The 136,616-nt window shown below is 37.3% G+C and overlaps 7 protein-coding genes and 2 pseudogenes across 21 annotated transcripts; 5 read left to right on the top strand and 4 right to left on the bottom strand.

Moving 5' to 3' along the window:
* Positions 1-11,331: 11,331 nt before the first annotated feature.
* Positions 11,332-13,611, top strand: LOC306857221 (keratin, type I cytoskeletal 19-like; the record flags this gene model as incomplete). Its single annotated transcript, XM_079397045.1, has 6 exons — positions 11,332-11,724; positions 11,837-11,919; positions 12,439-12,595; positions 12,701-12,865; positions 12,971-13,096; positions 13,387-13,611. The coding sequence occupies 6 exons, from the start codon at positions 11,332-11,334 to the stop codon at positions 13,609-13,611; spliced, it is 1,149 nt and encodes a 382-aa protein (XP_079253171.1).
* A 1,864-nt stretch (positions 13,612-15,475) lies between these two features.
* LOC306856637 (keratin, type I cytoskeletal 13-like) lies at positions 15,476-18,223 on the bottom strand (annotated as a pseudogene). Its single transcript has 5 exons — positions 18,177-18,223; positions 16,466-16,608; positions 16,190-16,354; positions 15,938-16,056; positions 15,476-15,728 (listed from the first exon to the last, which is right to left on the bottom strand). The product of its transcript is annotated as a keratin, type I cytoskeletal 13-like (transcript).
* Positions 18,224-23,505: 5,282 nt separating this feature from the next.
* Positions 23,506-29,403, top strand: LOC306857236 (bcl-2-like protein 15). The gene is made up of 4 exons (XM_079397064.1): positions 23,506-23,730; positions 24,342-24,457; positions 24,769-24,987; positions 26,892-29,403. Exons 1-4 carry the CDS (start codon positions 23,631-23,633, stop codon positions 26,919-26,921), a joined length of 465 nt encoding a protein of 154 aa, XP_079253190.1. The 5' UTR covers positions 23,506-23,630; the 3' UTR covers positions 26,922-29,403.
* LOC306857222 (adenosine receptor A1-like) lies at positions 27,062-32,497 on the bottom strand. Its single transcript, XM_079397046.1, has 2 exons — positions 31,727-32,497; positions 27,062-30,335 (listed from the first exon to the last, which is right to left on the bottom strand). Exons 1-2 carry the CDS (start codon positions 32,053-32,055, stop codon positions 29,675-29,677), a joined length of 990 nt encoding a protein of 329 aa, XP_079253172.1. The 5' UTR covers positions 32,056-32,497; the 3' UTR covers positions 27,062-29,674.
* Positions 32,498-67,638: 35,141 nt separating this feature from the next.
* Positions 67,639-80,180, top strand: LOC306857219 (small glutamine-rich tetratricopeptide repeat-containing protein alpha-like). The gene is made up of 12 exons (XM_079397043.1): positions 67,639-67,716; positions 68,320-68,465; positions 68,570-68,673; positions 70,114-70,195; positions 70,289-70,388; positions 70,535-70,639; positions 72,800-72,941; positions 73,025-73,087; positions 73,165-73,202; positions 75,398-75,637; positions 75,747-75,869; positions 77,287-80,180. The coding sequence occupies exons 2-11, from the start codon at positions 68,366-68,368 to the stop codon at positions 75,856-75,858; spliced, it is 1,086 nt and encodes a 361-aa protein (XP_079253169.1). The 5' UTR covers positions 67,639-67,716; positions 68,320-68,365; the 3' UTR covers positions 75,859-75,869; positions 77,287-80,180.
* LOC306857227 (zinc transporter ZIP3-like) lies at positions 78,676-82,709 on the top strand (annotated as a pseudogene). Its single transcript has 2 exons — positions 78,676-78,882; positions 82,005-82,709. The product of its transcript is annotated as a zinc transporter ZIP3-like (transcript).
* Positions 82,710-87,379: 4,670 nt separating this feature from the next.
* On the top strand, positions 87,380-97,304 carry LOC306857202 (excitatory amino acid transporter 5-like). Its single transcript, XM_079397009.1, has 11 exons — positions 87,380-87,646; positions 88,742-88,821; positions 88,917-89,132; positions 90,256-90,298; positions 91,490-91,697; positions 91,787-91,886; positions 93,001-93,234; positions 94,284-94,478; positions 95,128-95,262; positions 95,419-95,515; positions 96,627-97,304. The coding sequence occupies exons 1-11, from the start codon at positions 87,392-87,394 to the stop codon at positions 96,789-96,791; spliced, it is 1,728 nt and encodes a 575-aa protein (XP_079253135.1). The 5' UTR covers positions 87,380-87,391; the 3' UTR covers positions 96,792-97,304.
* A 1,022-nt stretch (positions 97,305-98,326) lies between these two features.
* LOC306857215 (ELAV-like protein 1) lies at positions 98,327-105,171 on the bottom strand. Of its 13 annotated transcripts, none has more exons than XM_079397025.1 (9): positions 104,794-104,918; positions 104,150-104,215; positions 103,495-103,557; positions 103,166-103,355; positions 102,220-102,234; positions 101,865-101,968; positions 100,900-101,053; positions 100,592-100,817; positions 98,390-100,017 (listed from the first exon to the last, which is right to left on the bottom strand). In XM_079397025.1, exons 2-9 carry the CDS (start codon positions 104,183-104,185, stop codon positions 99,690-99,692), a joined length of 1,116 nt encoding a protein of 371 aa, XP_079253151.1. In that variant the 5' UTR covers positions 104,186-104,215; positions 104,794-104,918; the 3' UTR covers positions 98,390-99,689. The 13 variants fall into 13 exon arrangements, with proteins under 13 accessions (XP_079253159.1, XP_079253151.1, XP_079253158.1 ...); XM_079397032.1 differs by having other exon boundaries at positions 103,175-103,355; XM_079397033.1 differs by lacking the exon at positions 102,220-102,234 and having other exon boundaries at positions 98,327-100,017; positions 104,794-105,171.
* Positions 105,172-106,804: 1,633 nt separating this feature from the next.
* Positions 106,805-130,174, bottom strand: LOC306857206 (calcium/calmodulin-dependent protein kinase type IV-like). Its single transcript, XM_079397014.1, has 11 exons — positions 129,411-130,174; positions 126,400-126,478; positions 126,245-126,307; positions 126,032-126,114; positions 121,046-121,118; positions 112,435-112,525; positions 112,233-112,307; positions 111,965-112,040; positions 109,318-109,444; positions 109,044-109,196; positions 106,805-108,490 (listed from the first exon to the last, which is right to left on the bottom strand). Exons 1-11 carry the CDS (start codon positions 129,515-129,517, stop codon positions 108,011-108,013), a joined length of 1,407 nt encoding a protein of 468 aa, XP_079253140.1. The 5' UTR covers positions 129,518-130,174; the 3' UTR covers positions 106,805-108,010.
* Positions 130,175-136,616: the final 6,442 nt, after the last annotated feature.

Genomic DNA, 136,616 nt, shown 5'->3' with positions numbered 1-136,616 from the left:
ATGTCACAATTAAATTGCACAGAGGATCTACCTTTTAAATTGAGGGCCCCAATAAATACATTTTATTTTTCCCTAAATTCTGTGTTTTCCTTTTGACTTTTATGAATTCTGTTTTATGATTCAGCACAAAAAAATAATAATTGCATTTTCATTTTACCACATAAGATGCTGCGCTGCACAACGGAACCGTATAAATTAATAATAATAAAAAAATTACTTGGTTGTATGATATTCCTTAAAATTGTATTAGTAATATTATTATTGTTACTATGAGAATTGCATTTTAGTATACAGCAGTAATATAATGTGATGTGAACATGTGCCGAAGTCGAACAGCAGTAAATTGAGGATTTGAAAGGCAGAATAAATAAAATATTTTAAATAAATAAATGAATAAATAAATATTATGCTACGTCACATATTAGATGAATAAAATATATTATTAAATGGTTTTTAGCCAACTTTAAATGCAAATTACATTAATGTTCTAACTTACTTTGTTTTTATGTGATGAATGTAGCTGCAAGCAATTAAAAAATGAAGAAAAGAGACACATATGGCTTTATTTAACTGTTTAGTTTCAGAGTTTAGACAAAGAATGTAATATGCCACGTCATGACGCAAATTTAGCTTAATCCGCTTTTAAATGATTCTTTTAAATGAACTGTTCAAAAGAACCGATTCGTCGAAATGAGTTGGACTTCTCTCACGGACGGACTGATCAAAGAGAAAGAACAGAAATAAACACATCTGGACGGGAAAAGGCTTCAGCTGCATATGCAATATATAATTAAGTCTATAGAGGGCGCGCCACGGCCCTTGATTAGGATCTAATCATTGGATTTTACAATATATCACATTATTTACCCACACTTTTGATAGTTTTAATGAACAAATTGAAAAGGGGACATCTTCAACATAGCAGTTTTCCCTGTTACAGCAGCTCGAAAGGTCAAGGTCAACAACTCTAAAAGTATAGTCTATCGTTTAAACATGAAATCTTCATGTTCAATTTGCATTTGTCTATTATAAATGTGAAGATGCCTCTTTATACTAATATGCTATCTATAGGTTATCTTTAGGAACATACAACTGAAATAGATCCGAGAACTACTACTTAGAGTAGTCAATTCGCCTATTTAGTGAGTCTCTGTTTTCTGACACGACACATAATAATCAGCGACGATTCGGTGTGCTGACACTGGGTCTGCCCAGTTAAATGACATTAAAACAATTATTTATTATCCATATCAGTATAAAAATATATGCTTTATATACTTTAGAAAACAGTTCTTGAGAAAAGTCAGATTGGCCTCATTTTGGGGAAGTTGAAATGTGAAAATGTTTTAGGGTAAGTCACAGACGGTCATTACTGAAAAGGGGGGTGTTCAAGGAGTGCTGTATCAAAGCATATTAAACAGTCCCTCCAGGATTTCGTGGGACTTTTTCCTGATTTTTGCGGCCTAAAATGACTGATTTTGCAGCAGCTTTTCTCAAAATTTGCTGTGATATTTGTGCCATTTCTTATTGTTTTGCAGTTAAAATATACCATGGACAACATTCTTCTAACATTGTTATAACTTTTCTGACTTCGAGAACCATCGTAGGGCTCCAGACTAACATTTGAGGACAGTGCCATTAAGTTCTACAGAACGTGGAACCAGCACCTAACAGTAGTGATGTATGTCTTGAGACCGGTCTCGAGACCACTTTTACGTGGTCTCGGTCTTGTCACGGCCTTGACGGTCTTTGGTCTTGGTCTTGTCTTGGTCTCGGACCTCTCGGTCTTGTCAAGTCTCGCTGTCTTAGACCGTCATAGTGGTCGGGGATTTAGCAGTACTACGCGCCAGTGATGCGCGGGTTGATCCAAAATGAGCGGGTGCCCGCGGTTACGAGTCATCCAAAAATATTTTTAATGATATTCGGGTCGCGGTCGGTCGGGTCGTTTGAAATAAAGATGCCAATTAAACCTTTGTAATTTATATAGTTCTAGTATTTATATTCAACTAACTGTTGAATAAATGCTGACGCGGGACAAAATTCCCGATTTCCCAACACGTTGAACTGAGCAATGCCATTGTATAATTTTAATAGGTTACTTTTAAGCGCATATAGCTCAGTAATGTCAGTTTTATGTATTTTCTGAGAGGGGGTGGGATTTTTGTTGGGAAAGGGGGGAGAGCCGCACACTTCGATTAGACTGGATAAACACATGCAGCATCTTAATTAAGAAAATTAAACGAAATAAATGAATAAATCAAGCCTATATTACATAACATTAGCCTATATCAGCATTCAGAAAAAGAACAGTTTGCGCTACTAAGGGCTTTCACACTTTTCCAAAAGCCGTTTTCTCATGTTTCTTCTTTCAATACTAAATCAAAAAACGAATGGACGAATGATATACGGATTGGGTTGTTTATTTACCCGCGCATCACTGCTACACGCTCAAAAAAAAAAAAAAACTACAAGCTCTAGAATCTTTGGTATCCACGACAACACAACGTTTGATAATGCAACATTAATATTTTGCGCCCTTCAAATCAAATGCAACCAATCACATGCATGTATTTATTTATTTATTTATTTTTTTTGCGACAGCCATTGACATTGACATATGACATTGACTGTCAAACATTAGGCCTAAACCAAGTTTATAATTGTGTATCTTTAATTTGATGTTACAATTTCATCTACACATTAAGTATAATTTCAATTGGTTACATATTTCTCATTCTTTAGACAGTTGTTGGAGGAGCAAGATGGTGTTGGGGGTGTTTGATGTTTTGTCAGATGAACCAGTCAGTACCAGTAATGTCAGTCCTCAACAGTATACAAAAGTTAAGGGAGTCTCAATCATCTAATAGTGCAGTAACAGCCGTCATACAATTGCTACACATAGTTGATCTCACCCAGTCTGAAAAAACATTTACAGTGAGCTCAGTCACACACATGACATGGTCTGTCTCTGTATTGCTCTGCCTGTAGTTGAAGTAATACCGTCTAATATGTATTGAATGTAAACCCTAGTATGCTGCTGTTCATACAAGTTATTGCGTAGCTTCAACACTAGTCTGTTTTTTTTTCTCTGGTCTCGACTTGGTCTTGGTCTTGACATGGTCTGTCTTGGTCTTGGTCTTGTCTTGGTCTCGATACCTTCTGGTCTTGGTAGTGTCTTGGTCTCGGTTTAGGCGGTCTTGACTACAAGTCTACCTAACAGTAAAGCACTCACATGTACATCTTAGAGATGTCTATTTGCATATATGTGCTTGAAGTCTAGTGTGAAGTTTCCACAGTCAGTGATGATTTGGGGTGCTGTGACGTCTACTGGTGTTGGTCCATTGTGTTTTATCAAGTACAAAGTCAGTGCTGCCGTCTACCAGGAGATTTTAGAGCACTTTATGCTTCCATCTGCTGACAAGCTTTATGGAGATGCCGAATTGCTTTTCCAGCAGGACTTTAGCACCTGCCCACAGTGTCAAACCCACTTACAAGTGATTTACTGACCATGATATTACTGTGCTTGATTGGCCAGCCAACATGCCTGACCTGAACCCCGTATGGAACCTATGGGATATTTTCAAGAGAAAGATGAGAAACCGTCAATCCAATAATCCAGACGAGCTAAAGGCTCAATAGTGCCTCAGAAGAACCACAGGCCGATCGCTTCCATGCCATTCCTCACTGATGCTGGAGTTTGTGCTAAAGGAGCCCCGACCAAGTATTGAGTGCAGAAATGAACATACTTTAAAGAACTTGGAACTTTTCTGTTTTGCAAATCCTTTTTTTTTTAATTGATCTTAGGAAATATTGTAATATTTTGAGATACTGGATTTTTGACTTTCATGAGCTGTAAGCTCTAATCATCAAAATTAAAACAAAAAACCTTTGAAATGTTTGAATTTACATGTAATGAATCTAAAATATATAAAAGTTTCACTTTTTGAAAAAAGTTACAAGGAAAAATGAACTTTTTCACCACATTCTAATTTTTTTAGATGCACCTACACTGTAAAAAATCCAACTTTCGAAAAGTTCTACTAACCAATGTAAAAAAGTAGCCTGAACAAAGAATTTTTAGTAGAAGTCTGTTTAATTTTTTTAGTAGAAGTCAGTTTAATTTTTTGTGTGAGCTGAACAAAAATACTCTAAGCATGTCGCTAACAAAAGTTGTTTTGTTTACCTTACTTAGATACTCAAGTATTTGTTGTAAGTATTCACAACATATCCAAATGTTCTCCCAACTTTTCAAATTGAGTCATCTGAACAAACAATTTTACACTAAACAACATTGCACAAGTTCCCAGCATGCATTGCAGCTTGAAAACATTTTATGTTAATTATTACTAAAATATTATAATTGTTTTACATTTTACTAGCTTAATTTATGCTCCTGCTGCTGTTGTCACTGTCAGTTAGCTGTCATGTGGATTAGAGTTCATATTTTACTGATTTAAAATTTGTTGATCCTCACCATGGTTGAGAATCGTGTGCTGAGGTACTGTATATGTGCATCTCATTGCAACTTGTTAATTTCATTTGTCTATTAACATTAATGTTTGCCTTTTGTATTAAGAGACAGATGCTAGTACCCTTGCCTTATTATGCCGAAGGCTTTGAAAACATACATACATTTAAAAGAAAGAGGATTGTTAAAAAATATTAGCATTGCTAAATGCTAAAACATCTACTGTTAGTTGCTCTAACAGATCTCAGTAAACTGACTTTTATTCATTAGATGAACTAAAGTTTTTAAGTTGTCGGTTGCTTGAATTAACTTAAAAAGTTGAATGTGATAGGTTGCCTTATTTTTGTGAGTTAGGTCAACTTTTTTTTTTACAGTGTACAGTAGTGTCTCTTGTTAAGAAACAAGTGCAACGTCGCAAATGCCACTACTGCTGAAAGGTTACAAATTTGAAAGCGATACAATGCCATTATCTGGAGTTGACGAGTGAAACGATTTCATTATCATTGAATTCTTAATCATATAATCTTTATATCACTGTTAGTCCACATGAAAAGACTGAGTCTCGCTGTATTACTGTATGGTTCATCAGGCAATTGTTTGAACTGTTGGATTACCTTTGTATGGCATGCATGTTTGAAAAGTATCATTAATTACAAGTGAGGAGCAGGAAAACCCAGCAATGAATTCTCCTTTATCATATACTAAACATTGTTTACTATCAAAAAGGTTTTGTTTTACGTCCAGCTTCGCTGTTTCTTATAAAAACTCACAGAATGAATTTGCACGCAAAAGTCTGGGTCTCGGTGTATCGCTCAGGCTGTGCTGCAGTGTCTATTCTCAGGCGCGATCCCACTACTGATCAGCACGGGGGCTTTGACCTGCTCCGTCTCCGACCTGGGCCGGTTCACCCCTCCTTAGACGACCTGGTGGTCCCGAGCTCCCCCAGGAGCACCATATCGATACCGAACTTAGCGCGGACACCCGATCAACATAGTCCCCTGCAGCCCAGAAGCCCTGAGCTCAAGCGATCCGCCAGCCTCAGCCTCCCAGTAGCTTGGATTACAGGCTCCGCCACTGAACCCGGCGAGAGACGAGAGTATCAGCTGCAGCGCTGCTGTTCAAGAGTGTCTCGCTGCAGCCTGCGGTGGACATTCAACCCCGCCCACATCCAAGCGTGACGTCACAAGCCACGCCTGTGTCCAAATACGTCACATACCTATTATTTTGCAACAGGAAAAATCATCGATAAGAAGATAAGCCTAATTGTTTGCAAACCGCTAAAAATAAGTTTGCTGTGTCGGTATGTTTGTGTACATATGTAAACAACAGTTCAGCATGCTTATGTGTTTTGAACTGTACACAGGCACCTTATTACTTAAGATATCACTAACATAAATATGTGTGCGTGTTTGCTTGTTTGTGTGTGTGTGTGTGTGTGTGTTATCCAGCAAGACAGTGAAATGATGTGGTTCCTCAACCAAGATACTGTGCAAGGGTTCTGTGATCAGTGTCATTAAAATATCATGTGTGTGGGGAGAGGTAAATACATATGTGAGAGGGATAGAGTGTGTATGAGTAGGTAAGAGTGTTATGTAGCTATTATAAAAAAGGGTTTTTAAAAAAATTGCACATTCAGTTAGAGTTAATTTTATGTCATAAAAAATCAGTGCACTATATATTTATTAGTGCACTGATTCTTACAATATATAATGAATGTTGAGTTGATGTGCAATTTTTTTATAACACTCATCTCACTCACTCACAGATATGTACTCACCACACACACACACACACACGCACGCACACACACAAACACACACACACACACACACACACACACACAAACACTCACTCGCATACAGATGATAATTTTTAATGATATACACTGATCACAGTACCCTTGCACAGTAACTTGGTTGAGCAACCACATCATTTCACTATGAATTGCAGGATAACTCTGTGTTTGTGACAAATTATCTTTGTATTATTCTATATTAATGGAAAGATCACATAATGATTGTCAATCTTTGTTTGTCATGTTTTACAGCATTCTACGCATTTTTGGTCCAAGCCTGATGCAGAGCAGTTCTGGTGGGATGAGGGGTTCCTGCTGCAGTTTCAACAGTAAAGAAAGGTCTGGAGGAATGGGGGGAGCATTTCTCTAGATACTGTAGTGATTGATTTTTGTGGTTTAAAATCATAAATATTCTTGTATGCAAAATGATGAGGTAAATACTATTTAGTATGACAAATATTTAGTGGACCAACACACACGTATTCTGTATTTTTAACAGGAGTGCCAAGAGGACATAAAGTGGAAGTTTGTAACAGACATTGGCCCAGTGTTGTGCTGGATACAGAGTTACCGTGAGTTATTCTGTGGGGAGGTGAAAGGGCCTGCCTTACTCCAGATGGACAGTACAAATCAACAAAATGCCATCAAAGACTACCTGGGGTCGAATCGGATGAAGCAAGAGATGTCTTTTCATTCATCTCTCAGGACCTGAATATTGACTCCATTGTTAAAAAGGCCCAGCAGAGGTTGTACTTCCTTCACCAATCTGACCTCAGAAGACTACGGAGGGTAGTCCGGACTGCTGAGCGAATAATTGGTACAACCGTCCCCACTCTCCAAGAGCTGTACTTATCCAGAGTGAGCAAAAGGGCTGGTAAAATCACTCTGGACCCCTCACATCCAGCACACTCCCTCTTTGAACTGTTACCATCTGGTCGACGCTACAGAGCTCTGAGCACCAGAACGACCAGACACAGGAACAGTTTCTTCCCTCAGGCCATATCTACCTCATAAACAGTTAAATGTTCTCCCCACTGTGCAATAAAACATGTGCAATACCAAATTATCCATACTTATACATATGTTTTTGATATAATATATCATACATCTATCCACAGTCCCTTGAATAATTTGTATATAGCACATCTGTACAATACAATATTCTGATTGTTTGAGTATCTGGAGGAGCTGGACACATTCATATCAAATTGTCTTGCTGAACAAGGCTTGAAAGTCCATGCCATGTTTCTGTGAATAATCTAACAAGGCAAGGAATCTCTGTATGTAGCTTATGCATGTATGTGTACTACATTTCAAGAACTGTTTATCTGATCATTCAGCTGTTCATTTATGATAGTTGAAACATATCTCTTATAGAACATATATTTTGTAAAAAAATGTATTTAGTTATTTTTGTAAAATAATAAATATAAAAATACCTAATGAAGCAAGGGGTGTCTGTTTAGTCATCGTTAAATATGTGGAGGACCTGGACACATTTCATATGAAGTTTTGTTGATGAACAAGGCCTGAATATCAATGCCATGTTACTTGTATAATCTATCAAAGCAAGCAATCTCTATTTAGCATATGTATGTATGTGCAGCCTACTGCATATGGAGAACTGTCAATATCATTCATATATTAACAATTGATGATAAGTGGGACAACACATCTTTAGAAAATTAAATGGCAAATATAAATTATAACAATGTGTTGTGACTTTTACAATAACAAAATCTAATTATCCCTTTTAAATTTGATAAATCTAAAAGGTGTCTTAGGTAGTTTAAAATCGATAGTAATAAATGAGAATTTGTCTTATTACAATAAGGTTGAATAAGGTAAGGTGTAGAGGTTTTTGATTACAATTAGCCTAATTTAATCAACCAACACAAGTGTTTTACAGGCTGTTGTGATGACGAAATCAGCTCTGTACATTAGACATATTAAATATATTAGATTTAAGTTGGGCCATTTTAGCCTAGACATCCTTTAAAGAAATAAGAAAACGTGTATTAGTAAAACGAAAGGCAACATTATTTTATTTAGATCCCCGAAAAGGCGGTAAATTGCTTGGACAAAACGTTACTTCCGGGGAATCACAAGAGGTGAATGTATATGATAGGGCGTGGTTTCTGACGTAACGGGTTGACGTGGGCGTGACTGTATTGGTATGGGCGTGGCTTGTGACGGCACATTTAGATGTGGGCGGGGTTGGATGTCCACCGCAGGATGAAGCGAGCCCTACTTGGCTCAACCTGCTGCTCACTGCGACCTCTAGTGCAGATAAACACTACACTACACTCATATTAGCTACTGATTTATTGACGGCCATTCACAAGTAGCCTGGTTGTGTATTCTGACACAAGTGTATTCTGAAAAGTCTTTTTTTTTTTTAAATCACAATTTTAAATTTATGAACATGGGTATATAACAGAGACATGACAGTTTAAAATAAACACAGAAGACGCTATTTGTGTGACTGTGTGTCTCGGAAGAATAATTGATATTCATAAGCCTCATTTGTGATCTATATTTGCATCAAACATTTAATAGTTTTTATTTAGACATAATACAGTAGACAACGTATTTAAATTATATGCTACCATGGGACAGAATGGAAATATGGAGCAGAAGATTGAACACTTCTGCACATTACTCTATGTGTTGTTTTTGATAAGATGTGTGAAGTTTTGTGCTCTTATCACGTTGTTTAGGCCTTGGAGTTGTTTCCAAAAGACAGTCCAATAAACAGGCTTACGAGTACAGGCATCCTGACCTGTTAGTGGCCACCATAGACTGTATGGTTGCCACATATTTAATTCACATTGGCTATCAAAGTTGTTATAAAGCTCTCTTTGCAGAGTTGTTTTAAATTGCGAATTATATCAAGGCTCACATTTACATTAAAACAAAACAGTAAATATGGCACTAAATTGCAGTAAACACACATAAGATATTCCCTCAAAAGTGCACACAAAAGACTGAGTCTCACTGTATCGCTCAGGGTGCACTGCAGTGTCTATTCTATATATTTAAAAAAAACACTTGCCCCTTTTAGACTTGCACTCTATTCATTTAAATACTAACTGCTTGTTTTCTTAAAAAAAAAAAAAAACCTAAGACTAGGTTAAATGACTAAATGTAAATGTGTTCACAGGCGCGATCCCACTACTGATCGGCACGGAGGCTTTGACCTCCGACCTGGGCCGGTTCACCCCTTCTTAGACGACCTGGTGGTCCCTAGATCCCCCAGGAGCACCATATCGATACCGAACTTAGCGCGGACACCTGATGAATAAATATATAGCCTAGTGTATAGTGCGTCATTTGAGGCACAACTAATATTGTGATGACAAATGACTAGGATCCCAGCATGTAGGCTACCATGATGGTTAAGCTATTTTGAAACTAGCTTGTTGAAGTACAGGCATTATTAGCATAGAAATAGCAGTCAGGACTCTGAAAAACTGAGACGATTTATTTACAGGTTCGAAACTGATTTTCAATGAGTTTTGATTATTATATGTTTGTAGGCCTATAGGCCAGAGCATTATTAGAAATGTGAGTGTTTTTAAAAGAAGAGTAAACACAATTATTTCCCTCCCTAATGAAACTGTGACAGATTGAACAGAAATGTATTTGCCTTCGTCTTATGCCTTTTTATGGTATGTGATCTAGAGACATGCATCACCATGAACAGGTGAGTCTAGCGCCTAATCACGTTTTAGGCTACTCTCACACAGTCTTTTTAAAAGAATATAATTATTGCACATAAAATTACACAATTATGGTTCTATTAAGTCATATTATTACTTAAAGACACTCAGCTGCTTTTCATGCCTTTCTCTATAACAGCTAAATTATTGAGCTGTCATTAAGTAGCCAATTAGTGCTAATGTCAGGCTGGCCACACATTGGCACTCATGCTATTTATCTATCTGTCTGTCTGTCTGTCTGTCTGTCTTTCTGTCTATTGCTTTTGTCTTAAAAGTGACCTGCTTGCTTGATGATTTTGATTAATAAGCTGATAGAAGTCTTGAAGTTTCTCATAAGACATTATATTTTAGAAGTTAAAATTTTAGGGGGAAATCTGTGAAAAAAAGATACCTCAAGAAGTCTGAAAGACTTTTTGAATGGCGCAGGTTTTAATATCCAAGGTTAAATCAGAAACTTAAGCCTCATTTTCTGACTTATGTGTTGACTGTTTTATGTTTTGGGCCCAAGAGACCCCAATGATGTTTGTGGAAAAAAATAATAGCAGTAATTTCAAAATGACCATATTTTATCTTAAAATTATTTTAATAGGTCTTTCTGATCTTGTGCCCAAGTCTGTCTTTGTTGTGAAGGCATTAGTCTATTAAGTGACCTTTGAGTCATGTGTACAATTGAAACACCACCCACATTTAGCTATTTGTGCTGTCTTTAAAAAGACTAAATTGTTAAAACTTACTCATAATTGTCTGCTTTGTCCAGTTAAGCACCAACTTTTATTCACAAATATATATACACACACACATAAATTCTTTTGCAGCTTCCTCATTAGGGTGGAATACACTGGTTCTTGAGTTCTAATACTACTGGTGGTGACACACACACACACACTCCCTTTGTCAAATTGTTGAGCCCGCCCTAAAGCTCCAGCTATATAAGATGACAGAGCTGGCCTCAAAGGCACCATACGCTTCACGACAATTTGAGCATTTTATTTAGTATCTTCCCCTTTTGCGTTCATCTATCTCTGCATTCATCCACCATGTCCTTTTCCACCTTCCCCAAGACTTGCTCTGAGACCTGCTCCGAGACTTCCTCCTTCACCTTCCCCAAGACCTGCTCCGATACCTGTGTGAAGACTTGCTCTGAGACCTGCTCCGAGACTTCCTCCTTCACCTTCCCCAAGACCTGCTCCGATACCTATGTGAAGACTTGCTCTGAGACCTGCTCCGAGACTTCCTCCTTCGCCTTCCCCAAGACCTGCTCCGATACCTATATGAAGACTTGCTCTGAGACCTTCCCCAAGCCCTGCTCTGTCTCCAACCCCAAGTCCTCCTTCAGCTCTTTCTCCATGACTTCAAAGTCCATAATCGGTCCTCGTCGTTGTGGTACAGTTGCACCTAAAGCCTACAGTGTCTATGGCTGTGGTTTTGGAGAAAAGACCCGCATCTCTACCTCCTCTTATCATTCGAATGCTTGCTCCCCTTGTCATAGCGGACAAGGTGGAAGATTTGGCACAAGAATCATGACTGGAGGGTGTTATGACTACCTCCAGAAGAGCGAGAAGGCCACCATGCAAGACTTGAATGACCGTCTGGCATCATACCTAGATAAGGTGCACTTTCTGGAGGCTGCCAATGCTACTCTGGAGAAGCAGATCCAGGAGTACTATGAAAAGAAGGGGCTGATCTGCCAGAGGGACTACAGCTGCTACTTCAAGACCATCGATTGCCTCCAGGAAAAGGTACAAAATTAGTAAAAATTACTTTACTATGAACAAATATAATACAAAAATACTTGTTTTATTATATATGATCTACATTTATAGTTTTCTTTGTCAATGATCTTCATTATAGATTAAAGATGCTACTGCCAACAATGGCAAAATCCTTCTGCAAATTGACAACACTAAACTGGCTGCTGAGGACTTCAAGATAAAGTGAGGTTTTTTTGGAGCATTTGACATTTACAAACATTTTCATAAGTTAGGGTTAACAAACCAAATTCTGTTTATCAATAGTAAAGTCTAATTTGTGTCCCTTTAAAAAAATCCCACATTAAGGAATGCAATTTTTTTTACAAACAAATTATGAATATGATCAATATTATGGAACAATTTAGTCAATCAGCCTTTGGCTGGCAAATATATAAACAAAAATGTATGGAAGCAAAAGCATGTATGTACATATACAGATGTTTAGCTATACATACACCGATTGTTTAGCTGATGAAACGTCTTTTTGTTTTGAAAGTTGTGAAATTATGTGATCTAGGACCTTTATACTGTGTGTAGCCTACATTGGAAAAACTCTGAAGTCCAACCCTTTCAGATTTGTTATCATAAAAGTCAATATGACATCTAACTTGATTAGGGTCTGTATAGCTGTTTGCTTGTACATAGATCATAGTCATGTTTAAACATGATGATTGTTTCCTCTCTGATCTTTCCACAAATCAGATACGAGAATGAGGCAGTGATACAGAAGTGTGTAAAAGCTGACGTCAATAACCTGCGCTGCATTCTTGAGAAGACATGCCTGGCAAAATCAGACCTGGAGAGGCAGATCTGCGCTCAGCAGGAGGAGCTGGTGTATTTGAGGAAAACTCACCAGGAGGTTTGTAGCACAATCATTTTTTTTTAAATTTTGAATATTTTAATTGAAGATTAAGAACAGCAGTAGTTTCCTAAACCATAATGCTAGAGTCATGTGTGTTTATAGGATGTGGCAGCACTACTGTGTCAGCTGACAGACACAAAAGTGTGTGTGGAAGTGGATGCTGCTCCTCAGCAAGACCTGAACAAGGTTTTGGAAGAAATCCGTTGTCATTACGAGACCATCATAGAAAAACACTACAGAGAACAGGAGTGCTGGTTCAAAGAAAAGGTGAGATTTCTGTCTGTCTGGTATTAGTGCATGTAAAATAATATAGCTCATTGACTCATGAGTTGAATAGCTCACATGATGTGCCTGTTTGTGACTCTCTTTAAGATGGCAAATCTGTGTAAAGATGCTGCCACCAACACAGAGTGCCTAGAAACCTCCACATCCCAAATCTCAGATTTGCGACGCACTTTGCAGAGTCTGGAGATAGAGCTACAGTCTCAAATCAGCATGGTGAGATGCAGTAAACACAGGATGTGATAGACAAGTACAAAAATAGAAAAGGATTGCGAGAGGCAGTGGAAAGAGAGTTTTGGTAATACATTGTCTGAAAGTTAACAAAGGGTTAACTAAAGTTAACTGTTAAGTGATAGCTTGATGTGTTAATCCGTGACTTCCAAAATTAAGATGAGGCAAAGTGTCTATTCTTCTTATGCACAAGTTTTCAGCATTGATCTTTAGATATGAGCAATTTTTAGCTAGCTGTTGTCTGAGGTTGTCTTTCTGCCTCTTTACCCACACAGAAAAGAGTGCTGGGGTGCTCACTGTTGGAAACAGAGGCTAAGTACAGCACTATGCTAGCAGGTTTCCAGAAACAGATCAACACATTTGAGGCAGAGCTTTGCAAGGTGCGCAGTGGCATTGAGCAGCAGGGCAGAGACTATGCTGCACTCCTGGACATCAAGAGCCGTCTGGAGCAGGAGATCGTCACCTACAGGTGCCTCCTGGAAAAGCAGGACATTAAGTAAGTATGACAGTGTCACAGATAGTAGGTCTATAATATTGTATAATCTTTTACGTTACATAATTTATGTTATTTGAATATTTTCTTTTTTCATTTCTAGGTCCTAAAAAGGTTATCTCTCCCTATATTTACTCTCTCCCTCTCTCTATGAATATATGGAGGATATATATGTGAATGTTTTTCTACCCTGCAGGTGGGCAGTGTAAACAATGAATGCAATGAAGTGTCCTAGTTAAAGTTCAGTTTTAAATCCAATTTTTTTTTTTTTTTACCATTCACTGTAAGACAATTATTGAGTGGCTGATTTGGAGATGTATTGTGTGCATTCCATATTAAAGTTCAGTTCCAATATTTTGGTGTCTGTTTTGTTTTGGTGTCAAACTGTGAATTGTTCTGAACACACTTTTCTTATACTGAAATAAACTTTTAATAAGTGTATACTGCTCATTAAGCTGTGCTTTTACACCTTAAACCTGGTTCTCAAACCTTTTCAAGCTGCAAACCACCATCTTATCTTTGACAATTTGTTAAGGGCACTCTTCCTCCTCTCACTTTATCTATTGTAAACATTCTTACAGCATAGGCATAACTATACTGCTGATTACTAAAATGTGACATTCTTGTAAGGCAGTTTCATCAGTCAGAAATAACAGATAGTTTTTTATAATTAATACATACAGCTCTGGCAGTATGAGCACACATCTAGTGTAGATAGTCATCCATATTTGAATCGAGTGGACAATAAGCTGTAAAAAAAAAAACTGCTTTAAAACCCAGCAACACAACTGTAGCTGTATAACTTTATATCAGCAACAATGCTTCATCATCAACAACAAAAAAGCAAAACAGCAAGAAAAATGCCCCCTAATACACAGAATGGTCTGTGCAGACTCAGTCTTTTACGTTTGTCCAGCATCATATAACTTATTAATGGGGTCAAAAATCAGCTGTAGCCTATATGAATTCCATCTATTTAAGAAAGCCCTAAAATGTTTTAGGTGCAATGTTATTGTCAAAATATTTGCGTTGTCATGCTTTAAGGCGATTCACCCAAAAATAAAAATTCTGTCTTCATTTCCGTTATGTCACTTCAAACCTGTAAGACTTTCTTTCTTCATTTAAACATAAAATGAGAATATGTGAGAAATGTTTTTGTTTATTCAGTAAATAATGATGGAATTTCCCTTTAAAATATTAAATATGTAAACTTAACTTTAGTGTTATCTGTTACTGTAACCTATAAACATTTTCAAATCATGTGCAAATATCATTTACACTTTATTTTAAAAACGTCCACCACCACCACTAACAAAATATCTATAATTCATCTAAATCATAATCTCAAGTGGTGTTCTATCGTTGATTTATGGATTCTACAGTTAAAGTTATGCAAAATCTTGCATATTGACTCTCATAGAGTTTAATGTACTCATAAACACAGTCAAAATCAACTCTTTGCAGATGCCCAAAATTCCTATTTTAATAAGACATGTTTCTCTATCAGTCTTTAATGGTGAGTTGTTAGTCAGTACAGAGTGTTTAATACAATTGTACTACAAGGACCCTCCATTAGATTCTTTGTTTACATTTAAAATTGTTCATTTAACTTATGTACATTTGCCCGTTGTGTCAGCTGGTGTCATACACACAAATACCCCACCTGAAAGGCAGAGAAAAAGAGATTAATGAATAACATGCATCCTGAAGCTGACCCAAACAACCCCCACAACCTCAATATACTGGAAAAAGAGATATTGAATTACCCTGTTCTTGAGTCCTGTAAGAGGGGAAAAAGAGTAGTGCATTAGTCATTTCAGAAAAACATAATGCCACAGCTTTTTCACCCAACGCTCAATGAAAAGATACCCTTACTTAATGTCCTGCTTTTCCAGGAGGCACCTGTAGGTGACGATCTCCTGCTCCAGACGGCTCTTGATGTCCAGGAGTGCAGCATAGTCTCTGCCCTGCTGCTCAATGCCACTGCGCACCTTGCAAAGCTCTGCCTCATATGTGTTGATCTGTTTCTGGAAACCTGCTAGCATAGTGCTGTACCTAGCCTCTGTTTCCAACAGTGAGCACTCCAGCGCTCTTTTCTGTGTGGGTAAAGAGGCAGAAAGAAAACTCATTATATTAATTCATAAGTAATTAATAAGTAACCATTTACAAAGTTGGCAAATGTATGATGACCTAGTGTTTTAAAATCTGTTTAGATTATAAAAATCATGTAGTGTATTCCAGCCTATGAGCTCAAATCCCACAAAATGTTTATATTTGTCATGCTAGTCCATCTAATGCACCTGTGCATTCTAACAAACAGATGATTTCCTCACCATGCTGACTGTAGCTCAATCTCCAGGCACTGCAAGGTACGCCGCAAATCTGAGATCTGTGACCTAGAGGTTTCTAGGCACTCTGTATTGCTGGCCACATCTTTGCAAATTTGCGCCGTCTTAAAGAGAGTCATAAACACACACCACTGTTATACTGTACTGTGATGTAGTCTCAGAAGTCTGGTGAAATATATGACGTCAAATTACCATCCACCTCTGGAGGACTCAAAGAAACAACGGATGAAGTCTCACCTTCTCTTTGAACCAGCACTCCTGTTCTCTGCGGTGTTTGTCTATGATGGTCTCGTAATGACAACGGATTTCTTCCAAAACCTTGTTCAGGTCTTGCTGAGGAGCAGCATCCACTTCCACATGCACTTTTGTGTCTGTCAGCTGACACAGTAGTGCTGCCACATCCTATAAACACACATGACTCTAGCATCAATTCTTGACTAACCATCAATTTGCATTTTTATTTAAAACTTTAAAAAAAAACTTTAAAAAAAAACATTATTCCACACCAAGCTCTTCATAGTAGGCTTCATTTATGGCCCAAAGACCAGTTACACATAATTTAATCTGAGACAGTCAGGGTCATCTGGTCCAGCAAGTGCCGCAGGTTAGCGATGTCGGCCTCCACAGTCTGTCGCACTGCTAACTCATGCTCATATCTAAATGTTGGATGTAAAGCAAGGCGAAAAACTCACCGTTCATATATGAAACACAATCTCCTAAAGGGATAGTTCACCCAAAAATGAAACTTCTGTAATTAATTACTCACTTTCATGTTGTTCCAAACCCGCAAGACTTTCGTTCATCTTCGTAACACAAATTAAGGTATTTTTCTGATATCTGAGAGTCTAAGGTCTAATTTTATAGCAACAGTTTGGACAGGACCCTTTTCTATTCTAACATGACAGTGCCTCTGTGTATAAGGCACGGTTCAAAAAGACATGATTGATTCAGTCAGTGTGGAAGAACCTGATTGTTCTTGACGAATCATGTCTTTTTGAACCGTGCCTTACTGTATTTTCCTCACAGTGCTAAAGTGGTTTATACTTACCTGATCTGTCCTGCTAAAAGTCCTGGTCTCAGACAAATAGTTTGTTCGAGAGCACTACCAAGTTGTAGTTTTATGTAACAGCAGCAGCTCTGGGCATGTGACCAAAAGGGATATTTTTACTGGTTCTTACTGGTATATATATATATATATATATATAGTGTATTTAGTCTTAGTGTTTCATCAGTGAAAGTGTTTTTGTGTTCTTTTTATTGAGCTACATCGATATCTGGATATCTTGTCCATTTTAAGGATTTACTGAAACTTCTTAAAGGCAGGACTGGATGATATAATCCAGAAACATTTTGTTATGCTGGTTTAAAGTCTCTGCACATCCTGATAGCAATCACTAAGGTTTAAATGTATGTATTTATATCATCTTTGAAATGCGTAGGACCATAAAATGTTTGATCAATCATATCCCTCGGCTGTCCTATCGGCCTGTCAACGTATGTAATTTATTTCCAAACCTGTTTGCGCAGACATGATACGTCATCAGCGCGTTCCATTACGCTATTGCAGACTGAGCGAGAATAGAAGGCGTTATTAGTGTAATATTATGTACTTTGTACTGTAATGTTTTCTCACAGGTAAATGAGACATGACGTAATCTGACAGCGTTGCATTCAGTGTTGCTGGCTATTGACCCGAGTTCGAGCCCTCCTTTTGCCGAACAGTTTTTTCTCCCTTTTCAAATCTCATATCAAAAAAATATACCTAACATATTTATGATTTAAAGTGTGAAACAGCGCCTCCGTCTGGTCAAGGAATGCAGACGCTGCATACAAACAGAAATATCACATATCATCCAGAGAGAGGCGATATAGTAACAATCATTGGACATACAGAAGTGCCCGTAATGTTATCAAACAAGTGCAACGCCGCAAATGCAAGATTGTTTAAAAAATAATAAAAATAAAAAGGTTAACAACTTGAAAGTGAGACAATGCCATTATTTGGAATTGGCAAGAGTGAAAAGATTTTATTATGATTGATTTTTTAATCATTATTCATCTCTAAACCTTTCTTTCACTGTCATCATGCCGATATACAAACGCAAAAGTCTGGGTCTCGGTGTATCGCTCAGGCTGTGCTGCAGTGTCTATTCTCAGGCGCGATCCCACTACTGATCAGCACGGGGGATTTGACCTGCTCCGTCTCCGACCTGGGCCGGTTCACCCCTCCTTAGACGACCTGGTGGTCCCGAGCTCCCCCAGGAGCACCATATCGATACCGAACTTAGCGCGGACACCCGATCGACATAGTCCCCTGCAGCCCAGAAGCCCTGAGCTCCAGCGATCCGCCAGCCTCAGCCTCCCAGTAGCTTGGATTACAGGCTCCGCCACTGAACCCGGCGAGAGACAAGAGTATCAGCTGCTGCTCAACCTGCTGCTCACTGACACCTCTAGTGCTGATCAACACTACACTACACTCATATTAGCTGCTGAGCAGTCAACTAGTTAGATATCTTTGTTGTATTTTCACAAGTGTTACATTTTAAAAGCTTTAATCTCCAAACAGATCATCCAAAATGTGCTTTTTCAACTGTTTGAAAATATTACTAAATATTTTTCTCTCCATAGTTATTCTCAACCTGTTCTCTTTTATTTATCTGGCTATTATTTAATTCAGTGTATCTTGTTAATAAAGGAATCATTTGGTGCACTTATGGATTTTCTACAGGCTTGATTATTAAATGTTTTATTATATGTATTGTTGTAAAGTATCTAAATTACATGTGTAAAACAGGATAGCCAAACATAATAATTTAATATAATAATAGACTTATCTCATAATTAAACTATGAAAGCCACAGTTGTGTTATAAGGTTTGTGAGTGAATTTTCTAGAGGGCCACTTTTGCAATGAAGTCCCACAAAATAATTTGTGAGAGTAGACCACCAAGGGCTGTATTTTGTACATTTGAAACATGCATTTTAGAGCCTCGTCCATATCTTAGCTCTGTCTTATCTTCTTCTTCATGCATGCGCGTCATCTCATGCATCTCTCAAACTATTGATGTGTTCAACAGGAACTGAAACGGGAGGAATTGCGTTCCACTGCAGAAAGAGTGGAGTATGCTCAGATAAAGGTCGGGATTCGTTCAGTTTATCAAATAATCGCACCTTACTGAAGAGAGCCTGTGGATATTGAGGACTCCTTCAAGCAGTTAGATGGTGAACAATAAGAAATACTTCTGGCATCCTTGAATAAAACAGTATTTGTTGTTAATATGGTGTTTAAAATGAAATATGGTCAAATACTACTTCTTCTTCTTTTTTTGTAACTTTCCCTCCAGAAACATTTTCAGCTTGTGAGAGCTATAGCTGAAGACTGAAAGCTCAATGACAATGCCAGATCGACCTGAAGAGGATGACAGGCAGCGGACGAAAACATCATCATCTGATCACCCTTTTGACAGTATTGTGCACTGGAGTGAGGGACTGCAGTGATGGAATATTAAGAATTATTAACAAGTCACATGGTGTAATGTATAACGTTTTCCTCACACCTTGAATAAATGTCTTTACAGTCTAAGGCAATAACATTTTATCACTGAATAAATGTCTACAATCTTAATCATTTTCAAAACAGTTTTTGAATATAATTTTTTTTCATGGTAAAAATGTTCATTTTTAATAATCATAACAGTCAAGCAGTTGAGATTTGTATAGTATGTCGCTTAATATGCTCATTACAGAAATCCTAATGGTTTCCCTTACAAAACCATTACAAACCATCAGCCATTAACCATTAAATACGTAGTGTGTTTTGGGCATATTCCATTAGTATTTATTGGTTTGTATAGGTTTCCATTAGAAATTTGTACTGGTCCTGATTTCCATTGCAGTTTTATATTGGTTATGGTGGTTACATTAAAAATAATAATAATAGAAACTACAAATTACCACTACAAATACCATTACAAACCATCAACTTTTAACCCGTAAAACCATTACCAAATGGTTTCCATTACGTAGTGTGTTTTGGGACAAATTTTAGTGGTTTATATTGGTTTCCATTACAGATTTGTACTGGTTTTGATCTGTACACTTTTAATGGTATCCACTGCAGTCAGGTGCACAGGCAGCCATTAACACCTGCTGGTCATGTTAATTATAACATCAAAATTATGCATTGGTTTTGTCCTTATTGTTGAAAGAAACACCCTCAAGAACATATATTTTGATAAACTGTTGCCGAAACAACACTAGAAACTGTAACCTAAAATCATAACCAGTTAATATTATAAAGACTTGCATATACCGAAGTGTTTTTCCGAAGTAAATTCATCGACCATGCACATGAAATCAAAACCATAAAAATGAGTAATCTCTTTCTTCAGAGGGAAATAAACATCAAACACAAAAAGTTAACATTTTAACATCTTTATTTAAAAATAAAGAAATATGAATGTGCATTTTCTGGCTTTCACTCGGACTCGCTGATTAATCCTGCAAAAAGAAATAAGTAAGCTTCACAGAAATGTTGAAATGATACATATAGAGATTGTTAACGTTATAGCCCATCCTTAAAGTGGAAGTGAAGCAGTCAGTCAAGTTTTCATAATTTAGTAAAGTGATTTCCACAATAATTAAAAAATATATAACAAACATGATTAATGAGACCATTTTAAAGAAAAAAGGATGTTTTGTTATAGCTTTTAGAGCAAAGGTGCTGCCATCTTGCAGTACCACCGCGTGTGACGTCACGGGGTTGGTTCGCTCCTTTGGCCACTTAAGTAATATATAAGTATTTCTTTATTTTTTGAACACATGCTTTTTTTAAATGGAGGAAGACGAACTTGAAAGGCCTGTTAAGCCCATAATAAGTGCAACTGCTCATGCATTTGAGCCGATGCGGCGAGGGGGCCGAGCATTACTGCTGTTACGGGTGGAAGAAGTTGTGAATCTGCTCTGGTTCGGGGTGAAGAGCGGGTCGGAAACAAATCACGTTTACATAGATATTCATCAAAACAGCCATTAACATAATATACTGTGCATTTGCTTAAACAGGCAAGAAAGTGGACTTAATTTGGTACTCGCATACCAAACTTGTTTACATCACGTAAACGATATTTGGGATATAACCTAATGATCAAAACTTTGTGAAATAGGTCTAGATAATGTGATATAGATATTTATGTTGACTATTCATCCAAATTATGGTGAAAACCAAAATATTGATGTAATAAAATAACATTTATGTGTTCAAAAAAATAAAGAAATGCCTATTACTTTACTGGCCAAAGGAGCAAACCAACTCTGTGACGTCACACGCGGTGGTACTGAAAGATGGCGGCGCCCTTGCTCTAAAAGCTATAACAAAACATCCTTTTTATTAATCGTGTTTGTTATATATTTTTTAATTAAAGTGGATATCACTTTACTATATAATGCAAACTTGACTGGCTGCTTCACTTCCACTTTAAGGCAGAATTTACACTGCAGGTCTTGATACTCAGTTCTAATTTGTTGACTATATCTGTAGTGCTTAACTGTCCATTTAAATTGAGTGGTGTAACTCTCGGAATGGTTATGCAAATACTCACCACCAACAGTCTTTGCACGGTATTTGCGAACCCTGAAGAGGTGCTTGCTTATGTCATCTGAGGTGTGACCTCTCTGAGACAGACACTCTGTTTGGCCTACCGAACACACAAACAAACAGAAACTGTATCTCAAGTATTGATGACCAGTGTTTTTCACATAATTTGTAATACAAAGTTATTTGCATTAATACAAGGGTTTTCAAAGTCTGTGTACCTCCCTTCTGTTACAACATATGTGATGAAGGATGAAGTACTGTTTTGAATTACAAAGTTAAACACTGAGTTGACCTGGGGAGACTAAAGCTATGCATGTCTTTTACAAGGAAAATAAAACATGGTGAAATGTTGTATACATTTGCTTAGTTTCAAATGCAGTATGATTGTATGATTAACAGCATGCTAAAGTACACATACATAAGTAAAGTGGAGGCAGAATTTGAGATGGAAACTCTCACACAAACGTGCATTGCTGTTGAATTATGATATAAAATAATAATTTGTAGACCTAAACCTTAAAAGGATAGTTCACCCAAAAATGAAAATTCTGTCATTAATTACTCACCCTCATGTCGGTCCAAACCCATAAGACATGTCATTCATCTTTAGAACACAAATGAAGATATTTTTGATGAAATCCGAGAGCTTTCTGACCCGACAGCAACGCAACTGACATGTTCAAGGCCCAGAAACCTAGTAGACATCGGTAAAATAGTCCATGTGACATCAGTGGTTCAATCGTTATTTTATGAAGCTATGAGAATACTCTGAGAAAACAAAAATAACGACTTTATTCAATGATTTCTTCTCTTCTGGGTAAGTCCACCACCATTTATGAGAGTATCACGGCGCTGCACCTTGTTTACGAGAAGCGGAATGCACACCCATACATCATGGTACTCTTGATAATGGTGCCAGAATGACACAGAAGAGAAGAAATCTTTAGCTGCTTTTCCACCATCGCGCTGAATGGTTCTATTTTCATAATCGTTCCATTCCGTGCCCATCCGAGCCGGCCGGTACAGTTATGGATTCGTTTTCCACTGAGGGGCTGATAACGGATCTCTTTGGAATGCAATTCAAATGCGTCAGTCATTGCAGTGGTAACACAAGTGTTTACATATTGATATGAGTTGTAAATAACCACCGTGTTATGGAGGATGATCAGAAATTGTATTACTAATTTGTGTATTACTAATTACTAATTAATAATATTAATTAGTTTTTTATGTAAATATTATATTGACTGGTTTAGGGACAAGAGTTTTCCCACTGTAAAAATTGTAAATAAACACTGGTTTATTGCCTTTAGCGCTTTGGTTGTTATTGCTTACGCGGGTATCGGGTCGAGATTGGACCTCAGCAATTAATGTTATTTCCTATACCCCTTAAAATAGCTAGGGATTGTAACAGGTATAATAAAAAAACAGACAGAATAGTGTTTGTTGTGTTTTTTTTTTTTTTCTATGGGAATAATGTGAGACACAGGCTTCCGTATTCATATTAACTAAGATTAATAAATGCTGTAGAAGTAGGCTATTGTTTATTCTTAGTTCATGTTAACTAAAGTAGTTAACTAATGAAACCTTATTGTTTCTAGAATATTGTTCAAATTGTTACTGCAAATACAAATGCATAAAAACACTATGAAATGTATAATTAGTATTAAAATGATTAAATACAATAAAAAATAATATTAATAAAATACAAAATATTATTATATTTGTTCTCTTTTTTATGTAATATTTTTTTACCAATGAAAATGTGACAACATTAAGTGTAACAGACACACACACACACAAATATAAAACTGCCTCCTCATTTTAAAACACCACCGCACGCCACTGATATATATATATATATATATATATATATATAGTTTAAATAAAAGTTGCTATAACAAGAAAGGAAGCAATTACTATATGCGACGATTTGAGGAGTGTGTGCGTCTTATATTTTCAGTCCCGTTTGGTTGTCCTTTGTCTCAAGCGCACGCGCACGCGCACAATATGAATATAAATCCGGCGCCACCCAGTCAAACCACATTTCTAAGGAAATGAATGTATTGTAACACCGGTAAACACAATGGCGGCAGCTGAAATTCAGAAACAAACATGCGAAGTCATACACTGCCTCTTACAAGATGAACTTACTGGTATGGTGGAGCATGATGGTGCTGATAATGGTAAGTGCATTTGAGTATTTGAGTCATTCTATGAAAATGTCCCTTAAGGACTATGACTTGCTAACACCTTGCATGTAATTAGCTGACTCATTGGTTTAGCTAACCTTGTTTTCGAAACACATATTTGAGATAAATCATAACTCAAATAAAATCCACATGAGGTGGTTCGTATATCAACCTATTAATGATAGAATGGTTTCTACTCCAGTACGACGTTCAAATATAACGTTACATAAACGTATTAACTTGTAGATTTTTTTCCCTACATATGGTAAATATCACTAAGTTAAAGTATAGTGAATATGTAATATATTGCATGTATTGATTAAAATGCTCCTCACAAGTTACTTGTTTTTTGTGGATTTTCTGAGGTAAATGTAGGTTATGTGACATCTTTTACAAGCTGATTTTATTGATGTAACCTTACACAATTGAAACAATGATTTAGTGATTACACTTCATTAAAATTCACAATTTAAAAACCTGCTATTACGACAACATCCTTAAATGTTCCTCTCTTGTAATTATTTTGTCTTGTATTTTGTAAAAAACATGTAAGCGCACAATAACCAAGTCTTTCAAAAATTAGTTTTAAACTACTTGTTGTGCAGAGAACTCATTTGACGCTGAAAAAATAGCCTCAAAGCTCAGGCAACTGGGTGACGATTATGATGAGAGAGTGATCCAGCCATTGATGAAGAATGTACAGAAAGCTGCAGCCGATCAGGTGAGTCCAAACTGTTCATCTTCAGACACCAGTCGACTAATCTGAAGACCGTTTGTGTCATTTTGTGAACATTGGATATTTTATCAGTGTTACTTTGTTCCTGGTCCACTCATAATTACTGTAAAGGCCACTGTAAAGCAGTGCTGTTTATAGTTTCCATTTCTTCCCTGAAACTAAAAGTGAAACTTCTTGAGCAGTCTCAATGAATGAAGTATTTCCTGTTTGGGTGTGATAGCGAAGCCTTGTGTTAGTTGCACAGTAACCACGTGTTTGACCATAACTGTAGCCTCTGACGCGTGTTTGTCTTCTAGGTGATGACTGCCTTCAGTGATAGTGTAGACAGCTTGTGTAAGATGTGGGTTGTGGAAAGAGCAGAAGTGGCCTCAGAGAAGCAGCTTCTCAAGGCCGCCATCACACTGGGACTCCGTATAAAGAAAAACTGCCCTGACATGACTAACGTTGTCGAGGTCGCTATGATGGGATTCGTCAACAACCGTCTGACAAACTGGATTGCAGAGCAAGGGGGCTGGGTGAGGATTCTTTTATCAGATTTACATTAACTGCTTCCTTAAGTCTCTTCCTTGACCAAGAGACTTGAGTATGTCTTCAGCAGGATTGGTAACTTTCAAAACAAGCAGCTTCTTGTTGGTCAGCATGGCAAATTCACATGACCAACTTGAACATGAGTGAAATCTGCATGGGGAACTTTTTTGCCCTCGTGTGGAACTTCCAATCGCACAAATTCCTATTAAAATGAATGTAGGGCCCCATGAAATGCGTTTTATTTTTTCCCCAAGTTCTGTTTTATTTATTTTTCCAAATTCCGTGGATTGGATTCAGTTTTTTTTTTTTTTTTTTTTTTTTTTTTTTTTAATTTACATTTATTCATTTAGCTGACGCTTTTATCCAAAGCGACTTACAATTGCTATATATGTCAGAGGTCGCACGCCTCTGGAGCAACTAGGGGTTAAGTGTCTTGCTCAGGGACACATTGGTGTCTCACAGTGGATTCGAACCCGGGTCTCTCACACCAAAGGCATGTGTCTTATCCACTGCGCCATCACCACCACCAAAATTTAATTTATTTATTTTTTTAGATTTTTTTCTGGACTCTGATTTAATGGTTAAATATAAATTTATTAAACAAAAAGCATATCTAATCAACACAATTTAGCAGCAATTTTTTAAAAGTTTAACAAAAATTAAATTTTATTTATTTGTATTAATTTTCCTTCAAATTCAGTTTTATGTTTACCAAAGTCTGTTTTACATTATTATTATTATTATTATTATTATTATTTTTTTCTGGATTCCATTTAAATGTGGATTCCAAAAGTAAATGTGACCTCTTTGTGACCTCTTATCATAACTCATATCATAAACAAACACAATCTCTACTTCATGAAAACTGGTAAAACTCCAAATCTTCTCTGAAAAGCTAAAACAGTGGCATTCCTAATATCAGTTCCACTAAAATTATATTCACATCCTTTTATTAAAACGACAAAAACAAAAAAAACTCACCGAAAGAAAATGGTGAAATTTTTTATATAGAGGTTGTTGGTTTTTTTTCACTATATTTTGGTCTTGTCATTTCTTCAACAATATTGCAAGCTGATGTTATCCCATTTTTGTCATGGAAAAGTTCAATGAATATTTTTCATTGCAGTTTTAATTAACGAAATTACCTCTATAAACCAAAGCATCTGAAGCAGGGGTGTCCACCTTCCAGCAGAGTTTATATCTAGCCCCAGTTAAACACCTAAATCAGCTAATCAAAGTCTTCAGTATCACTAGAAACTTCGAGGCAAGTGTGTTGGGGCTGGATGGAGTTTAACTCTGCAGGAAAGTGGCCATCTAGGACCAGGACTGGACAGTAACATTACCCCTAAATTATTTAAGCAGCACTTGGTTATGAGAACTAGACACATGTCAACATTCACACATAGTTTGAAATAGTTAGAACCATTCACTTAAAAAAATTGAATCTAGTCAATAAACTGACGCCATCAAGTTCACCTCAAACGCCCAATAGTCAGGTTAGACGCCATATTGAATTTAACACAACTTTGATGGATAGATAAGACTTAAAAGCTTTACAATGGCGCACACACCATATAAAGGGCCTATATCCCGTAATTTTCAGTCCCTCACAGTCTTATTTTTTACATTCCTGTCAAAAAATAAAAATATGGCATTACTGTCTGAGGTCTATGCAGTTCACCTCAACAGCTTTTTTATGTCATAACAGATTCTTACATTTGTATTCCCTCACTTTTAACAAATAAAGCTATGTTTTTGGCCCCAAATCCCACCAAACACCCTATTATACTTGACCTCAACAAATAAGTATTGGTCTGCTGGATTTTAATTTCATTTTGGGATGCTTAAACATGCAAACTGTCTGAAGTTTTTTCTTGTTTTTCTTTTCCAGGTTTCTGTCTCAAAGAACAGCATGTGTTGAGATTGGAGAGCATTGTCTCTTTCTCTGAGAGCCCCTCAATCATTCCTCTGAAGTTCTGATTTGTAATGAAGGATGAACTATAAATGTCAATCAGTTGCCAAGGTGCTCTTTTCAGACAATCACAACCAACAAAGTTTTTTAATGTTTACATTTTTATTCTAATACAGATATTTGTTTGAGTATTTCAGCTGATGCAGGAACTCTCAACCAACAGTTCTTTTTTAAATAATAGACTTGTGTGTCTTATGTAGTCAAGTTTCTTTATATCATTGATGTGGAGTAAAACTGTTATTTTAAATCCTTTAAAATGAATCACTTTGAACAAATGTGTTGGTGTAATAGGGACATGCATGTTGTAGTAAACATTAGTGAAATGTTAGACTTTTCTCTCATTGGAGATCAAATGAACATGAAGTGGACATGTCAAGACATTTTTGTGGTTTATGGTTTTATTGCAATCTAGTACAATAAGGAAATAACATCATTGCTCACTAATAATTACTGGGCCACTTTAAAGTTAATTCAACATAAGCGTGTTTATTTTCTACTTAAAAATAATTTGATATGCCTTACTTTTAGTCATGAGCCCTTTAGCGCTTAGTCAAACCATCACAGGGGGGCACCACAGTACCGAGTTCCCATCTTCTGTTCACACTACAGAGAGTGATTCACAACTGCAATTTGTGGAAAAAGCGTAGCATTTGTATCATTTAGGCCAAATAAAACCATTGCTTCTGTAGGCTTTGTTGTCGGTAAACAGAATCACATGGAGGAAGTGGCCACCATGAGCTGTTATAATATCCGATAACGCTATTAACCCTTTGATCATTCCTCACAGCATGCTTTTACTGACAGGTTAAGCTGCAGTTTATTAAAAGGTAATTGATTAAGACACATCGATGTAGGTAATTGCAGCTTGTGAGTCACTTGAACTAGATATAAAAATAAAAAATCCAGAATGTTTATGTCCTTCAACTTAAAACTAGTTAAATTCTCCAGTTGGCATCCAGTAAAGGAGAAATGGAGGTCGGATGTATACCATTGATGAAGCGGAAACAAGTCACCACGTCAGCTTTGATCTTACATCAGAATCTACCCAGGAGGTTTGAGAATAGTTGCTTCACAGGAAACACAACACAAGAATTGTGTGGATTGCCTGGCTTGAAAAGGTCAAACCATTTATCAGAGCTAGTTCAAAGGACACTTCACTCACTGCCACCTATTTTCAGGACATAGAGTCAAAAATCAGGAACCATGCAGAGGACACCCAAATTTCAGCGATTTTTCTGTTCTTCTAATACAACTTGGAGAAATTAGCAATTTCAGTGAAAGCTCTGAATGTCCTTGCCTTATTAGAGGCCTGGGCTGTGTTTCTAAAAGCATCGTAAGCCAAAGTTGATCGTAGCTCCATTGGTTTCAATGGGTCTACGATGTACTTAAGCTTACGATGCTTTTGGGAAACACAGCCCTGAACATTTAAGCGATCCAACTGCACTCTCACAGGTTATTTTAACAACGCATCTCAATTAAAAAACACACACACTAAACCTCAGGCAGTATCATTCAATCTTGATTTATTCTTGGTTCCTTCCTGTCTATCTTTTCCTATCTTTTCTCAGGCCCCTAGTTTTGAGCAATCTAAATGTTAATCCCCTACAGTTTTGTTTAATTTCAGCATCATGCAGTAAAATCGAAGGCTGCATTTCTTATAAGCCCACGCAAACAGGATATTCTCACCAAAGCAAATATGAAAATGCATCGTCAATTTCCAGAGGTTATTCTGCTAAACATACAGTAGAGATGGGTATTAATAAGGCAAACCATTTCATTTAGACTGAACCATCTACAAAAACAGTTTATTAAAAATGTTTTCTAACATGGCAAAAACAATATTGGACTAATAGAATCACGCAAAGTTCTGCTTAAAGGGACAAAAATTAAAGTTCTGTCATCTTTTATTCAAGCCTGTATGATTTTTTTCGGCTAAACACATTTTCATGAACGTTTTAGCCGTTTTGAATGAAGTCCAATAGAGCCCAAAATAACTCTGAACTCCATTGGCTTTCATTCTATGGACATTTTTAAAAATATCTTCTCATACGACACGACACAAGGGTGTGTAAACGATGACAGAATTTTCTGTTTTTAGAAACTATTCCTTTAAGACAATGCAGGCCTAGCTGCCTCCTATTTGCGCTTGTCTTAAAAAGCGGCGAATGACAAATAACTCCAAATCCCATACATGAATTCGCTGGCATATAAAAATGACCTCAGATTACATTCTCAATGTCCTTTCTCAAAGTCCTTAGATGCGTTTATGCTCCAGACTAAAGACGAGTGTAGTTTTGTGTACTCATAAGCGCTGACATTTACGAGTCTGCAGTTTTGCCTTCATTATACGAAGCCCTTTGTGATGGCCGCATTCGAATGAACCACAGCACAAAAGGAAATCATAATCGAATAAACATTTTCCCACAGATGTGAATGCAAGTTGTACTGTGTGGCTATTCCTCTAAAACATGCCATTTTCATTTATTTAATGGTCCCTCACTAACGATGCAATTCATTCTATGCACCATTGACTGGGTTTTCAAAGAAACATTGCAAATAATGTTCAATCGTCTCCATTTCTGTGGCAAACGTATTCTCACAAATGACAGCATACATCCCAGACTGCATTTCCCCAATAAACTCATCTATACTGTCATACTTTAAAAAGTGCTTCTTGTGGAGAAGACCTGGTTAGCATAGCATCAGATGTCATTCTCCCTCAGTCTTCTCTCTTTGCTATCTATGCGAAAGCTGGGCTGATCGCCCAGACGTGGATCCTCCGTGCAACACACATACTGTTTCCAGATCTTGACGAAAGCATTCCGGAATTTCTTAATGCGGAATGCATAAACGATGGGATTGACAGCGGAGTTGCCATGACTGAGCAAGATAGCCACGTAAAGAAGGCACATTGAATTGTCACAACTAGGGCAGAAGAGAGTGATGCAATTCAGGATATGCAGCGGCAACCAGCTGACTGCAAACAAGAAGAGCACAAGCGCGAGAGATTTCGCCAGCTTGAGTTCTTTTCCGTAATATCGAGTGGGGTCGGTCTGGTTGGCGGTGACCTTCTTGTTGAGCTGCTTGTGGATCATGTAGAAGATCTCAGCGTAGATGAGCAACATGAGCACGAGCGGTGGCAGCACCCATCCGAAGAAGTTGAAGTAGACCATGTACTCCATACTGATGACATTCTCGAACTTACAGGTTACGAGAAGGTCAGCACCCAAGGCACCGTTGGTCTGGCGTAGCTTCTCCAGATTGTTCCAGCCCAACATGGGTGTCAGGCCGACTACGATGGCCACCATCCAGCATGCTATCACTGCAGTGCCAGCACGCTTTCGAGTCACCACTCTTTTATAGCTGTGAAAAAAAATTAAATTTTTAAACAACTCAGAGACAATGGGGTAACACTTTACTTGAAGGGGTGTGCATAAGACTCACATGACACCTTCACAATCATGACATGACACGTCATGAATATGAAGGAGGTTTTATGCATGTTTATGACAACTGTCATTAAGTGTCATTTGCTCAGTTATGTCATTTTTAATGCAAAGACGACATCATTTGACCTAACCCTACCCTTACCCCTAACCCTAGCCCATAACAAAGACATCTCAAACAATTCTTTTAATGTCATCTTTGCATTAAAAATGACATAACTGAGCGAATGAAAGTTGAGCTGAGCCACTATAAACTCTGCTGAGAAGGATTACATTTTGATTTAGTAACAATCCCTTCTCTGTGAAGAGTACAAGGTCTTTTCAGACAACACAAATGAAGCTAGTGAAGCATGCCATCCACTCAGCTGGCAAATTGGCACTAGTTGCTTGTTTGACCAAACTATGCACTTGTCCAGTGTAATTACCTCAGACTTGTATGTTATAATCCTATTTAATCATTAAAATTAAGGAAAAGCATGTAATTCTAGCTGTTCTTCTACGCAATCAGAAGTAGCTAATGCTGCAAAACGGTCTTTCTGCCTAATTGTTTTGACTCATAAATGTTCAAACTCTCTAACTCCAACTTCACATTCAAAGGGAGGCCATGGACAGGACAGGAAATTAAAAACGGTGAGAGAGACATGGTTTGAAGGTGACTTTGAAAGTGGATTCCATAACACAGCAATAAATTGAGAAACACTGCAGCCCACGGCACACCCACCCAGGTCAAACATCACTGCATGGTCTGAAAGCAAAGATGTTACCTTAGTATTTCTCATCGTCACATGGTTTCTCAGTCTCTAAATAAAAATTTTCATGTGACAAGTATGAATCCATGCTAATTAAAGAATATTATTTTCAAGATTACGATAGCAAAGACAAAAATTTCGGTCTGTTTCTCACACAAAGTTATTGTATGATTAAGAAGATTAAAATATGGTGCATAAATACATTTTATGACACTTTTGTTGCGATTTGGAGTTCTTTTTAGACTTGACATTACAACATTTCAATTGTATCAATATTCTTTGATAGTTCACCTTTGTGTTCCACGGAATGAAACAAGAAGTCATACGTGTTTGAAATCACAAAAGGGTGAGTAAATTACCATTTTAATTTAATTTTGGGTCAAATAGCCTATCCCTTAAAGACTGACTTGTGGTAAGCATCATTTCACAGTCACCTCAACTTCAATACATCCTCCACATTGATGACACGAAACCATCATGCATTCAGAAAAAGAAAACAGAACTGGAAATATGAAATGAAAATCCCAGTGAAATGAACAAGCAACACACATCTTATTACCTCATTGGTATCTTGACCCTCAGATAGCGGTCAATAGCAATAGCCAGGAGGGCGAGAATTGAACTTTGCGTTAGCACCAGTACAGTACAAGCAACGAGCAGACAGCTGTAAAAATGAGTCTTCAGTCCGATGCTTATGGTTATGGCCAGAGGAATCACAAGTGCCCCGACAGCAATGTCCGCCAGAGCCAGACTGACGATGAAATAAATAGTCGTGTCTCGTAGAGATCGGTTGATTCTCACAGCCAAGACCACCATCACATTCCCAATGACAGAGGAAAGGGCGATGAGCACCTCCATCCCAATGTAGAGACCCAGGACACCAGGCATCTTTGCATGAGTGCACGCGCTTATGTTGAACAGGATAAAATATTCCCCGTTTTTTTTTTAACGAAAAGACTGCCGGTACGTCAAACGAGTCCAAACTGTCGCTTTATTCTGGTTTACATGTCGGTGCCAAAGTTACATGGCATACAGTTGCGTTTCTTCTCCGAAATGCGTCGCGGCACCACGATCCTATTCCTCGTCATGTCCGGGCGTGCAGTCCAGAGTCCACAGTGAATTAATATGAGTCACTTCAGACCGTCCACGACCACATTTCCCGCACATTACATGCAGTTACAGTTCATAAGAGGCGATCTGCGCGTGACTCAAACCCTGTGCGCCACAGTCAGTCAAGACGGCTCTCATATGGTTCAGAATTAAACCCGAACACGTGTCAGTCGATGTCGATAAATCCTGTGAGGTCTGACGGTCACCTTAACTTTGAAACAGCGCAATAACTCGCACATCGGCTCCACAGACAGGCTCCTCGTGCACGCCAGCGCAAGTTTCACCAATCAGATGCTACGAGAGCGCGGCAGGAGCGCGCAACAGCACCTGATGAACTTAATGAGTCGCAGTTGATTAAGTTGGTATTCACATCAATTTGAATCTATATAGGGTGCGTGCGTCTCAGATAACTTGCTATCTATCTATCTATCTATCTATCTATCTATCTATCTATCTATCTATCTATCTATCTATCTATCTATCTATCTATCTATCAATCATTAGGTGTGTAAGGATACACAAAAATATAACTTTTTAAAAAAATAAACCATGGTTTATTGAACAAGTTGTTCTTTCTTTAAATACATTAAAGTTATAGTTTAAATGTTCTTAGTGATAAAAATCTACCTCAGCTTCTGCTTAGAACTATAGGGAGCCCTTTTACATTATAAGGTTACAATTGGGCCTAACAACTATTTATTTATTTTTAAATAGATTAACAACACTCAACTTAAAATAAAAATGTATGAAAACATGTAAATTGCACATAATGCAGTTTTTAAATTTTGGGGTTTTAGAACTTAAATACTGGCAATATATATGCTGGTGAATGGGTGATTTAAGACATCAGCATTCTATAAACACATTCTTTACTATAGTATTCATTCTTTTCTTAACATTTAAGCATATATATATTTATTTTTTTGAGGTTAAAAATTCATGACTTCAAAATCTGTCCCACACGTGTCAGTTTGAAAAAGCACAACACTTCTGCTTACATGATTAATACTGCCTACGATGGCTTGCGCAATGGAAACAGAAGAGTTGGTTCTCTTTCAGCTTTATTTTGAAGAAAAATGGTGACAAATATGAGTAAGCTGTCTCAGCAGTTTTTAAGTATGAATAAAAGTTATGTAATATTAATGGTAAATCATTTAGCTAGATACTAATGTTTGCATGCAAACACAAACAGAGAAAGTTATCAGTGGTTATCATTTTTGGTTTCGGTGATGTGTCTGAAGGAATTATTGTACCACTTCCTTAAATTCTAACCTACAAAAGATACACTTTTTATAGCTCAGATGTGATTTAGAAGGTCTCTCAAACATGCACAAAAAGTTGGTTCATAAACCTACTTAAAATGAAGGAAATATATATATATAGGCCTATAGATTATATATATATATAGAAGCACATTTATTATCAAATCATCATCAGAGGACTTCAGAGGATGCCAATCCTCAGACAACATACAGAATTACCAAACTTTGCCATATGTTAAATATATTAAGTTTCTACAATATATAAATATATTGTAGAAACTTAATTTCTTGCAAAGCTGCTTTGCAACGATTTGTATCGCAAAAAGCGCTATACAAATAAAAAAAGCTCTATACAAATAAACTTGAATTGAATTGAATTGAATCATCGTCAGAGCCTGTGCAATTTTTATGGACTCATAGCAGGTAAAATATGGAGATGTAAATATCATAAATAAAAGACAAACAGCACAGCCGTGAAAGCTTAAAATAGTTTTTATTAGTATTTTATTAGTTTTTCAGTGTGTAGTAATAATCTATATTTATATTCATATTTTTTTTAGTTATTATAAATTATTGAGTTATGTCTGATAGATAGATAGATAGATAGATAGATAGATAGATAGATAGATAGATAGATAGATAGATAGATAGATAGATAGATAGATAGATAGATAGATACTTCACACACCTCTAGATTTCATAAATGTTGAGTGGAATTGATTATATGAGCCAATTGCTTTTCGTGGATGGCAGGAGCTTCTGCCTGGTGCCCACTTGGTGGTCTTACAATAAACCCCTTCTGAAAAGCCTCTATCACAGACAAACTCCCCAGTGTGTGCTGCCATTCTTATTGTGACCACCGAAAATGAGATGTTTCAAGCCAGATTCCCCTTTGAGCAGTCATGCTAAGCTGGGTTGCCTTCAGCGGGATACAGATGAGGCACAGCAGGGCTGCTTATAAACAGAAGACACACATCATGAATTTACAACAGGATGTTTTCCTGCCATTCCTTACTGTGCCTGTAACTCCATACGGCAATGTATTTATATTTGTTCAGCCACAATATATTGTAAATAAATGCTAAACTTATGTTGAAAACATTGAAGGTAAATCAAATATTTGTATATATTTTTTTAATTAAAAATATATTTAGTTTCAACCTTCACATACCAAAATATATTTCAAAATGTATTTCAGGGGCAAGAAAATACATTTCCAATCAGTAGTCTACATTTAGACTTAATACAAATGTGGATGGAATATCTTTAGTATATTTATATGTTTTTTTTACTTTGAAAAGTATGGTCCTTGCTGATTTTATTATTATTTTTATATGTGTTATATGTTCGCAATATATGAAGGGCAAAACATATTTTTAAATATAATAATATATTTTAAAAAATATACAAAAATGGCCAACAATTATTGTCTGAAAATATATTTACATACATGTATTTTAAAACATATTTTCACAAATATATTTGTTGTAAATAAATAATTATATATATATATATATATATATATATATATATATATATATATATATATATATATTTTTTTTTTTTTTTTTTTTTTTTTTTTTTTAAGGTGATGCACCCAGACAACACTGAGCTACTAATTTTTGTCTCGTTTTTGATCATTTTGCATTGGTGCAATCTAACACAATGGACAGTGAGGATCAACAACATTACAGATCTCATCAGAAAGGATTTCATGTGCTTATTGGTTCCTTCCTCAATCAAACTGAAATTGTATTAAGTAGCTGAGAAGAGGAATAGAGGTTCATTTTAAGACTCTCCTGGGCAGGAAGACAACAGACATTTTCTAGACAAAATGCAAGGAGGGTTCATCTGTAAAAAACAATTCTCACAACAAGGGGCTCACAATTATTCCTCTGTCTCAATATGGCATGAATGTCAGAGGGGCTTTGATCATATGAGGGACAATGAAAACCGTGGAGAGGGCAGATATTGGTCTTGTGTTTGACTGACGTCATTCAGTGTTTTTCTAGAGTGCTACACTTCATGTGTGCTATTTCGATAGACGGTGTGCAATTTGAGCTTTTGTTCCAGGAATTTTCAGTTTGCTCTTTCCAAATGGACTGCCGTAATGTCCTGTAATAAGCAGAGCCACATACATTACATGGAATGGACTATTGAATTAATTGGAGCCTTAAAGGCACAGCAGCTAAAGAAAATGACCATTGAAAATTAAAAGTCAGAGAGAAGGTATAAAATCTCAATTGGGAAAAATAAATAAATAGATACAAATGTAGTGTAAAGTTCACATGGTGAAATTTTGCTGGCTTTTGCAGAACAACATAATTATCCAAGTGTTTTTTTATTCAGCACCCACCAGAGCAGTAATTTAATGCCATTAAATTATGTCTCCACTGCTTTTTACAAAGAAAGCTGTTATCAGTCCACTGCATATAAGAGGCTTTAAATCAATAAGAGTTTTGTGACTCACCCTTTGAAGTCTAAAGAGGTTTAAGATACAGGACTTGGACAAAAGAACACAAACAACTTTTTCTTTATTAGGGTGTTTTCACCACCATTTGCTACAGCTTTCTACCTTCTTAAAACTTTGAATAGTCTCCAGTGGAATGTTATCTATATATCAAAACATCTTTAAGCTGTTGAAGGAGGAAATCTGCTTCTCTTCTCTCCAAAACTGAAAAAGATTTGATAAAGAAATCAGGTGATTGAGCTGCTATAGATGTAGATCATCTTTTCACATTTTAGCAATGGTGTCTGTGATTAAAGACATGGATGTTAGGTTTTTGAAGTTCTCAGTGGTTGTTGTTTGGACACAGTCCTTGTTATGTTTGATGGTGCCTTTCAGTTTTTGTCCACTATTTGTCTTTGTTGATTAAGTCTTGCCATGCTTTGTGTAAGAAGTTTTAACTGAAAAGACTATAAATACCAAACAATTGGGTTGTTAAGGTTACAGATGCAAAACTTTTATACTTTTTAAAGAAAGAAAAAAATAAATTTAGTGCCAAGTTTGGGCTCAGTAAAATTTTTGTTGCTGTTGTTATTAAAAGAAATGAATTCAAATTAACAATTTTATTTAGCAAACACAAATGTTTTAAACTGATCAAAATTTACAGTGATTCACTGTATCTTTAAGGTTTATAATTCAAATATATGCGGTTTATCAAAGATTCATCAAACGATTCTGAAAAAATTTATTAGTTTCCACAAAAATATTAAGCATGGCAAGTGTTGTCAGCATCGAAAATAATAAGAAATATTTCATGAGCAGTAAATCAGCATTTAGAATGATTTCTGAAGGACACTGAAGTCATAATGCATAAAATTCAGCTTTGCTTCACAGGAATCAATTACATTTTAAAACATATTCATATAGAAAAAAAGTAAACTTTAAATTGTAATAATATTTTACAATATTACTTGATCAAATAAATGCAGTCTGCATATAAGAGACCCTTTCCCCCCCAAAAAAACATCCAAAAATGTGAATTGTATTTTCCTTACACACTGAATATTTTATATTTCTATATTTCTATATATATATTTTTTTTTACCAATAGCCTAATATGAATTAGAGAAATAGAGATCACAGCACAGCATTTTTACCCTTTGTCCCGCATTTTCATTTGTCTGTTGGTTTTTAATTGTCATATTAAGAAAACATACATATGTTCTTTTGTCTTTTAAAGAAATCTTTTTAATTATTCTTTTTGCGGCATAATTTTCGCGCAAAGGATGTGCGGACCTAGCACCACCAACGAAAATGATCGATTGCACACGGAAAAACGTCATTTAATAATCAAAAACGTCTCGAGGGAACGAGACGCTGCGTCCGAGAACTCTAGGGGAACGCCTTCAGCGTAACCGGCTCTGAATACAAGTTAAATCTGTCCAATGGATGGGCGAGATGTCACGGGCGAGGTGACGTAATGACCAGAGCCGTAGAGAAACAGAGTTGCGACACGCTTTGATCTCGCCGCCGCGCGGTCACGTGGTTCATGGAGCTCTCAATAGTTCCAAACAACTGCGAGCTGTCCATAGGTTTGAATGGGATTAATTGGGTCAGACAACAACAGCGGGTATACTTACAGCATTTTCCGGCAAATATTAACACAAAATAGCCAATAGCCTAATATGAATTAGAGAAATAGAGATCACAGCACAGCATTTTTACCCTTTGTCCCGCATTTTCATTTGTCTGTTGGTTTTTAATTGTTATATTAAGAAAACATACATATGTTCTTTTGTCTTTTAAAGAAAGCTTTTTAATTATTCTTTTTGCGGCATACTTTTCGCGCAAAGGATGTGCGGACCTAGCACCACCAACGAAAATGATCGATTGCACACGGAAAAACGTCATTTAATAATCAAAAACGTCTCGAGGGAACGAGACGCTGCGTCCGAGAACTCTAGGGGAACGCCTTCAGCGTAACCGGCTCTGAATACAAGTTAAATCTGTCCAATGGATGGGCGAGATGTCACGGGCGAGGTGACGTAATGACCAGAGCCGTAGAGAAACAGAGTTGCGACACGCTTTGATCTCGCCGCCCGCGCGGTCACGTGGTTCATGGAGCTCTCAATAGTTCCAAACAACTGCGAGCTGTCCATAGGTTTGAATGGGATTAATTGGGTCAGACAACAACAGCGGGTATACTTACAGCATTTTCCGGCAAATATTAACACAAAACGTCCATTGATTAATTCGTTTAATACACTGATAGTAGCATTTTGTCTGTGGAGTTTAATGGAAATAATAGCTATTAATGAATTTTTCTTGTTTAACTATGGAGGAGTAAAAACATAGTACAATGCAACACACAGGATAAGGCGGTTACATTTCTTTGTATGCAAAGTATAAATAGTGTAAACTGCTTAAAGATTGGAGACTTGAGGCATGACTTTGTGTGTTTTTGTGTTACACTTATTCCTGTGGATGTGCAGACAAATGAGGAAATACATTATGCTTATTTAAAGAGTATAAGAAATCGAATTAGTATGCAAAATGTATTGATGTATTAATATATATTTCTTCATCTATGGTCATTTATTATTCACATTTTAATACAATATTATGTTAAAATATAAGATACAGTAGGCCTATGCATACGCAAGTGAATATCAATGACTGCTAGAAAAATGCTAGAAATGGTTTTAGCCATTTAAAAAAAAATATATATATAAAGACATCTTTTTCGCCACCATCTGACCAATTAATACTAGCACACCTATTCTATTCTATTTATTTATATTTATTTAAAAAAAAAATCATTGCTATGTGAACTGTGCTAGACTAACTGAGACTTGTCACAGCACTTGTATTGTGTTGCTCTTTCGTTGGTCTGTTTGCTTCTACATTATAAGTCGCTTTGGATAAAAGCGTCTGCTAAATTAATAAATGTAAATGAAAAAAAATTTTAATTTAAGTTTTGCAAATACTTCAAAATAAAAAAGGCAACCAACTGTATTCATCAAAATATTTTATTGTATAATATCTCCACGTTATCTAACTGCAAATATAGCATATACTGCCTATTATCTAAAAATAAACATTAACTACAACGCGTTTCATAAAATACAACTACTGGTCAGATTTCCGAGAGATAAACTAATGCGTTAAAATGGCAAAAAATGCTGTAATTTCCTCAACTGTCTGGCGACTGTGCTTGAGAAGCACTAAAATGAATGGGCTTCAATGCTGAAACTATCGGTTGTTTGGAACTATTGGCTGCTCCATGACACGTTTTACTTCCGCATTCCTAAGTTCCTATGGAAGCCTATGGGAGTGTCGTAACTCTGTTTCTCAACGGCTCTGGTAATGACCAGCTGGTACAAAACCATGTGCGGTGAAACCGGCGTTAGCCTCTGGAATGAAGCAAGCGCTGGCAGGGATGCAGGAAGTGTGGCATCGAGATGCAGCGTCTCGTTCCCTCGAGAAACTGGGGTTACATACCTAACCTTACGGGTGGTTCACACCAGACGCAACTATTCGCGCGTAGTTGGACGCTTGAACATTTTGAGTTTACTCGCTTCATTCGTGTGCGAAATTCACTTCACAACAGACGCCAATTCGCTTCATGGGAGGGGCTCCTGCCAGGCGGCTCCAGTCTCATTGCGAAATGGCTAACATGGATTTTGTTGAGAGGAAAACTGAAATCTGCGGTTTATTTATAAAAACAGCTCCTATTTGAAAATGTGCTCCACGCGATCACCGGGCACTCGTGCTCATGTATCCCGAAGAGAGGAGTATAACCTCGGCTAGTCCTACTGACATTTGCCACTGGCTCTGATGTCTCTGTAGTGGATAAGCATAAGATATAATTCATTTTGGGTCAATCTAACAGGTAATCTTTGGTCTATCGTACAGCGCCGGGTATCCACATACAGCGACAATGATTTTGTCCTCCATTGTTGTTTCGGATTCCTCCGCTCGTAATCACGTCACTACTTGAGCAAGCTCCTGATTGGTTAATGTGGCGCGAATATCCGCCAAAGTTCAGATTTTTCAATTTGCGCGAATCACGCGTTACGCGCGTCAAATGCCCGAAACGCTAAATTCGCACCGCGTCATTCACGTGAATCGCGTCATCTGCGCTGCCGGATGTCTATTCATGTCGTTGCATTGACTTAACATGTAAATAACTCGCGCTTAATGTTTCATTCGTGTCTGGTGTGAACGCACCATAAGACGTTCCTCTTCAGGAACTTGAGCTGCGTCCGAGAACGCTAGGGGAACGAGATATCCACACTGCCAGATTTACCAGTCCCTGCCCAGTGTGTGGCGAGAGGACGGAAGAGCCTGGAGTGGTCGCCACTTGGAGGCCGCCACACTCCTAGTGGAATGAGCCTTGACTTCTATTGGAGAGGGGAGGTCAGAGGACTCGTAGGCAATGTTAATGGCATCCACAATCCACCGACTGAGGGTCTGCTTGGAAGCAGGAAGACCTCTCTTAGGGGGACCATAGCAAATCAGCAGTTGGTCCGCCCTTCTGCACAGAGCAGCTCTGTGGACGCATACAGTTAAGCCTTTGCTGGTTAGGCTTCCGAAAGGGAGGAGGACTGAAGGCCTGCAGTACAACAGGCTGTGGTGTGACAGAAGGAACTTTGGGGATGTACCCTATCCGAGGGTACTAAAAGGCTTTAGCCATGCCAGGCGCAAAGTCCAAGTGAGTAGGGGCCACTGACAGGGCCTGCAGATCCCCAACTCTCTTCAGAGAAGAAATCGCCAGAAGAAACACAGTCTTCAGGGTGAGATTACGATCAGTGATCTCCTCAATAGGCTCGAAGGGAGGCCTACAGAGAGCATCCAACACCACAGCCAGGTCCCAAGGAGGAATCCGGGACCGTACTGGGGGCCTTAGCCTCAGTGCACCATGGAGGAAACGTGTAACTAGGGGGTGTCTACCCACCGACTGTCCACCAAGAGAGGTGTGGTAGGCCGAAATCGCCGCCACATAAACCTTCAAGGTGGAGTGGGTTAACCCTGCAGAGAGTCGAGCCTGCAGGATCTCCAGCACAAGGGTGCCTCCTGCCTGTGAGAGGAGATCCCTCCTTACAGGATTCTCCCATAGAGAGCCATTGAGGAGAGAAATCAGGTCCGAGAACCATACTCGGCCCGGCCAGAACGGGGCTACTAACAGCAGGCTTTCACTCACGGTGCCATGCGATGGTACTGGACATCCTTTGGTGCACAGCTCGATGCTCCTCTGCCTCCTGGCGGACAGCGATGGCTCCTCCGATTTGAGGGCAGCCGGCAGCGAGTCCCCTGTTCCCTGCTCCTCCCCAACATGGCGAACGGCGCCGACTTCTCCGCTCCCTCTCGGACGGAAGCCACTCCTCCTCGACCCCGGAGCATGGCAGTGAGCCTCCCATCCCACCTGTTCTTCTATCGCTCCAGCACCACCGCCTCGGGCAGCCACTGGTGGTCTCCGCTCCTTCATGCTGCCTGACCTCCTCAGCAGCGAGGTCTCTTCTGACAGTGGGTCCCTCCTTCCTCCCAGGTTTCGAAACCAATGTAACACAGTTCGTTCATACGGGAAGAAGGAGGTGGGAACTGTCGGTTTTATTATTAACACTTTAATAATAAAATAAACAAACAATAAAATGAAAGTAAGCGGCAGCCCCTCGTGAATGACTGCCACATACAAAACACAAAATAAAAGTCCAAGCCTGGTCCTCTCTCATCTTCCACTGTTTTCATTCCTCCTTTTATCCTTTGTGACGAGTCGGCTGCCTCCCCCCTGTCCATCATCACCACCCCGTCCTGTATTCGCCGCCCTTCACCAGGCTCCCGACAGGAGTGGGTGTGTGAGAGAGGAGGGGCGCTGAAACAGCCAGGGCTGGCAGCGTGTGATGAGGCGCACCTGACGTGAATAGAGCCTCATCACCGCCGCCGTTTAAACGCCGAGCGCGCCTCTCCTCGGGAGACCGGTCTCTCCCCCGTGCATGCACGCTGGTGTCCTCGTGGGTCCAGGAAGGGAGCGTCGAGGAGGACTGCCGCACCCGTTAGGCGGCTGACGGGCCAGGATGCCGGGCCGCCGAATCCCCCAGAAGCGCCGGGATTTCCGAAGATGGACGAAGCCGCGCAAGAGACGCCGCCGCCACTCGCTCCCGGCCCCAAGAGGGGAGCGCGTGCGGCCACCGGACTCCGCCCCTTCCCTGGACCCTTCCCTCCTGAACACTGCCCTCCTGCACAGCCCCGCAGCACGACGAGGGCACCAGATCCCTGTTTATTTTGGACACTTTTCCCCCTTTGGACACGTTATTTTACCCCTTATTGTTTAATAAAAACCTCTCCGAGGCTTGACGCCACGCCCACTGTGTCTGTCGTTGGCTCCTCCCGCCACAGTGGTGGAGAATGCGGGCAGGCGGAGCCTAGACAGCGCAGTTGGGCAACATCTGATGACGTCATCCCCTCTCGCTCGCAAAAAGCCGTGGAACCCGCACGGGGACAGAGGAACGACGGGGACAGCCTCCCAGCCACTAAAGGGGTAAGTGACGTTCTTTCTATTGGTCATTTACCCTGTGGCTGGTTGAGGCTGACAACTATTACCCGGTTTCTCTGTCCCGGTTCCGGCGCGGTGCGAGAGGGAGAGTTGCCCGGAGAGGAATCCCTGCCCCGCCCACTCCGACCGCTGGAGCCTGGTTGAGGAAGGTAGCACTCCCGCGTGGGCGGCGACCCTCGGACGGGGATGTCGCTTGGGGGGGGGGAATGTGACGAGTCGGCTGCTTCCCCCCTGTCCATCATCACCACCCCGTCCTGTATTCGCCGCCCTTCACCAGGCTCCCGACAGGAGTGGGTGTGTGAGAGAGGAGGGGCGCTGAAACAGCCAGGGCTGGCGGCGTGTGATGAGGCGCACCTGACGTGAATAGAGCCTCATCATCGCCGCCGTTTAAACGCCGAGCGCGCCTCTCCTCGGGAGACCGGTCTCTCCCCCGTGCATGCACGCTGGTGTCCTCGTGGGTCCAGGAAGGGAGCGTCGAGGAGGACTGCCGCACCCGTTAGGCGGCTGACGGGCCAGGATGCCGGGCCGCCGAATCCCCCAGAAGCGCCGGGATTTCCGAAGATGGACGAAGCCGCGCAAGAGACGCCGCCGCCACTCGCTCCCGGCCCCGAGAGGGGAGCGCGTGCGGCCACCGGACTCCGCCCCTTCCCTGGACCCTTCCCTCCTGAACACTGCCCTCCTGCACAGCCCCGCAGCACGACGAGGGCACCAGATCCCTGTTTATTTTGGACACTTTTCCCCCTTTGGACACGTTATTTTACCCCTTATTGTTTAATAAAAACCTCTCCGAGGCTTGACGCCACGCCCACTGTGTCTGTCGTTGGCTCCTCCCGCCACACCTTCCAAAGCTCCTCTGTGGGACGCGAGACCGGTAAGTGGTGTAGATCTCACTCATTATCATTAAACTCCAATGGCCCCGCTCCGCTCCCACGGCTCTCGGCCCTGCCCCACTCGTCACAACTATTGTAATACTTTGTTCTCAAATTGTTAATGTTAACAACATTAACAATGCGTTACTACTTGTATTTAGTGTGTATTAGTGTTATCTGTAGACTTCAGTTTATGTACAGTCTAAACTCTAATTGTCATACCATTCGAATTTCGTCTTAAGAAATTGTTTTTTTAACCTATTCTTTTTAACTTATTCTCTTTTGATTGTTTACAGCACTGTAAAAAAATTAATAAATAAAAAGTTGAGCAAACAAAAAGTTTAAGGCAACCAGCTTCAGCATATTTTTGAGTTTTCCCTACTTGTTTTAAGTTTATACAACAAAAAGTTGAGAAAACTCAAAAATCTGCTGAAGCTGGTTGCCCTTAAACTTTTAATTTTGCTCAACTTTTTTTTTTTTTTTTTTTTTACAGTGTACAATTTCCTTTTTAATATGAAGGAATATTTCATATGGATGCTTTACAGGTACCTGTATCTTAAATTTTGCACTTAATTATGTTGTGTTTTAGGGTTTATGTAAATTATGTAAAATTGTTTTCCATAAAAAAAATATACACATGTTGATAAATTCTCTGTGAGCCCCATCAACCAAGATATTGAGCTACATTTCTGTCAGCTAAATAAATGTGTAAATGCAGAATTTAATCAGGAATGACTAAAGGCACAAGGCAAATGTCCTGCAGACTAAATAGATCTAAACAGGGATCTTTTCTTTTCAGTGTTTGCATGGATGACCGCTTGGGCTGATAGTTATCGCACATCGTCTTGTCAGGCCAAGATATCAAAATAACACAGTGAACAGACTTTGTTTAATAAAGGCAGCTTATGGCAGTTTACTTTAGACCTTTTCCACAGTCACATTTCCTACGGCAAGCATGGCTGGTTTATTCCAAGGTCAGAGCTTCTATTGAATTCCTTATCCTCTGAGCTCCCATGCCAGCTGAATGCTGAGGGACACAAAAATCTTTAATCTTTAATATTTAATATTTTAATATTTCAATATTGAATCATTAAGGCTGATTTTGTCATCTTTTACTCACCCTCTTGTTTGTTGGCAAAAAAGGAGGAATTCTGAAGAATGTTCATGTTGTTCAATGAGTATAATGAATAGGGACTGTCTCTGAAATAACAAGCACCATCAAAAATATAAGAATAGTACATTTGAAAAGAGCTGCTTGGACTTTCTGTAAAATGTCTTATTTGAGTGAATTCATTAACATTTTTATCTATATCTAAATGACTAAGTAGTGAGCATCTTAGTTTAATAATAATAATAATAATAATACACTTATTGTATTTTACTCCTTTTTTTGTATTTAACTAGATGTGGCCAACTTGAGTAGCATGTTTCAGATACAAGAGGGTTCCTACAGCACAAATGACTGCCATCAGTCATTGGCCAGTTTTAATTATAATAAGGGCCGGAGGATATTAATCTTATTTTTATAGAGGCTCTGACTTTATTACTTTCACAAATCATATCTTCTGTCACGCTATACTATTTATAACCTATGACACTGAACTTTCATTCATTAGTTCGCTATTCACGAGTGCTATTGTATTTAAGAGATATTTGTTGAACAATTATCGGTTAAGTGTGTAATTTCTGTGCCACTAGTGACTGTTTTCAAACAGGTTTCCTGAACACAGTTAGTCCCTCCTCAAACTCATGCCATTGGTTGAGTGAAACAAACAGCACTTTTTTTGGGGGGGGGATCTGTTAATAGTTTTTGCATATTAAGCTGGTATATAAAAAACTCTTCTAACGTTATTTTTGAAAATTACACATTCTAGGACTGGAAGCAGATAAAGGAGCATGTGGGAGTATTTGTTCTTTCCTTCACAAAAGCTCAGTTCAGTCTATTTGTCAGCCATTATTTATGCTATAATCAATTTTTCAATACTGCTGAGCTGTACTAAGCCACAGAATATTGAAACAAGCAGTTTATTACAAACAAGTAAGCACTATTGATAGTAATCCGTATGCTGCTTGTCATTGCCTTTACTAATTGTGTTAGATGCAACTCATAGGTTCAGAATGATTTGATAAAATAACTAGAATTCTTCAGATAAGATATCTGGATTCTGGGTTTATAAATCCTATGCTAAGAGTTTTGAATGTGGGAGGTCGAGATAAGCCCGAAGGTTTGTTTTTGAAGAAATTCCTGGCATTTGTGAAAAAAAGCCTGTTTTATGAATTTATTCTTGGAATCAAACAGAAGTTATTTATTCAGCTCAACCTCATTTGAATGCTTTTCAAACCTGTTTCTTTCAAGTTTTCTATTTTCCATGTAACACAGAAGTTGAATTCTGAAGAAAATGGCCAAATGTTTTTCCATTTTAAATAAAGTAAAGGGGTACTGGAGCTGTCAAACTTAAATAATCTGAAATGTAGGTTATTCACTGCTCCTGACTATTCATTACCATTGAATTCATTACCATTACTTTTGCGTAACACAAAAGGAAGTCTTACAGGTTTGAAATTACGTGAGGCTGAGACAGAATTTTAATTTTTAGTTAGATCCTGTTTGCTATTTCTGCAATATTTAAGCTAATTTTGAACACAGTGCTTGAATGTCTCTCTCTACTAATTCTCACCACTGAATGCTGTCATGGTCCTGACCGTCTCACCAGGTTACAGGATCTATCCAGTGACCCGCTGAGTGATGATGTGGAGAGGTCTTGTTTGTCACTGTTTGTTTTTCTCCACACAGGATGCAGCTAATGGCCTGAACAGACTCAAGAGAGATCACACGTAGAATATGGGCAGGTAATGACAGCTTTTTTGAGTCATCAATGCAATGGGATGTTACATTTTTTGCTTTCTACATTTCTAAACCACATCACATTGCAAAATTTCTAGTTGCAGCCTTTAGAATTGGCTATGTTCTGCAGAACTGGCCGCCGAACGGTTGCAAAATGTATTATTGCTTCAGTCTATGCATGAAAAACCTCATGGATTCATAATGCTAGTCAAGAGAATAGATTTTCTCTTGGATTGATTAATTGATGGTAATAAAAATTAGGAAAAATTGTAAAATGAAAATATAAATATGATTAAAAAATATAAATATTAAAAAATATATTTAAAAATATTACAAATATAAATATGATTTATTGATGCGGGGCAACGATTAATCGCAATTAATCGCATCCAAAATAAAAGTTTTTGTGTACATAATATATCTGTGTGTACTGTTTATATTTATTATGTAAATATAAAGACACACATACCGTATATATTTTTAAAATATTGACATGTATTTACATGTATATATTTATATTCATAAAGAGCAAACAACAGCACACACATCGATCTCAAATGGGTGCTCGACTAAAAAACAAGTAGAAGCATATTAGGAATGCAAAGTCGGCAACACCAACGCTCCAAACAATATCAAAAGATGTTTATTATTAAAAAACTACATAGCGTGTGATAGTTTTTTAATAATAAACATCTTTTGATATTTTTTGGTGTTGCCAACTTTGCATTCCTAATATATTTATATTCATATAATTTATATTATATATAAATATATTTAAAGGAACACTCCACTTTTTTGAAAATAGGCTAATTTTCCAACTCCCCTAGAGCTCAACAGTTGAGTTGAACCGTTTTTGAATCCATTCAGCCGATCTCCGGGTCTGGTGGTGGCACTTTTAGCTTAGCTTAGTATAAATCATTGAATCAGATTAGACTGTTAGAGCTTCGATGCACCATCGAAGCAGCCGTTAAACGTGCATTATAACAGCATATATTTCCTCTGGGTGGATTACAGAAAGTTTGTAAGGAATTTATGACAAATATGAAAAGATACCAAAGTATGAGGTGTGAACAGTTCTGGCCAAAAACAGAGTCAGGTGCAGATGAGATCTCTGGAACAAGCTCGTACCATATGGTGCTGTTCTCCTTGCTCAGCCAGTAAATATGCTACCGTTTATTTACACTTCAGCTTGATGAAATATGTCTACAATGGTGCCCAAACCATCGGAATTTAAGTACTGAATGTGAATCACATCATCACTTACGTTGGCACATCTGAACGTTATTGATTGTAGTTGCCGTCTTACATGGATACTGTGCCGAGCGTCCCGAGTTCTCATCAGCATTGTCCTGGAAACATACATGGTGCACCTGCACCCGCTCATCTCACTCTGATCGGTCACAGCTGCTCTTAATCAGCCCACGGCTAGATAAGCCGCATGAGCACCAACGAAGGGGAGGCTTTTCTCCATGAAACTAAGAACTAATGCTTCTTCTCATTCCCTTCCAGAGAGCAGTGTGTGACCGAACAGCCACCCCGAGCAACGCATGGACCCACCGCACCTGGAACCACCCTTTCAAAGAGCACCGGAGCACGAATCACGGCAATTAAGCCTGTTTGTTTAATAAATCCACCCTCCGGGGAATTTAGTCTGAGCTCTCCTTGTTGCGGGATTCTTCCACCCCGTTACAATACCCTAGATGACAACAGGCTAAGAGGACTTGGCATCAACATTATTTCAGTCTCTTGTCAAAGCAGACAACAGTGTTTTGTGTTAGAGGACTGCTTTCATTAACATTGCAGCTCGGAAGTCTAGCAACAAAAGCAATCTATCCCATGCGTTCCCTTGCATGAAATGATAAGTCATCTGCTGATGGAGAAGTTCTGGAGACAACATCTGTCAAATGGGAAACCATGCATCATAATAAACATCCTCAGTGCTGCCAGACCAATTGAAAGTCTGAAATTGACATTTCCATCCATGTATAGTGATTTTAGGATGAGAAGGACTGATTTATATGCCTATTAATGAAGAGACGAAATCTGCTTGAAGACAGCAAAGACGGACACATCCTCTATATTACTGAATGATAAGGCAACAAAAGATCAATTGACTCTTAACTGGTGGGTTGCAATGCAGAAATGAATCTGATTGCAGATAGCAGGGAAAAAAAACAATGCTAAATGCAAATAGTAACATTTATTGTGCATAAATGGAATGGCAAAAATGAATAGGCTTATACACATTTTAAAGCAAGGAGAAAAAACTTCCCATATCTTTTGTAGTTCTTGTCAAAGGTCAAGCGTTCAATCAAACTGTTAAAATCTAGTCAAACTAGCCAGATGCCAAAAGAACAGGTGCATGACCATGACATGTCCTCGTGCTCCAAAAAAACAAGAACAAAACTGCAAAATTGTTAAATAATCGCTGAGAATAGACATGGTTTTTGCCAACCACAGTATGCATGTTGTGTGAATATTGAAAGCATGAAACCACTGATCTTCCACTGATATTTAACCAAACTTGTTTAACCATATTGTGGTGTAGTTTATGCATTTTAAAACAAGTGGACAGAGGAAATCAACTATGCTGCGGTCAACTGAAATATGAACACAATATGGACCAAAGGCATAGAAACGAACCAAAACCCATTATAGTTCACTACATTCCAGTTCACTACAAAGTGGCAGGACGCTGACATATAGTGCCCTTGTGCTTTGGGCGACCCGGATTGAGTTTGAGTCCCGGCTCGTGGCCCTTTCCCAATCCTGCCCACCTTTCTCTCCTACTTCATCTTAATAAAAAACTGAAAAATGGCAAAATATAAATCTTTAAAAAAAAAAATATATAAAAAAACAAAAACAAAGTATGTACACACAAGGAGTGCATTTATCCCATTTTGGGATTTGTTAAGTCATTATTGTGGATGTTTGTTAAGTTCTGTTGCAAAATAAACATCAGAACAGCTGTCCAATCAGGTTGTGACCTTAGTCTCATGCCTTTTTTTTTTTTGTGGTATCTTTAGGTTTGGTTTTAAAAATGACAGTGTAAATGCGAACCAGGACTAAATGTATCATTTTCTTTTTTGGTCTGGACCAAAAGAACTAGAACCAGACTAAGTGTGAACACATCCTAAACCGCTTCTCCTCATTTGGAAAGATGAAAAAACAATGCAGCTTTTAAAGACATCAGAGTTTCCTGATATTTTGTGAATGACTGATATGTGAATGGTATCTTAATGGTAAATAGACCGAACAGCATTGATTGTGAACAGAATATTTATGCGTTTACCAGAAAAGTCCATCTGATAATTTTATGGTAATATACCAGGTTTAATATGTGAAACCACTAATAACTAGGTTTAATATGTGATGATTAAACTGCATCACTGTGTTATTGTCAGAAGTGCAGAAGTCGTTCTGAAAGGTTAACTTCTAGTATGCATTTTCATTATAATTCAAATCAGGCTAAAGCTACACAAGCCACATAAGTTTTGAATGTTGTATGTCCCCTGAGACGGCAGCCGGAGTTAGATGGAAATGAGAAGAGATGTCTTCTATTCACATATCTATTATTTTGATTAGCTTAACTCACAGGACAGAAGTGTGAAACAAAACAGCACTGTCTCCACCCTGGTCTTTGGCGTTGTGTTCATGGTAAATTTGTCATTATAGAGCACATAGAAGATGACAGTTTTAATTTTTAGATACAATGGCCTTGTCTGTCTCAACTGAAATCAATTAAACATGATTCTCCTGAGGACATTACCATCAGTCTTATTAACATTCTGCCAGCTATCCTTCACAGTTTCATGTTTGAGGCATCTTGGAAAAAATATGTTGCTGACTTGTACAAATTCAGCAGGCGATGGTGTTACTTTGACAAATGTTAAGACTTTGACATTTAATGATGGATTAGCAGGGATATTTAGGACTTTCATGCATTATTCATTCATTTGTGCACAGACAAAACAAACCTTGTTACCTTAGTCCTGCTTTTTACTTTGCCTGTGAGTATAATAGAGAATAAATTAAAAAGTGACATGTTGAATAACACCAGCACCAGCAGTCTTCTACCTTCAGAGACAAACTCTAACTCAGTTTGTATAGAGTTAGCAACTCAAGTAATGGGATAAATTCCCAGGGAACTCACATACTGATATAATGTATAGGTTTTTATTCTATAAAATAGGCCACACAAAATGCAATGCGTGTCAAAGTCAATGAGTTTCTTAAAATAACACTATTTGACCTTGAAAAGGTATGGCATATTTAGTTCTGATCTTGTTGTAAAATGTCATGTCTGGCAGCCCGGCAAAAATATAATAATAATTTTTCAATCCAAATCCAATCTCCATCACCAATCCATCACAGCGATCTCTGTCACCTGAGTTTTGAATCACACCACCTGCACCTCATCAGCACCCAATCAAACCCGCACTACATAAGTACACACCCCACGCCAGCTCAGTGTCCGATCTTGACAATTCGAAGTGGACTCTCTCAGCTCTTCGCTGTTACTCACCTGATACCTACCTGCTAATGTGATTATCTGCTGCTCCTCTCTTTCGTGGTCCCTCCGTGCCTCCCTCGTCCGTCTTCCTCCAGCGATCATCCTCCATTGTCTCCATCGTCCGTCTGGGGTGTGTGCTGCCTCCAGTCCTCCACGAGTTCCTGGCAAGATATAACATCCATCAGTATATCCTTTCTGCTTCACCTACAGCCTCAAGTCTCTACTCACCATCATACTGCCATATACTCCTCTGCTGAATCAAACATCCTGCATTATTTACTAATCCTCTGTGTCCAGACCACTTCTGTTATATATATATATATATATATATATATATATATATATATATATATATATATATATATATATATATATATATATATATATATATATACACACTTCTATTATAATTCGTATGATCCTGTGTAGCACAGCATTTTCCTGAACTGTCACTCAGACAAGGCTTAGTTTTCTTTGGCTGTTGTATAATGAGATAATGCCGACAAAAAAAAGAGAAAATCAGCTTTGTAGGCTTTATTAGTAATAGTCAGTTTCTTGTTCATCCTGGCATTACTTCACAGGAATATTGCATCAAATGATGTAGCAGCTGTGAGGACTTCCTGCGCATCCAGTCCCCCAGAGAGAGAAAATACACAGAATCCAAATAAAACAGCATAGAATCAATGTGTTGCTGTCTGCTTTTCATGACATTTACATATGATACACATTTTCATGATTTTTGCATATGTGTGTTCTTTTTATAGCACTGAACAATGAATAATACAGGCAGAAAATGCAAATATTCTTTCATTTGGAAACTTGTGTTTGCATTTGTTGTTGAACTGTGTTTACTTTAAAACTGTTTAAGAAATCAGGTTATGCCCACAAAGAAGTTAACTAAATTTAAGAGTTTATATTTCTCATGGCATTAAAGCACTATACCATTCTCCCACTTTAATTCACTTCTCAGCATAATTTAATGCAATAGCCATTAGTAACCAATGGCACCCAAAACCATAATCTCCTTCAAAGTAAAATAAGTGACCAGAATGAGAACAGATGTTATGTGAAATTGGAGAAGCACCAACAATAACATAACCGGTATTAATGTTGAAAGCAGGCATATTGTTTACTCTTGAACAGCAGACAGACATACGCTCCTTACCTGCACAGAAGGCTGAGGTGAGATATGGCTCGACCTACTGGGTTTATAGGCATCACATCAATGGGCTTTGACAGCTCTTTGAAAGAACTGCCCAGACAGAATGTCTTGCCAGTTCATCCATTTGGGTGCTGCATAAGAGCCCCAGTGGGTTGCGTGCCCAGAATTCACTGTGCCTGTGCTGGACGGCACGTCTCTTCAGTACCATTACTGTCTGAACCATCCCTACAAAATCTCTGTTTACTCATACTGACTATTTCAGGGGGAAAACAGGGATGGAAGCTTCAGTTCTATCATAGAGGTAAAATGCATGTTCACTTATGAGTTCAAGTAAATCAAAACTCTTTCTTTATTAACTTTACAGCCAATGGATTTAGTTGCTTTTGATTACAGTTAATTATCTTGATGGAAGCTAAAGAAAACCATGACTAGTTCTTTAAATCTGAATAGATTGTTGTTGTTTTTTTGTTACATGAAAGTGTGTTCTAGACTCATACACTTGAAATCATGGTGAAAAATGTAGTGCAGGGGCTTGGTTTTATGCTTCGGCTGTTGATTGGACGTTGGGATGTGGGTGTTGCAATTAACAATAGAGGCAGATGAATGCAAGATTAAATGGGCGGAGTTTATACCAATTCAGTGATTGGAGAGTTCTGTCATTTTGACATTTTGATAAAAATGTAATTTTAAAAAAGAAACGTGCATGGATGCATCATTCACAATAAGAATTATACCATGCATTTGGACAGTAGGCAGGGTGAATATTTATTTCATGTTGACTTTAAATATTAGCAGTTCCATTTACACAAACGCAAGAAAATGAACAGCATCTAACAGGATGGAAATACAGCGTAATGTTATACTGTTATGGGACGCTCCTTCAAGGAATGCAGGAAGACGAGGGATTCAGAGTAGGCTAATCATGTTCTTTAATGGTGCAAACGTATTCAATAACAGAATATAAGGCATAAACATAACTATAAGACACGACGGAGAAGATTACTGAACTCAAGGCTTATAAAGAACACAAACTAGTGAGGAAACAAGATGATTAATACAAGACAGGTGAACTGGATGATAATTAACTAAACAAGGACAGGAAATACCAAATAAGGACAAAACGGAACTAAATGGAAACAGACAGTGACAACTACTGAGTGACACAACTTGTAGAGGTTTTTCTTTTTAACATTGCCTTTTTGCATTCATTTTATAATATTATGGAATATTTCTGATGTTTGCTTTCACATCATAATCACTATGTCTCTTGGATGCAATAATTTTCTAGTCAATTTATATTTCTAATCTAGTGTAATTCAAGAAGAAATACTCAAAACAAAACATGTTTTGAATACAAAGAGTACTTTGATTGGTAATCGTTTAACAGTCTTAATAGACTATTAATAAACTCTTACTAGACTCTAATGTCATCATCATCCAAACCAAAGTAGTCAAATTTATTGCTATGCTCACTTAATAAAAGTGAGAAGAAAGTTCAAAAAGAGTTATTTGATATGATTTCTATTTTTACACAGTGAGAGTTTATAATTTTATCTAATGTATTAAGACATACATGGAGACATCTAAGGAGATGTTGGCCAGTTCTATATGGGGACAAAAAAGTATTGATCTGCCAAAATAAAGTACACAGTGCGTGGACACTTACAGTAAATATAAATCTCAGTTTTAAGAACTGAATCTTTAGTATTTTATTAATTTACACAACTTTCTGACTTCAAGTCTAATCATACTTTCACCATACTTTTATATGTAAAGTACCTCAACTACCTCATCTTGATGTTTATATATATATATATATTAGCTTATTTTAAAGTATCTTTTGCTTTTGGTTAAGAATTACTATTCTAGATGGTAGCATGCCTGCAATCCAATCAGTGTGTACATAATGAGCTGGATTGATAGTAGTAGTAATGACTTAGTAATAACTTCTCTGATTGCTTTCAACTCTAAGTCTCTATAGTGCAGGAGTTCATTTCTGCATCACTGGGTACAGGCTGCCTGTCAACAGTGCAGTGTGACAAGCAAGACTCATGCTTTACTATTCAGAGGTTTGCGGGTCATTTTGTATCCTCTGAACTATGTTATGTCTCTTTGATAGGAGAAATACATCTGCACATGAACACAACAAAGACAATTGTACTACTTCATGCTCTGTGGCATGAAATTATGTGTAGATTCAGAAGCACGAAAGCAGAGAGCAAATCTATTATGACTTAATGGTCACGTCACAGATATGAATGTGGGCATTCAGAAGGTTTCTGTTTACACAACTCTCGCTGCTTCATTTGCATCAAAGCTGTATACTGTCCTATTTCAATCTCACGCTCTAATGAGGCTGGTTGCTTTTTTCTCACATTCTGTCATTTTAATGAATTATATCCTTCACTTTCCATCAGTCAAGACTTTCTCTTGGTATCTTTCAGTCTTTCCTCTTGCTGGCTTCTAAGAGGGGAGAGTGTGTTTGATCTACAGTCTGTCTGGACACAGTTCTTGGGACATTTACAGATATGGATATTGTATATATGGATATATATTTCATAGAGACATAGGTTAATCTATTTATTTAGTAACAGTGGCATTACCTTAAATGTATTTGCTCGTATTCTTTTATGGTTTTGGGAACTGTTGCTCAAAAATAATAGGCTTTATTTTTAGCTGACCCCATTTAAGGAATGAAATCCCTTTGATTATGGAACTTGGAATGCTAAATATTTATTCATCATTCCTTGGCCAGATGTTGGCACCAACTTCGTTTGAAAGTGTGGGAAACGTAAACAAATCATAATTGTGGGGTTGTTAATTAATTTCATCGTGACCAAATCAGGCGCAATACGATAAGATTCCCACAACAACCCATTTGTAAACAATGAAAGCAGTAATGTGGCTTAACATGACATAGTCACAGCCAGTCACAAGATTTATGGTATTCATTGTACAGCTTTGAGGAACAAGATTTTGGACCAATGAGATATCAGTGAACGTGCCTGCCAAGTTCAAGACAGCAGAAATAGAAACGAATGCTGTGTCCGAATATGCCTACTTCCGTACTATATAAAATGTAAAAAATAGTATGCAAGTATGTTCAAATAGTAGACATTAAACAGTAAGTAAAAGGATTCAGGTGACCTACTACTTCAGGTGAGATTCTAAAGGCAGTGTAGGTGATTTGGTTTAAAAACATTTTTTGTTATCCAGATTAAAAGTCTCTTCACATTCCGATAGCAGTCACTAAGTTAAGTGGTCTAAATGTGTTTATATGTATTTACATCATCTAAGGAAGGTGTACAATGATAAAATGTTTGTTCAATAATATCTCTTGGTCCAAGTGCTATGATAGGGTCCTACCTGCCTGTCAACATATGTATTTACACATCTGTTTGCACAGACATGATACATCATCAGCACGTTACATTGTTATTGCAGATCGAGTGAGAACGTAAGGTGTTATTATTGTAATATTATGCGCTTTTTACTGTAATGTTTTCTCACCAGTGAATGAGACATGAGGTAATCTGACAGCATTGCATTCAACCCTCCACCAATGCCGTCTCTCATCGTGACACTGGTTAACCTCTGGTCTGTCTATGTGCATTCACATGTTTTGGAGGAGGCGTGGCTTTGGAGAGTGATTTGCAGGGAGGGTGGGATCTTATGCTTTCAAATCTAGCTTGGCATTGCTAGCCTCTCCAAGATTGACTATACTTTTAATGGACACTTTACTGTCATGTTGATAGCATGGCAGATGTTATACATCAGAATTTCAGTCGTGCTACCCTTATTCATACATTTTTAACATTCGCAAAGTAAGTTTCAAATAAAAAAGTTGGTAAAACAATTTTCACTCATAGTAATTTATTTTTTTGTTAGTAAATAATTTTCTAATTACAAAGAAATTACATATAACACATTAAATTAAACATGATATTTTTGAAGCAGAAAAACTTAAATAGTATTTTCTTGTAAAACATACTCTAATCTTTGTTTTATTTACATGTTTGTTATAATAATTTTTACAGTGTACAGACATAATGCGATTCAGGACACAGCTCAAATGATTGACAAAATCTCCTGTTGTTTGGCAGTTGTCATGGTTCTGATTGGTTAGGACATAAATTCATATTTAATTTAAAAATAGCTTTATAATGTGGTGCCAACAATTTTATCTGTGAGAAAATAAAAAGGCTATGAACATATTTCTGCATCTGAGTGGTTTCTTAATGGTCCTAGTCAAAAGAGCACACATCTATTTCTCTATGATATACTGGTCCCTGAAAATGACCCATGCCCTGTCATGGATTGGTGTGTATATTAATCCACAGGTAGGCAAGACAATGAAGAAGAGTTCAATATTTTTTAAGAATCCAAATGTCAGGGAAACACTATACATTCAAGCATCCACAAACTGATGAGACCAGACAACAAACAGAGACAAGAGGGTAGTATAAAACACAGAAGATTATGACTTAATTGATGAAGGGCAGGTGAATCAAATCAAGACACATGAGGAGAAAACTAGGGCACAGAAGACACAGACATAACAAAACTGTGACATATCGCCTCCCTCCAGGAAGGTGCGTGTTCGTGCTGACAAAGAGTCGAAGGGATGGTAACCAGTGACTGGAGAAAACAGGGAAGGCAAGATTCGGCAGAGAAAAGACAGGAGATGGAAAAGGGATGGAGGATGGAGTAGGCAGGACCAGGGAAGCGACGATGGAGGAAGGAGCCAGCAGTGTGTTAAGATAGATGGTGGGCTAGAGCAGGAGGAAACAGCTGCTGAACTACCAGAGCCCAGCCAAGATGAAGGCTCACGGTGGAGTCGCAGGAGGGAGGAGCCATGGAGGAAACCTTGGCGAAGGATCCAGTGGTGTGAGCTCCTGCGACGATGCCGGCATAGATGGTGACCCAGACAGAGCCAAGCAGTCACAGAGCCTAGTCGACCTTGAGGATCTGGAGGGCCAAGACAAAGCAGCAGATTCTGGCGACCGAGATGGAGGCAGGGATCTGGAAAACCAATGCAGGACGAAGGCGGAGCCCGTCAGATGAAGGAGTCTGACAGAGCCAGAGGGACGAAGTGACGAGGCTAAGCCGGAGGAGTGGAGTCCCGAGGCGATGGATGGTGGAGACGGAGGGATGAGGAACCCCAGTGGAGAAGGTGGGATGACAGGCGATGGTGGAGACGATGGAGTTAGGATCCTAGGCAGAGTCTGAGTGTCGAAGGACCGAGGTGGATTGCAGGATCCTGTGACTGGAGGCAGAGACAGGGGAGCCTCACGCCAAGTCAGAGCTGATAGAGGAAGCCCCGATGCTGACCCACATAGCCGAGAGCTAGCTGAGTGGTGTGCCAAGGGGGTGACAGACAGCAGTGGAGCTGGGGAAGAGTGCTTGGATCGAGTGAGATATGGTGGCAGGCAGGTGCAGGACTCAGGCTGAAATGAAGAGGTAAGGAAGTCCAGCAGGTCTAGCAGAATAACAGGCCAAAGTAGAGGTGATGGTTCTTGAGGTATTGGAGTGGCATAAGTTGCAGCTGGCAGAGAATGAAGAAACGGATAGATAGATAACTGACTAGGGATTGAGAGAAGGACAGAACCAGAAGGCGGAGGTGGGACAGGGAGGAAGGATGGGGTCATGAGAAATTTGGGAGGGTCAGACTCAGGGTTGGACAGAACCAGAGGAGACACATATTATTTAGGGCTGCGTGGAAACAGCAAAAATTCAATAGATTCATGACTGGGAGAAACCAGCAAAGATGACAGACGGACAAGGGTCAAAAAGAGAAGGTAAATCTACAGAGGCCAGCAGCAGCTCACCCTCGGCAGCGGGGATGTGGGTGGGGCCTTCCTCCTTGCCCTTGTACTCCATGAGAATCCCCACTGTGACATGCGTTGTAGCCGGCTAACACACCTGGCCAGACTCATTCTTGGGCTCGAGCTCCGGGGCAGTTTATCTGTGCTATGTCCTCCAGCACTTTGGTCATGTGGGCTCAAGCATTAGCTGCGTTTCACTGGGTGAAGTTTGGCTGGGCTCTGGTTTGGGAATGGGGCAGGTGAATCAAATCAAGACACATGAGGAGAAAACTAGGGCACATAAAACACAGACAACAAAACCATGACAGGCCCCTTCTTCAAAGTAAATCATATTTTTTTCTCATTTGATCATCTCCCAGACCCTAAAAGTCTCAATGCTTTTACAAAAAACCCCCCAAAAAAAACACTCACAAACACTGCAGGGTGAGTTATGCACCAAGGGATAATACTTTCGAAATCATCCCTCCCACCAACATTGTTTTTATCATCATCATCTCAAGAGCAAAGCTGTCTGCAAACAATATTTTTAAAATGGCCTTGACCTCTGCTCTGACCTCTTTGACCTTGTCAGAGTGTTCGGTCTCAGATGATGCTCTCTGAAAACAGCTGGAAAGTTCTGCTTGCCAAGAGTGACAGTTCAATGTCCCACTGAGCAAACCTCCATCTAAAGCTGAGAAGAACCTTTGTTTCCCCACCACAAATGAACTGTAAGTCTTTCTGCTTGGGTGTTCTCTGAGGATCTTTTATCCTCAGAAAATCTCAGAGAAGTCAATGCTTTTGTATTTAACCAATAATAATGCAGTTCTTTCAAAGAGCATTAAAGCCCCATTCACCATGAAATCAAGATTATCTGGCCACAGATTAACTGACCACTGACAGCAATTAGTAAACGACAACAATTCAATCAATTCCCGCTCATTTTTTTTCTCATTCAAGATGCTATTTCACTCAGATGTAGCCTACATCACAATAGGGAAGAGAAGACACAATTTCCATTTCATGTCCTCTTTAAGAACAGAACAAAAGCTAACATGACCTGTTTAACAAAGTGCTCCTCAGACTATGTCATTAATACTTCATTAATAAAATAATGCTATAAATTATTTAGAGTGAGGTCAACATGGCTTTATTCGTTGTTAAAGGAAGTCTGAATGGTGTTCACCTCCATTTGTGCATGATAGGCCTTTGGAAAATAGCAAATGTTCCCCTTTTTAAACACTACAAAGCAGTCCATTAGAGCAGCCTGCTCTATCCTTTTAGTGCTTTTATCTGCTTCCTCAATGGATTCAGGTCAAAGTTCATCTCACCAAAAGGAATACTATTTCCTTACTAGGTTTATGAGGTATGAGATATCTGGTATAAGATATTTTAAGACCTTGAGGTAGAATAAAGGCATAAATATACTGAACTACACAAACAACTGACTGAGTAAAACTCATTTGTGACAATTGTTTATTGTAGATGAAACTCACACAGCTCTTTGAATAGGCCTTTTATGAGCTTATTGTGGTCTTTTTGGAATTTAGTTTGGAATTTAATTCTAATCCAGAAATACAACATTCTTCCTGTTTTGTTAAATGCACTAAAGCATGTTATTTTAATTTAGTGCAAAAATCTAATCATTAATTACATATCTAAAATACTAGGGTTGCACTTTATTAATAGGTGTCCTTGTTAAGTGTAATTATACATTTAAGTACTGAGTAATATTTATTAACTACATGTACTTACTATATGGGTAGGGTTAGGATTAGGGTTTGGTTCAGGGCTACATACATGTAATTATGCATAATTTATTTGTTATTATAATAGTAAGTACATGTGTAACAAGGACACCTTAAAATAAAGTGTTAACAATAGTAGTAATGCCTCTAGGAACCGAATTGGTAGACTGCTTTTCAAAACACTATGCTAGACCACATTAAAGGGCACGAAATGAAATCAAAGACCAATATGTGTTGCAGTTTATGAAAGTGGTCATTAGAGAGTAATATGTCTGCCAAAAACCATTAGGTTTGGCAGCAACTGCAAAAACCTTCCCCTGTGAGCATTCTTGTCATAAAAGGAAACAAGAACTCTCAGTTTTGCTCTGTGCTTTTAAAACAGGTATCAGGCCTTTCTAGTTATTGATCTAGTAAACAACACTCTATGAAAATAACTGAAAGATAGTTGAAAGACAGCTCTCCATCGTCTCCAGAGTCTCCTTCGTCTCCGCTGGTCCCGTCCAGCTCTGCATCGTCTCCAGAGTCTCCGCTGATCCCAGCCAGCTTTGTTCCTCCAGATTGCCCTCAAGCACTCCTCCAGAGTGCTCCCCTGAATTCCTAAGTCACTCCAAGAAAATCTGGGGGGAGCGGGGCATATATCCATGGTCATAGTGCTCGGGCCATAACTTTTACGTTTATGTTCCTGTTGAGTTTCCTGTCTGCCCTTTTTTGGTCATTTTCCTGTGTTATTCATCATTTGTTTGCTCCTTTGTTTGCTGTTCTTTATAAGCCATCAGTTTCGTTGTGTTCTTTGTCCTGTCTTAATGCAATATTGTGTTTGAAAATGTTGTTTCGGTCTTGCTCTATTATTTGGATTAAAAAAGTATTTCCTTGGAATTCTGAGCCATGAGTATTCTGGAGAAGCACGTTCCGTTACACTATTATTATCTGACAAACAAGTTAAGCCTGTCGGTGTACACCTTTTCATTTACTACATCAGTCTCAAAAGGAAGCACAGCAGACAATCTTCACCGAGGGCTTCTCTGGTAGCCACATTTTCTTAATATTTGAGGTTATATTCATAACTTCAGATGTTGAATTTTTGCACAGTAAATACATGAATCATGAACACTACCTCATTATGCAATAAGTTTCAAACCTCGAACATCCTGTAGCAAGGCCTTGCTTGCCCAAGGTATAGATAAATCACTCTGTTGAAAATAATTAAATTCATCACTGATTGCTGTTGCTATTTTTGCCTCAAAATTTATTCGTAGTCAATAAGTTAAACAGAGATGGATGTAATTATTGAACCTTTTCGATTTGCATCGATAGGCTAATTGGACTCACAACAAATAGAACAATAGGCAGGCAAAGGACAGTCTATAAGGTGTGGTCACATTAGAGAAATTCTGTCAAAATTTAGCAGGCAAAACAAGGTTTATTGTCAATAGAGATGCATGACACACCACTCACACAGAAGTCCCTTTTAAACCAAGCATGTTTTATGTTGGTCAATGCGTCAAATTTGTGAGACCAACTTGAATGCGGTGATTTGTGTGAGGAACTTTTTCACCCTCAAGTGCAACTCCTTTTTTCAGTATTAAACATGACCACAGCTTATACCTTTACCAGGAATGGAAATGTTCATTTGTTAAACTTTCTACCCTGTTTAATATTTCTTAATGAACACAACACAACTAATCCACACCACTATAGACCATCAATCAACCACCAAAGTGAAAAGCTGTGTTTGTATGTTTGTAAGAGAAAAAATCAGCAAGATGTGATGTTTTTAGCTTTAAACCAACTAAAATATGAGTCCTTCATCCATAATATTGTTATTTGCTGTGAAAAAGAAATGTGCATATAACAAGCATTGACAAGTGAAGACAGTCCAAAGCAACTCTAAACAAATATGTTGGTGGATTTTGATTTGAGAGGACAACAGAGAATGGACTTTTTCACTGAAGGAATCATTATTATTATGGATTCATATTGTGGCCAGCAGTAACGGTTTAAAGTTAAAATGCCTTAATGATTCATTTGTTTCATACAAACACACAGCTTTTCACGTCACAAGATGTTAATTGATGGACTGCAGTCATACGGATTACTGTGATGTTTTTATCAGCTGTTTGTACTCTCATTCTGACGGCACCCATTCACTGCAGAGGATCCACTGGTGAGCAAGTGATAAAATGCTAAATTTCTCCAAATCTGTCCTGAAACTGTCTTGGCAACTAGAAAGAGAAAATCTGTTTGTAGCCAACATAGTCTGTAAAACTCTCACAGGAAATTACAAGGAAACATGACTCTTGTCAAGTCCACAGAAGGGTTATGAGCAACGAGTTCCTGTGAAAAGCGCTTTGTTATCATTATGATCGCTCTATGAGCACTCTGAGGATGATAAACGTCTCAAAGAACATTCCCACTTCCCACAAATTATTGGATTCCATTAGTGGGATCAAGAGATGAGGCTGTCAGAAAGATTAGGGACCAGTCCACCCCTGCTTTACGCCCAGCACTTCCTTTGTATTAGACACCTAAAACCCCATGCAGTGACTGCTGCTGTTTTATGACATGTTCTGTGCCCTCCTACTGTATGTGCCTGGAAGTTGTATTGCAAAGCCCGCCGATACTTTCTGCAGTTGTATATGGTTGCAAGAGTGCATATTTTAAAAAGTAGCGAGTTATAGACATTTTAAAATAGGGAAGCAAGTACATGGTGTAAAGTGAGTTCTTTATGACAAGTGTCTTTATGAGTGAGTCATTGAATTATTTGCTTAATAAAAAAGTGATTGATTCAGTAACGCCACTGCTGTTTGTTGTTCGGCTGAACAAAAAAAATTAATACGCTGAAAACTGCATGTTTGTTAGAATAAAAAATGTTACTTCAGATCATTGCTTCCAGTTAAAATGTGAGTCTACTATCCATAATATTGCTTTCTCCAGTGAAAAAGTCATCTTGTCTGAATCAGGAGAGAAATATGCACAGATCAAGCATTGTTTATAAGTGAAAACAGTCCAAAATGTTACTAAACAAATATGTTGGGGGATTTTGATGTGAGAAGAAAACAGGGGAAGGACTTTTTTGGAGGAAGCACTAAAGTTAAGACACCTTAATGATGGATTTGTTTCATGCAGCTTTTCACTTCACAAGATATTAATTGTTCGACGACTTTCGAATCAAATTCAAGATAGAAGCCCAGTACACTCAGTTTCCTTGGATCTTGAGCAGCTTGGTCGACCTGCCTAACTTCTGCTTTTGAGCAGGCTAAATCATGTCAGAATATTTCAAGAGTAGCTCATTTTTAACTACCAACAATGTGTGACTCAATATAAACAGTGGCGGTTCTTGCCTGAACATGGCTCATGAGTGGCAAGGGATTAAAGTCTTTTACCTTTTTAAGTATTCTGAGCTTCTCAGGGAGCAAACCGTAACAAAACAAATGCTCCAGCGATCAGAAAATGATCCACATGACTGAGCAATGAGGGGACATGTGGTGTGTTATCTAAGCTTAAACTCAAATATTTACAACTTCAGTCACAGTGACGTAATTACAAAATGATGTGTAACAGAATGAGACTTTTTTTAATGTAATTCTCTTAATTTGACATTGTGATGAAAAAATAAAGTCAGATAATTGTTTGGCAGAAGCAAATAGCAGGGTGGCTGCACTGTTTTTAATTTAATTATAAAATGGGATATTCGTGGGAATTCTAATCTGCAATCATGTGTGTCCCTCACAGCCGTTTAGCATGCTGATTGCTGTTTAACATTTTGATGCTCATTATGGGGTAACAATGACAATAATGACTTTCTCAGATGATATTATTAGTGTTATCAGATAATTCAGTTTCAAGAAATCAACAGTGTGACTGGGGAGCATCAAACTGCTTTCAAAACAAAATCTTTTTGCCATTATAAATAGCCTACAAAACTATTAGATAAAGGCCATCAGATTTAAAAGGACTGGTGATCCAACATTTTATTATAATAAGTAAATTTATTTTATACAAATCTTCCACTGTGACTAAACGAATAACCTCCATAAATTATGCATATTGAATCAAATAAACCACATTTATTCTGTCCATTTCTGATGAGAGATTAAACTGTGCTGTCCTCTAGTGTTACCTTTGTAAACTGACACATACCGACTTTATTGTATAGATGGGGCTATGGTTAGTGCTTTTTCTGTGTTGTAGGCCTACAGGATATTTGCGTGTTAATGGAGGAGAAATGTATAAATACACAACATAAAATGTTTCTTAAGCCATTGCTTTTAACCAAAAGTTTGTATAGTTACAAAAATGACACAACATTATCTCTCACTTTTCAGAAGAACAGTTATCTGCATTTGGGAGTGAGTGTAACAGGGCGACTGAGAGAGGCGTGCGGATCCATATGCAAGCTTTTAATAAAAGACATGGTCAAAACAGGCATGGGTCAGACAATGGAAAACAGGTATATCATGGGCAAGACAAAGGGTAGTCACAATCGACGGCGAACGTAATCCAGGGGGCGAGGCAAACGGTTAATCCAAACAGTCACAATAGTCCAGACGAGCAGTAGCCCTTACTGCAGATCACAGATCCAGGGGGCAGGGTTGGATCCACATCTAGGGGGTGAAGATGGTAGGTTTAGGGGTGGAGATGGGTAAGTTTAGGGGTGGGGATGGGTGGGTTTAGGGATCAGGGGGTGGAGACAGGTAGGTTTAGGTAAATGTAAGGTGGGAGGTGTTGGATCTACATCCAACCACGCCCCCTGGATTTTGTGTTCTGCAGTGAGGACCATCTCCAGACGAGGGGCATACAGAACCCAAAACGGCAATAAAGAGATAATCCAAGACAGGCTAAAGTCTCTTTAAAGGGGTCATATGACGTGGCTAAAAAGAACTTTATTTTGTGTATTTGGTGTAATGCAATGTTTATGTGGTTTAAGGTAAAAAAAACCCATTATTTTCCACATACTGTACATTACTGTTGCTCCTCTATGGCCCGCCTTTCTGAAACGCGTAGATTTTTTACAAAGCTGCTCTGATTGGCCAGCTATCCAGTGCATTGTGATTGGCCAAATACCTCAAGCGTGAGACGGAAATGTTACGCCCCCTTACCGTATTGTGATGCCGTGTCCTGGCGCGATGACAGAAAAACAATAAAACCCATTATAAACGAGGCATTTGTTGTATCCAGTGGGGACATAATTACTGATTATAATGACTTATACAATCTTTTTATGCATTGCGTTCCACTGCACCACGTAAACATTATCATGTCTGCATTTGTGATTGGAGAAACGACAAACAACAAGCACTACTCTACACTGTTCAAAACTCGCGTTTGAATAGTCAGTGGCAGAAACGTACTTACAGGCTGTGAGTCAGAAGTGTCCGACTGTCCTTGGAAAGTTGGAATTGCCCCACTTTATAGAAACAGCCTTTGTGCAAGCCAGCCTTGTAGGCTAACGCTACTCTTCCAGGTTCAGGAAATAGTCCTCTGTAAAATGCGCTGCACACACTCTAATATTTGGGTTGAACTGTTCTGGAACAGTGTTGTAAATACAACTTAACCACTGATTTCTAGTTGTGTCCTCTTTTTTGGAAGCCCAAACAAAGTCTTTTCATTTTCACAACGAAACACAATGTCTCCACGACATGGCGCCGGCGGGAGCAACAATACTCCAGCGAGAATAATAGTTACACCTTCTATCATTGCGTATATGTTTGGGTGGTGTTTTGCGAATCTTCCCACACCTTGACGTAGACGTGGGGGCGTGTTTAAATGAGCTGTTTTAGGGGGGTGTGGCAGAGTCTTAACTTTTATATAGAATATCTCTTTCAGCAGCATCGCATGCACTCATTTTTGGAGACTTCAGTCAACTCAGAAAACTCAGTCGACCAAAAAAAAGTAAATTATTAGATGAACTTAAGAAAACACCAGTTCTTCATCATAGGCATCAGATATGACAAAAGGTTGATACAAAACTCAATAGTATTTATCACACACTCTCTTAAAGGAACAGTTCACCCAAAAATTAACATTTCCTGATTGTTTAATCAATCCAAGGCCATAAGATGTATAAGAATTCTTATTCTTATGAAGGTTTTGGAGCAAAATATTTGAGGACTTTCTCCATCTAATGAATGGTGCCCAACATACAGCATTTTTGAAGGTAAAAAACAAGCAAACAAAAAAACAAATTGGATGGGCGATAAACAAAATCATGTCAAAATGTGTTATTTTACCTGAATGATTAACATAATTAATTTCAAACATGTCCATTATTCATCAAGCCTTTTATTGCAACATTCCTTTCATTAATTACACACAATTGCACTGTGTACAATTCATCAATTCATACAGCCTAGTGTAAATTATATTTATCAACTAAATTGCATTTACATAGAATATTTCATTCAGCATTTTACATTAATGAAATTTTTTTCAAATTATTTTTATTATTGTAACCTTTATTTTACCAGGAAAAGAAGTTGAGATTAAGAATCCCTTTTACAAGAGCATCCTGGCCAAGACTGACAGTAACACAGCTCACGTGAGTTTAACAGATAACATCCATCCATACATACAAAAAAAGATAACAATACATAACTAGTCAAAACATCTACAGCCCAATGTTTCCATCTCCAAGTTATTTAAGATCACTTTAAAAACGTCTAGTGAAACCAGCTCCTTAAAATGTAATTTAATTAGCAAGTTATTCCAGGGAAAGGGAGCAGCAAATTTAAATGACTTTTTCCCTAATTCAGTACGTACCACTGGAACAGAGAATAAGAGCAATTCCTGAGACCGAAGGCTATAGCTATATGAACAGATTTTTTACAGATGTAAGAATTAAGATATGATCAAAGTAAACCCAGGAATTATAAATAAAAAAAATGCCAGTGTTTTAACCTACGGATCGACAAAGCAGACAATCCAACCTCGGCATACAACTCATACAAGATTTGTTATAAACCTCAGTGCACCATGATAAACAGTGTCTAGCATGTAAACTCTGAGAAGATGCATGCATATATATAACATCACCATAGTCCACAGACATTAAAGTGGCAGCAACAAATAATAAACAAATAAATCCTACATCATATTTATCAACTAAATTGCATTTACATAGAATATTTCATTCAGCATTTTACATTAATGACATTTTTTTCAAATAAACAAATAAATCCTTCATCTGAGAAATGGGAGGATGACCAAATTCTTTTTTGGCCGTATGTTTTATTTTTATTTTTTTATAGTTATAGTTATGAATGGTCGCAGCTGGTCACATTATGTTTCATTCAGTAAAAAAAACTGTAAAAAAAGATTTCATTACATAATGTACACAAGCAAATTTGCCCATGCCAGTCAGTTTGCTTTTTATTATTAATATGCTATTATGTACATATTAACACAAACATATACATCTCACAACAGTAGAGAAAAAAAAATCGAAAAAGGGTATACAGAGAAAGAAAATAAAATAAAAACAAATAATTAGATCTGTGCCAGGGAAAAATAAAAACATTTAATTAACCAAATTAAACTGACATGCTTCATAGGTCTTTTTAGCTTTTCTGTTTCTAATATTGTGCAAAGTAGTACCGCATTGTTTAATTTCTTTAATGTTCACAGTTTGGCTTACCTTTAGCCCATTTCTTTACATGAATATGATATTTTCCAAGTAAAATAATTAGTTGTGTAAGAAAATAAATTGTAATTTTAGAATCAATGGTATCTTGTAAAAAAAAAAAAAAATGACATCATATATTTCTATTTGTATTAATGTTCCAAACATCCTAGAAATGAAGTTAAGAGACATCTATAATCTTGAGTATCCACATTGAAAGAAAAGATGCGTTACAGATTCTTTAACAACACCACGAAAATAACAAGAGATTTCCATATCCAGTTTGAACCGTTCAAATGATAAATTCTGTGTAATATTTTAAAATATAGGCCTGGCTCTTTTACTTTATTAGGCCATACTTATGAAAAACTTATTTGTAATTGACCATATCTTCCACTCAATGTTTTCATATTTAGATGACCAGAAGACTGTTGAGCATGGCACATAATTCTTCTTTAACACATTTCTAATATATCTACTGCAAATTAATATTGTTAAAGATAAATGCAGTAATAGATATATTGCCCAACATGTGACGTCACGCACGTTACAACAGCCGCGCGCACGCTCGTGATAGTCGCACACTCTCTACTGGCTAGAGATCCTTGAGAGGAGACAACTGGTGAGTGTGAATTAAACACTTTTTTTTTTTTAGAGTCTGTAGAACCAAATAACATCCTGAATGCTTTTAGAGTAAAACGGCGAATGGCGGCTAGCTGACTTTCAATCCTCTTTTGTATTTATGCTAAATCACATGAGCGAACTGAAGCTAATGCTAACAGAATTAGCACTCCCTTTGTAAACCAATGGAAACTGTTAGCACGAGCTGACAGCTAGTTTGTGCTAGAATGTTCCATCTCTGATAATAACTATTTGACTTAGTGAGCACATTTATGGGTTAGCACTTGTTCTCAGCAATGGTTACATATATCTGAAAGTCGTTAATTTGTAAAAGTCATAAGGTGCTATTTCGCCTTTAAATCTCGTGTAAGTTACTGAGTTGATAACTGTGGGCTTTTAGTGAAATTATTAACTTCAGAACAGTAAAAACTGCAATAAATACATTGTAACATACGAAATCTGCTCCAAATTCTTACCAAACTGAAGTTTCTCTGATTTACGAACCATTATCATAATGTTTTTCTATTTTTTTTTTAAATTCTATTTCTATTTTTTTCTATTTATTGTTGTCCTGTTGATATTAACATATATCCCTGTCTCATAGGTTTCCTTCACATATTTATTTGGTGAGGTTTAAGCCTCAAGACAGAATGGCAGACACAAAGGGTCTCGCTTTCTCCATCATCCAGTTTCTCCATGACCAGCTGTCTTCTGGGAGTCTGTCATCAGATGCTCAAGAAAGCTTAGAAGGTAAAACCTTAGTGCTAGAATCAGTGCTGGACACTCTTATGTTATTGGTTGGTAATTCCTTGTTGTTGTTTTTTTTTTTTTTTTAATTATCCTTAATTATCTAGTTGCCATCCAGTGCCTGGAGACGGCATTTGGCGTCTCTGTAGAGGACCAGAGTTTAGCAGTCAGTCAGTCTCTGCCAGAGATATTTGCCTCTGCAACCAAACAGGTAAAAGCTGTTCATGGGTGTCATCTAAACCGGGGGTTTTCAAACTCGGATCAAGGGAGTGATAGGAGGTCCGGGTAACTGTTTAGGGAGAGTGTAAATAAATAAAAATTAGATTAAAACACACAATTTTAATTTTTAATTTTTAATTGAAATCAATTGTAAATTGTAAAAAAGCATACAGCACTGTAATGAGTTGAAACTAAATTTTCTGGGTCTTTATGCAAGAAACTATATAGATGTCTTCTAAAATTTAGGATGGGGTCCCTCACACAGGGACGGATTATGACGCACCGGTGCCCTGGGCACGGACTGATTAAAGGCCCCCCTCAATTGAAATTGCGCAAATTTTTTCTTAAATTCAAATAGTAATGTATTCTATTACACCAAGTGAAAATAGCAGTATTTTTAGCGATATGTTATTTACACTAAGTGCAAATAGCTATAGATTATATTTACACTGTTAAAATAGCTGGATTTTCTGTTATTTATACTACTTGTCACTACAATAAATGCTTTTACGATGTGATATGAGATTTGAAAAGGGAGAAAAAAGTTTGGCAAAAGGCAGGTTCGAACCCAGGTCGATCGCGTCAAAAAGCATGCGCTTTACCATCTGCGCCACTGGAACTCACAATTCAAAGCTGTTTTTTATACACAGCTAGTATGGGCGGAGTTAGTATAAAATAGCCTCTGCCAAAAGGTGGGCTATTTGTATTAAGTGTAAATAGACACTCCATTTACATTATCATTGGCAGAATTAAAGCACTCTCAAAAGCTCCCATTAATCACTGAAGTTGCTTACATTGTGAAATTAATATCTTGCTTGCATCATACGCACTTCTGCACTTTGTTGTTTCTGATGAGAGAAATGGGCAGAGAGCAGAATTCATTCAGGGAGCGCGCGCAGTGAACAAAACAGCTGTTTCAGCTTATCTCTTCTGAACGCCTCTTATTGGTCCTTGTACTCATAAGCTCAACAGAATCATGTGTGATTGGTTATAATGCTGTAGAAAAACGCAGCTGTCTTTGGCTCCGTGCCAGCCAGCGAAGATAAGCAAACAATTTAGCAGCTGATGATGTGCCGCACTGAATGATCTAATCACACCAGTATGATCGTTTATTAAATATAAAAAATATTAGTCAGCTATATATTGTCTTTTGGAAGCTGCATTCAAAATCCACTTGCCTCAAAAATCTGAGGGGGAAATCGCGGTCCGGGAGTAGCGGTATTTTGGCTGGGCCCCCCTCTGGTCCAGTGCCCTGGGCATGTGCCTGGTAGGCCCGTGCGTTAATCCGTCCCTGCCCTCACATGATGATGATCATATCTGGTGGTCCATGGAATTTAAAAGATTGAAATCCCCAGATCTAAACCATGGTGTTTTGGAATGTTTTTTCATAGCATTGGTTGACTTCACTTAAGACATTTGTTATATGTTGCAGACATCTAAAGTTAAGACCAATTCATCCAGTGGTTCGCCTTCAGAGGAGCAGTTGGCAGAGGCAGAGCATCTTAAAACAGATGGTAAGACTATCCATCACACCTTTTACCATTTCAGTATGCTTCCTAAGTTCCTATGGTCTTCTCACTCAAAGTGTTGCATGTATGTACCTGCAGGCAACGATCAGATGAAGGTAGAGAACTTTAGTGCAGCTGTTGAGTTCTACTCTAAAGCCATCCAGCTTAATCCTCAAAATGCTGTCTACTTTTGCAACAGGTATATGCATAGTTACTTTAAAAAGAAAAATTTAATGCTGTAGTATTTGCATCATCCAAAAATGATTTAAAAAATAATTTTTACATTTCTTGGAGAATTGTTTTTATTATTTGAAAATTAATACAATTTTTAAACATTACCTTTAGAGCTGCAGCCTACAGCAAACTGGGGAACTATGCTGGAGCTGTTCAAGACTGTGAACGAGCCATTGGAATCGATCCAAGCTACAGTAAAGCATATGGACGGATGGGGTAACTAATGTTTTTATTTTCCCCTTAAAATGTAGAGCACAGAAAAATGATTGAAGACCAGTTGTTTAAACGTTTTTTGCACTTCAGGGTTCCCACAGGTCTTGACTTCACCTTTATAAAATTTAGAAAATCAATAATCATGATACAGTTTTTCAAAAGGTTATGATTTAAGTAAGAGTGTGCTCTGCTCATTTCAAAGTCGAAATGCAGCCCTGTTGCCCAAGCGAGAGCCTGTAGAACATGCATTTATTTTTATTTATCTCCTGTTGATGCATTATGCAGCGTTTACCTTATGGTGTTTATATTGTAATATGTTGTAGATGGTTGCAAAAATGCATGTTATATCTCCCATTTCTTTTAATGAACAATTGGAAGTAGTAAAGCATATACATTTCAAAATAAGAGTCCTAGTGTATTTCACAGATATCATGCATGGTGCGTCATTATTTTTTCTAGTTATTATGGATATTTTGGTTACTCAATAAACTGTATCTGACATTTAATTCAATGCAACACTAATCCTCACTGAATATGTGCTGCGTCCTGTTTAATTAAAGCTGCAGTCCGTAACTTTTTTTTGGTTAAAAATGATCCAAAATCAATATTTGAGCATGTACATAACCAGCCAGTGTTGAAAACTATCGCCTTTAGCTCGATTCACAGTGGTTAGCTTATAATAATGTTTTCTAATTTGAGTGGTACAGGTGGGTTTTCGCGGGAAATTTGAGCATGCTGCTGCGTCATTACATCACGCCTGTAAACATAAAGAAGTTGTCCCGGCTAGAAGGCTATCGCATGTGAGGATCCTGCAGGTGGCAGATCGTCTATAGGCTTTTCTCACAGCAGCTAGAATAATTAAATGTATCATTTTGATGGCGGATTGTAATCCAGAAAGGATTATGTGTTTAAGAAACGCATGTGAAAGAAATTAAATTATATTCCCATTTTAAATTTGTTTCTGATAACAGATAGCCTGGGATTACACACAATTTGTTTTTTAAAGACAACCAGTTCGAAGGGAGCATACTTTGCTTTTTGGGTTAAAAGAATTTCATAAAAGGTGCTGTATGCAAGTTTTTGACTCTACTAAAGCATAAAAATACCATAATATGTTTGCAGATATTTAAGAAACATGCTAAATTAACATACTTTAACAAAAAATGCTGCAATTAGTTATTCTCCTTTGAAAATGTGCGTTCCGGGACAGAATGTCTGTCTCTGTTTTGGTCTGTGTAGTCTCTCGTAGCCAGACCTTCAGACTGACGGCTGAAGGTCTGGAATGTATGTTATTATTCATTGGCCAAGGCCCGCCCATGAGGCCGTTTGACCGACATGTCAAACAACCAATCACAGTTCGTATCGTTCAGGGTCACGTTTCAGTGGGGGGAAATGTCACCACAATAACAGACCGGTGTGTAAAAGTCTCGGCGAATTTTAAAGATTCTATGCCGCAAACTTTTAGATATTTCACATACTTTTGAAAATCCAGCGTTTATTTGATCCTGATAAGCTTTTGTGGTCACAGTTGTAAACACGACGGCTTTCTTCTTTCGTGAGGGGGGTTTGCCGCCACAGCAAAACAGAGCGTCTTTCATTTCAGCCATGGAAGCTGCCAAACAAAAGGGGTCAGTTCCTGTTGGTGTCGTCAATCTGGCAACCTGCGTGTGTGTCAAGTCTGAGGGGGAGGAGCCGGGTGAAAAAAAAAAAAAAAAAAAACCCCTCTCCAATATTTAGAATTTGGACTGCAATGCCTAGTTCAACCACTACATCAATACAGCACCTTTAATATGAAATTCGAATGGTATGACAATTAGATATTAGACTGTACAGAAATTTAAATCTACACGCTAATACGCACTATACTCAGTCACGCAATGCTGATGTTGTTAACATTAATAATTTGAGAATAAAGTATAACGTAATAATAATTTGTACAGTTTGATGTGATACGAGCTAACCGATCCTTAGATTAAATCACCATTGGTAGCGCGATTTGTTGTAATGCTTTTTTCCTCAGTTGGTCAGAACAAACGTGGCAGACTTGTTACTTACCTGTTCAGATGACAATATCTGGTGAAAATTCTTATGAGTCATAAATCAGATATTAATGGATTTTGGTGTCACATTTACTTCTTCATTTATGTTTTGCTTAAAAACAAGGCTTGCTCTTGCAAGTTTGAACAAATACTCGGAGGCTGTGAGCTACTACAAGAAAGCGCTGGAGCTGGACCCTGACAATGACACTTACAAAGCCAACCTGCAAATAGCAGAACAGAAGATGAAGGAGGGACAGCCCAGCCCAGTGAGTTCAGAGAACTACCCAGATAATAGGGTTCGTCTCTCTGTGGAAAACGGTGCTAAAGCCCATGTGTTTATCTTTGTTAGGCAGGGGGTTTGGGTGGAGTCGACCTGGCAGGTTTGCTGAGTAACCCTGGTTTCATGAACATGGTCAGTAGAAATACATCTATATGTTCATCATTAATGCTTACTTATTCTCATCACTAACTCACTGTCACTCTCTTTAGGCATCTAATTTAATGAACAACCCGCAAGTGCAGCAACTGTGAGTAGGCAAAACTTAAGCACACCATTTATTATTATACAAGTAACATGCACATAATACATGGTGATGATGATGATTTCATCTGATTTTGAACATTGAAATGTTGTCATATGGTGTAAACATCAAAAAGTAGGTCTTGGGCCAAAACTTATAAACCAATAATTAAAATAAGAAAAAAAGCTCCCCAAATTTTGTTATAGCCTCTGATTCATCTCTCATTTCAGTGGAAAGATACTGATTTACTTTTGATTTGTAATAGCCATATAGTGTCTTATTATTCTAATTAAATATTTTTTTTAATGAAATTTTAGAACTTGATATTTAATACTTAAAAAATGTCATATTTAATAAGCTTAGGAAATAAATCGCCATTTATAAAGATTAAGTATGTAACAATATCATAATCTCATTATACGATAATATCGCGATATGAAGTCCACAATGCGATATTTACCGCAATATTAAAAAACAAAGACAAGAATTGGAAAAAAAAAATGTGTACATTTTAAAGTTAAATTATTCTATCTAATGCACTTTAACAGTTTCAACCCATGTTCTTAGAAAACTTAAGTCAGATAAAAGTTAGTGAATTGAATTGTACCTGAACTTTAAAGGGGACTCAACCCTCTTTTTATTTGTTATATACTGTCTCAGTCTAAATTACACTCACACTGGCTAAACAAATTAAAAAATAACAACAACACTGACAGTAATAGCCATATATTGTAAAACAATTGCAATTTAAAATAAATGAATATTTCATAGATACACTACGGTATGGAAATTACAATACTTATTTCCTAATTTCTACACTTGAAAGAGAGATTTTGAATTTGAACTGCATTTAAACCGCTAGCTGTCAGCAATTCATACTGGACTTTTTAGCTTTTATGTTGAAGGAAATGGCAGTAAAGCTTTGTATTATAAAGGAAATCTCCAGCTTCAGTGAAAACAGGCTTACAAAAACCCGTCTCAATTGTGCGTTTTAGTCGGGCCATGCAACTTTGTGGGTCATACCACATTACATAAGCTTTTCGGAGATATGGCATTTGTCTCAGTTGGATATTCAGAGGCTCCGTAGCGTACGTGATTACGTCATCAAATTGACAACATTGATTGGTCAAAAGAAACCAATGCACCCTCTGAGACCCTCTGAGCCAAACAGGAACGATTGTTGACGCTTAGTCCCACCCCGTGCCCAGATTGGTTCAAACTGTCACACATTCAACCAATAAACATAGGTTTTGGTCTTTTGAACCATTGTTTAGCATGTTTCTTTGGGAATTTGAGAAAACGCAAAGTGAAAGTAAAGTGTGTTGTGCGTGCATGAAAACAAACACAAAATAACATATTTGCATGAGAGCACTCTGAAAAAGCCCAGAAAAACACAGGACAGAGCACTTTGGCATAAAACAAACCAAAACCAAGGATGAAAAAGCAGTACATAACGGATAAAGCACTGGAATTTAGGTATTTGCCTCGAGGCGATGTCCCGGTAAAATCAATTCTGACGCAGAGTGCTGCCAGTGGATCGATCCATTTGGCAGTTATATTATGTAAATAATACTTATGTAGGATACATCTATATTGTTAGTAAAGTAAATAGACCTGTTTTTCACTGAAAAGCGCCTATAACAATATTGTAATAAATGGATATAACTTGCTTGGGTAGTGTTATATGTTGACACAATTTTATTTGAAAGTGTAAAACGGATACAACTTTTTAAAGAAAAAAAAATCCAAACTAAAGGAGTTTCTGTTTGAGTACACATTATAAAAAACAATTATTGCTTGCGTTTTTCTTAAAATTCTGGAAATTCGTTAATTCTTAGAGAAAACAAAGGGAAAATTGGGACTTTAAATTAGCTAGACTGAAACTTCAAGTTCTCCTGTGTATAATGATATGCTATGATATGGCACTTGATGCTGACTGCTAGAATAGGTCCTGAAAAAACAAAGAAAAGTACAGGCGTGTCAGTTGCCCCAAAAAAGTTCTAGGTCTTTAAGGTTTAAAGGACAAAGATTTTCAGGTGTTAATAAAGAGTGAAACTGATTTTTAAGAATTAATCATAAAAACCATAAATATTTAATAAGGTTTTCTTTTCAATTATTTTTTTTTTTTTTTTTTTTTTACTTGATGTAAGACTTTGTGTTCTCAGCAGAAATGTGTATCAACTGTTTCTGTGCTCATGTAGGATGTCAGGTATGATGTCTGGAGCTTACAATCCAATGGGGGGAGCCACCTCACCAGCAGCCGGAGCAGCAGCCGAAGCAGGAGTAGCAGCCGGAGCCGGAGCAGCAGCAGGAGCAGCAGCCGAAGCAGGAGTAGCAGCCGGAGCAGGAGCAGCAGCAGCAGCAGGAGCAGCAGCCGGAGCTGGATCAGTAGCAGGAGGTGCAGGTGGTGGTGCCAATGATCTCTCCAGCCTCATACAGGCGTAAGTTTTAACAGCACTATCCTGTGATTTTCATAGGTTTTATTCTAATTCCTAACAGGAAATTCCAGGTTATATTCAGTGGGGCTGAACTAATGTTTTTCTGTCACAGTGGTCAGCAGTTTGCACAGCAAATGCAGCAGCAGAACCCTGAGCTTATCGAGCAGCTGAGGACTCAAATGCGTAGTCGACCTCCCAGTAGTGCTGGCAACGACGAACACTGACACTCCCTATGGTACCACAAATCACTCTAATTCAAGTATTCTTGTGAAAAGACTGGAACATGGCTTTAATAGGTTTTAGACTTTAAGGCAAGGCACTACAGGCAAAAACTATTTTCATCCACTGGTCAATTTTGAGATTTTGGGTTATTGGCTTTGAATAAAGTGTTGTTTCAAACTAGTGGAAGGAAAACATCCAAAATGCACTTAAGTTTTTATTTTATTGCACATTCTGTTTGTGTCTATAGATTTAAAGGGGACCTATTATGCTCCTTTTTAAAAGATGTAAAATAAGTCTCTGATGTCCCCAGAGCATATATGTGAAGTTTTAGCTCAAAATACCCCACAGATAATTTTTTATAGTTTGTTAAAATTGCCACTTTTAGGGTATGAGCCAAAACGCTCGGAGTATGTTGCTTTAATGCAAATGAGCTGTTGCTCCCGGAGAAGGCGGAGCTTCAAGAGCTCAAGCTCAGGCATTAGCAGTGCTAGCCTTTGTAAATAAACATTCCCCTATTAGTACAAGCCTGTTATCTTTACAGAAAACATACTGTTTCAAAGGCAGTTATCTGATAATACTGTGCATAATAAATTCGCGTTTATGAAATACACAGACGGGGAGCACCGCGGGATAAAAATAACAGCTATCACAAACTTTATAAGTCCCACTTCTGATTATGAGCTCGACAACTTCAAGCGATCGACTCGCGCTGCTTTCATTTGCAACTTTTAACTAACACATTCCTATTCACAATCATTCTGATAGCACTTAAAGGCAGCATCAGTGCAAACACACAGAGACAATGTTAGCTTTAGCAATTAGCCTTACAGAGTGCCAAGCAGCTCTTTCAGAAGGGCAATTTGGAAAACAAACGCGTGATGCTTGCTTTGTCTGGAGCTGACGTTCGCACACAAAGTGTTTGTATTGATTCCTAAACATTTAGGGGACTTTACCGATTTTTTTCGTGATATTTTCACTTAGTGCAAATAGCCGCTGCCTATCTTTTATAGGCTGTTTTCTCAAAATGAATTTTTTTTGGTTTGTTTTTTCGAAAAATCATCTCTTCAGTAGCGCTAACATAAACCAAACTTTAGAGTTTTATTCTTATCTATTCTGAAGGTGTTTACAGAGTGGTTTGTTCATGTATCATTTGCTTGACTACACAATATTTTATTCCTCAAATTTTAACAGACTATTGACAGTATATTCTAAATTATGTATTGATAAAATCCCCTCTTTAAATCTTTTAATAGTCAACTGAAGGATACAATTTTCAGAGTCTTAATCGCCTGGTGTGTCTTGCCTTAAGATGTTATGTAGGGGTTTTTTTTATGTTGTTTGTGGTTGAGCTATACAGATGTTCAGAAAACAGCTTATTTTAAACGGAATATCTGTTCAGAACTTAACATTACTTCTCTCATTTTGTGCAGACTTTCATTTTCGACTTGGTGGACCTTTGGAAGATGGGCTACTTTTTTATTTTTTAAGATGTACCTTGTTCCTCCAACTCTAGGGACGGGACTGAGTTTATTCATCTTTTAAAACTGCATGAGTTCCCACTGCCCCACATTGCCCTGCCGGTTGGAAGAGGTCATCAGTGCACATGTACACATCATAATTGGCCACTGGATTCCAGCAAATGTTTGATCTAATGAAATATCACACTGGGTTAACTATATTCCCAAGTAATAATCCATGTTACTGGACTGTGATTAATGAAGTGCTGCTACATGGACATAATGCAGATTTGCTGTAACACCTCAGTGTTACAGCAATGACAAGTCTCTGTCTGAACTGAAAGGGGTTGACGAGGAACATGTGCAAACTCAACATTGACAATTAAATGTCAGATTTCAAATAGGACTTGTTTTTGCAGCTGAAGTTTCATGTTTCACAACCACTTATTGCTTGCAACCAAGTGAGATTTGTCAAAGTACCATTACTTAACGAGTATGGTTCTTAATTTGTTAAGAATTTTTGGATTAAAGGAAATGGATGAACTTTCATTCGTAAATTGCCTATATAGATAACATTTTGTAGATTCGTAGGAAATTGAAACATTACAGATTGCTTTTTTTTTGCTGCCACTTCGAACAGGCAGCGAACTATATGCAATTCATATCCGAATTTAAAGTTTGACGTTCCAAGCGTACGTATGTTGCCTAGCAACGCAAACTAGCTAGGCTGCCTACTTGATATTGAGATGCAGCCATTGAACAGGCAATGCAGCTTTCAGCAGCAGGAAGTATTGATACTAACACGGGTAAAACACTTCATTTCATGCATAAATATGAATTATCTGCTTATTATTATTTGTTTGACGAAGTCGTGACTAGTAAAATAGTATAAACGCCTTTTATGTGCGTGCAGTGTTTGTTAGCTTAGCATTTAACTGCAGCAGACGACTTTTGCACGTCTTAATATAAACTATATTTGGTTTTAACGGGTTTTTTTCATACATGTACAATATAAAGGCGTATTTCTACTTTGACAGCTAACAGTTCACTAGCGTTAGCATGCTAATCACTACACCGACCTAGTCAGTCACCTTGCAAATGTTATAAAGCCTCAGAAATTGGTTGTCAGATGTGAATTGATTTGGTTGCTTAAATTATGATGTTTCTAATATATTAATTAGGATAATTATGAAACACCATGTACTGACGTTTCTAAAACATTTTCCAGGGATGCTATCCATGACCTGACCAGTCGGCCGGAAGAAGTGTCTTTGGGTTCAGTGGTGTGCTTTTGTTTAGGTTTTTTATTTTTTCAAGATACAAATGCTTTGCTGAAGTGGGATCACAGCCCATCTCCTAAGTATGCAGATAGCTGTTGCCAAAATCCTGTGCCTGCTGGGGGTGTTTGCCCTGATGTTAGGGGGCATCCTTATTCCTGTGCGGATGATGCATATGGAGTATGATAAAATCACAAGGTACAGAAGAGTGGTTGCTTTAAGCAACTGTTTCGGAGGAGGTGTATTCCTCGCCACCTGCTTCAATGCCCTTTTACCAGCAGTTAGAGCAAAGGTATGTCATCCATCGTGGTTTTGGTCTTTAAAGAAAAGGATCACTCAAAAATAACATTATTTAATCATCGTCAGGTTGTTCCAAAGCCATAGAAGTTTCTTTCTTTTGTGTAGCAAAAGGTGACATTCTGAAGAATGCCTGGCTGCATTTTTCATGCAAGTACAATTAGTGGGGAGCTTAAAAAAAGATGTGAAAGCCACATTAAAGTCATTTATATGGCTTCTGAGGCATTTGTACTATATACAACTGAATTGAATAATTTGTAAAGCTTGTAAGCTGCAGTCTCCATTAATTGTAATTGCATGGATAAAAAATTACCAGATGCATTCTTAAAAATGTTTCCATTCGTGCTCAAACCCAAGTCATATATGTTTGAGACAAAATGAGGGGTGATCTATCCCTTTAACATCAACCAAAAATGAACACAATAGTTCAATACACACAGAGAAACACACTAAAGTTTTATTCTTTATAGTCTGTATAACAGTGACAGTGAAGTGACATATACTGCCAAGTATGGTGACCCCATACTCGGAATTCGTGGAATTTAACCCATCCAACGTGCACACACACAGCAGTGAACACACACCCGGAGCAGTGGGCAGCCATTTATGCTGCGGCGCCCAGGGAGCAGTTGGGGGTTCGGTGCCTTGCTCAAGGGCACCTCGGTCGTAGTATTGAGGGTGGAGAGAGCGCTAGACATTCACTCCCCCCACCTACAATCTCTGCCGGCCGGAGACTCGAACCCGCAACCTTTGGATTACGAGTCTAACTCTCTAACCATTAGGCCACAACTTCCCTCAGATAATGCCAGATGACGCTTCAAAAGCTTAAAAAATGAACAAGACTGTAATCCATAGGACCACAGTTGATGAATCTGTGTCTTCTGAAGCAAAATGATAGGAGTATGTGTTTGAGAGACAAAAATACTAATCCTTTAAACTTTTTAAATTATAATACATCTTTCAGAAACAGAACAAAGTCAAGATACAAAGTCAAAATTTATAGTTTAAGATACTCTACATCTGAATTTGAACATGATTCACGACTGTTAAAAAAAAGTATGTTATATATAATATGAATTTGGGTGGTAAGAATGAAATTTGGATGTAGCACATCCGCCACGCTGTTTACACATCTTGGAAACTTAGGTTTGTGAGACTTGGGTTAACTTGATTAAGATTTACTTGATTTTCCATACATAATTTTTTTGAAATATCATGTAAAAATGTATCACTCGATCATCATTGTACTGAATTGCATTGTTTCGGCCCACAATAAAAAGTGCTTTAATTGTCAAACTGAGCGGTCAAAAAATCATCTTACTAATCCATATTCTAGCGAGATATTGATATTTATATGCATTTAATGTATGTAGTCTACTGTTATAAAGATCTCATTGTTTTACATTACAAACTGAGAATTTCATACTCCTGGCCGTAAAAATATCAGTAGCTGTGTCAAATCGTATATATATATATATTGTTTTTTATTTATTTTAATGTTTTTCTCAGTTTGAACCTCTGAATAATATTGAGGTATTTTTTCCTACTTGAGAATGAGATTCATATTTTCCCTATATCATACTAAACTCAGCAAAAAAAGAAACATCCCTTTTTCAGGACTGTGAATTTCAACAATAATGTTGTAAAAATCCAAATAACTATACAGATCTTCATTGTAAAGGGTTTAAACAATGTTTTCCATGCATGTTCAATTAACCATAATCAATTAATTAACATGCACATGTGGAATGGTCGTTAAGACCTTAACAGCTTACAGAGAGTAGGCATTTAAGGTCACAGTTCTAAAAACGCGGGACACTAAAGAGACTTGTCTACCGACTGTGAAAAACACCCAAAGAAAGATGCCCAGGGTCCCTGCTCATCTGCGTGAACGTGCATTAGGCATGCTGCAGGGAGGCATGAGGACTGCTGATGTGGCTAGGGCAATAAATTGCCATGTCCGCACTGTGAGACGCCTAAGACAGCGCTACAGGGAGACAGGAAGGACAGCTGATTATCCTCGCAGTGGAAGACCACGTGTAACAACACCTGCACAGGATCGGTACATCCGAATATCACACCTGCGTGACAGGTACAGGATGGCCACAATAACTGCCCGAGTCACATCAGGAACACACAATCCCTCCATCAGTGCTCAGACTGTCCGCAATAGGCTGAGAGAGGCTGGACTGAGGGCTTGTAGGCCTGTTGTAAGGCAGGTCCTTACCAGACATCACCAGCAACAACGCCACCTATGGGCACAAACCCACCTTCGCTGGACCAGACAGGAGTGGCAAAAAGTGCTCTTCACTGATGAGTCACGGTTTTGTCTCACCAGGGGTGATGGACGGATTCGTGTTTATCGTCGAAGGAATGAGCGTTACACCGAGGCCTGTACCCTGGAGCGGGATCGATTTGGAGGTGGGGGGTCCGTCATGGTCTGGGGCGGTATATCACATCACCATCGGACTGAGCTTGTTGTCATTGCAGGCAATCTCAATGCCTTGCGGTACAGGGAAGACATCCTCCTCCCTCATGTGGTACCTTTTATGCATGCTCATCCGGACATGATCCTCCAGCAGGACAATGCCACCAGCCATACTGCTCGTTCTGTGCGTGAGTTTCTGCATGACAGCAATGTCAGTGTTCTGCCATGGCCAGCGAAGAGCCCGGATCTCAATCCCATTGAGCACGTCTGGGACCTGTTGGATCGCAGGGTGAGGGCTAGGGCCAGGGCCATTCCCCCCAGAAATGTCCAGGAACTTGCAAGTGCCTTGGTGGAAGAATGGGGTAACATCTCACAGCAAGAACTGACAACTCTGGTCCAGTCCATGAGGAGGAGATGCACTGCAGTACTTCAAGCAGCTGGTGGCCATGATAGTAAGAAACCCTTTTTTTTTTTTTTAGATAAACTGTTCTATTTAAACAAAAAATTATAATGTCTTTAACTATTACTTTTAATAATTGTCCTGTAGGCTTTACAGGGTTAAGCAATGTATTTATCTGTTAAACGACCAAAGTCAGTTGCACAACCAGTTTTACCATCAGGAAGTTTACTGGGCTTTAAGGTATCTAATTACAGTTACAGACTCTGACTTCCTAACTTTTTGCTTTCAGGTTGACGATGTTCTGGAAACGTTAAAAACCGCCAATCATTACCCTCTGGCAGAGACGATAATGATGATTGGGTTTTTCCTCACAGTATTTGTGGAACAGGCCGTGCTCACTTTTCGCAAGGAGAAGCCCTCGTTTATCGACCTGGAAACGTTTAATGCTGCAGCGGCTCGGAGAACGATGCTCCATTCATTGCTCCCGCCGGAGGTTCCAGAGACCACCAGTACCATTTCCATCACCACGGACACTTCCACCCTTCAGAGCTGACGCATGCTGGGCTGTTAAGATTAGCTAGTCTCGTGCTAGCGCTGTCCGGTCACTCAGTCTTTGTGGGTCTTGCGTTGGGCCTCTGGGAAAAGGGGGCTGAACTCTGAACCCTCTTCATTGGAGTGGCCATCCTCGAGATGCTGGTAGGTGTGGCTCTGGGGGTCAATATAGCCAAAGCGGGCATCTCTTTATGGGGATGCCAGTAAACTGGCCGTAGCAGTGAGCCTGATGATTCCTCTGGGCATCGGGATTGGAATGGGTATTCAGACGGTCCAGCACCTGGCGGAAAGTATTTTATCTGTAGTGGTCCAGCGCCTCTTCATCACGTTCTTTGAGATCCTCTTACGAGAGCTGGAGGATAAACGCCACAGGCTACTGAAGGTGCTGTTTCTTGCACTGGGTTACAGTGTACTAGCAGGGCTCGTCTTCATCAAATGGTAAAAGGGGTTCAAAATGTAACATTTTATATAAATGCATACTGTTCTAGAGCACCATCTGTCAAACATTATAACAAACAGTTTCTGTAAATGTACTGTATAACTTTTGCAATTTTTTTTCAAACTTATTGATGCCAATTACCACAAAATATAATATGTTATTTATATTACTTATATTTACAAAAGCAGCTGTAATGGCCTACACACACACACAACACACACACACAATTCAGTGCCATGAAAAGGTTTTTGCCCCTTCCTGTTTTTTTTATTTTTTGCATATTTGGCACACATAAGATTCAGATCATCAAACAAATTTTAATATTACACAAAGATAATGCAAGTAAATACAAAATTCTGTTTAAAATGATGATTACAACCAGACCTGTTGAATCAAGAAATCACTTAAAAAGAACCTGTCTGACAAAGTGAAGCATGCTTAAAGAGCAACACATCATGTTGCAATCTAAAAAAAATTTAAGAACAGATGAGAAACAAAATCCTTCACACGTATCAGTCTGGAAAGGGTTATAAAGCCATTTTCTAAGGCTTTGGAACAGTGGTGAACCTTCCCAGGAGTGGCCGGCCTACCAAAATTACTCAAGAACGCAATGACGACTCATCCAGGAGGTCATAAAAGAACCCAGAACAACATCTAAAGAACTGCAGGCCTCACTTGCCTCAATTAAGGTCAGTGTTCATGATTCAACAATAAGAAAGAGACTTGGCAAAAACAGCATCCATGGGAGAGTTCCAAGGCAAAAGCCACTGCTGACCAAAAAGAAGACAAAGGCTCGTCTCACATTTGCCAACACATATCTTGATTATCCCCAAGACTTTTGGCCAAATATTCTGTGGACTGATGAGACAAAACTTTTTGGAGTGTGTGTGTCCCGTTACATCTGGCATAAAACCAACACAGCATTTCATAAAAAGAACATCATACCAACAGTCAAACGTGGTGGTAGTGTGATGGTCTGGGGCTGCTTTGCAGCTTCAGGACCTGGGTGACTTGTCATAATTGACGAAATGTTTCCAAACTTGAATGGTCGCTGTACTAAGGCCAAAAATTACATGTGCAATTAGTACAACATTTACTTTGTATTTAATATCTAATGTTTTGTTAGATGTATAAACCTTTAAAACTATTTTTTTTTTATTCTTTACTGTTTAAAACGGCTGCAAATAGAAATAAAGATGAATTTCATCTTAGAAATCATTAGGAAACCATAATATCATATAATAAATATAACATCATATTTGGTAAATATTAAAAAATAGTGTTAAAGGGATACTTCACCATAAAAAGAAAGCTACCCCATGAATTACTCACCCTCAAGCCATCCTAAAGTGTAAATGGAGTGCTGTTTATGATGGATGGATGCACTTTGTTTTGCGTCAAAATTTTGACCACTATTCACTGCCATTATAAAGCTTGGAAGAGCCAGGACATTTTTAATAGAACTCCGATTGTGTTCATCTGAAAGAAGAAAGTCATATACAAGTCATAAATCAAGGGGTAATTTTCATTTTTGGGTGAAGTATCCCTGTAATTAACATCTTACATAAACGCATTAACTTTGAAAAAAATAATAATTTTTTCACATTTTCTGCGACCCACTTGCTGGCCCCTGGACCCAATTTGGAAAAAAGCCTCTAACAATGTTATAATTTTGACTTCTACCCTTTTATGTCTGACTCAAATCTTCTGATGAGTTTCAGGTTAAGGCAGTGTAGCCAATAGTTCCACCCCATCATTTTTTTTTTTTTTTTTTACTCATCCTTTATGTAAATATCATACATAGTCAATATTTACCGATATTACAATGAGTGTTTTGTAGGATTTGCTTGTAGATACTATTAGCTGAATGCACATGTAGGATGTGAATGTTAAATGTTTTAGTGAGAACTTTGTGTTGAAGTTCCAGTTTTAGATTCACATGTAGTTGAGAGCTCAGAATTCCGTCAAACTGCTAGTTGTTTCAGTTACTTGACACAAGTTTCACTATGGCAAACTATTCCTGATCTAGACCGAGACTCAGTTTTGGCTGTGAGCTGACCGACAGATGGTGAAACAGAGCAGGGAGTTTTTTAGGTGAATGTATTTGAGCAAGCTGGGTCTGGTGGTTCACTATTTGGTCTGCTGTTATATTTAGATTGTTCACTGTTATTTTAAACCTATATTTAAACTATTTTGTCATGATTTTGTCTGCTAGCCTCAGTTTGAATGTGATGAATATTTTGCCTCATAAAAAAGTAAATGAAGAGAAATGCTGCATTTATAAATCCCACTTACAAGCTTATGAGGCGCATTATGAAAATGACGTATATTGATAATGCCCAGAGTGAGCCTCAGGAAATTAAAACTTAACCTTGTATTGCTTGTATTTGAACAATCTTTGTATTCCTGTATTTTTGTGTTTTTAAGAACCTTTATGGTTATATCGTTTTAAGCCTATTAGGGAGATTCTTAGTCTTTTCATTGTTTAAGTGTTTCTGGGCAGTTTCAACAAATCAAGCAACAGATGAAGAAAGAAGCTTTAGTCTTAAAGGATCTAAAGTCTCTTTATTGCAACCTGTGTATGTTGCTTTAAGAGAGAAACCATACATTCATGTTTTTAATCATTTATCATTTGATGATTTTATTATTCCGTTTAATTATTTATAATAATCATATATTCTTAATTCATTCATCAGTCATTTTATATGATTATATTTTGTATTATTTCTCTTTACTGTTTAATGTGTTGTGTTTTCGTTGCAAACAGGTTAAAGATAAGAAAAGGTCTTTGTTTATGGATTTTAATGTCACTGGATGTTGTTGTGAAGCAGTAATTTCCCATTGATATTGCTTGTGGTAATAACAATGGTTGGACTGAGCATTGAAACGAATGCAACTAAGATTATTCTGCATCATTTTACCATCACTTTATCTCCTTTTTCTGCTTCCCCTTGCTTGCTGTCCCAGAGGAGACTGTTAATACAGCTTTGGGTAGTGAAACACTGATTTTGGGCATTGGACAAAACCTACTATTAACAGGTTTTGGGTACCTATTTTTGGACAGGATCTGGCATCTGGGGTTGGATCCAATATTCCTGATGTGGAGACTCGATCTAAGATTTGTCGGCGGGATGTCGGCACTATCTGTCAATCTGTAGCCATTTCCTGCCTGTGCTCTTTTCCTTGTGTCAATAAGATTTAGTATTTCAGTGTTGCAAAACGCTCCTTTTTGAAATGCGGACAGGATTGAATGTAATTGATTATTGATCAGCTTTTATTTTTGATATAATAAAGTGATTCTCCTGGTTATGTGATGTTGGATTCTCTTGTTTACTGTCTGAATAGTTACAGCCTAGTTGGAGGAGTTCCAGATCACCATGTAATCAGTCAGCTCCTTTAACCTGGAGTGTGTCACAATCTAACGCACACAGGTCCTGACCCATCAGACCCATTAACACTGACTGATTACACACCATTGTCACGTGATACTGCTTTTTGTCATGATAGGATTATGGCTGGATTGGATTACTGTTATATCCAAGGTTTCATTAACTAGCACACTGTGTCCAGAAAACCTGGTCTTGTTTACAACAGATCAATGCAAGATTTATACATGGCAAAGACAGCTGACCTGATATACTGTGGATATTTCTTTGATGTTATATATTAAATAACAAAATCAGGGCAACAGAATTGCAAGATGTAAACTGACAATTATGAAAAAAGTAAGAATTACAAGATATAAACTCAGAATTCTGAGGGGGAAAATCAGGATGATGAAATAAACTCAGAATTGCGAGAAAAATTCTGTGCTTATATCTGGCAATTCTGACCTTATTTTTTTTTTTACTGAGTTCATATATTGCAATTCCGTTTATATCCCGAGATTCTGACTTTAGAGATTGTTAAAAACTTTGTCCGAAAAGTGAGGTACAAAATGTCATTTAATTGCTATAGTAGACTTTTCATGATGCTGTTCCGTGGCAGAAATGTGCATACTGAACAAATCAGAGAATAAATCTTTTTAGTGAACGGATTCAAAGATTCGAGTCACTATAGGATGAAGTCCCACCACTAATGATCACACATTTAAGTGTGAATAAAGGAGAAGTTAATTATGTGTGAAAAACAAGGCTATTGAAACTCGAACAGTAGAGCACAGCACTAGCAAAGGAATACATGAACTAAAAAATGCGTATTTTGAATGCAATTTTGAAGTCAAAACAGTCTGTCAAATGCAGGCTTTTGAAAAATGTACCTTTGCCAACCAATTGTCCAGAGAAAAATCATTTGAGCCTGTGCGTAAAGGACACTCAGTCGTAACGAGATCATGTAAGGCACGTGCTGACTGTCCTTGTGGTTTTATAGACAGAGATCATTTACCTGTCTTCTCTATGGATTAGGTTCACGAAAGGCACACTCTTTGCTACGGTAGTAAATGCACAAAAAAAAAGGGGGGGGGGGGGGGGGGGGGGGGTTATTTGACATCACTTCACGCCAAAATTCCAGAAGTATGGCACAGAGCCACTGTCAACAGGGAAGTGTTAGATTTTATTACTGCATCCTAATCCATTTAGCCTCCCAATTCCTCCCAACCGTGGTTCTGAGATGCTTGATGGATGCATGATGGCTTAATCCCTCCCCAGAAGAGGTTACGCTCCTGCTTTACTCGCAGCGTCTCGCCCATGGAGGAGCTACTGATACCCGCAGATGCCGAGGAGGCGCCGCCTGAGCCTGCCGTCTTCTTTTCTCCGGCGGGACCTGCTAAATCCCCGCTGGATAGAATGAAGGACTTCATGGCAAGCACGTTCTCGGTCGGTGTCAGAGAGTATGTGAAGGACTACATCAGGCAAAACGGGCTGCTGACGCTCTCGATTCTAGCTGTGATCACAGGATGCGTCCTGGGCTTCATGCTGAGGGGTCTGGAGCTCTCCACACAGGTAAGACTTATTAAACTGGGATTTTAGAGAAATAAATGACTCTGAACATGTCAATGAAAATGCACAGAAGGAAGAAATTAAGCAAACACATGCAAGTAGCAATTATTGGAAAGTTGTTAGTTATGCATCTTCATGGGTGCACCTGAATGCATCGTTTTCCATTTTTTATTATTTTACCCTTCACCAAAGGTTATTTGTTCACCTACCATCCAGCAATTGCAAAGAAGTTGGTGCATTGTTACTTCTGATAAGAAACAAAGTCTAAAGCTTTGTTTTGGCGCTCTTAAATGTGGGGTGACAGATTGCTAGCCTGAAATAAACATGAATGAACTTCAGAAGGTGCTGAAAAAGCAGTACAACTTGCAGAAATGTATCATCTCTTGTGTAATCATTCGATCAGTGTTTCCACAAAACAGGTTTTGATAAATGCCACTTAACATTGCACTTACCTTGCAATGTTATCCAGTGTTCACAGTTGGTTATTAGATATAAAAACACTAGTGAGGGGCTTATGTTAAAACCTTATGTGCAATTGAGTTGAATACATTGAGTGTGATTATTATATCTGAATAGAATAGTTTGGGCTCTGATGTCAGTTTGTTCATTTTAATCTCTAATTATAATAATGTATCAAATGAAAAGTTTTTTTTTTTTTTTCATTAAAAAAACCAAACTATCTGTATTGGCATCAGAATTCTGAATAATCGGCTCGGTACACTCTTAAAAATAAAGGTGCTTCACGATGCCATAGAAGAACCTTTTTTGTCTAAATGGTTCCATAAAGAACATTTCTTCAGATTATATAAAGGTAAGAAAGAGATGGTTCTTTAAAGAATCTTTGACTGAATGGTTCTTTGTGGAACCAAAAATGGTTCTTCTATGGCATCGCTTGAAGAACCTTTTGAAGCACCATTATTTTTAAGAGTCTATTGGTAGAGAAATTACTTGATGTGTGTGTGTGTGTGTATTCTAAACATTAGCTCTTTTTGTTGTTGATGTGTTTACTACACTATGTGAAATTTTGAAATTGTGTAAAATTGCTTATCATCTGAAAAGCTCTTTGTGTGTGTGTGTGTTTGTTTTTTTTGTAACCAGGCAAAAATCTATTTCTCCTTCCCTGGTGAGCTGCTCATGCGGATACTTAAAATGTTGATTCTTCCCCTAATCACCTCCAGGTGGAGATTTGACTCATTCTCATCTTCATATTTTATACAAAATAACCCTTTATACTGAGTCTGTGAAGATCTCAACTCTTAATGTCTGCCTGTAGTTTAATGTCTGGACTGTCGTCTATGGAGTCGAAGGCCTGCTGCAGGATGGGGGTGCTGACGGTCACTTACTACCTTTGGACCACGTTCATCGCAGTAGTGGTTGGCATTATACTCGTTCTCATCATCAAACCTGGCTATGGGGCACACTTTGAGAACAGTAGACTGGGAGGTGGACAAGTCATTACGTCTGCAGATGCCCTGCTGGATCTGGTCAGGTATGACAGTCCAAAAGAAAATGTAGAAAAAATACCCTTGTAGTTCCTGAACTAACATTAATATCAGCCAAGCAGATTTTAGGAGTAGGCCTAGATATGGGCTTAAAGGCTCCTTATTTCCACCTGATTATAAGAATCATTAATGGTTTATGATTCAATGGTTTCAGGACTGCTGATCCAGGTATATTTTCTACTTGGATAAGAAATAGGAAAGTTCACCAAAACAGGACAGTTCTATTCTCAAATTCTTACCATTTTGACTTTTTTTTCGGTGACACAGAAAGAGAATGTTTTTCAATGCAATTACATAGCATGGGGACCAAAGAAAGAAAAAAAAAGCATAGTATATATGCCTTCTGAAGCCATTTGATGGCTTTGTGTGACGAACCCAATCAAATTCACGCTAGCTTTCCTTAGCTTGTTCATGATTTGTGACTGTGAATTGTTCTTTGAGTTCGATCTTTTCAATTAATCATTTGATCCGGTTCATAAAATCAGTCTTAATGAACTTCAACAGTATGTTCTTCACACAAGCTACTGTATTTCTTCAGAAGAATATATTATAATATGTGTTTGTGGTACACAAAACAAAAATCGCATGGACCAGTTTAAGGTGTTTTTACACAGATGAAACATACCAAACAGCTGAATGGCATGAGGTTGTGCAAATGATTCTAGCATTTTAATTTTTAGGTGAACTTCCCCTTTAATATCAGTTTTTTATGACTAAAAACAATAAGCTTTTCAGGTAAATTTCTCCTCATTTTGGTAGACTTTAAATGAGTCTCATGAACACTGTAACTGCCATTCATAGGAAGAGTTGCCCATGTCTGGGGATTTTAGGCCATTCCATCCAGTGCAATCCTATTAAAGCAGTGATTAGGGTATTTTTAGTAATCTGCACAAAGCGCCAAGTAAGAAGTACAGGACCCTGCCACTCCCCTCTGCCCATAAACACAGCAAGTCTTGTGCAGCTACTTGATAATAGCTAACCTCAAGTGTTCAAGTCTGCAGGGTGTACGTCATGTCATATAAAGTATGAATGTGATTCATAAACACTCAATTAATGAATAGGCATCATATGCTTTAAATATGGCCACTTATACTTAATTTCCATCCTTAGGAACATGATCCCCTCCAATCTAATTGAAGCCACATTTCAGCAGGTGAGTAAACAGAGACCTTAAGATAACAGCTGTTAAGTAAGCTTCAAACTGTAATGTGCAAAAAGAATACCTAAGTCTCTTTCAAGGCAAGTCATGTTCAGTTCTGCTGCTGATTTGAAGTAGGCCTATATGTTATTTAAATGTAAGTTTGGCAAGCAGTTTTTGACATTTCTGTATTGCCTCATTCAAGTATTGTATTGTATGCTCAAAATAGCTAATGGGAGGCATTCGTATAAATGTTGTTTCTTATTCCAAAAGAGTGCTAAGGTTGGTCCAGCCAATGGACTTGTGCAGTCCTAAGTGTGTGTCTCAGGATACTGACGGTTTCTATGGAGTAGAAATGTAATGCTATGATTTTACCATCACATTGACAATTGGCTCTTTTATTTAGAAGGTGGGACTTATTCCATCATATAGAGTGTATTAGTGCCCGTCCACTTTTTTTTTTTTTTTTTTTTTTTAGCAGCATTGGTTTTTCCCATGAACCAATGCAAATGACATAATTTTAAAAAGATTAATAAATATAAATCTATCTATCGATCTATTCTATCTATTTAACTACACAGTGGACTCAGTTCCATCATGGGAGTGGGTGGGACTAAAGAACACTTTTGGTGGGCTTTACTCACTGCAATTCTCTGATTGGTGGAATTTTCTCTACAGCATCATGAGTAAAGTGTTTTTTTCCCACAAATTCTGCTATTAAATATGATTATTTAAAAAATAAGTTAATGTGAATGGATGAAGGCATATGTAATCGATTAATAACCTCAGAGCTTACAACAGGTCTGTCCTTAAAGATTTACCAGTTGTTGTTAAAAAACAATTTCTCTAGAGTTTTTACTTTCGGAACCCCACTGATGCAACTCTATTGCACGGCACTTTCTCCCATTCATATGGGTAAACTATTTTGTGTATAAATATATGCATCCTCTGATGATAAATTTTGTGGACTTTCACCTGGTGGATGATAAAATGCATTAGATTTGCACTGTAGGATCTGGATATCATAGAGATTTGGGCTTTATGGACTCTTGAGCCAGTAAACATTATCTAGCATCCTCATAACAATGTAGTAAAACACATTGAAATTCCCTTCATAACCACCTGGAATACTTACAACATTGTTATTAACAAGGTTTGTACAAGCAAAGAAAAGATAAAACCTAGTTCTATATTTTGTTGTTTCAGTATAAGACAGACATTATTCCAATTGTAAAAACACCAGTGAACACGGGACGCCCAAATTTTGTCTACCTGATGCCTGATGAAGACAATCCAAAGGGTCGGACGGTGCAGTTGGAACTAACGCCACCTCCAGACATCGAATACAAGACCCGTCCAGGAAGCAGTCAACAGATGAACGTACTCGGCATTGTTATTTTCTCAGCTACGATGGGTAAAACATCTGCCTTCACCTAATGAAACATGTTCACTAAGTGAAATCACAATCAAATGTGGAACTATACTGAAGGGCTTTTCATTTAGGTCTCTTACTTGGTAAAATGGGCGAACGGGGAGCTCCTCTGGTGAACGTTTGCCAGTGCATCAATGAGTGTGTGATGAAGATTATTAATGCGGCCGTATGGTAAGAAAGAAAGCACTCATTCATACTCAGATATATGGCAATCAAAACAACCATTCGGTTTAGGAGCAGTTCCATACAAAGACTGTTTGTTGTTGAGATTAAGATCAGGAAGTTGTTTTTACACAACACTTGGCCAGGATTGGCCATTGAGAAGCTTGAGGGCTCAGAGACCATTAGCTGAGGAGCTGAGTGAAAGTTTCCAGCAAATGTATCCAATTTGAATCTATTTGGATTACACAGTTTAACTAATCAATGAAACAGGGATGATTTCTGCACTCAAAAAATCCTGGCGTAACTAATTGCATCTATTTATGATCATATTTTCAAAACGCATTTATTCAAATTGCTTAGATTAGAATCAGTATAAATCTGCTCATTGTGAAATAATTTAAATTATCCCAATAAAAAGTATGAACATGGCTAAAATATGGCTAGCTGTGGAACAAGCAATATACAGCTGTATGAGAAATGTATTACTGATAAATATATTTTATACCTGGTTATTGTGTATTTAAAATCATTTATTAGTACCGTAACTGTTTCACGCATGACTGACTGATGTATTAGTTCGGTTAACACTGTGTGTTCTAAACAGATGGCGATTTTATATGCAACGTAAAGCTTATATTTAGGCCTAAATATGCAGGGCACACAATTTCTATATTTGACTCCAAATCATTGACTGAAATCAAAATTGGCCCTATTTACTCCCTTAGTACATATACTTTCTTAATTTGAACAATCCATCACTGCATGTTATTCAAAGAAAAATGTTTCGTAATAAAAACTGTATATAATAATAATAATAATAATAATAAATCACTGTTTTAATAAATAACGTTTTTCAATTCTCAGTGGACAAAAAGTACCCTCCTGCATTTGTTTTTGCATTTAATTTTCTCTACTTGAAATGCATCACATTAAAGAGTTTAATAGCTAGTCATAGTTTATCCAAAAAGGTCAATTCTGTCATTTACTTAATCTTAGTCTTCTCAAATCTGTTTGACTTTAGTAAATTATGACAATGTGGCAAATTAATGACAGGACAGCAATTTTCCATGTTGACTGTTGAAGATAATGTAATTCCTACCAGCTTCTCTGTATTTTTCAACAGGTATTTTCCTTTTGGGATCATCTTCCTTGTGGCAGGCAAAATCCTGGACATGAGTGATCCCTCCACACTTGGGAAGAAGCTGGGCTGGTACGGGATGACGGTTATGGCAGGCCTGTTTGTGCACGGCCTGATCTTGCTTCCATTCTTCTATTTCATTCTGACACGGAAAAATCCTTTCACATACATCAGAGGGCTTCTGCAAGCCATGGTCATTGCTCTCGCCACATCCTCCAGGTATGAAGAACTAGGAGCTTATGAAATCAGTTGAATTTTTCCAGATTTTTTTTCAAATTTGATTTTTTTTTTTTATTCTTTTTTTTTTTTAGTTAAATTTTTCTATACTCTGTTTTAATGGTTATATTATATTTTTTTTAAATCCAAAAGCATGTCTAATTAATAGAAATCATGAAACGTACACAATTTAACAGCAATTTATTAAATGTTTAACAAAAATTACATTTTAAGGCCCTATGAAATGTTTTTTTTTCCTTCTCAAATTCAGTTTTATTTCTACCAAACTGTTCTGGATTAATTTTGAATGGTTTCATTAAATTGTAATAATCAAAAGTATCTACAGTTAATCGATTTTATGAAAAAATATTAATGTATTATTATTAATAATTTGTTTTCCCAGAAATACTAGTGAATTCTGGTAAAAAAAAAAAAAATTCTGGTAAATAGTATTATTAAACAATAATACTTTGATGATAATTTTATGAGTAGCAGTAGTACTATCATTACATTAAGTAATTTCTGTCACAGTTTCTTCAAGTTAACCCCAACTTTTATTTTGACAGGTTGCTGTGAAGACCTTTAAGTGTAGTGATATGAGATAGTTTTTCTCAAATGAAATTATGTTCATGTCTTCATATATTGCGAAGGCAGAGGCTGAAACACCATGAGTGTCATGCATGCTTCAGTATGTGTGTAGGAAAAGAAACTGCGCTTCTGCGCCACTCATTCACACAGAGACACGCAGGATTTTAAATAGTATTTTTGTGACTTAATATTCAGAGACACTACTCCATATCACGTTTTGATTTGATTTATTCATCTAAAATTTAGCAAATTCAGTGACATTCCACGTTGTTCAGTAAATTCCATTTTTATGACTGGATTCTGTGATTCGGTCTGCATTTTCCACATTGTGGAAATCATAGGGCCCTAGATGAACTCCAAAAAAATATATGTGTAAGTGGCTTGTCCAAACGCCATTAAATCAAGTAGAAACATGCGTTGACCTCATGACCTTGTAAACATGAGATATTCTCTCTTTTTCACAGTTCAGCAACGTTGCCCATTACAATGAAATGTTTGCTGGAGAACTGCCGAGTGGACAGACAGATTGCCCGGTTTGTGCTGCCAGTGGGAGCCACCATTAACATGGATGGAACGGCGCTGTATGAAGCAGTCGCTGCTATTTTCATTGCCCAGGTCAATGAGTACGAACTGGATTTCGGACAGTTGGTCACCATTAGGTACTTGCAGACAGGCAAAAATGTAACCAGATATAGTCTTATTAGTCTTAGTTTAATGGTTGACTGAAATATCAAGACTTTTATTTTGACAGTGCTGAGAAAACTAGCGCCTGTGTGCACAGAGCTCCTGTTCCCCGTCTTCATTAGTTTCTGTTTAACAGTTTTGACTAATCAATTATTACACAGAAATTTAAACAATGTTAGTAAATGGTATGCAATAAGTATTATAGCATTCGCTTTTCTATTAATACTAACAGAAGACAAATGTTATAATACTTTCTCATCTACAGGTAGAATTCAGCAGATGCGCATTTCATTTAAGCAAGTCTTTGAATAGCTAAAAAACAGCGCACTGTTGGTTACAGAATACTTCTTTTATGTTCATATTTTTAACAATTTATTTGTAACAATTACAGAATCAAGAAGTTACCATCTAAACAAATCTCTTTATTTTACAGATTTTTTTATCATTCATATTTAATAATTCTTAAATATTAGTAAATATTGTGTAAAATAATTTAATTTCAGCAAATGTTATGCATGCATTTTTTTCTGATATCATAATAGATGGATTAGCTCATCTAGCATGATCAGTTCTATCAGGAATCAATCAAAATCATAATAATCTTAATGTTCTGGTTTCCTCCAGCATAACAGCGACTGCTGCCAGCATAGGTGCGGCTGGAATCCCTCAGGCAGGCCTTGTAACCATGGTGATAGTGCTGACATCAGTCGGATTGCCAGCGGATGACATCACGCTGATTGTGGCCATTGATTGGATCTTGTAAGTTGAGATAATTGCCATTTTTCAGCTGTAATCAATGGATCATCTAAATTAATAAATAGTAAATGTTAACAAGAGCAAATACTAAAACAATGCATGAGGGATATAGTGATAAGAGAATGAAGAATAAAGTCTTCTACTCCTTCTGGTTTAAAGAGATCGCTTTCGAACCATGATCAATGTACTAGGAGATGCTCTGGCAGCTGGAATCATTGGTCACTTCTGTCAAAAAGACTTCCCACCTGACAGAGCGGTAAGCTAACATCTGTTTTCTGTTTTAGTATTTGGGTATTATTTTTTTCTCTTCTGTATCTATGAATTTATTTTAAAATACATTCAAATCAAAGTTCATACATATAAGCTTTCTGTAGCTTAAACAGTAGAGCACTGTGCTCACTTCTTGAAAAAATTTAATCAAACTTATTTGTTTTCAAAACTATTTGAACAAAAACTACTGCTTCACTGCTTATATATGTGACCCTGGAGCACAAAACCAGTCTTAAGTCACACATTTGTAGCAACAGCCAACAATACATTGTATGAGTCAAAATGATCGACTTTTCTTTTATGCCAAAAATCATTAGGATATTAAGTAGCATGTTCCATGAAGATATTTTGTAAATGTCCAGCCATAAATGAATTAAATTTTTGATTAGTAATATGCATTTCTAAGAACTTCATTTATAGGCAATTCTCTCAATATTTGGACATTTTTGCACCCTCAGATTCCAGATTTCAAATAGTTTTATCTCAGCCACTCTAACAAATTCTACATCAATACAAAACTTATTTATTCAGCTTTCATGTGTATATATATATATATATATATATATATATATATATATATATATATGTGTGTGTGTGTGTGTGTGCATTATATATATATATACATACATACAGTTTAGCAAATTAAAGCACATAATCAGAGCATAAAGAACAGTAAATGACATAAGATGAACAAAGCACAAGATTTTCAGGTTATACATGCAAATGCCCCTAAAACCTTAATGAATTATTTCTGATGTTTATAAAATATACTTGAAAATAACAATAAAATAATTAAATTTTTTATCATTTTAAATAAAAAAAAAAAAAGAAGTAATTTTACATTATTGACACTGTATTCCTATTTAATATTGTAAAGCTGCTTTGACACAATCTGTATTTTTTAAAGTGCTATATAAATAAAGGTGACTTGACTTGATGACTTTAAACTAGAAATTCTTTTTACTTTGTGGGCAGTCTTACTCTTACATGTCATTGACCCATTTACAAATCTCAAAGGCTTTTTAGTATCATGTTGAAACTTTAGTTTATATTTAAATACCACAAGCTTATCAATGCTATATGACCTTCTTTGTCAGGCGAAAGCAGATGGAGCTGCACAGGACAGCCAGACGGCTCAAAACATGGAGAATGTGCCTTTAACTGAAGTACCGCTGCTGGCCAGGAAAGACTGTATATTCGAGGTGGTTGGGGACACGGTTTTTGAACGACCCACAGTCTACTACAATATATGTCAGGTCTGAGTCACCAGACGATTGCCTTACATCCACGAACCTCTTTTCTACCACTGTGCCATAAACAAGTACTGAACGAACACTTTCTCTGGTCCTTCCGTCTCCGCTTTTTAAAACTGACTAATATTGGCTGTTTTGTACAGCTGAATACATTTAGGCAGCATTCCTTTCCATATTCAAGGGAAATTCTTCTATTTACAAGGACAGGCCAAAAATATTTAGTTTTTTTTCTTTCCCCCTCTGCTGTTTGGAGTACATGCTGGCATGCATTCAGGAATTTTGTCATTCAGGTTCAGGCTGTTAGTCAAAACGTGCTCCATATCTGCAGTGACATCATTCAACAACTTCCTAAAAGTACTGGGGAAGGAAACGGAGCGATGTTTTAAAATGCACAGTCAAAAGCCAAGTATCTGGCATCACGCGCAACACATGTGACTGATTTTTTTTAAAAAATTGTTTTTTTTTTACATCTGCATTATTGAATTTTTGTGTAATGAACTTGCAACGTTTGTAATAAAATTGAAAGAAAAAAAATTCAAAAATGGCTGTAATGTGTTTGTGCAGTGATGTTATGAGAAATGCCTTTCCCGTGAGGACAGATGGTTAACATCGGATTTGGTTTCGGGGGAAAACAAGCAGAGCTTACGCCTGATTAGATAGAGCTGCTTGCTTCAGGTTTAAGAGTTTAGGATGATCAGCCCAAAGAACATTAATGACAAATTAGCCATTTGGAGGTTATGACGATCGAAACTAATTCAGTGGGGAGAAAACAGACGCAGGACCATGTTCTAAAGCACAGTTGACCCAATTATTACAGCCTTTAGGCCTAATTGCATTCAACTTGCAACATACTTTTTGCATTAAATTTTTTCAATTTTTCAGGGCTTCTGCAGTTTTAAAGGTAAGTTTAAGACTTTTAAAAGACCTTTTTAAGACCAAGTAAAGAAAATTAATGGGAACATAAATCATTACTATGTTCTGTAAATGTCTTAGGAGCAGACTATATGCAGCATTAAATTGTGAAATTACACCTTCCAACTGTATCTTCTGATCACGCTGCAAAAACTGATGTTCATCCTTAGCACATTTGTCTTGTTTTCCAATGCAAATGACAAAATATTCTTAAATCATGATATATTATGAAGAAAAATGTCACAAAGTTTTGTTTTCTGAGCAACTGATCGAAATGAAGTGTTTATGATCAAAACAAGAACAAATATCTTCCAATGGGCAACGGAAAAATCAACAAACAAAAAAAATCAAGAAAAACAAGTTTTCGTACCCCACTGACAAACATTTGTTCTTGATTTAAGTATGAAGTCATATTTGCAGAAAACAAGAGTGCATATATCTAATTTGCACCTCAACTAAATATATGCTAACTCAAGGATGTTTAGATGCTTGTATTGCTCAACTAAAACATGACAGCTCCTCATAATATAAAACATGTAGTGTGGAGAGTTTGTCAAATATAATCAGCAAATGAAAGCAGATTAATTCTTCAACATTTATCCATTATAATATGAAAACGCAAACCGTAAGCTAACTGGAGCAGACTTTTTATCGTTAACTCGAGAAACATTTAGAATAAAGTAACAAACATTTTTACGACAAAACAATGGCATTTATTTGAATGAAACACATGGAACATCCTGCTACAGGACCTCAGGTCACACTACCAGCAAAGACCCGAAGCATGTGTACAATTATTGAAATCAATCCTACCGACAAATGAACATGCGCACAAGTGTAGTGCTGGTCTGCAAACCGGATGTGTACTAGTACTGTGTGAGAACAATTAAATACAATTCTTCACCTTTGTGTGGCTTTACACGACTTGACAACGTCTCAAAAAGCAGATTGAAATTTCACATTAAAATGTACAAAGCTGCATTTAGGATCGGCTGAGTACACAGTAAAACACTACATTAAAATGCATTATTAAATGTTAATTCAGCAAGCAAATGTGTAACTGAACAGCGATCTAACCAAATCTAGACTGAGCTTGCAGCCAAGAGCCTACAACCCAGCTTTCATCAGACTCCAATTTATCCAGAAACCTCGCAGACCTTTGACACGACGTGAGAAGTGAATTCAGCGCTGATTAGAAAGATGTAAAAAAACAGAAAAAAAAAAAGAAAGAAAAAAAAAAAGAGGATTCTTTCAACCACCTTCCAAATAAAACGAGACCGACAAAGAGAAATATGTGGTTAAATGCAAAATAAACTTTAATATCAAATGAAAAAAATGATTTAAAAAAATTGCAGGGGGGAAAAGAGATAACCAAACCAAAAAAAAAAAAAAAAAAAAAAGACAATACTTGCGGTTTTAGATTTTAATTTCCAAACAGGAAAACTAAAACACTTAACACTCCAAGTTCTTTGGTCCTTCCAATGTTCTTTTACATTACAGATGGGTGAGCTGGAGCACTGAAGAATTGGACTACTCACTATTTACAAAGGTCTAGAAGAGGTGGTGATGTGTAGTTTTTACTGACAATAAAGCTAAAAGCTTTCACATTATAATATAATGAAGAAAATGGGACCATCAAGTCCAGTGTAATGAAGGGAAGTGGGGATAGAAGGAAAGAGTAACAATGCCATGGTATCTATAAGGCATCGTAACAGTTTACAAAAAAAAAAAAAAAAAAAAAACTACTAATCTTTCGATATATATATCTGAAATTTTTTACTTGTCCGGGGTTTTACAAATGCCAGGCATCAGGGTCAAAACCACTAATGCAAAATTCTAATATTTGCTTAACCCCAGAGAGTAAAACACTAGCACAAACTTATTTCACCCCAACACAGATGTATGAATTATGTTTATGTGGACAGTCAACAATAACTGAAATCTTTAGAACAAACCGCAATTTCAGATTCTCTTATGACACAAAAAACAGTCCCTTTACTTGTGAGACTTGCTTGAGGTTTTGAACGACACTTGCAGGACTCTGTCTCCCATGCGGTATCCGTTCAGGCTGGCGATGGCCATTGCGGCCTCTTCGTAATTTGTCATGGTAACAAACCCAAACCCTTTGCATTTGTTGGTGTTAAAGTCACGGATGACCTTGACGTTGGTGACAGCACCGAACGGACCAAACATCTGCCACAGGATGCCTTCATCGGCATCCTGACCCAAGTTGTAGATGAAGATACACCATCCAGAGGAAGAGCTGCCAGACACGTTCATCCCAGAGGCACCGCTCATGTGGTCAACACTCATGGGTGAAAACCTGCCAGAGCAAGAGATCAATCAGTCAAGTCACCTTCGTTTCTATAACGCTTTATACAATGCAGACTGTGTCAAAGCAGCTTCACAGTGACAAACAGGAAAACAGCAGGATCAATTATGGAAACAGTTCACAGCTTGCTGTAAAAGACAAGTCAAGACAAAAGTAAAGAGTTTTAAAGAGTTTAAATCCTCCAAGCAGAGCTTTTTTCTCTAAAATCTATACATTTTCTGTCCAGTGGGTCACTTAATCTTCCCAACCTGGCATCCATGTGCAAACGGTCTCTCTGCATTACAGAAAAAGTGCTGATGAGCTGAAAACATTGACATTGAAACTTAGGCATTCTGCTCAAATAAGTGCAATACAGCCAGTCTATTTCCATTTGTGTTATTTGCTGCGACTAAATCTGTAAGCAAACCATGCAAATTGACCGTCTTGATTTGCGCTGTGCAAGAACAATAACTGACGAAATATATTACGCTTTTCTCACAAGCACTGAAGTATCTGAGGTAACAACTACAACATACCGATTAATGGACAACATTAAAACTACAGGAAGCATATTTGGCTGTTTCACCTGAAGCGCTGCGCCTGGTGATGAACAGGTCCTCCAAACCGACGGGATTGAGTGTGGTACAGCTGAGAGATCAGCTGGGAATTCTTGGTCTGGTTTGGATTGGCAGCGAACTTCACCGTGATTGGTTCAGAGGCACCAGCTGGTTTGGATCCATTAAGATCCTTGATGGCTTCCTCCGCTTCAGACCTCTTATCAAAACGGATGAATGCAACTCCACGAGACAGACCTAACAGGTAAGAAAGCCCCTCAAAAATGAGTTGAGACCCAGAATACATTGAAGATTGAAAACTGCAGGAGAGAATTATTACCCGAGGCCTGATCGACCAGTACGCGGGAGTTTATGATATGCCCGTACTGGGTAAACATGTCCTCTACATCCTTCTGTGTCATGGTCTTGGGTAAACCGCTGATGTACAGGTTGGCATCTTTGATGCTGTCAGAGCTCGGCCGGGCATATGAGACCTAATTTAATGGAGAAAAATTGCATTAAAAACCACTTCAAATTTAAAAAAAAAAATAAAATAAAAAAAATTAAGCCATCATGTTTGCCCCCATTACTGATAAAACAATGTAGTTCCATTGTGTAGCCAAAGCAAAACCTCACATCTGAGTTTCACATATGAAATAAAATTAAATACAACCCCAACAAAAATAAAACCCAAACAATAAAAAAAAGCTACAATGATATTGTGTACTCCATACAAGTATAAATCAGTTTTATAGTTTTTATATTCTATATCTACAACAAAAACGGACAACTTTCAATTTGAATTAAAACTACAATGCTCAAAAGTAAAACAAAAAAAAACAAATGATAAATAAAATGAAAAAAATGTCTGGGACTTCAGCGCAGGGCTTCTGTTCGGCACAATTTCATACTCAAGCAAATGACTACTAAAATTTACACCTCCGTTTTCACACCACAACCACGCGTGAGAAATGAAAATAGCATATTTTCATCTTAAAAGGAACTCCAAAATAAAAACGTCACTGACTTCAGTATAATTCTGTACCGAAATTAAACCATGCTTAGTCAAAGACAGCCAATCATACAGATCTTGAGACATCAAATGTCAGGAAAAAGAAAAATCAAACAAAGCAAAGAAAAGGGAAAAAGGAAAAAAAAGGAACAATTGTTGAAACTCATGAAGTTGTTCATTCCTTACAGAAAGCAGGCAGGACTGGAACGCTGTCCTAACTGCTTTGAGTCTAGTTTACCAATACGGCATCTATAATTTAACACATGGATACAAAACACCTCTTTGCACGTTACCTTGATAGTTTTAGACTGTAGTCTCAGGCCATTGAGTGTATTGATTGCCCTTTCTGCATCACTAGGGTTAACATAGTTAACAAATCCGTACCCTAAACTGTGGCCTAGAGAAAACAAAAGGGAAAACAAACAAAATAAAATAACAAACGTTCGTCCACATCCTGTAGACTATTCTCTCTGCACAAAAGAAACAATGCAAGCTGTTCTTGTGAATGGCAATTGTAAAACAAAATAGTTACATGTTCATCAAAATCAAAGTTTGACATCAGGCAAGAAAACGGTTAGGATACAGAAATCTAATCCAAACATCAAAAACTTCATAAAATGGTTTATAGGAAAAAAATAAAACAAATACCTTCCCCTTCACCTCCTTAAAAATAAAAACAAAAACATTAGTAAGCATTTATAAAAATTTAAGTAAATAAAATACAATGTACATTCAACATTATAACTATACATCATATTTCTAAGTATAATAAATTCCATAGATAGTGGGATGTTTTGGGCAAGAAAAAAAAACAAAAAGAAACAAAAAAAAAAGACTATCAAACAAAGCTAATGGCATAGATGCATGAAGATGGCACCAGACTGACATCAATAGGCCTCTCCCGGTATGCCACAATACAACTGGAAATTGATAATTGTCCTCAAAAACATAGGAAACAATAGGAAAACAAAAAAACAAAAACACAACCCAAAGAAAAAAAAGCACATTTGCTTATACACTTTGCACAGAACAAGACAGGATGCCCACGCCATTAAAAAGAAAAAAAGATTTTTCTTCAAAATGTGGAACAAGTTTTTTCAATCTCCACACCAAGAAAACATTTACAGAAAAACAAAATGTGCTTGACTTCAAAGTCAAATAAAAACTTAGCACATTGTGGGAGGGACTCCAAGTCTAATCAAAAGCTCAATGATATTGAATCGGACCAGTACCATCTTTACACCTTTTCAAATAGAGGGGAAAAAATAAAAATAAACCAAATAAAAATTTGTGAGCATAATGTTTATTGGAGCATAAAACATACAACAGTGGACAGTGAAATGCTGCCACAAATCTGACCCAAGCTTCAATAAACTGGTCAAAAGAAAGCAAAGATTTGCTTTAATATAAAAACAAAACAAAAAATACTTTAAAATACTGAAAAATAAGTGCATTCTCTATAAAACTTATAAAAAAATAAAATAAAAAAAAGTCGGAAAAATTGTATTGAAACAGACAAGTTATGAAAACAAGCAGCCCCTCTCTTCATTTATCACAAACACCAAAGAGAAAGACCGTGGTTCACTGTGTTTACCTGACGTACCTGCCATCTTGTCTCTTATGAGTTTGGCAGACTCCACCTCGCCAATGCTGCTGAAGAGACTCCGAAGCTCCTCCTGACTCATGTTCTGGGGCAGGTAGTTGATGATCAGGTTGGTTTTCGCATCACTCGGCTCATCGCCCATGTGGTCCTCGTAACCGTTAGGCATGTCGTAAACTTCCTGCTAGAGAAAAGATTATGCATTGTGACCAAACCAAGAAAACTTACACTGGCAGACTAAAACCTAAAAAAAAAAAAATTCAAGAAGCATGACCAACAACATCTGACATTAGTCTACACACAAAAATAATGGCCAATTTTACCTTTACTGAGCTGCCACCCTTGTGTGAGTCTCTGTCATTACCCTGGTTCTGAACCTCACAAACCTGCAGCAACAAATCAGTTGCAACATGATATAAATATATACCTAACAACACCATGCAATATATAGCTATTTGCACTTTTGTTTAGTTGCTAACTGTAATTCCTGGCCTTTATACTTGTACTATGCAAAAAAACAATAGTTGAAACTAATAATCAAATAATGAAAAAAAATATTTTTTTACAGAAACCAAAACGTAAATTTTCGCTTGCCAGTAAACCAATAAAGTCGTTCATTAAATTTGGCCAATTACACTTCACTTTATGTGGATAAAATGCATGCTAAAACTGTCCATATGCACCCTAATAAAAGACCCCTGTTTCGATAGCTTCATCTCCAAATCTATTTCGGCCATAACCAAGTGTTTTTTTTTGCGCTTGCAGACAATTACTTTCTCTTACTAAAATTTCTGTACATAACCACTTGAAACTCGTCTCTGAAATATTTCCCAACTGTCAAACAAATAAGTGAATAAACAAAAAACAAAACAATGGTAGCACAATAGGCAACAAATACCTTAACATATTGAGTTGTTATAAAGTAACTCACCATTTCACTGAAGAAATTAAATGTAAAAGTAGATTGTAAATACTTACTTTTAAATACCTTATGTGTCCTCTTCTGACGGCCATGTAGACACCTTACAGCTTCAAAATCTTAGTCTGAAAAAGAAAAGAGAAAATTGTAAACAACCTTGCAGTAGATACACATTTTCTATTAGAGAGTTAAGACAAACACTGCACCGTTAGGAACCGTAACGTTACATCTATCGGGGACAAAATTCAGGGACAAAAATCACTTAAGTCTACCACTTACAATGGAATAAACGTTTAGTCGTCGACTTATTTCCTCTACAACCAAAAACAAACGCAAAACAATGAAGAGTAGCGTTAGCTAAATGTATACATGTATGCTAGGCTAGGCTAACCAAACTAAGCTAGCCTGCACGAATAGCGCGAAGAGTTACAAATACATAAATAAATATTAACAACATCGCAATAGTATCATTACTCACACATAGAGTGGTTATTAGTACCTAAACTAATTTAGTAAATTATAATGATACTTTAAAAGCTTTAGGCCGCTCATTTGAGGCCTGCTCGCCAGTAACGAAGCTACCGGCGCGTGCTCGTGAACGTTTGAGAGCGTGCAGTCCGTACATTTAAAAAATCACATATTATTAAAAGAATGATAATTTCCTAGCACAAATATATATATATATAAATCAATATATATATACCTCCGTTTCCTTTGTCCTCGACCGTCGTTGTAGTAGAGCGAGTCGCAAATCGTGACGAGAACAAAGCGGAGATCTCTACCTACTTCGCACGCGCGATCTCAACCCAAGACGAGTGTCTCGCGCTCAAGCGGAAGTGAAGCCACGCCTCCTCCCGCCCAGAGGAAGAGATGCTGTGGAGTCACACCACATCTAAGCACAGCACACGACCTTTTTGAATATATATATATATATTTAAACACTTGCAAGTAAAATACTGCAACATGACAATACAAGCAACAATAAATCACGGTTCACGCGCCTCAAGGCTACAGCGCTTTACAGAAAGTCAGCGCGCGCTCATTAATACACAATATTTTTGCTCAAAACTCACTCTATTGTGACCAAATGCATTGTAAATAAACTGACGCATAAATGTATTATGAGAAGTTTTCCGTCACGTGGGAATCTCACGCAATATCGTCTTTCTGCGAGTCATTAAGTAAATATTGTTCAATTATATTTAAAGAAATAAGAGGTAAACGTGTGAATGCAGCATAATGTGCTCACTTTTGGAGTAAAGTGTTGTGTCGCGAAGCACTGATCAAAAAATATGACATATTCAAACGCGACTGAATATGTCAGTGGTTCCCAAACTTTTTCCGCAGGGCCCTCCTTTTGTAGAGAATTTTTTTTCAAGCCCCCCTCCCTCCCTTTTTTTTTTTGGAAAGTCTCTTATGCTCACAAGGCTACATTTATTTGTTAAAAATACAGTAAACACTGCAACATTGTGACATATTGTCAATTTAAGGAATTTATTGAGGTGAAAAAGTGCAGTATTTCTGACAAAAAGAAAGAAAAAACAACAACAACTATAAAATCAATTAATTGGACATTCTTTTTATTATTCAAATTTAATGGAACAATTAAAATGGAATCCAGAAAATAAGGGAAAACAGAATTTGGTACAGATAAAACTGTACAACTCAATTAATTAGACAGGCTTTTTGATTAATAAAACTGAATTTTACCATTAAAACAGAGTATAGAAAAATTAAAATGGAAAAAATTAAAACGGATTTCATATAGCCCTGTAATTATAATAAAAATAGATCTAAGTGAACAATAGCTTTTAAAATGACTTAAAATACATATATAATAGCAATAATTAGTTCAAATAAAGTATCAAAAGAAATAAATCATATGGTTTTATTGAACAAAACTGTTAAAATACATAATGTATTATAAACAATAGAGCTAATATAGATTACGCATTACAACAAAGAGCTGCAGGAGGCGCCGACGTTTTTTGTGTGAATATGTATGTATGTTTGTCATTATAAATTTGATTGTCCTGTGATGACTCTTTTAAATGTGCATTTTATTAAAAGAGTTGAAAACAATTTTTGATACTCAACTGAAAATAATTATTGTACTTATCAGGTACTTATCTTGGAATTTATTTTTTAACTTTTATGCATATAATATGTAGCCTATGTATTATTATATAATAAATTATATAATTTATTAGGCTATAAATGTTGGGTAGGTCAGTTGTTATTGATCTGTATTTTAATTGTTCCTTTGGATAGTATAACAATGTAATTAACAACTTTATGAAAATCTGTCAATTTATGCAATTGTAATCTTATGCTAATGTAAAATTAAACTATTTTATTCTATAAATTTTCTAATATAAAATAAACTATTTTTTATGACCAAAACATGTGACACTCAGAAGTAACATCAGTTGAACCATTATTATAGCATGTCAGGAAATAAGTAAATAATGTGCATTGGTTTTTTTTACACTGGCTTATAGATTCAGTGTCTTTTTTTATGCGGCCAGTTAGAGAAATAATATTAAAAACATTCTAGTCAATACATAGCCTTTCATAGATGTCTTATTCAAGCAGAAAACCAACAGAAAATTTCGCTATGCAGCTTCAAAAATGGATCCATGCGTACTTATAGCAAAAATGATCACGGTCAGCATATGAGCTACCAAAAAGCATATAAACTCACTTCAAAAAGTAGAAAGCATCTGGTAGTACAATTTATTAATCTTGGAAACATGGAAACTCCTGCTCAAACATAAATAGCATCTACACCGACTTGCAATTGAACACAGAATTCCGTGATTTAGCTTAACTGCAAAATAGTAATATTATTCGTACATAACCATAATGTGATGTCTAATTAGGCTACTGTTTATGTCAGCAGTATGTACAAAGCATTCTTGCTTGGCAAAGATCGAAATAAAATAGAATGACAGAAGCAGCTGTATTATATACCGAAACATTTCGAAATGTTGTTACATGTTCATAGAGGCAGATAAATTTAGCCTACATAAAGTTCACAAAAAACAGCCCTTCGACATTCAACATTGAAAAATATTGTTCCATGCCTTCTATCCTAAGAGTACATCTCTACAGAATTTCCTATTTGAGAAGTTGGAAGCCCCTGTACAGCAGAAGAGGTAGACAGTGTGGCTGAAGCGTACTAGCTGTATTAATTCCACCTCATAGAGAAGATTTCTTATATTACAGTGGCAGTTTAGGTGCGTTTTTAATCAAATCTTCCCAGGTCTTGAAGAGAGATGAAGGGGATGGTAACCCTGAATGACATCAATTCGATATGACGCCAAAGACGAGCCGGGAAAAACATAATTCGTGACTGTGGCATTACGTCATATCCTTCCATTAGTCTTTTAGAGCTTTTACAAACCATCAAAGCATTTTTTGTAATGTGCTAATACAAAAAGTTTGAATTAAAACAGGGGAAAGACATATAAACATACATTTTATATACAGTATATATATTTATATTCATTTATGAATAGCGTATGCAATACAAATTTTAGGGTCTTTTAGCAATCATACCTAAACAAATATATACTATCACAACATCACAAATACGTGATCCTCACTACCTTTAGAGAGAGAATAGGATTGTGTGAACAGTTGCATATGATAGCAAAAGAAGAAAGAACTAAATTAATTTCAGTTCAGATGAGATAATCTTATTCACGATGCTTGTGCAAAGAGAAAAACGACGATGTTCGCTGTAACATGAAAGCCACATGCCTCCACATGAAGAGCTCATCATACGTCAGTCCAGTATCAAAATATCCCATGGTAAATATGGAAGAAGAGAAGAGGAATTTCTCAGTGTGTTGTCAAAGCATCGTTTTTGTCCTCTTTTGTGTTTTGTGTGAATCCAAATCTATAGATCATCCAGGTTACTGACATTCTGCTGTGCTGCCGCCCGCCTCCACGCTCATGGTGAAACCATTACTTAGGTTCTTGGGACTGGGTGGGGTGGTGCTCGCCGGCGAAGGCTCATGTTTGCCCACGGAATCCACTGAGCAGCTCTTTTTGGGCACCCTGGGCCGAACCACTGGAGCTTTCGGAAGGGCGGAGGTCTGCCTGTGTCCCTCTGCTATCAGGGGTGGGCGAGTGCACATGGGCCCGGAGAGCACAGAAGGTTTAGATTTATGGGTAGGGTGGAGGGGGGGACTCGAGGGACTCTGGGCCCCATCTTCAACCTGCTCAGGTCCCTCTTTAATGGGAATTGGCTCTCTTTGAGAATCCAGCATGTTGTCCTTCTGTATGCTGCTCTGGCGTGAGGTCTTGTCGGCGTTGGGCATCTCGCAGCTGTCCGTCCGCCGTCGTGAGCCCTCGTGCATCCGGCTTGTGGCGACCACAGCTTTCATAGCAGCCTGTGGACGGAATAACTCATGATTACTGTGTGCTGGTTCAGTACAATACTCACGATTCTTCTCGTAAAAAGCACAGAAATCACAGCATAATATGCTACACTGAACATCATTTGATGCCAAAATGAAAATTCTGTCATCATTTACTCATTCTCAAGTTGTTCCAAACCTGTATGAGTTACTTTCTTCCTATGAACGCATAAGAAGACATCTGAAGAACGCGTACAACCAGTTTACAGTAGCCATTGACTTCCATAGTATTTTTTCCCCCATATATTGAAAGTCAATGGTTGCCAACATTCTTCAAAGTATCCTATTTTATGTTCCACAGCCAGTTTGGAACAAACCGAGGGTGAGTAAATGATGACAGAATTTTCATTTTTTGGGTGAAATACCCCTTTAAATATCAATGGCATCACCATGTTTTTCCCTATATATTCATTTATTCCAAAATACATAAAAAATGCAATTCGTGTTCATTATGGCTTGAACACACAATGTGTTTTTAAATTGATTTTGGTGCATAAAGCCCAAAAAAATCATATTGGTGGCTGACCTTTAATTTGCGCCGAGCATTAAATTCCTGTAGTTTCCTTTGTGTTGTGTCCATGTGGGAGAATCGTGCTGCTTTTCCAAGCACCCATGGGTGCTCCAGAGCCTGTTTCACTGTGAGCCGTTTATGAGGGTCCAGCACTATGAGTTTACTAACCTACAGACAACATCAAACAAACACAACCAACTCTCATCTCATCTGAAATCAGTCTGCAGTGCATGAACATCATCAGCATTACAAACAGGACAACAATGATATGCGAGCACACAGTACTCACCAGATCCTTTGCATTGAGAGACACTTCATCCCACCAGGGGGAGACAAACTCGTAATCGCAGTTCAGAATGCGACTGTACATGTACTGATCCCCCCTTGGATCGAAAAATGGTTCAAACCCACACAGCCTGAGGGCGAAGAAAGAAAGAAAGAAAGAACAGAGGCAGATAGCAGAGAAAATGCTATTTATAATTTGAACAATGAAGTGAAGGGGAAACAACAAAAAATGTAAAATGGTTATTATTACAATTTAAAATAACACTTCTATTTCAATATATTTTAAATATATAAAAAAAAAATAGTTCTGTGATGACAAAGCTGAATTTTCAGTATCACAACGTCTTGATCCTTCAGAAATCATATGCTGATCAAGAAACATTGATTACTTATCAATGTCGAATACAGTTCTGCTTCTTATTGTTTTTGTAGAAACCTTGAAACATTTTTTCAGGATTAATAGATCAATAGAATGTTCAAAAGAACAGTTTAGTTAAATTTTTTTTGTAACAATATAAATGTAATTACTGTCACTGATCAAATTAATGCATGCTTGCTGAATAAAAGTACTAAATTCTTTTTAAAAAATCATATATTTTCTTCCTTTTTTCTCACTAGTTTTACAGACCCCTGCCCTTGCCTTATATTATCCTGTATACTTGAAAAAAAAAAACTGTATTGTGAAACTGCTAATAACATTAGCACCTTAAGATTAATCACTTATATGCATATGTTGAGTGGATGTGAGAATACAGGCAAATGATTGCAGATGAATTGGCTGATGAAACTTTATTACTCATATACGCTGGAATTTGCTTACATGTGGACATCTAAATGAATTTTATCTTAGATGGTACATGTAACAATAAGGAAATTTCACTACAGGTACATTTAAAAAAAAAATAGAATATCGTGAAAAAGTTCATTTTTTCTTGTAACTTATTTCAAAAAGTGAAACTTTCATATATTTTAGATTCATTACATGTAAAGTAAAACATTTCAAAGTTTTTTTGTTTGTTTTAATTTTGATGATCAGAGCTTACAGCTCATGAAAGTCAAAAATCAGTATCTCAAAATATTAGAATATTTACATTTGAGTTTCAATTAATGACCATCCCTACAGTATAAATTCCGGGTATCTCTTGTTATTTGAAACCACAATAATGGAGAAGACTGCTGACTTGGCAATGATCCAGAAGACTAACATTGATGTCCTCCACAAAGAGAGTAAGTCACAGAGGGTCGTTACTGAAAGGTGTGGCTGTTTACAGAGTGCTGTATCAAAGCATATTAAATGCAAAGTTGACTGGAAGGAAGAATTTGGGTAGGAAAAGGTGCACAAGCAACAGTGATGACTGCAAGCTTGAGAATACTGTGAAGCAAAGCTGATTCAAACACTTGGGAGAGCTTCACAAGGAGTGGACTGAAGCTGGAGTCAGTGCATCAAGAGTCACCACGCTCAGACGTCTTCAGGAAAAGGGCTACCAAGCCACTTCTGAACCAGAGACAACGTCAGAAGCATCTTACCTGGGCTGTGGAGAAAAAGAACTGGACTGTTGCTCAGTGGTCCTCTTTAAGTAAGTCCTCTTTTCAGATGAAAGTAAATTTTGCATTTCATTTGGAAATCAAGGTGTGGTGTCTGGAGGAAGAGTGGAGAGGCACAGAATCCATGTTGCTTGAAGTCCAGTGTGAAGTTTCCACAGTCAGTGATGATTTGGGCTGCCATGTCATCTGCTGGTGTTGGTCCACAGTGTTTTCTGAAGTCCACTGTCAACGCAGCCATCTACCAGGAAATTTTAGAGCATGCTTCCTTCTGCTGACAAGCTTTATGGAGATGCTGATTTAATTTTCCAGCAGGACGTAACACCTGCCCACACTGGCAAAGGTACCAAAAGCTGGTTCAATGACCATGGTGTTACTGTGCTTGATTGGCCAGCAAACTCGCCTGACCTGAACACCATAGAGAATCTATGGAGTATTGTCAAGAGGAAGATGAGAGACACCAGACCCAACAATGCAGATGACCTGAAGGCCGCTATCAAAGCAACCTGGGCTTCCGTTACACCTGAGCAGTGCCACAGGCTGATTGCCTCCATGCCACGCCGCATTGATGCAGTAATTCATGCAAAAGGATGCCCAACCAAGCATTGAGTGCATAGAAATGAACATACTTTTCAGAATCCTGACATTTCTGTTTAAAATATCTATTTTTTTATTGATCTTATGTAATATTCAAATTTTCGAAAAACTGAATTTTGGGTTTTCATTATCTGTAAGCCATAATCATAAAAATTTCAAGAAATAAAGGCTTGAAATATTTCACTCTATTTGTAATAAATCTATATAATATATGGGTTTCACTTTCTGAAATGAGTGACAAAAAATATTGACCTTTTTCACGATATTCAATTTTTTTTAGATAGTACCTGTACAATAACCCTAATTCAAGGTTCACATTTATATCAGTTCATGCATTCCCTGGGAATTGAACCCATGACCCTGGCGTTGCGAGCGCCACACTCTTTGAGCTGCAGGAACGTTCCGTGAACTGATTCGTCAAATGATGTAATTTTTCAGTCTGTTCCTCACATATTTCTGAGAAGTCAGATAAAAGTGGCCACTAAATGAATAAACATGAATGCATTACTCACAAAATATAAAGGATGACTCCCACCGACCACATGTCAACCTCAGAACCATAAGCGTTTCCTCTGAGGATCTCAGGAGCTGGATGTGAGAATAGAGGCAAATGATTGCAAATGAATTGCCTGATGAAACTTTATTAGTCATTCCCTGGAATTTGCTTGCTTGTGGCCAACTAAATGACTTTATCTTAGCGGTATGTGTAAAAAATCAGGAAATCGGTAACAGGGTGATTAAACCAGCACAGTCAATGTCTTATCTTAAATTTTGACTCACCACAATAGCCAGGGGTTCCACATACCGTCTTCATCGTGACTTGCTCATCGATTATTTTAGAAAGACCAAAGTCCGCTGTGGACATTACAGAAAAGATTGAATGAATAAAACCCATTCATTAATGAAAGAGTTCACTGGCCAGTCTGAATTTTCCTGCATCAAAGCTGTAACTGATTCATTGTATGAGTATACAGTTTGTTACCTATCTTAAGAGGGGCATCTATTGATAAGTCAGCATATAGAAGATTTTCTGGTTTGAGGTCTCTGTGAACAACTCCATTCTCATGTAAGTACTGCAAAATAAACAGAACAGAGGTATCAAAAGCAGGGTTGTTAGAGTTAACTAAAAGTAAATCAAACAAAAAAATGTTACTTGAAATAAGTTTTAACTTAAAAAAAAAAAATAGTAATAACAAACAATCAGTTCCCAAGTAAACATTTATCCTTTTCATTTAGTTTAGATGAAATAAAAAAATATAAAAACTATATAGACTAAAAAAAAGTTTTTAGTAAAACTGAAAAACTAATGCAAACTATTAATAAAAATTACAATATCACGTTACTTTTTATGGAAAGTAATGCATTACATTACTTTTGAGTTACTTTTTAAATCTGGGCAGGGCTTGCTTGTTTGTTTTTAATATAAAAAAGTTATTTTACAAATGTAAAAGCCCTTTCACAACAAAAGTGAAATGAATATGCCTCAGGCTAAAGGAAATGTCAATTCATGTTTGTACAGTAGAGGGCGCAGCTCAAACAAATCGCATGAAGAATTTGATGCAGGAGAAGAAAGCTCAACACTATTCAAAAGCAATAACAAAAGTGAAACACAAATGTGTCATTTTCGTTTAGTATGGTTGAACTGGATCATCGAAGGTCAGTAGCAAAAGACATCGGTAAAATAGGATTAAATATATAAATTATATTTGTCTTATTTAACATTTTAATTATTGCAAGTTTGTATAATATTCTGAGACAGCATGTAACTGTCTTTATTAATTTTGAGGAATGCTGAATCTTGAAAAAATATTGAAACTGCTAACGGGATGCTAACGGTCTAATCAGATTCAATGATCTGTGCTAAGCTACGCTAAAAGTGCTACCGCCAGACCTGGAGTTCGGCTGAATGGATTCGAAAATGGTAAAACTCAACTGTTTAACTCTTGGGGAGTTGGAAAATGAGCCTATTTTCAAAAAAAGTGGAGTGTTCCTTTAACGCCATTGCACACTGAGTCCAAAATTCTCACCTGAAATTTTTGCTTGTTAAAAAATAAATATGACCTCACGTTGGGTCAGTCACATTTACACACTGCCTCCAAAACTTTATAAAAAATGCATAAAAAATTTGGACCAGGTTCGATTTTCTGCATTTTCGCATCCATAGCAAGCATTTTGATAGGAAAGAATGACGAATACGAAAAAAAAGAGAAGAAAAAACTAAAATTACTCAGTGTGCAAGGACCTTTTCTCCCGATTTCTCTCAACATGGCAATGCGAGAGCAGTCAGTCAAGACATGGGAAACAAAGTAACTGGTGTTACTTATTTGAAAAATTAACTCAGATATTTCCTTATAAATTAAAAAGTAATGCGTTACTTTAGTTACTTAAAAAAGTAATCTGATTATGTAACTCTAGTTACTTGTAATGCATTACCCCCAACACTGGTGGGGTCCAAAACAACATTTAACTCCATTGCCTTTCATTATATGGACAAATGCCATCTTAACATTCTTCAAAATATCTTTTGTGTTCCGCAGAAGAAGGTAAGTCATACAGGTTTAGAACAACATTAGGGAGAGTAAACAATGAATTTTCAATTTCATATGAACTATCCCTTTAAGACAATTCTTTGGTGAATTTCAGTGGAATTTGCAGGATTTCACTAAATCATGGAAGGAGCATCATGGATTAACTGGATCAACAGTGAAAACCTGCCAAATGTGACTGCAGCAACATTGAACAAATTAGAATTTTTCTTCATCTCACAGAGTAATCAGCATTTCTGCAAAGCCCCCACCACCCCTCATTTAGTAGAGCTGCTCTAATAGGTAATTTGTTATGTTTATTGAATTCATCAGGACTTATTATACAGCTCTAGGAACATGTTTGTGTGTCTGATTGTGTGTGACTGTAGATGACATCCGTGGTTCTCTGAAGTCCTGATGGAGTGTAGGTGGGGAAGATGAGTTCAGTGAGGCAGTCTGGAGCAGTTCTCTGTTAAAACAGCTGTCATGAAGGCAGAGACAGACTCGGTATTCAGCGTCTCCTTACTTCACAGGAATAGTTCTCTGAAAGATGCAAATTCTGTCCTCATTTATTCACCCTCGTGTCATTCCAAACCTGTATGATTTTCTTTTTTTCTGTGGAACATAAAAGGAACCATTGTAAGAATGTCCTTGTTGCACTTTTCCATGCTTTCACATTAAATGGGGACTGAGGCTTTCAAATAAAAAAATAAAAAATAAAATAAATAGCACCAGAGTTCTGTCTTTTGAAGTAGGGACAGATATGTTCTTCCATATCGTGAGGTACATCCGAGTGAAATATATTTTGGGCGGGAACTTGGTTCTATCCAGTAGTTGTTGATTGGATGGAGACAGATCTGAATGTGGGCTTTCAGTCAATTGTAAGAAAGGGACTAGTTTCACCAGAAGACTGAGTTATGACATTATGAAATATCTTACAAATTACAAATTACCAGGTCAAAAACATGAAGCATATGCATATATATAATTTACTCCAATACTAAACAATACTAAACAGACAGGGCAAAATTTCATTTCATAATCAGTGAGTTGAACTCAACAAATGGATCAGGCTGTTTTCTGAACTAATATTTCATTTATACAGTACATTTCATAGATGTTTTCATCTACAATGACGTACATTGCATTCAAATGTTATTAGTATCAATGAGATACTACTGTAATTTTATTAATAATTTGAAATCATTCTTAATTAAATTTGTTCCGTTTTTATTAAATTTTTTGTCATTGTTTTGTATGTTTTGTGATTTTATTCGTTTTTTAAAATGTTTGAATTATTTTGTTTTATTTCTATTATTTTTTTATATTTTATAAAGAAATTAAATCATTTTAAGTTTGTTTATGGGTTATTTTATTTCAGGCTTTTTGTTTTAGTTTTAATAAACTATAATAACTGTGTTTTAAGATATACATTTCTATCAATTTATGCTTCTTTAAAAAGATCAAGACTGACTTTAAGGGAATAACCATGTCAATTTTCAGGCTGCTCCTCACATATTTCAGATAAATACAGAAATACAGTACAAAAGAACCACTTTTATGGGGCTTTGGGTCCTTTGTTATGCTCTAGTCCTGTAAAAGATAGAGCAGACCAGTACGTTCCTCAGTAATTCTCCACTTGTTTTTCAAATACCAGTTTGAAAAGACTTGACAGAATGATGACAGAATTGTAATTTTTGGCTGAACTACTTCTTTAGCAAATCATCTCTGGGCTCCAGACGCTGCAGATTGCAGACTGTCTCTGGGATGAGAGATGCCTGAACCTTTCAAGCCTCCTGTCTTCCCTGAAGTGGTTTTTCTCTGTTGAGATCATGGGGTCGCTCTCCATTATCGAGGCATGGGTGTCTGTGATCTGCAGTCTGATAAGTGCGGGGATGACTCATACCGTGTCAGCCCGTGTTAATTAATTTTGTGTTCGTAGGCACAAGACAGATGTTGTTCCTTTAACACAATTCCAAAAATATAATAGTGGATCATGGCGGTTGAGGAGACAATTATTTCCTGGTAAATGTGAGCCTAGCAGAAACCTACAGAAGTACAGAAAGTGTTTGGCAGATGACGGAGTGTAAATTGAAGGCGGCAGGAGTCACTCTTGTGTTTTAGCACATGACTAGTGTGAAAACCGGAGGTGAGTCAGTTCTACTACACACTATGTGCTCGGTTTAAATAAGCTTCTGGAGTTTTATTACACTGTAAACATGTAATTAAATACTCTGTAAGAAGGTTCGAACAGGGTTGGGATGGTGGTGCTTTTATTTGATTTTTGTTTTTAAATATCAGGCCAAATAATTTGGAAAATTATAAACAATGTTAGATTTTAATATCTCACCACCATAACACTAAGGTGTTTGCCAGGGTGCTACTTTGTGGTTGACTGGATTTAGCAGGCTGCTATGCAGCTGCTTCTGTGGTTGCTAGTATATATATATATATATATATATATATATATATATTTTTTTTTTTTTTTTTTTTTTGCAATAACATCATATCAAGATTGTAATAAAATATGTCAAAAACTATGCTAAGCTTTGGACTTTTTACTCAATATGTATTAATCTAACAGCCTTACAGCAGAAATAAACATGACAGTCAGTCAGCGCATGTTCTGTGTGTTTCTGTGTAAATGAGAGACATAGTTTCATCTACACAAACTCAAACACATGTGACTGTGTCTCATAAATACTCTGCTCTGCTCTGAGAGTCACTTCACCAGCTTTACACCGTTTCATTTGAGAAAAACCACCATCAAACACAGTGAAACCCAAAGATCTTCAGGACAAACTGCCAAAATAAAAGTCTGGTCTAACTTTAATAAATTAAGACAGAAATATATTACTATTGTAAAAATGTACTTCTGAAAATAATAGTATTATTTTTATTTTTAAGGATACAGTTCTGTTTTAATTCATAAAGTTCTGTTCTCCAGCATCTTATCTGACAAAAATGCATTCATTTGTAAATTAATTATTGTATTTTATTTCATTCGATTGTAAATGTTGCAATAATTAATTACATCCATTTTTGATGATTCATTTGTGTTAAAGAGGTCATGAACCGAGAAATCAAATCACATAGGTCATAGTACTATAAAAAAACAAATGTAATGAAAAATAGCTTATATTGAAGTCAGTTTGCCAAAACATCAGCTTGTGGAATGTGCCACTTTATGACGTAATAGTGTGGATAAACACCTCCTCTGAAGAAGATCAACACCTGCTTCTGCATCGCTGCCTGTTTAGCCCACCCACCGATTCACGCATGTAGTGAAAATGAGAGGCGAGTCTGTGCAGAAACCACACAATAAAGATAAGAAGACGCTGTACAGTGCCAAGATGTGGCTTTGCATTGCCTTCCTTCTGATCCCAACATTAGGAAAGAGTGGATGAACTTTATTTTTAATGAAGTTCCAGACCATGTCAGTAAGAACTCGGTCCTTTGTTCACTTAATTCTACAGCAGATTAGTTTACAAACAAGGCACAATTCCATGCGGGATTTTCAGAAAGACTGAAACTAAAAGATGATGCTGTGCTGACTATATTGGATCTGACAGTAATGTCGCAACACACAAGTGTGAGTAACTGTGTTTATTACTTGGTCACTATAGTTTTGTCTGTTAAACTGATTGTTTGATGTACTGAGTATTTATGCGTTTTTAACCTAAATCACAGCAGCGGCCATCTATGAAGTATGTGGGATGTCAATCATACACAACTGCCAATCATAGCAGTGGGCGTTTACTTCTGAGTCTACAATCTGCCAAGACTATTCAAACAGAGCGTTCTGATGATGGGGTTAAAAACAGGACAGAAAATAGCCCATTACTTATAATATGATGTTTTTTGATGTAAAACTCTTGGTAACATTATAAGTGGACCTCAGACAACAGTATAAAATAATACAAAAGGCAGTTCATGACCCCTTTAAACAATAAAACACAGAATCCTGTAAAAATTAAATGTAAAACAGAATTTAGGGGGAAAAATGGATTTCATGGGGCTCTAAATTAAAGGTATAGCTACACTGTGGAGCTTAAATGTGAACAAACAAATTTAGTTTACATTCATTCTCAAAGTCTAACAAACATGTGGAAAGTGATATGGTAAATTAATATTGTGATAAATAAAAAAAAGCCCAGATGAACACAGGTTAGAGACAAATACAAGGACTTCCCAAAATTGTCATATATGCACATACATAAACCTTATGTTGCAATCAACCCCTACAGATTATATCATAGACAACGTGGATTAAGCAGATCCGATTGGCACACACAAACATTCAACACATAAATGTGGCCTCCGCATTGTAGCTTCATTGTCAGATTTCTGAGCTGTTATGTAACGCCAGTCCACATTCCTCCTGCTCAGGAAGATTAAAAGCCGGGGAAAAAAATTACAATGTTTTTTTTTTTTTTTTTTCCCTGAGAAGATTATTTTTCACTAGCAGCTCTGCACACACATCCGCTTACTCTACCGTTCACTTTTGAGTGACGACAAGACTGACCCACATCTCCAAACCCCTCCACTGTCAGCCCATCGCTGGACATGTGTTCAGCCACGCAAACACACACAGTAATCCACCGGCTGAGAATGCATTAAAATAACTGCTGTCCCTCATGACACGTATCATCATATCATGCTAGTTGGTTATATTATTTACCAATTTCACAATCATTCAATTGATTTTTAAAGTAATCATGTTTGAAAGCAGAATTTGTGGTGAGAAACTACATTACCCATGATGCTGTACAGAAAATTCCACCAATCCGAGAGTTGCAGCAAGCAAAGCGCATCAAAAGAGACACTCCGCCCACTTCCATGAATCATTGCGAATGACAATTTGTATAAGCACATTCTGCAATAAACTTAAAATGCTCCTTTTATGCCATTTTTAAGGTTTCTAATATTGTTTTGGATGTCTCCTACAACAGGTTTACATACTGTACATGTGAGGTCTTTTCTCAAAATATACATAATTTTTTCGATTTAATATCGAAAACGATTCTCAAATGATTAGTTCAAAGCAGTTCTAAGATTCAGTCTCTCCAAACCCCTCCTTTCCGTGAGTCTACTATGTTCTGATTGATCACATGGCCCAGTCTGATGTGATTGGTCTACCGCGTACAGTGCATGTTGGAAGTGCGATTCGAATTAAGGTCCTTGCACACCGATTTTCATATGTGTTTTTTTGGTTGCTTCATATTTGTCATTCTTTCCTATCAAAATGCTTGCTACGGATGTGAAAACGCAGAAAATTTAACCTGGTCCAATTTTTTTTTATGACAGCAGAAAGTGTCAGAGGCAGTGTGTAATCGTGATTGACATAACGTGAGGTCGCATTTGTTTTTTTAACGTGCAAAAGTTTCAGCTGAGAATTTCGGACTCAGTGTGCAAAGACCTACTGACAACTCGTTTAGGCTGTTCAGAGTTGATTCTTTCTTTTGGGAGACAAGAACTTTATTTTTCGCATACTTTCGGCTTTACAACTTTGCAGATTGTTTACATTCACATACAGACACATGACAGCTGTTAAGTACGCAGTCTTGAGACTTTGCATTTTTTGTCTGATCTTCATAAACTTTTTGCTTCAAATCAAAGTTTGTAATGTTGTGAATTACCTCATTGTTGGTTTGTTTGGTTCATGACATAATGCTTTAATAAAGACTTTTTATATCCCTATGGGAAAATGAATGATAAAATACTTCCGGAACAGTGCCACTGAAAAGTGGATGGGCACTAATGCACAGTTGACAGCATGATAGCATATGTAGCATAATAATTTTGATACATGTTATCTTTAAAGGGGTCTTCAGATGCCTATTTTCCACAAGTTGATATGATTCTTTAGAAAAGTCTTTGGTTTGTCTTTTTAACATAATTTGGTTAAAATTTCTCAATGGTAGTGTAAAACAACACCCTTTTTACCTTGTCAAAATCAGCTCTGTTCACAGCGAATCATTTCAGTACATGTCCCTTTAAATGCTAATGAGCTCTGCTCACCCCAGCCCTCTCTTCCGTGGGGTGACGAGCCATTCTCACCAAACTTTAGCTGCATTTATCGCGTAACTTGATAACTAATATATTATAAGGTAAGGTGATTAGCAAAGATTCATTAAAAAAACCTTATACTCACTTCGTCTGTAGGAGAAGCTGGATTGCGCAAACATAGATGCATTTAGGTAAATCGGGGGGCTCATTCCCTTCACAAACAAAGCAAATCCACTGCGTTTTCAGCGGCTCAGATGTCGGGAGTAAATGACAACTGCTATGTTCATTATTACATCCAACAGCAAAACACCTCAATCGCTTAGGAGACATTCCTGTCTACACCAGCTTTAGCATCGAAACAATGGCAGATTGTTGACCGCTCACTCAGGGTGGGTTAAAACAGCCATGTCAGTCAATAGTCGTGGGAGGGGCCTGATCTGAGCCTGATCTGAGAAAGTGATCATTATTATTGGGGATTTAATTTTTTTTGTTGGATTTTTATCATTATTGGGTGGTTGTGTACACACACTGCCAACACACATTTATGTTCAAACATGTAAAATGAATTTTGCATCTTTAAAGAAAATCACTTGTCAAGCTTACAAAAGGCACTTACAATGGAAGTGAATCGTGACCATTTTTTCAAGAATGTAAAAGCAGAAATGTAAAGCTTATAGTTTTACAAAAGCACTATATTAGCTTTTCTGTAAAAACCTGTGTATTTGAGCTATAAAGTGGTTCCTGTCATCTTTTAGGGTGTATGGCTTTCTGTTGTCATGCCAACGAAGTTGTAAAACTGCATATCATTTTAAAGAGATAAGGTTAGTAAGCCATGTCTCTCGCTAAAATCATGTTAACATGCATCTTTTTTTAAAATCCTGTGAATATTAGAGTATGTCTACCCAGTACATCAGACTCCTTTACTTCAAAAGAGCCATTTTGTGTTCCTCTTTAAAGGCTAAACAATCACATTACCATTATTGCCTTGCAAACATGAATAGCAAATCTCTGTGTGGGTGTAAAGCACATTTTTATATCCCATGATTAATTTGGTCTTACCGCCACAGCCTCCAGGATCTGTTTAATAACATGAGCTGCATCTCTCTCGCTGTAGTAGCCCCTCTCCACAATCCTGAAACAACACACGACAAATTCAGCATAAAAACATCACAGCACGTATATAGACTATCATATGTTTTCAGACATGAACAGCTGATGTTTAGGCGTCTATGTGTGGATCTGGCAGCATTTAGTGCTCTGTTTAGCAGTGTGTGGATGTGTGTAGGCAAACACATCCTGCTCTGCACCAAACCCACTTAAACCAATTATCGGGAACTTGTTTTATTCAATTACGTCTCACTGCTGGGTAGAGGAACAGACAGAAAGCCCACTGAGCCGTAAGACCTTGAGCCGGGAGGTGTTGACGATAAAGAATAAATGAGATTCCTGTGCTGGGGACCACCGTAAGATCTAAGGAGAAACATTTGGCCCTCATCGTATCATTGCATGGTGGCGGATCATCTCTTGATAATCTCCAAGCAGTAAATCGCATTGCTTAATGATGCCATCATTTACTGACTATCATGTTGTTGCAAATCTGGATTTTCTTTCTTCTGTGCAGTGCTTTTATTGTTAACTGAAACGAAAACAATTAAAAATTAATTTGGTAAAAATTTACTTAAAGCCATTATGTAAGATTAATCTAGTAAAAGGTATAATGTTATAAATATAATGTATTAACTGTGGTTACAATTATTTATGAGATTGTACAGTGCATTATAAGGTGCAGTGCAAGGCATAATTACTGCATTAAAACTACTTTTATAATGCATTATACATAAAGACTTAGAGCCAGTTTTACTAACAGCTTGTGCCAGTGCAAACAGTCTTTTGGTGTTATAGTACTGTCAAAACTTCTAGAAAACCCTAATTTTTTGGCCTCCGGTTCTTTTCAACGTACTGTGGCTTCTTTATTTCTTTATTCTTTATTTGCGACTATGCTAATTTGCGCTGTCCTTGGTGTATTGCGTTGGTCGAGACTGTGTCTGTTCCCCGAACTAGAAAATACAGAAATCGTCCAAACCAAATTAAGAGTAACAATTTAATTGATGTTCAACAAATAAAAAATGTTTACAATACAGAGAAACAATTGATAAAACTTGGCTTACTGAATATCAGGTCCCTTTCTACAAAAGCACTTTTTGTAAGTGATTTGATCAATGATCATAACCTAGATTTGCTCTGTTTGACAGAAACATGGCTAAAACCAGATGAATACATTACTTTAAATGAGTCCACCCCCCAAGATTACTGCTATAAAAATGAGCCACGTCCAAAAGGTAAAGGGGGAGGTGTTGCTACAATTTATAGCAATATTCTCAGTATTTCTCAGAGGGCAGGCTTTAAGTATAACTCGTTTGAAGTTATGGTGCTGTGTATAACATTATCTAGAGAAACACGTGTTAGTGATAAATCCCCCATGATGTTTGTACTGGCTACTGTATACAGGCCACCAGGGCACCACACAGACTTTATTAAAGAATTTGCTGATTTTCTATCTGAGTTAGTACTGGCTGCAGATAAAGTCTTAATTGTTGGCGATTTTAATATGTTGATAATGAAAAAGATGCTTTAGGATCAGCATTCATAGACATTCTGAACTCTACTGGGGTTAGACAACACGTTTCAGGACCTACTCATTGTCGAAGTCATACTCTAGATTTAATACTGTCACATGGAATTGATGTTAGTGGTGTTGAAATTCTGCAGCAAAGCGATGATATCTCAGATCATTATCTAGTCTTGTGTAAACTCCATATAGCTAAAACTGTAAATTCTACTCCTTGTTACAAGTATGGTAGAACCATCACTTCTACCACAAAAGACTGCTTTGTAATAGTAATATTCCTGATTTATCTCAATTCCTCAGCATATCCAACAGCGCAGAAAAAATGGAAATGCTGGCAAACGGTGTTTCTTTTATTTATAAATCACAAAATAAACAAAAACACAAATGAAACCACTCCGAAGGGGGAAAAGCCAGAGTAATAACTACTGAAAACAGGACACAAACTTGGCACAGGGTAGACGGAGATCACAGGCATAACCAGGTACATATGTGAGACGAACAAGCCCAGAACAGAAGACACAGGGAGCCTAAATAGGGAAAGGCAATCAGGAAAACAGCTGGGGCAAATGAATCAATGATGAGGTAACGAGAGGGAAGGAGTGAGAGAATAGACATGAGCACATGGCACAAATAACAAAACAAACCCCATGTACAGACAATGGGGAACAATTGAGGGTGTAATGAGTGACAGATGAGTGGAGTCCAGGGAAATGAGTCCAGAAGGAAGGGAGACGGCGACCTCTGGTGGCGAAACACAGGGCCCGGACCCCTGACAGTAATGACTTCATGAACTACTTTACTTCTACTATCAGAGATAAAATTGTAACCATGCAGCCGTCAGCTACAGTATCGCATCAGATCAGTGCACTATAGATCCCCTGAGGAACAATTCCATTCATTCTCTACTATAGGAGAGGAAGAATTGTATAAACTTGTTAAAATCATCTAAACCAACAACATGTATGTTAGACCCTATTCCAAACTACTAAAAGAGCTGCTTCCAGAAGTCATAGATCCTCTTTTGGCTATTATTAATTCTTCATGGTCATTACGATATGTTCCAAAAACATTCAAATTCGCTGTTATTAAGCCTCTCATTAAAAAACCACAACTTGACCCCAAAGATCTAGTTAATTAGAGACCGATGTCAAATCTCCCTTTTCTGTCAAAGATACTAGAAAAGGTAGTATCCTCACAATTATATTCCTTTTTAGAGAAAAATGGTATCTGTGAGGAATTCTAGTCAGGATTTAGACCGTATAATAGTACTGAGACTGCTCTCATTAGATTTACAAATTACCTGCTCTTATCATCTGATCATGGTTGTATCTCTTTATTAGTTCTACTGGATCTTAGCACTGCGTTCGCATGGTTCAAATCGTACTTATCTGACCGCAATCAGTTCGTAGCAGTGAATGAAGAGGTATCATATCGATCACAAGTGCAGTATGGAGTACCTCAAGGCTCAGTGATAGGGCCGTTACTTTTCACGCTTTACATGTTACCCTTGGGAGATATTATCAGGAGACATGGTGTTAGCTTTCACTGTTATGCTGATGATACTCAGCTCTATATTTCTTCGCGGCCTGGTGAAACACACCAAACTGAGAAACTAACGAAATGCATAGTCAATATAAAAAACTGGATGACGAGTAACTTCTTACTGCTAAATTCAGAAAAAGAAAAAAACGGAGGTGTTAATTATCGGACCTAAAAACCCCACATGTAATAACCTAGAACACTATCAAACACTTGACGGCTGCTCTGTCAATTCTTCTTCATCAGTTAGGAACCTAGGTGTGCTGTTTTATAGCAATCTTTCATTTGAAAGCCATGTTTCTAGCATCTGTAAAACTGCGTTTTTCCATCTCAAAAACATATCTAAATTGCGACCTATGCTCTCAACGTCAAATGTAGAAATGCTAATTCATGCGTGTATGACCTCAAGGTTAGACTATTGTAATGCTTTACTGGGCGGTTGTTCTGCACGCTTGATCAACAAACTACAGTTGGTCCAAAATGCAGCAGCTAGAGTGCTTACTAGAACCAGGAAGTATGACCATATTAGCCCGGTTCTATCAACACTGCACTGGCTCCCTATCAAACATCGTATAGATTTTAAAATCTTGTTAATTACTTGTAAAGCCATGAATGGCTTAGCTCTTCAGTACTTGAGCGAGCTCTTATCACATTATATTCCTCCACATCCGCTGCATTCTCAAAACTCTGGCCGTTTGATAATACCTAGAATATCAAAATCGACTGCGGGCGGCAGATCCTTTTCCTATTTAGTGCCCAAACTCTGGAACAATCTACCTAACACTGTTCGGGAGGCAGACACACTGTTTAAATCTAGATTAAAGACACATTTCTTTAACCTGGCTTACACATAACACACTACTACACTTCTATTATTCAAATCCGTTAAAGGATTGTTAGGCTGCATTAATTAGATCAACCGGAAGCGGGAACACTCCTCATAACACACAATGTACTCGTTACATCGTAAGAAGAATTGCATCTACGCTAATATTTTACTGTTTCTGTCTTATTCTGTTTCTGATACCCTGATCGCCGGCAGAGGCTGGACACCTGGATGAGCCCCGCGGACATATCCCCAGTGAAGACCTCGACTTAAAATACAATAAAACTAAAAATAAAACAAAATAACTAAAAATATAATAAAATACCTAACTACATAATACCATTATTGTTAGAAATTGCAACAATATAAAAAATAGAAATATAATACATTTATACATTTAAAATTTTAATTAAAACAATAAGTAAACAATAAATAAATAATAATATCCTGGCCAGAGGAGAACTGGCCCCCCGACTGAGCCTAGTTTCTCCCAAGGTTTTTTTTTCTTCATTCTGTCACAGAGGGAGTTTTGTTCCTTGCCGCTGTCGCCTCTGGCTTGCTCAGTTGGGGACACTTAATTTCTAGCGATTATCGTCAATTTGATTTCACAGATACTATTTAAAATAAACTGTGGTAGACAATGACATCTCTGAATTCAATAATGAAATGCCTTTAACTGAAAATTGAGTGTTTAATCTTATTATTATACATTACTGACACTATCCTCCAATTTGATACTGTTAAGTGCTTTGACACAATCTGTATTGTTAAAAGCGCTATATAAATAAAGGTGACGACTTGATTTGACTTGTAAATTAATAATACTAAAACTGATAATTTTTACAGTGCAAGTTGTTTTTTCAGTGTTGTTTTGCACCCCATTGACCCCATTGGCAAAAGAAAGAAAGCCATACAGTTATGGAGCAATATGAGGGTGAGTATATGATGACAGATTTCTCATTTTTTGGAGTGAACTATTTTAAGGCAATAATGAATGTAAGAAATCCTGTTTCACATTTGAACTGCCTTTCATTTATGGAGCACATCATACCTGTCAAAGAGCTCTCCACCTGTGACCAGCTCTAGAATGAGAAAGATCTCTGTCACGGTTTCAAAGATTTCCTTCAAACGAATCTGAATGAAAACAAAGTTAGAAAATTCACATCAGAACGAGCTCATCCATATTCTCACAGAATACAATGAAAGTGAAATGTTTCATAGCAATGAGAACGATGCGATGTTGCCGGGAACATAAAAATCTTACAATATTTGGATGAGAGAGACGCAGCAAGACTCCGATCTCTGTCCTCACAATTTTCTTGTCAATCTGAGTTGATGACACAATGAACATAACCTCAAACAGTCATTCTGGGATATCGGGAAAAATGAAAGTATCTTTATAATCGCAACTCAACTTACGGTTTTCTTCAAGACCTTCACAGCATAAGGTTTCTCAGTTTGCTTCTCTTCACAGCGAAACACAACAGATGTGGCACCCCTGGTGGTTAATACAAAGCAATCTTTATATAGTAGTAATTAAATAAAGATCATAAATTCGATAACTGTTCATTACGCAAACACAATGCACAAAGTGACAGATTGGAAGATGCTAATAAAACCAAGACGTTTGAAGAAAGAAAAGTGTTGGCATTTCATGACTTTGACCTCCACCGCTCAACTAATCATGGAGGTTCTTTACCTACATTCTTCCTCCCCCATCACCATTATTATGTCCATGAAAACTGAGTCAAAACAATCAGTGTCCTTGAGAACAGAAAATCTTCAAGAAGGGAATGCACATTTACAGGGTGTCTGCGGGTTTTATAAACGTTTAATTCACACTTGACCAAATTAAGGCCTAAAATCAAAGCAGAAAGTCTTAAATTCATAATGTTATGACATTGAATGTTGCAAGCACTGCAAAAATAAATAAATAAAATAAAATAAAAACTTAAGTGAGTTCATCATTAAAACAACAAATATCTGTCAAAGGGGTATGAAAACTTTTTTCTCTTTAAATTAGGTTCATTTTCTGAGCCCATTAACAGATGTTTGTTCTGGATTTAATCAAGAACGCATTTGTAAGCATAGTTCAACCAAAAATTAACATTCTGTCATCTTTTACTCAAGTAATTCTAAACCTAAATGAGTTTATTTCATGCTTGGAACACAAAATAAGATATTTTGAAGAATGTGGGTAATCAAACAGTTGCTGGTAGCTAAAAGGGAGAAAATACTATAGAAGTCAATGGCTACAAGCAGCTGTTTGGTTACCCAAATTCTTCTTTTTTATTGTCAACAGAAGGAATAAATTCTTGCAAGTTTGGAACAACATGAGGGTGAGTAAATGATGGCAGAATATAAATTTTTGGGTGAACAATCCCTTTTTCTGGTGAATTGAGAAAATTGAAGATTCCTGCAAAACGACAGAAACACTCATAAAGAACATCACCTTTTGTGCAGCGTGATCAGAAGGTACAGACAAGGTTATTTCTGTATTCGAGTGGTTGGGAGCAGAGTTATTCAAACCTTTTTTCTTGTAAAATGGTTTAAAAATGGAGATCTGTTGAACATTACATGTTCAAACTTTGACGCATTGCTAATATGGGATATTTGCATTTAGAGACTATCTAGACATAATTTTTTCAATTATTTTTACATTTTCTTTACTTGGCCTTAAAAAGGTCTTTATAGCTCTTAAATTTACCTTCATAAGACCTTCAGAAGGAAATTAAACTGGAAGTCCTAACTTCCAGCTATTAAGTCCACAAAGACTGAAAATTTATTTCACTGGTGCATTATGTTATACACTATAGAGGAGGGATCCTCAAATCTGGATCATTCCTGCAGAGTTTAGCTCTAACCCTAATCAAAAACACCTGAGCATGCTAATCAGAGTCTTCAAGGTCATTAGAAAATCACAGGTAGGCGAGTTTGATCAGGGTTGGAGCTAAACTCTGCAGCAGATTGGACCTCCAGGGAAAGATTTGAGGAACCCTGCTATAGAGTATTTGTGTGCTTTCATGTTGTCTCTCAGATCTTTGCTTTTCATGGTCAGTGAATGACTCAATCAGACGAGCACTCAAAGAGCAGACATAATTTATCCATCTGCTGCCTTGTTATCCAACACTTCAACAAATCAGTGTCTGACAAACAGTCCTCAGCATAATCAGCAATAGACACCAAAGTACTTGCAGTCATACAATGCAACGAGATACATTAAAACATTTTGTTTTGTGCAAACAAGGTCCATAGAAGTCCTGAATAATATCACACCAGGCCACACGGCCATGATGCCAGAATAAAATCAGGTGACAGCATCAACTGCTCAACATTTTGCATCCCACATCCTGGGAGGTAATGATGACATTTTAGAGCACTTGGTGACATTTGCAAAGATTGGGTGCTTCCTTAATGTGCTCAATTAAGTGCATTATAATTAGTTTACTAAGGGGAGATTAAATTTGAGCTCAATTATTTTAAAAACCACCCATCCTTAACTGTGACAATAACATACAACAAAGACTCATTAGCAGTTCAAAATAACCTTGATTACTGCACAAAACCTGATCTCTTGCTCACATATAGACGTAGGCAGCACAAATGTTAATACTTGACTTTAGAGCATCCATGTTACATGTAAATATAATCAACTACAATAGTAATAATGCTAGTCGCAGCACTTTATAGCAGCTAACTATTTAGTATAGCAATAGACCAATAATTGGTATAATTGGTGCAATTATAATTTTTTTCTCAATATTCACTTTGTTTTGGATCTTTAATGTATATCTCCCAATACCACGTCAACAGGAAACAGCTTACCTGAAAATAACAATATTCTTTACATAAACACAATATATATATATATATATATATATATATATATATATATATATATATATATATATATATATATATATAACATTACCCATTATTTTTTATTCAGATTTTTTTAAAGTTATTTTATTCCAGCCACAAAAACAATGATAACAAGTTCTACTTAAACATAAGAAACATAGTATATCCATTTTGAATATTTTAGTATTAATACTTTTTTTTTGGCTTATGACGCTCACATATCTCACAAACATTGTAAAAGAACTAAGTACAAAAGAGTTAATATTCGTAAATATATATATATTGGTCAAACCGATTATCGGTCAGTCTCCAACAATGATGGGCTACAGTTATGTTTTTATTTTTTGTAGTCTGACCATTATTTGTGCCAAAAAGCACAAATAAAATTAGACAATTAAATATTGGTTCTATATATCGCTTAACAGATATTTAAATTAACCAGTATGGTCATAAAAGACGATATAGGTCTAATTGTAATTAAAAATAATATAATAGGTACATAGTGTGCATGCAAGTATTCACACAATATCATTAAAACGAATGTAAAGTGGATGCAGTAATGCACTTACCTGCCTAATTCTGGGCCCATGTTATAGAAATCCTCCACTGTCGCATCTCGGCGCGAGCCATCGACCCAGTATTCCACCGAGCACGCGCCGGACCGAGAGGTGGGCATGATGGACCCTCCGAAGACTGTTCTGCTGTTATAATGAATACAAGTAATCCCTTAGACCAGGGGAGCCCAGAAAACGCGATCGCTGTCACATCTGGGTGTCAGCTTGACCTGTGATATGGTTGCAAGTCTGTTTATGATTCGGTTCCAAGTGATCAATGATTTAAAATGTCCAGGTTTCCATTTCCGTCTGAGTGCGCATATTAAAAGTCAGTCCAGACACTGGAGCATCTCTGCGGGCTGGAGTTGATGTCCAAATTCAGTCTATTTTCAATTGATCTATCGATATCCTACGCTCGCGAGAAGATATATCTTAAATATTATAATTTTTACTCGGTTTGCTGGAATAATCTCGATCAAAACAATAAAAAAGGCTGTTTTCAAAGTGGGTCTTCAGCTTCCAACGGGAGTCATAGATCCCATCCCAAACCTCCCACGACACACAACATTCAAGAAAGCATCATAATCCTGGGATTCCCGATGTCACAAGCGATATAGGGCGATGAACGATTCCTTGCTTTGGTCCTCGCCAGAATGAAAAACAACAGATCAGGGTTTTATTTCCCAGATGCTTCTCTAAAAGCTGAATATTGTGAATTAGCAGGGTGAAGATGGAGTAAATGTCGTTTGAAATGTAAATATCACACTGCTGTTTGTGCTGGAAAGGGGTGGAGAAAGGGAGGGGGTCTGTCACACGCTAACCGCACACACGCACACACACACGCACGCACGCACGCCCTCTCAGCCTTTCTCCCAATCCCTGGCTTTCACTGCGGACTGCAATTGGGAAGCGCAATATTCAATCAAAATAACGAACGTGCTTCTGCTATCACTAGGGTTGGGAACTGAGAATTGGTTCTTATTCAGAAATAGGCTAGCCTACTACTTGTCGAGCGTGCAATTTACCGTCTGTTACCGGTATCGACTGACGAACGATTGGCTCTTTAAAGCGAACCTGTTCTTTACAATGAATTAGTGTGATTAGTGAAGTCAGATTTTTTAGAACGAAGAACCCCAATGATTCAGTTCTTTTTAGTGAATCAAAACACTCAGCTCGAACTAATGGCTTCATAAGAGCCATTTCAGCAAACATGAACATTGTGCTGGTAACGTATCCGATTCCTGTGCGAATGAATCTTATGAGACGAGTCTTTCAAATGAATCGATAACACCATTCGAACCAATTTCAGCATTTACTGGATTAATTTAATTTACTTTGGTTTTGTTGTAATCAGTGGTATTTTATAATAAAAATGTAATAATTGCATCTATTCCAAATATTCCTATTTAAGGAATCCCCCACTAAGTTCTTAAAACTGTTGTCCCTACAGGTATTACTTTTAAATCATCTTAAATATCACAGTTAAAACAGTTTCCCGTTATCAAATAAAAGCCCATTTGCTCGCAGTCACTTGTGCGTGGTTCATTTCAGCACCGCGGACAGCTCCATTTTTCAGTTTAGTTCTAGGCGGCTTGCTGGGTGTAAACCAAATAAAATGTAATGCACTGCTAGCTGGTTGTCCTGCATCTTCAATAAACAAGCTACAGATAGTCCAAAATGCAGCGGCTAGAGTTCTTACCAGGTCAAGAAAATATGATCATATTACCCCAATTTTACAGTCTCGGCACTGGCTACCTATTAAGTTCCGTATCATTTACAAATTATTATTACTTAAATGGTTTAGCTCCTGCATACCTAACTCGTCTTCTACCACGCTACAATCCAACCCGCTCCCTACCGTCGCAAAACTCTGGACTTTTGGTAGTACCTAGGATAGCAAAGTCCACTAAAGGAGGTAGAGCTTTTTCACATTTGGCTCCCAAACTCTGGGATAGCCTTCCTGATAACGTTCGGGGTTCAGACACACTCTCTCTGTTTAAATCTAGATTAAAGACACATCTCTTTAGCCAAGCATTCCCATAATGCATCTCATAATCTTGTACTGCAGTTATATCTGATCAAATGTACATTATTATTATTCTTTAGCTTGGGTTGAACAAATCATTTTTGCTTAGATGGAACAGCAGCTACGCTAATTATGTCTCTATTTGTTTCTCTGTTTCTGTCACGGTATTAACATCCCATGGTGAATGACACAAGCTTCAGTCTGGATCCAACCCTTAAAATAATCTGAGATGACCGAACACCTGAGAAAAGATAATGCCAACCCCTCAGAGGACCTCAGAGGATGCCAACGCTCAGACAACATACAGAATTACCAAATTTTGCCATAAGTTAAATATATTAAGGTTCTGCAATATATAAATATATTGTGGAAACTTAATTTCCTGTAGAGCTGCTTTGCAACGATTTGTATCGTAAAAAGCGCTATAAAAATAAACTTGAACTGAACTGAAATCAGTGGGACGAATTATTGAATTCAACGCAGATGAAAACAACGCTGTGAGGTATAGACAATGTCACGCACTGTATAAAGGTCCCATATCATGTCATTTTTATCTCACTAATTTTACAACTGTTTTATGGAGTTTTTGTATTTTGAAAGTACTGAAAGTAACGCTTCACTAGGACTATGCCTGGTGTAAATTTAACAGCCACAACAAGAACAGAAACAGTTCATAAATTGTCCTAAATATGTCCCAGTGTTTTGCCCAAGCATACCAAATTACATTTTCAAGTGTAATTCCGCTATATTACGTAAGATCCTACAATGCTGGGCAAACTGAGTTATAAGAGAAATTGAGGTAACTTACATTGATCTACCCTATAATATTCTTAATATTTATGCATTTGTATTATTTTAATATCGTGACAGTATTAACAGTGTCATTAATCATGGAATTTGAACCTGTAATATTTTTTTTTCGCATGCCAATTCTTTGACCTCTATATGACCCCAGCACTGGTCATTCCATAAATCATGCTCACTTGTTTCCATGATCTTGATGTTTTCTCTTTAATAATCTTTTAGAATCGGACAGCAGTTCTAAAAATCCATAGCAACATACAATAACAATCAATAACCATCACACTAAATCCTGATTTAAAAAAAAAAAATTAAGGTCCAAGTTTAAATTTGTTTTTGTTGCCTGTTGTATATTTACAGTTGCCAAGTATGGTTTACAGGTGCAGTCACCCTTAGGATTAAACTGAGCTAAATCCAGAGAAGCCATAGAATGGACAGCATGCACACCGCAGAAGGTGTGTCAAGAGACACTGCTGTTATGAGAGACAGAAGGCACACTTGGTAGCACAAGTCAACATATTTAGATTTACATTTATTCATTTAGCAGACACTTTTATCCAAAGTGATTTATAAACGTGGAATACAACTAGCAATTCATCCTAACCCTTACCCTAACCCTAAACACAAAAATGCTTGTAATACAAAGTTTCAGAAATTGTTTAGGTTGAGATTCTGCATTTCGGATGGGGAGATCATTCCACCAGCAAAGAGCAGTGAATGAAAATGTTTTGGAATATGGTTTTGTGCATCTCTGTGATAGTAACGCAAGACATCACTCACTTACTAATCTTAAGCGGGCATGTAGATTTGTAAGAGTGAGTGAAGGTTGGAGGATGCTGCTGAGCCTGTGACTAATCTATAAGCAAGCATCAACGTCTTGAAGTTGATGTGACCCACAAGCGGTAGCCAGTTTAGGGTGATAAAGAGAAGTGTGACGTGGGCCCTTTTGGGCTTGTTGAAGACCAGTCATGCTGCTGCATTCTGAATCATATGTTGAGGTTTGATTGTGCATGATGGAAGTCCAGCCAGAAGAGCATTGCAATAGTCCATCCAAAAATTGACAAGGGCTTGGGCACGAAGTTGTGCAGCATGCTCCGTTAGGAAGGGCCTGATCTTTCTGATATTGTGCAGTGCAAACCTGCATGATCGAGCTGTGTTTGTAATGTGGTCTCTGAAGGTCAGTTGGTCATCAGTTGGTCATATTAGGATGGTGATATAGTGATCAGCTGGATGGTGATATAGTGATATAGTGTATATGGAGAAGAGGAGAGGTCTAAGAAATGATCCCTGAGGAACCCCGTTACCATGTTGATGTGCTTTGGATATTTCCCATATATGCAGTGAAAGCAGGCCATATATAGTGATATAGTGTATATAGAGAAGAGGAGAGGTCTAAGAACTGATCCCTGAGGAACCCCGTTACCATGTTGATGTGCTTTGGATATTTCCCATATATGCAGTGAAAGCAGGCCATATATAGTGATATAGTGTATATAGAGAAGAGGAGAGGTCTAAGAACTGATCCCTGAGGAACCCCGTTACCATGTTGATGTGCTTTGGATATTTCCCATATATGCAGTGAAAGCAGGCCAAGGAAAATGTGCAAATGATTAAATGTGTCAAATTTCACTGTTTTAGTAAGCTTTAGTTGTCATATTAAGATGACTACGCTTCAGATCCAAACTTGAACAGTGCTGCTCTCACTGCTGCCCTCTAATGTTCATTTAGTACTCTATCACAGGGATTCCCAGACTGGTTTGTAAAACTAAGCCTTTGACCTAAAGTATTTACTTAAAGTACCTTCTTGGATTTGAAGTGATTTGAAGTTTAATATATCAGTACTGTAACAGTACATGAACATATTCACGGTTCTCTTAGTTAATGGTCTATCTATCTATCTATCTATCTATCTATCTATCTATCTATCTATCTATCTATCTATCTATCTATCTATCTATCTATCTATCGATAGATAAAATAAAATAATTGATCAGCCGATAAAGAGTCTAAATAAATATATTTATTTAGACTCTTGTATATCTCCTGTTTGCTGCTGGAAGGAGGTTTAACTTGGAAGTATTAGTCACATGGGATTTGTGATTGGCTCATAAATAAATACACATTTACCCATGAAGCAAACATGTCAACATTCAGGTTGTGTACATCTGGGACTTCATGGTGCATGTGTCAGCCGAGCAACTCCCTTTGAGGAAATGGAAATAGTTACATATACAGGCACGCAGGTACATTAAAACTCCTTTATTCAGTTGACAGAAGCAATAATTATTTTCTAGACATGAAATATGATTAAAAACAACTTTTATTTATAGTCCATATGATATCACATGAATTTTCACCTTTTTTTCTTGTCCTCTCTGCTCAGACCATGTCTATAATAGTCCAAATATTGTTAAAAGCTGGACTCTTACTATATTCTTTAATGCAATAAACTTATTCCTACTGTTTATGTAGACAGTGGATTGAGATAAAGGTAAAAAGAAAGGAAACTAAAGCTGCAAGCAGCGATGACGGGCCCAAGCCGTCAGTGCATCCGCCACCCCCGTGGCATCAGGAAAACGGTGCACAGTGAGAACACGCATTACAGTAACCCTCTGGCAGTTTGGATTTGAGGGATTCGGCAGTGAAAGGGTTAATCCAAACCATCAAGACTGTGAAACATACACACACACAAAAATACATAAACTTCTGTAACACTTTCAATAAAGTTTCAGTTACTAACATTAAATATATTAACTAACAAGAACAATACTTATATAGCGTTTACTAATGTTAGTTAATATTCAAAACATTCAAAATGTGTTAATGTATTATTAAAATTTAAAGTTGTATCTTTTGAACATGACTATTTTTCTAACATTAAAATATTTTGTTCATTGTTAGTTCATTATAAGTTCATACTATCAATGAAGAATTAACATGCTGTAAAAAATTTTTATTTCATTGTTAGTTTATGTTAATTAATGCATTCCCTAATGTTAACAAATGAGACCTAATTATTTAATTATTTAACTATTAATTAACTGCTTACTAATGACTAGTAATGTTGGGACAATGCTTTATAAAGGATGAACTAACTATTTACTAATGTTTACCTAATGATTCATAGCGTGCAGTTATTATAAAGTGTTACCAATGCATTATGCATTCCTTATAATGCCTTAAGAATACCTTTATAATGTATTATAAATACAGACTTCATAGAAAGTGTTACTGTATTTATTAGTGTTAGTTAATATTCAAAACTGAAACATTATTAAGATTTAAAGTTTGATCTGTTATGCACAGTTAATTAACGAACATTTTGATTAACTAACATCAACAAACATTAATAAATTCTGTGAAAATATATTTTTCATTGGTAGTTCATGTTAGTTAATGCATTTACTAATGTTAACAAAGGATACATTATTATAGTTACCAAAGCTTTTAATGATTTATAAGCATTATTTAACTATTTATTTTTCCATGAACTAAGGTGAATAATTTTTACTAACACAAATAAATAAAGTAAAAATATATTGTTCATACTTAATGATATTTGTGAATTAACCAATGTTAAAAAATAACATTATTTAACTGTTGTTAGTTAACATCATTAATAATTATATACCATTTAATGTTGATCAATATTAATTCCAAAGTGTGTTAATATATTATTAAAATTTTAAGTTTTATCTTTTGAACATGACTATTTTTCTAACATTAAAAATATTTTGTTCATTGTTAGTTCATTGTAAGTTCATACTATCAATGAAGAATTAACATGCTGTAAAACATATATTTTTCATTGTTAGTTCATGTTAATTAATGCATTCCCTAATGTTAACAAATGAGACCTAATTATAAAGTGTTATCAAAACCTTTAATGATTTATAAGCATTTTTTAACGATTTTATTGAAAAGTTTAAACAGACCCTCTGTCTCTCTCTTTCTCTCTCTCACCCACCCCCTCAACACACACTCAACTCACACAGTCACCCACCCACCCACCCACACTGGAATATACTGTCAGTTACTTTACAGAAATAAATAAATTATGAATGTATAAATTCATTCATTCATTCATTCATTCATTCATTCATTCATTCATTCATTCATTCATTCCATACCTTATTTGTTATAGCAGTTTCTTAGTCTTCTGAAAAAAGACTTCTCTGCCTCCTCTAGACATTCATCTCTCAGTTCTGCAAAAATAGAGGACATGTAAGGACTACTTGGCTACAAATCAATTCAGTAATCAGTAGCACAGATGTATCAAAGTAACCGCAATTTGTTCAAAAGAACAATAAACTAATTTTGTGATGTGCACAAGTGACTATAATGTGGAGGTTGAACAAGTAGTTTAGAGAATTTCATTTCTGATCTGAGAAATG

Source organism: Barbus barbus (assembly GCF_936440315.1).
Source record: "Barbus barbus genome assembly, chromosome: 37".
Lineage (NCBI taxonomy): Eukaryota > Metazoa > Chordata > Actinopteri > Cypriniformes > Cyprinidae > Barbus > Barbus barbus.
This window is presented reverse-complemented; position numbering and strand designations above follow the sequence as displayed.

Excerpts from the sequence above, each read along its gene's own strand:
- LOC306857236 (XM_079397064.1), top strand. The coding sequence starts at position 23,631 with ATGGCGGCAGCTGAAATTCAGAAACAAACATGCGAAGTCATACACTGC. Across the intron at positions 24,458-24,768 it reads AGAAAGCTGCAGCCGATCAG|GTGATGACTGCCTTCAGTGA; the intron begins GTGAGTCCAAAC and ends TTTGTCTTCTAG. Across the intron at positions 24,988-26,891 it reads TTGCAGAGCAAGGGGGCTGG|GTTTCTGTCTCAAAGAACAG; the intron begins GTGAGGATTCTT and ends TTTCTTTTCCAG.
- LOC306857222 (XM_079397046.1), bottom strand. The coding sequence starts at position 32,055 with ATGCCTGGTGTCCTGGGTCTCTACATTGGGATGGAGGTGCTCATCGCC. Across the intron at positions 30,336-31,726 it reads AGGGTCAAGATACCAATGAG|CTATAAAAGAGTGGTGACTC; the intron begins GTAATAAGATGT and ends TTTTTTTCACAG.
- LOC306857219 (XM_079397043.1), top strand. The coding sequence starts at position 68,366 with ATGGCAGACACAAAGGGTCTCGCTTTCTCCATCATCCAGTTTCTCCAT. Across the intron at positions 68,674-70,113 it reads TTGCCTCTGCAACCAAACAG|ACATCTAAAGTTAAGACCAA; the intron begins GTAAAAGCTGTT and ends TATATGTTGCAG. Across the intron at positions 73,203-75,397 it reads AACCCGCAAGTGCAGCAACT|GATGTCAGGTATGATGTCTG; the intron begins GTGAGTAGGCAA and ends GTGCTCATGTAG.
- LOC306857202 (XM_079397009.1), top strand. The coding sequence starts at position 87,392 with ATGGAGGAGCTACTGATACCCGCAGATGCCGAGGAGGCGCCGCCTGAG. Across the intron at positions 87,647-88,741 it reads GTCTGGAGCTCTCCACACAG|GCAAAAATCTATTTCTCCTT; the intron begins GTAAGACTTATT and ends TTTTGTAACCAG. Across the intron at positions 88,822-88,916 it reads CTTCCCCTAATCACCTCCAG|TTTAATGTCTGGACTGTCGT; the intron begins GTGGAGATTTGA and ends GTCTGCCTGTAG.
- LOC306857215 (XM_079397025.1), bottom strand. The coding sequence starts at position 104,185 with ATGGCCGTCAGAAGAGGACACATAAGGTATTTAAAA. Across the intron at positions 103,558-104,149 it reads GACACATAAGGTATTTAAAA|GTTTGTGAGGTTCAGAACCA; the intron begins GTAAGTATTTAC and ends TTGTTGCTGCAG. Across the intron at positions 101,054-101,864 it reads TACAGTCTAAAACTATCAAG|GTCTCATATGCCCGGCCGAG; the intron begins GTAACGTGCAAA and ends CCATTAAATTAG.
- LOC306857206 (XM_079397014.1), bottom strand. The coding sequence starts at position 129,517 with ATGCCCACCTCTCGGTCCGGCGCGTGCTCGGTGGAATACTGGGTCGAT. Across the intron at positions 112,041-112,232 it reads TGGAACCCCTGGCTATTGTG|CTCCTGAGATCCTCAGAGGA; the intron begins GTGAGTCAAAAT and ends TCTCACATCCAG. Across the intron at positions 108,491-109,043 it reads ATGCTCGGCGCAAATTAAAG|GCTGCTATGAAAGCTGTGGT; the intron begins GTCAGCCACCAA and ends TTCCGTCCACAG.